Source organism: Capra hircus, chromosome 13 (genome assembly GCF_001704415.2).
Source record: "Capra hircus breed San Clemente chromosome 13, ASM170441v1, whole genome shotgun sequence".
Taxonomy (NCBI): domain Eukaryota; kingdom Metazoa; phylum Chordata; class Mammalia; order Artiodactyla; family Bovidae; genus Capra; species Capra hircus.
Window position 1 is genome coordinate 35,419,651 of NC_030820.1, and position 144,179 is coordinate 35,563,829.

Sequence of the window (144,179 nt, forward strand, 5' to 3'; positions counted from 1 at the left end):
TAAAATAATGTCTTCACTCTTTAGAGAATGGGGAAAAAATGTTTTAAAAAAAAGTTTTAAAAAACCGCACCAGGTGACCCTTTTTTCCTAACCCAACACTGGGACTTGCACAACCATTGTCACGCTTGTTTTTCAGAGAATTAAATGTGACTGTTGTGCAGCTTTCCCCTCTCGGAGGGGTGTCCTCTCTGGCCGGAGAGAACGGGCCTGGGCCTGGGTGTGGGTCTCTCTCGCCCTCTAGTGGCGAGAGTGAAGCAGCGCGCCCACCTGGGAAGATAGGCTGCGCTTTGCTACTAACACGGGAAGCGAGATCATTCTAGGGGAAGTTGAGACTCAGTATTTCAACGACCCTGTCTCACTATCACGCGGTAACTTCAGTAAGAGGGCTGTAAGCCCTGTTCCAGAAGCTTCATAGGGCTTCAGACAATAACGAACAAGCTCCTCTGTGCATGAGACCAGGGAAGGTGATGATAGCAGCAGGTCCAGGTGCGATGAGGCCCATTTCCATAACCTGGTTTTCAAATTCCTCCGAGAGCCTGTGTCGCCCACCACAACCCAGGGCGCTTCCTGAGGAGGAGTTCATATTCTGGGTGACCCTGGTTCATTTCTTGCTTTTTCATATTTGTGATGGAAATATGTTTACCGAACAGAATCCAGGAGAGGCATTGCCCCAAACCTCTAAGTTCTAAATGTGCGCATTGTTCCTACAAGCCCACAAGCTGTTTTGGACAGCTTCAGCTTTCGAAAGCAAACAGAAAACCTCCAAGCAGATGAATTAAACAAAGCCATCCTCCATACCTGATTCATGTAAAAACAAAGAAAGGTGACTGACCATCCTGATTCTGTACTGAGGTGGCAGTGTTGGAGGAAGCAGCTGGGGGCTACACCCCCTCACGTGACCTGGCAACCTGACTCTCATTTGGGTTGAGATCAAAGCCAAGAAACTAACAGGGTAATTTGCCCTCCAACTCCACGTGAGTCACCAGTCTAGACTGATCAAATTAATCGAACAGTTCCTCTGTGTCCTAAGAGCTATATGAGGCCCTGTCAGCCACCTTTAAAATTAATCGTAAAAATGATCACTCCAGTTTCTGACTTTAGGGCTGAGGAAACCGAGGCAGTTCGATGCCCACCCACCCCCCACCCCAGGGCCAAGCAGCTGCACAGAGACTCTGGGCTCAGGGCATTACTGTAGGGCCGTCTCAAAGCTGGAAAGTTATTCCCGGACATTGCAGTCACTGTTAAATTGTGGTAGACTTCTCTTTGAACCAGGGTGTGGGATGAAATTGTTGGTGTTCTGTGATTCCATAGAAACATTTTGACGTTATTAAGAGGTCAAATTACCTCTGGACCAAAGGAGAAATTTGAGGGAGAGGGGAAAAGGAAAAGAGATAACTTTTGCTCCTGAGAATCAGGCTGTTTACGAGTTAATTGAATCACCATTACTCTCAGACTTCCCTTACTTCCTAGGAGCCTAAAGTAAGGATTTCTGGGAAGTTTTTCTGTCATTCTAGAATTTCAACTTTCGTTGCAGGAACCAGCCAGCTTAGGTAGCTGGCAGTGACTGTTTTCCCTGATGCTGGGTTTTATTTGCAATCTTCCTCTGCTCTGTCCGACCTTGGCCTTCTCCTGGAGAAAATGTTTCCCGACCCTGACCCTGACCTTGGCATCATTCCATACATAAACAGCAGCAGTGAGAATCACAGCCTTCCCACCAGCCAGGATGCTCACGCCCACAAGGAAAGAGGCCTCCAGGGAAGGGACCCCTCAGGGCTCTGACCAAGGTCCACACCAGATTCCATCTTCAGGAGAATGGAAGGACCCTCCCCACACAAAGTCACTCCTGGAGATGACATCATCTTCCAGGCCATCAAGGAACACAGCCCAGATCACCCCAGGGGCCCTGCCCTCCAGGGACCAGCTTCCCTCCTCCTCTGAGTAGCAGGTGCCTGGAACTTTGTGATGTGGGTGCAGGAGAGACAGTGGGAGCCCTGCTGAGCATCACCTTGACCCCAGCTCTGGGTCTGGGTTTGGATCGGCTCTCACTAAGCCCCTTGGGGTTGCAGAACCTCAGCTACAGAATAAGCCAACCTGAAAACTGGCTTCTGGAGTCCCTCTAGGCTCTAGAATTCCACAAACCTTCCTTGTGATGCCTGCTCATATTGTGGAGGGCCAGTAACAGGCTGGCAAGCGGGAGGAGGGTGGGCCTTCAGAGAGAGAGAGACAAATAACACAGGCTACCACTCTTAAGTGGAATCTTATTTTAAAATGATATAAATGAACTTATTTACTAAACACAAATAGACTCACAGATTTCGAAAACTAACTTCTGGTTACCAAAGGGGAAAGGTAGGAAGAAGTAAATTAGGAGCTTGGGATTAACATATACCTACTACTATATACAACCAAGGAGAAGGCGATGGCACCCCACTCCAGTGCTCTTGCCTGGAAAATCCCATGGACGGGGGAGCCTGGTGGGCTGCAGTCCATGGGGTCGCAAAGAGTCAGACACGACTGAGCGACTTCACTTTCACTTTTCACTTTCATGCATTGGAGAAGGACATGGCAACCCACTCCAGTGTTCTTGCCTGGAGAATCCCAGGGATGGGGGAGCCTGGTGGGCTGCCGTCTATGGGGTCACACAGAGTCAGACACGACTGAAGTGACTTAGCAGCAGCAGCAGCATATACAACCAACAAGGACCTACCATATAGCATAGGGAATTCTACTCAATATTCTGTGATAATCTGTATGAGAAAAGAATCTTAAAAGAGTGGATATATGTACATGTTTAGCTGAATTGTTTAGCCAGCACCTGCAATTAACACAGCATTGTAAATCAACTAATACTGCAGTATACTTTTTTTTAAAAAAAGGTAAGGCCCTTGTTCTTGGTCTCTACAGCAGCTCCAAGATCAAGTGCCTGGTTCCCAAACATGAACAAGTGTGAAAATTATCTGGAGGGCTTGTTAAAGCAGATTAATGGGTTTCTGATGCAGTAGGTCAGAGATGGGGCCTGAGAATCTGCATTTCTAGTTAGTTCCCAGGTGGCACTGATGCTGCTGATTGGGGACCACACTTTGAGAACCTTTGGCCTTGAGCTTCATAGAGACACCAAGTACCACCCCCTGTCCTCAGGAGATGCGTTGAAAGATGGCTGAGGGATTGTACACCTGCTCTACCAGCAAGACAGGGGCTCCTCCAGATAGATGTCAAGACCTGCACCTGCCAACAGGTTTCCAAATAACCTACAACTTGTCTCCTGGGGTTAGTCTCAGAGGAGAATATAATGATAACTAATATAGTGGTTTGCAGTTTTTGAAGAGCTCTGCTGTACTTCTTTTTTTCATCCTGACTACCCTGTGATACATAGAAAAGAGATATTATTTTCCCCGTTTTCAGAAAAGGAAACTGTATTTCCTAGTGATCCCATCTTTGATCATATCAAAAAGCTGAAAGGCAGTGGAAGAGGGACTCATGACCCAAACCAGGCACAAGTGGTAAAGAATCCCCCTGCCAGTGCAGGAGACGTAAAGAGACACAACTTCGATCCCTGGGTTGGGAAGATCCCTTGGAGGAGGACTTGGCAACCCACTCCCATATTCTTGCCTAGAGAATCCCATGGGCAGAGGAACCTAGCGGGCTATAGTCTATAGGGTCACAAAGGGTCATACACAACTTAAGCGCCTTAGCACGCACATATGTCTATGTCTAACTGATTCATTTTGCTGTGCACCTGGAACTAACACAACATTGTAAATCAACTACACTCAAATAAAAATTAGAAAAATAATAAATTAAAAATACTTGATCATCAATATCATAAAAAATCCTTACCCCTTCATCCCAGGGTTCTCACCTGTCACGGGGCCCTGGATCTCTTATCAGTGATGCTGTGAGGCTGGTGCAGGGTTGGGTGGGGGCATGAGTTCTGATTGGTACCATGAGAGTTGAGCAGTCAGTCTGACTATCAGACTCCTGTTCCAGCAAGCCTGAGGCCCTGTGACAAGGTTCTAAGGGCAAAGAGAAGGACAGCTATCGATGGCTTTCTGGCCCACCTGAAAGCTGGATCACTAGCCTCCCAGTCCCAGTAGGCAAGAGACAGGCTGGGCCTAGAAGGAAGGCAGTGGCCAAGCAGAGAAGGGCAAAGGCTGGTCTGTGTGTGGACTGGGGTGCGAACGGCCATAAGAAAAGGAGAAAAAAATTACTAAACTAAGTGTTTGACAGAAATGTACTAAGGTTTTGGCAAACTGATTTCCAGCAAACTGAGTTTGCTAGAAATCCAGAGTTGCCAGCGGGTCTCTGCCTTGATGTCTCCTTAGCTTGGGTTTCACGCACTCAGCCAGCGACCTTCTCACCTAAATCTGGCAGCACCTACACCTCTTCTTCAACTACTTCATTGGTTTGAGATGCAAATTGCTGGCTTTTGAGTTAACGGTCCAGCCGGGGTGCTTTTCTGCTTATAAACCTCCTGGCCCTACATCCACCCAAAGCCTTTCTCCCCCAGGGTTCGGGGGCTGTGGACAGGTGCACTCTGGACTCGAAACGCCACCTGCCTCCTGGCAACGCCACACTGGGGTTGTGATTCCTCCAGGTTTTGTTGTTGTTGTTGTTTTTAATAAAGATGGGTTTAACGGAGCTGTCTGTCATACACTTGGTGGCAGTCTTCATGTCTTCCTAAGCCTTTATTTTTTTTATTTTAAAAATGAGAATAGAATAGCTACTTTATAAGGCTATTGGGAAGAAGAATGAGGTGTTGTGTGCCAAGCACCTGAAACAATGCCCATCGTGGAAGATGCATCTGGCTTCCTTGTTACTCTGCCCTTGTCTGGTGAGGGTGACCCTGGGACTCCGAGGGCTCTGGGCAGGGGCTGTGTGCTGCCTGGGTCATATGATCTGAGAAGTGAGGCCTAGGTGTGTTTCCTGCTTCAGAGTCTCCCTCTGTTCTCTTGTTGACCAAACAGAGGTCATGATGACAATTCCTGCCACCTGGGAACATCACGAGGATTAACTAAATATCACCCAAGAGGCCGTTCCATAAGCCATAAAGATCAGTTACTATATTCTAAGGTGCTGACAACCCTAGACAGTGAGTTAAAAAGCAAAGACATCACTTTGCGAACAAAGGTCAGTATAGCCAAGGCTATGGTCTTCCCAGTAGTCACATACAGTTGTGAGAGCTGGACCATAAAGAAGGCAGAGTGTGGAAGAATTGATAATTTTCAAACTGTGGTGCTGAAAAAGACTCCTGAGAGTCCCTTGGACTGCAAGATCAAACCAGTCAATCTTAGAGGAAATTAACCTTGAATACTCATTGGAAGAACTGATGCTGAAGTTGAAGCTCCAATACTTTGGCCACCTGATGTGAAGAGCTGACTCACTGGAAAATACCCCGATGCTGGGAAAGATAGAATGCAGGAGGAGAAAGGGGTGACAGAGGACGAGATGGTTGGATGGCATCATCAATTCAGTGGACATGAGTTGAAACAAATTCCTGGAGATAGTGATGGACAGGGAAGCCTGGTGTGCTGCAGTCCATGGGGTCGCAAATAGTCGGACATGACCAGGCAACTGAACAACAGGGGCTGACATTTGAGGAGGGACCGTGACCAGGAGGATGAGGATGAAGGAAGAAGAACCAGGCAGATGCTATCACAGACTTCTCCCACCCTTAATTATGCCCAAAGGCAACCTGCTATCTTTGAAAAGTCCAGTTCCCCAAACACAGTGGTGTTACTGGGACTGGTTCATTCCACAGGCAATAGTTTACTGTCAGTCTTTGAACTGAGATTTTGCAGACTCGCCGTGTGTGTTCCTGGGTCAACAGCATACAGAGATAGTGCCAGATGCTACAGTCTCTGGTATGCATGTCCTCCAGGCTACAGGACCACTCATCCCACCCCAAGTCAGCCAGTGCTGCAGAGATGGGGTGGCCAGAGCAGGGGCCAGAGGGAATGCAGTTTTCCCCTAAGGCACTTCTACTCCACCAGCTGAGGCCCACCGAGCAAATGGCAAAGTATATAGACCCTTGCTGTCCAGCCTGGACTGACCTTTGAACAGGCGAGAAAATAAATAAACACAGAAGAGTTAGGTTATCACAAGGTTCGTTTTCTTCTAAAGTAACAAAAGTCACGACCAGTGTGTTGAAGTCTGATACCCCCTCTCTCCCTCCCCCTGCTACGGGGTCCTCAGTAATAATATTACGAGCTCAGGCTGGAATGTCAACTTGAACTTTAACATTTGTGGCACAATCAACCATAACTCCATTTAAGGCCTTTTTTTTTTTTTTTAACTTGATTGAGTGTTTTAATTTACCCTGCACTTCCTGAGGCCCTTGGGTTAAAACAACATGATCTAATGCAGTGAAAACCAGCAAGAAAATATATTCCTTACTTCCAGTAGCACCAGGCCGATTGAATCCACCCAAAGCACCCTTTAACAGTGTTAATTAGCCTAAAGACCAAATGGTTTTCTCTCCTTTCTTTATGCGCACACAGTCAACTCAGAAGCTGACCCTGCCTCACCCCAACTTAGCCTTTTGTTGGCATATAAACATTCATAGTTTCAGGAACAACCAAGCGTCTCTTGGAGCTAAAAGTGTCACTGAGTAGCTGTGAGGCTGATTAGACCAGGTGGTGCTAGTGGTAAAGAACCCGCCTGCCAATGCAGGAGACAAAAGAGAGGGGGGTTCGATCCCTGGGTTGGGAAGATCCCCTGGAGGAGGGCATAGCAACCCACTCCAGTATTCTTGCCTGGAGAATCCCAGACAGAGGAGCCCGGTGGGTTACCAGTGAGCGCGCAAAGAGTCAGACAAAACTGAAGCAACTAAGCACATATGCAGAGACCAAGAAGAAAGAAAAACGTTCAGGTTTCCATATTTGATTCTAACTCTGTAACTCCTGCCAGGAGTGGTGGGGGTGGGGTGGGGTGGGGTGGGCGGAGGGTGTCGGAAGAACTCTGTAATACTCTTGAGAACATAAAACCAGGAAAAGGACCAGGAAGAAATTGGTGCTGACTTGGGCTTTAAAGCAAAGACAGGACTTGGTAGATGAAAAAGAGCAAAGAGGACAACCTAGTGAATGGAGTCACACTGTGAAGGTGGGTACACACAGCTGAGCACAGCATGCGTGCACTCAACAAGTATTAACAGGGCAGGTACCTTATGCCAGGAACTGGACCAGATCACGGAGACAGCGAGGAACTCAAATATCTCTTGGAACTTGCATTCTCATGAAGGCAGACTGACAGCAAAACATAGCTGACTAACATAAGGAGATGCCAGGTGGTAACAAGTACTCAGGTGGAAGAATAGAGCGAGGAGGGAAGCAGGGAGCCATGAGCCATTGTCAGGAGTAACCAAGGGATGCTGTGCTGTGCTTAGTCACTCAGTCGTATCTGACTCTGCGACCCCTTAGGCTGTAGCTGCACAAAGCACCCCACCCCCAACCCCAACAGGCTTCTTTGTCCATGGGATTCTCCAGGCAAGAATACCGGAGTGGGTTGCCATGCCCTCCTCCAGGGGATCTTCCCAACCCAGGAATCAAACTGAGGTCTCCTGCAATTGCAGGCAGATTCTTTACCAGCTGAGGAAGCCCAACCAAGGGATACCTCTCTACAAATGAACGTCTTAGTAAGGTCTGGGGGAGGTGAGAGAGTGAGCTGGGTAGCTCAATGGGGAAGAGCCGGAGAGGACACCTATTGTATATTCTGAGTGCTTCTGAGCAGTAAATCCAAGGGAGAAGCTCTCACCAAATGACTGAAGGTCTGGAAGCTTGTCGCAGGGTCCTACCTCCAACTCTCCCAAACCCAAATTTCTCCAGGCAAGCTGCTCAGACTACGGGAGAACTCAGAGCAGATGGCAACCCTCCAATACTGTAAATGCAGGCTGGCTTTAATACAAATTTCTGGAAGCTTGATGCATGAGGGCCACAAAATACAGGAGGTTTGTGCAAAGTCTGAGAATTTGCAGCATCACCGCCCCAAATAAACTCTGAGGGAGGAGACGCCACAAGAAGGCTCCGGACACAAGGGAGGTTTGCCCAGCTCCAGCCTACATACGTCACCATCTTCTGGTTGTACGTCCAACCTCGATTCAGTTTTCTACAAAAATAAATCCTTCCAGCCCTGATCCTGCAACGTTGCTGAGTGCAGACCTCATCTGGCATCAGCAGAAGGCTTCCAGAGCTCAGGTTGAATCAGGTACCTACGAGCTCCTGGAAGAAATATCAGGCCCCATCCACAGGTCCTCTCAGGTGTCACTGGCGACAGTGACTGTTCAAGGCTCAGAGAGTGTCTAATTAAACCATCATCACAGAACTCGGATTCCTCACTCCTCCTTTGAGTCAGAAAGTGTCAGCATTGACTCTCAAGCAGCTGCCTTGCACACTTTGCACATGCCCATGTCTCAGCTGTCTGCTGAGGGTTCTCCCTACCCCGAACCCTGTTCTTTGTGAACTCAGATCCCAGACCCTCCCCAGGCTGGAGGAGAGCTCTGCACTCCCACCATGTCTTCCCCACCGCCGGCCAGGAGTCCCCATGCCCTTCGGCAGCCCTCCTAGGGCTCAGAGACCCTCCCAGCTGGGAAGTCTTCCTTTGCCAAACCTACACACGTGACAGTCCGGTCTCATTTCCCCTTGGAGCATCCTTAGTTGAGTCACGGGACGGTTCAGCACCATCCCTCTGGTGATGTCCCTCCACCTGCCTGGGGACCACAGGAAGTCACGACCCGAACCTCTCCTTACCTGAGTCATTCCAGATCCTCTCCAGTGCTCTGCCCTGCCTGGCACAGCCTGGGCTTTCAGAGCCCAGGGCTGGACACCACACAGCCTGGTGAGGGTCTGGCAGGGACAGAAGAGCTGTCCCCCAGCTGGACTGCAGCACCCGCACCCCCGCGCCCTGATCACAGAGCTGGTGGCAGAGGTGCGAGGCGGGCATCCTGGAACAGGGAAGTCTCTGTGTGGCGAGATACACGAGTCCGTCGCTGTCACACCTGGGGACCCGAGGGGTGTTAGAAGGCCTCGGTGCGAGCACACAAGAGCAGACGCCCAGGCCTGGGCTTCCGGTGTGGAACCCCAGCACCGGGTCCACCTAGAGGCTGCCCTTCTCCCCATAGGACAGGCGTTCAGGCAGCTCCCCGAGGCAGAGGCCACAGCCTCACGGTCCCCGCGGAGCCTCCAGGACCTTAGTGCCCCCTGAGCAGGTTCTCAAGGAGAATCCCCCTGTCCAGCACCCCCAGCCTTGGGCGAAGGGCCTTCACCCCCAAGGTAGGGGCCCAGGCAGCAGCCTCCCCCCGTGCCACCACCCCACACATCAGAGAGCACCCAGGACCAAGAAAGGGGCCCCCTTCTGCAGAAAGAAAACTGTTCCTCCCAAATATTTATTTGGCACCTGGCAGAGCAGCTGGGGCGGAGGGGGGACCGGTGGGTGGTGAAGGTTCAACATAAGTTTCCAGCACCTTCTATAAACCAGGGTTATGACAGTGTGGTCAGATTTCACACCTTAGCACTGCTGGCTGGCCCAGCCCCCTCCCCACGGAGAAGAGGTTAGAGGAGCTTATTAACCGGAGAAGGAGGGGTCCCTTGGGTCTGAGGGTGGGGAGAAGGGGGAGAAGGGAAGGGGAGGGGGCAGAATGGGGGCCCTGACTTCTATGTGCTCCCTGGCTTCCCTTCTACCTGCCTATCTTTTCAATGGGCCTCTAGAGGCTTCCATACATAGAAGTTGCATGTGACTCCCCCCTCCTCCACGACTCCCACAGAAGAGGCCTTTCTTTCTTGGAGTCCCATCTCCTTACCGCCCCACCCCCAACACCCGAGGCCCCCCGACCCTCTGACAAGGCAGGCTTGGTTCCTCCTGAGAAACAATCAGCTGGTTGGACTCTGTTCAGTGGTTGGAGCAGAAGTAAAGAAAAACACAGACTTGGTCTCTTCACCTCAACAATGAAATCCGTTTTTGTTCAGCCCTTCTTCCAGCCATTGGTGGGCCAGGGAACGCCTGTCCAGTGGCCTTACGATCTGCTCCCCACTCCGGAGGGCTCAGAGAGTGAGGGTTGGGGTCACTGAAGGCGCCAAGACAGTGGACGTGAGCTGCACGGCCCCAGACCTGCGGTCTGAGCGCTGGCCGTGCCTCCGATGGGCCGGGGGAGCTTCGGTCCAGGGCACAGAGAGGGACAGTCAGTAGCCGAGGAGGCACAGCGCCATCTGCCCTGCCTCCTCTGACTGCACAGCTGCCAGCCTACCTCGTGTTGGGATCTGACCGCCAGGGGTCCATAAAGGGCTCACGAAGCAAAGTGAAGTCGCTTGGTTGTGTCTGACTCTTTACAACCCCATGGACTATAGCCTACCAGGCTCCTCCATCCTTGGGGTTTTCCAGGCAAGAATACTGGAGTAGGTTGCCATTTCCTTCTCCAGGAGATCTTCCCAACCCAGGGATTGAACCCAGGTCTTCCACATTGTAGGCAGACGCTTTACCGTCTGAGCCACCAGGGATGCCCACAAAACAAAGGCGGGCTCTTCTGGTGCATGACCTCGTCTGATGCGTTCGGCAGGTCCCTGGGGCTTCTTTGTGTCCTTGCCCCACTGGGGTCCCTCCACCCCGAGAGGACCTAGGTCCCAGTGAGGCTGCACCCGTGGTCACATCCCTGCCCTCTCCTGCCCAAGACAGAAACCCCTCCCTGGCACCTCCCCGGGCCTTTCCTAGAGGACCCCCCCCCCCAGGAGGCCAACATCACTGCTCCTCTGAGCCGCCTGAGGGCCCCGAGGACTGAGTGGGGAAAAGGGGTCCTTCCACCAGATCACAGTGGCCAGCGCGGCGGGCGCCCAGAGTGACTCTGCATCGTCCGCAGCCAGAAACCTCCCTACCACACTCCTTGATTCTTCCCAGAACCCTGGGGTCACTGACCCCTCCCCTCTCAAACTGTCATCTGCTCCATCAGGCATCTCGGTTGGCCGCCTTCCTGGTCCTTCCAGAACCCTGTGTCCTGTCTCTGCCAAGCCTTAGCATCTCAAGCCTGGACCACCGCAGTAGCTCCCAAGAGCCATGCTTCTCCGGCTACACCACCTCCATTCAGGTGTTCTCAACACACAGCACTTGAAGATGGCAGCATGATGTGCTCTGACCAAACCCTCCTGTGGACCTGTTTCACTCAGAGTTAAAGCCAAAGTCCTCACGAGGCCTCCCGGGCCCTCTGTGGCCTGGATCTGGCCACTCACCCAGCCTCGCCTCCTGCTAGTCTCCCCTGCTGATCACTCCACCCACCACACCCAGGCCTGCTCTATCAGCGGGCCTTCACAGCAACTTACTCTTCCTGATGTCCCCCCAGACGTGGCCAGCTCCAAATCTCGACTCTGTGTTTCCTGCCAACCATGCTGACCTCCAACACACTATTCAAAATGGCAAGTAACAGGGGACTTACCAGGCAGTCCAGTGGTTAAGACTCGGAGCTTCCACTGCAGGAGCCATGGGCTCAAACTCATGTCCATCGAGTCAGTGATGCCATCCAACCATCTCATCCTCTGTTGCCCCCTTCTTCTGTTGCCCTCAATCTTTCCCAGCCTCAAGGTCTTTTCCAGTGAGTCAGCTCTTTGCATCAGGTGGCCAAACATGAGTTTGCGTTTCCATAGATGGGAAACTAAGACCTCACATGCTTCTTGGCCCCTCAAAAATTTTTTAATTAAAAAAATCTTTTTAATGACACTATGTCTCTGCACTTCACATCCATCTGGATGTTCTTACCCTGCTCTGCTTTTGCTTTATTCCTACCGCTTATCACCTTCTAACTCACTGTGTAATTTACTTAAGTATCATTGGGAGGACTGATGCTAAAGCTGAAGCTCCAATACTTTGGCCACCTGATGTGAATTGCTGACTCGCTGGAAACGACCCTGATGCTGGGAAAGATTAAAGACAGAAGAAGGGAGCAACAGAGCATGAGGTGGTTGGATGGCATCACTGACTCAATGGACATGAGTTTGAGCAAACTCCAGGAGATAGCGAAGGACAGGGAAGTCTGGCGTGCTGTAGTCCACCAGGTCACAGAGAGTCGGACACGACTTTAGCAACTGAACAACAACAACAAGAACAACAAGGTTTACCATTTAGCGTCTGCTTCCCAGTGGAAGTGCGCATGTCCGCAGGCCAGGGAATCTTGAGTTCAGTGATGTGTCCCAAATACCTGGGACATTTTCTGGCGTACGAGAAGGAGCTCAGTATTTCCTCATGAATGGGCAAGAAGAATGTCACCCTTTACCAACAGACGTCACAGCTCATATGTGGGCCCTGAAGCCACCCTTGCTGGTGCTGCCAGACCTTCCAGAGCCCTCGGTGAGAACACTCCTTTCTGCTAACTTGTAGGTGCGTCTGACTCTCAGCAGTGCTGCACAACTGGGATTAAACTGGTATCACCGGTTTAAGCCAAAGATGGAAGGAGATATGAAAAAGGGCAGGAGGGCTGCTGGAGGCAGCCTCTTCGATGTAGTTCCATGTCAGAGAAAGTGAAGAGTAGGAGGCATTCTGGTCTCATTCACAGACCTGCTCTAACCCCCAGTCACACATCACTACATGGGCAGGTGAATGAGAAGAGACATGCAATGCCCTGAGCAGTCACTTACGCAAAAATAACTAACGAGCTCAGTTTGCTCATCCCCATCATGGTTTCTCTTGACAGGATGGCAAAAATGAAGACTTGACTGAGGAGGAAACAAATGCACACATTCCTGGTTTGAATAGAACCTCCAAGCTGAGTCTCAGCTTGTCCACGATATCCTCTTGGAACACAGCCACCTTAGTTTCTTCATCTTCCAATCCAGACCCTTTCTGAGAACAGAAAGCCTAGCCTTAAACCACACTGTGAGTTTCTTGCAAGCCAGGACCCTCGCTCCCCTGGTCTAAGGTATTAAGTGTTCATGGTTGTTGAGCTAGACGCTGGTGTCCTTGCCTGTGATCTAGCCATCATTCCTAGTTCATCTGGGCTCCCATCCCTGAGGACTGGTCCTGCCATCAGCCCCTGGCTGGCATCTTTCTTATAAACGGATCACTCTCCACTTTGGGCTGCTGTCCCCCTAGACTCCTGACCTGCCCCACCCACTTGCTGGCACTCTCATCAAATGACCCCCTTTTCCCTCCCTCTCCTTCTCCTGTTCCCCGTTAGCACAGTTCTTTCTCCTCCAAACCAGTCTCCAGCCCAGGGGTACTGGCACATTTGACAGTCAAGCTCGCTTTTGTGATTAGAGTGGGTGATAGGTGACTAGACCTGAACCCTGCCAGCCACAGCCTTTAGCTTTATCGAGAGTAGATAGAGGGGGTAGGCAGGCGGCTTCCGGCAACAGCACATCCTTCCTGAAGTATCCATGTTGCTCAGATACATTTTCTCCTTTGTTCCCAGGCTCTACCCTAACCTGCTCATCTCCAAGTGAACAGCTAAGTGGTTTGTCCATAGGGACACCAGAATAGTGCCTCAAGGGTGTTTTCCAGCTCTGAAAACTCCAACCCTATGATTTAAACACCAAACAGTAAACTACCAGTCAAAGAAATAAGCAAAAACAACAAAGGAACTGCTGTACATAAGGCAAGCATCTCAGTGGAGGCAAATTTGAGCTATTGTTGTGAGCACTGTTTACCATTCCAACAGGTCCAGAATCAGCAGATTCAATGGGAGGAGGAGGGCTCAAATAAGGGCAAAGAATTTACCATAGCTGTGATTGCTTCCAGCTAAGAGGTGGAGGGTTCACTCATTCAATCAACCTGTGTTAATTAAACTCTTACGTGCCAGGTCCTATTCTAGGGGCTGGGGACCCTGCAGGAAACAGACACACACAAGCCCTGCCTTTGTGGAGTTTATTCCTCAAGCTGAGGGAGTGAGGCCACAAATACATAAAAACTCAATCTCTCTGAGGTTGTGCCGTTCTGCCCTGAATACGTGGTTTTGGATTACGGACTTCTCATTTCACTGGCTTCTCTCATTGTGGAGCACCGGCTCTTAGAGTGCAGGCTCAGGAGTTGAGGCCCACGGACTTTGTTGCCCTGCAGCACTTGGGATCTTCCCCGACCAGGGATCAAATCCCTGTGTCCCCTGCACTAACAGGCAATTCTTAACTACTGGCCAACCAGGGAAGTCTGAGAGCCTGGATTTGAATTCAGTAAGTCAGACTCCCAGGGAGCGCTCACCCAATATCCTCCCAGAAGAATTGTGTTCATTAAAATAAATTCCTGTCTCTTCAGTGTCCGCTCACAGTTCTTGCAGCTATTTGAAAGCATAACGACCTTCTCTCTCACCCCAGCCCTGAAGTCTGGGGAGCTTCTTGCCTGCTCGGCCGATCTGCCTGAATGAAGCCCAATACTGCCACCTAGTGTCATCAGCCGGGCAGCCCAGCCCGCGGCACACGGATCTCGTACTGCTGTGGGCTTTCCTGATGGCTCAGATGGTAAAGAATCCGCCTGCAATGCGGAAACCGTTCGATCCCTGGGTTGGGAAGATCCCCTGGAGGAGGGCATGGCAACCCTCTTCAGTATTCTTGCCTGGAGAATCCCCACGGACAGAGGAGTCTGGTGGGCTGCAGTCTATGGGGTCCCAAAGTGTCGGACACGACTGAGTGTCTAAGAACATCCCAAGTCTGCTGCAGTTTCCCTCCTGTAACTGTTTCGGTGGTGGCTCAGATGGTCAAGAATCTGCCTGCAATGCAAGAGACCCAGGTTCAATCCCTAGGTCAGGAAGATCCCCTGGAGAAGGGAATGGCAATCCACTCCAGCATTCTTGCCTGGAGAATTTCATGGACCGAGGAGCCTGGTGGGCTACAGCCCCGTCCATGGGGTCCCAAAGAGTCTGACACAGCTGAATGATTGACACTATCACTATGACTGCAAAAGGAGATGCTTGTAAAACTTTCAAGTATGCTTGTAGAGAATGATTCTGAAAACTGACTTCTACAGGGCAAAGCCAAAGGGGCCCTGATTTGACCCCTGTATGGATATTTCTCTAATTTTCCTTTGCTCCCGAATTCCACCACATTGTATCTGTTCTTGTGATACAATGTTATCTGGTTATGTACTGCAATATCCTTATTTGTGGAAGAGTGTGTAAAGGAAAGTGCTACAGTGTCTACTACTGCCTGTGGGATGGTTTAGGGGGGAGGGAGGGGACAGGGCAGTGACCTTGTGAGTGACTCCCAAAGGCAGCACACAGGTGTTCAGTGAACAGTCCTCTTCATGTTTCATAAGTTTGCTGTTTTTCAAAATAAAAAGTCACAAGCATTACTGGGATGTGTGAGAAGAGGGGCCAAGCATGGTCCCAGTGTCAATATCCAGACTCAGCCCTTCACTGCTCACCTGAAACCATCACAACAGTGTTCATCGGCTATACCCCAATAGAAAATAGTTTACAACACCAACAAAGCCTGGCGGTCAGCCATCTTGTACTACCTAAATGAGAGACAGTCCATAGGGATCGTGAAGTCATACCCAGAGGAAGCTGGACTTCAGATGACTTTATGAAGCTGACTGTCTTATTGCGTGCTGCATGCTAAGTTGCTTCCATCATGTCTGACTCTTTGTGACCCCATGGAGGAGTCCAACCAGACTCCTCCGTCCATCGGATACTCCAGGCAAGAATACTGGAGTGGGTTGCCATGTCCTTCACCGGGGATCTTCCTGACCCAGGGATTGAACCCCGTCTCATGTCTCCTGCATTGGGAGGTGGGTTCTTTAGCACTAGCGCCACCCAGGAAGTCCCGACTGTCTTATTAGCTCACACTTTTATGCGTCAGATAATTCCTTTTCCTTTTATGATTGGTCTCTGTCACAGTCAGTTGATGTCATATCCTAATTTATCCATTCCCAATGATGACATTTGGAATTCAATAATAAAAATGTAGATATATGTTGTGTTTAAAAAAACCATCCAGACTCAGAAATGTGGACGGTGTGTGTCCTTGTGTTGGGTCTTGGGGCCTGCGTGCTGCTTGTGGACAAATCAGATTCTGGGGGGCTGGATTCCAGCCAATGAAAATGAGTGACTTTCCCTGCTGGATAAGCTTGCTGGCTCCAGCCAAACAGAATATGGTAAACCTTACCTGGTTACAGATGAGGTGAGGGACATGAGTGAGGATTAGGAAGCAGAGAGGATGCAGGGGGAGGATCCCGGTGGGAAGCACCCGCCTGGCTTGAGCCCAGGTTCCCTCTTTCTAGGTTGTTACCTGTGTGTAACATGTGTGCCCTCCAAATGCTTGCTCTCCCGTCTCCATCCAGATGACATTCCTCTTCTGTTTCACACGAGCGCAGGAGTCAGAAACAACGCAGAAAGTAACAACAGGGACACTGGAAAGGGCCCTGAAGTGGAGGCTGAGCCCTTCTCCCGTGGGGCTGGGGCACAGGGGACATGCACATGGCGGGAGGAGAATCCTCCCAGAGCGTGATGGGAACACGTGAGCCAGAGGCTGTGTCACCCCTGAAGTTTATCACTGGCATCACCCAAACCATTCTTGCTGTGGACAAACACTGAGCTAAAGAAAATGGTTCAAAACAAAAACGTGCAAACTTGGAAGCAGCATCAAGGGGGGACACAAAAGCAGTGAGAGCATGGAGACCTAACCCCTGAGCTTCCAGGGAGTAGTTCTAGAGGGCTTTATAAGCAAGCCTCTATGTCCCAATCCACATCCCTTTTCCCGAGGCCTGCGTTTGTTGTTATTGTTGTCTAATTGCTTGGTTGTGTCTGACTCATTGCGACCTGTGGCCTGCCAGGCTCCTCTGTCCATGGGATTTCCCAGGCAAGAACACTGGAATGGGTTGTCGTTCCTTCTCCAGGGGATTTTTCCAGACCTAGGGATCGAACTCTTATCTCCTGCACTGGCAGCCAGATTCTTTACCCCTGAGCCACCAGGGCCCGCTGTGTGGTTTACCTAAGATCACTGATGGAGACTGTGAAAGTCCTCACTGATTGAGTGCAGCCCCTCTCTTCCTCAGGTGGCTGGTCCTGGTTGAGAGAGGGTCCAGTGGGGCTGCCTGCGCACTGCCCTCCTTCTGGTTGTGTCCAGGGCAGGGATGACTGGCCAGGGGACTTGTCCATGTATTTATTAACTGGACATCATGTATGGCAGTAATGTTCATCAATCAGTGCACTAATGAATGCTTAAAATAGGTCTGGGGGAGTGAAGCCTGGTTGGAGGGTTAGCCCATTTCCATGGTGTCAATACTATCACTGGCCAATTTTGAGCGGCTGATAAAAAGTCATTAAACATAGAGTTGGGAATAAATGGGCATCATTGCCCAGTCAGGGCCTTGAGCTTGGCTTCAGCATGTTACAACTACCACAGCAGTATTTCCCAAACAGGACTGAAAGTGACAGAGGTGATAAAAAGTCTTTCTTTGTGACTGAGATTGTACGGGACTGCTTCTGGTATAGTGTCACTGAGCCCTGATGTAACGTGGAGCCTGACACGCTATATCCTATTCTCCTTCCTCACATCTCAGCTCAAGAGCTCATTGTTAGGGAGGCTCTTCCAGGCTCCGTGGTGTAAAACCCCTCACCTCTCTCCCTGTGGGTCTCTAAACTATTGCCTTGTTTCCTTCATAGCAACTATTTCTGTAGGTATTAAGCATTTTGCATTGAATTCTAAATTTTCTGTGCATTTATATTTTCAATGTTTATGCCTTCTTCATTGTCTTCCCTGGAGCAAGCACTTGACCCGTCCAGTATAGAGCACATTTCTACAGATGGGACTCCAAGTTGTCTCCCTAAGAAAACTTCTGCCCTTGTGTTTCCTCCCATTTTCTTTTTCTGACATCACCTGACCGTCATCGGGGCCCAACCCCTCAGTTGCTTCCACCACCTTCCCCCTTCACCTTTTGGTTAGACCTGGTCATTTATTGCTTTCTTTGAGGTCTCTGACCCTGGTTTGTTCGGGAGTGTCTGCTATTCTTATATTTGAACAACTCACTAACTGTTAACACTTGGGTCACTTTTTCTCAAACATTGTTTAGAACGTCATAAACGAGTGCTCCATGACCTCCTGTCAGGAAACGGTGCTGAAATCGGCACCCTTTCTCTTGGTTCTGCTAGTGAGATCAGAGGGTAAGCTGGTTATTTGCTTGTTTGTGCTCAAGCCCCTGTTTCTTCCATGTCTTCCCATCTCAGGGCTGCAGAGCTTGTGTGCCAGGCTCTCTTGCTTCTGCGAAAACTCTGCTCTGAAGCAGGGGAGGTGGGGAAGTGGGGTTTCTCCCACCCTGCTTGATTGGCAGCTTAGTCAAGGGACTCATGTTTTCCTGGGCAGGAGCTGCCCTCTGAGCATCCTCTTGGGTCTCTGCCTTGCTGGTTCCTCTAGTTAGGCCTGCCTTGGTTTATCGTCCGCCAGTTCCACATTCCCGCCTTTGGAAATAACCAGGGTGACTTCTTTCTGACTGGACCCTAAGTAAGGGGTGACTAGATGTGCTGACCTCCACCAACATTTTCTGTCTTCATTTCTCTCCAGCCATCACCTTTCAAAGATAGAACAGGTTTGTGCTTTGTTCATTGTTTTGAAGTTTGTGAAGGAATATTTTGGCTCTTCAAATACTTTGGTTAAGCACTGGGGGATATCTTATCAGCTATCTTATAATTCCATTGTCATGTATTTTACGTCGTATCTTTGGCACACTTGTGCTTGTGAAACAGGTAAAGAGATATGGGTGGAACCTGAGACTCTGTATTCACAGTTTACAACTTAGAGCTTCTCCAACCACAGAAGTGCCTTCTGCTTATCACTTTAACAGTTTTAGCTCATAACATGATAAATGTCAAGGTATCAAAGTGGAAAAAAAAAAAGTGAAATTTAAGGAAGTGGCTTGTTGACTTATTTCAGAACGACTGCTCAATCTTTCTTTAATCATGAATTTTAAAAAATTAAAAAATGAGTGCATTATGCTTAAATATTAAATACAAATTTGGGCAATCCTAGAAAGCAAATATGTAAGTTGTATATTTCATTCATTCATGTAAAAATACTTGAGCACATTCTAGGTGCTGATTTTTCTAGATGATGGGAATACGTAATACAAAAACCCTTGTTCTTGCATCCTGCCTTTTTCACTAAGGTAAAAACCCTAACCTACCTAAATAGGATGAGAAAACTTACAATCATCACACATCAACATATGCTGGTCAAATTGGGCAATTAAACAGCAGGCACATTAAAACAGGAAAAAGATGCCCATTTATGAAATTCAGTTCGGTTCAGTCCCAGTCATGTCTGACTCTTTGCGACCCCGTAGACTGCAGCACGCCAGGCTTCCATGTCCATCATCAACTCCAAGTTGGAGTTATGAAGTACGTGCATGCTAAGTCACTTCAGTCGTGTCTGACTCTGCGATCTTATGGACTAGCCTGCCAGGCTCCTGTCCGTGGAATTCTCCAGGCAAGAATACTGGAGTGGGTTGCCGTGCCCTCCTCCACGGGATCTTCCCAACCCAGGGAATGAACCTGTGTCTCTAAAGTCTCCTGCATTGGCAGGTGTGCTCTTGACCACTATCCCCACCGGGGAAGCCCTTATGAGGTACACCCAGTCACAAAAGCAGGGAATTCTCACATCCCAGTTGTTTTCCTCTAGGACTGTTTTCCAGTTGCTAAGTTGTGTCTGACTCTTTACAACCTATGGACTGCAGCATTCTAGGCTTCCCTGTCCTTCACAATCTCCTGAAGTTTGCTCAGACTCCTATTTATGAATCGGTGATGCTATCCAACCATCTCACCCTCTGTTGCCTCCTTCTCCTCTTACCCTCAATCTTTCCCAGCATCAGGGTCCTCTAGCATGGGTATATGTCATAAGGACATTTTGCTACCATTGACACATCTTAGAACATAGTAGGTCTACACCCTAAGTTACAAGCATCTAGTTGGAAGTTAAGGCATCATCTAAACCAAACAAATGGCCCCATAAAGGCCATTTGTGAAACCTGGACCCAGTCCCCAACCCCATCAGTCATTCAGTCATGCCCTACAGCAGAGACAGTTCCTGGCGGTCCATCTCCCTGTGCTTATCACATCAGAAAGAGCACCTTGCCTCTCAGGGGATTCTTTACTCCTCAAATGTACTACAGGAGACTCTGATTATTATTGATTCAGTTGACTGATCACTTGAGAGTAACATTTCATAACACTAGCAATTAAGATGGGTTTGGAGTTAGGTTTTGATAACTAAGTCAATAGTGATTTCTTAGAAGAAAAAAAGCTAATTGCTGTTCTTGTCTCTCATGGTGAGGATCAAAATCACAACTTGAAGAAAAAACTCAGTAATCTTGTCTTCGTAAATTGACTCTGTCCATAGCCCTTTAACACTCATAATTCATTTAACAAACATTTATGGAGTGCTTACTCTGTACAAGACACTTCTGAAGAAAACCGCATGCAGACTTAGGGATACTGATTTGGATGGGGGGTGGGGGGGCCGCGGTCAGGGCAGGCCTCTGAGATGAGACCGACTGGGCAGCCAGCTATACTGACCTCTGGGACCAGAGCTTTGTGGACAGAGGAAGAGAAGACCACTGGGGCGGGGGAAAAGGGGCACTGCAGCCAACAAGGGACAAACAGCAGAGAAACCTGACATGAGATTATGGTGACACTCTGGGGTTTGAACATGTAAGCCAAAGGAGTTTTTGATTTCTTTCTGTGACAGCCTGTGCATGTGTGTGTGGCGGGCATCAGAAGCAAGGTGAAAAGGCAGGAGGGTGAGGTTGCCTCTGGCTTAGAAGATTGAGGACTGGGCTGGAGTGGGAAACCTCAGGGCAGGGAGCTCTCAAGTGTCAAGCACAGCTCTGAAGGCAGACCCGTGGTTCTTGGTGATGGGTAAGCACATGGTATTAGAGCAAAAATATTTGGATCTTGAGCAACTGGGGCAACCATGCTGTCAGCTACTGAGAATGGGAAGAGTGGAGGATGAAAGATCCCCCCTCCCTCGCCATCTTTTAAGAAAATTTGCCATGTTAAGGCAAGAATTAAACTCACTTGTTGGGAGCTCAAGAAGAGTCGAGGGCTGGGGATAATCTGGGTGAAATCGACCAAAGAGTGGGATTCTTTAGGTGGACTGCATTTTGAGGGCACTCCCCAAGTTCAGAATTAGGGAAAAGGGTACAGCAAATCAGAACAGGATCTAAAGAATCCCAACTTTAAGCCAAATGATGTGAAACAGGACTGGAACACAATCGCTATTAAAAATTTTGTAGTAACCTGGTATTTTAAGTATTTTTCCTCAAGTGCGTAATTTATGCACTTTGACTTTCAAAACAGACTGTTCTGAAATAACTGCACAATATAGTCAAAACATATTTATTACTTTTCAGTGTCATTTTGTACACTCCAGTACAAATACAAGAATATAGCCATATTTACAGTTATTGAAAAGAAATCCGTATATTCAAACCCCACATCTAAATACAGTAGCTTTAAGTCCTGAACTACAATAGTTCTGGTTTGCAGTGAATGACTTTGCCCCCTGCCCCCTCCCCTTTGAAATAATCCCTTAAAGGTTGTGTTTAAAGAGAACAGATTGTTTCTGACATGGGTTAACAATTAATTCTTTGCAAAGTGTTAAGCACCTCCTTTCCAATATTTTACAATTATGAAGCAGATATATAAAATCTGGAAGATAAAAATCACTCATTTGGGCTATTAAAAGCAGCATAATGTCTTTTAAAAAAAGGCTGACACAGAGTTTTCAGTGTGCTTAAAGTCTGGCAGTACAGCCCGTTATCAAATTAAAGGTTAGTCAAATTAGTTAAGCAGAAAACAAAGGGAAAAATTGGAGGCTGGCTCTTCAAGGCTAAGACTTTCTAACAGACCCACCTTCACAGAATATTTTATTACATCACTTTTTAAGATTTGAATGTAACACTACTCATGTCCCTTTTAAAATAAAATCCCGAGGTTTCCTAGGGGCAATTTGTATCTCTATTCTCCAATTCTCTGAACCACAGTGTCCACAAAATGAGATACATGCTCAAAGCCATGGCAACAGGACAAATAAAGGATATTCTGGAGGGGTATAATACCTATTTTAATAAATATCCCCTGGTTACCTCAAGAAAGTAGCTGGACACCAAGTCTGTATTAGTATTAAAGTGCAGTATTTAAAATAATTCACTACAGAATAAGTGAATCAAATATTGTAAAAATATTTCCACAAAATTTTTGTTTAAAAATTCACTGGGAAATTTCAAATTAGGCATCTTCTCATATGTATATATATATATATATGAGCAATTCCTAATTTAGGGATAAAAACACTTTTTAGAAGTCCAACGAATAAGGTGATACAGATCAATAGACAATTAGCAAATTAAATTCAAAGTTACCTTAAACCACAAGCCAAGCTGCTATCTGATGGGGAAATATCTGCCTACCCCATCATCTTTCCAGAAAAGACACAGGACTACATCAGTAAGGGTTCTAACTTAACAGAGCTCTTCCGAATTTCATGTACATGCACTAATCAAGCCCAGCAAATATTAACAATCTCACAGGTATTAACATTTCATGACGATGTAATTTATGACATTTGTCTTTTTTTACATTTTATCCTCAAGTTACAATAAAAAAAGTCAGTTTCCAGTATGATCTTAATTCTTAATTACACTGGAATATTTTTGTATTTAGAAAATATCAACCATACTATCACAATTTACCTTTTTAAATGTATTAAGAAGTCTGAGCATTATCTTCTATACTTTAAATATGCTTAAAGCACAAGAGCATTTTGAATTTTTGCATCCCAGAATGTAGCAACAATGTCTAACATCACAAAATAAGCCCTTGGTGCTGGCAGTTCTGAAAGCACATGAATGCATCTGCCTCAACAGGAAAAAAAGTCTCTAAATCGGATAAGATTTTGAATTAGGAGATTTTTCTGCATAAAGAAACCCTTGTGATCTGATTTAATACTGGCAGTGTCATGCTAAGGCCACGAGACCAATACTTTAGCAAAGAAAAAAAAAGCCAAGGTAATTTTATAGTAGCAATAGTTTCTTTTTTTATTTTAATATACTTTAGGAAACAATATACAAAGCTGAGCTTTCCCACCATCTCCAGGTAACAGCAGGAAGCTCCAATTACACAAATTTAGCGTTTTGTGATGGCTAAGAACAGCAGTCAGCACCAGACTTGAACAGTTAGCTACAACACAAACATCCTTCAAAATGAAATGTCATAATAGCAAGACAGGTAAACCAGGGATTTAACAAATGACAACCACTTGGGAAGTGACTTAATTGTTCTTGTTGAATTTCTTATTTCATTAAATAGTCTTATACACATTTTCCTGTTAATATGCTTTAAACAAAACCTCCCTTAAGGAATTATTTCAATGAAGTATAAACGTTCAACAAGAATAGTTTTGATAAAGAATCCCCAGGTAGTTCAAATTCTAATATGCATTGACCGAAGGTAAAGAAAAATAACAATTTTTGTTTCTTTTAACATGTTTATTACAACAGATACAATTCACATCTGACTAGCTTTGTTTCCTCTTCCCTCCCACAACCATGTTCATTGGGCCATTTCCTCATATTTGAGCAATCAATGTACTTTCAGCACACATGCCCAGCAGTACTTTTAAGTCCATTCTTACAGGGTGCAAATGGATTTCAATAATTTATACAAACAAGTGGGTTATGCTCAATCACTGCAATTTTAAGCTACTGTACACAGGAATGAAAAGGTTATAGAAAAGTGCCATAGCAACAGTGCCTTAAGAAAGGAGAAAAAGAGGAGCCTTAAAAAATGAATAAAATCAGATCAAGGATTTCAGAGGGAAATGGAACACACGGGAAATGAAAAACATTTCTCTGCAAAACAAATGGAGAAGCACTGCTCTTGATCAGGTGCAAGTGTGGAAACAGTTGTTTCATGATATTTTGTACACTGCCCATATGGTTCAAAATCGCATCCTTAGACACAGATCGCCTGGCGCTTGCACTGAATTTTTGAAAATGCAAGATTTCTGAATGATAAATTAACCCCCCAAATTTTTCTTTAAAAAAGCTAATTTTGCAGACAGGTTTACATGTAAAAGGCTAGGTATTTAGCCACCTCAGCATTGATTAGTTTTGGATGTCTAAGCTCTGTTACACATGGCTTCCCATGGCTTCACTCTACAAAACATATTTACAACGTGAAGAATACATCTACAAGAAATCTACATTTCAAGGGTTTTACAAATCAATCTTGTATCTTTCCCCTGAAGTGAATCTCACAGACCCCGACCCCTTGTCATTTCCTTTGCCCAGCTTAACGGTCCAAAGTCTACTTAAATGCAGCTCAAAAATGTTAAGACTGGGCAACAGATTTACAGTTCCTGTTCTCAACACCATGTGCAATTATTCACATCTTCACACCATGAAGGAATTCTGATTTTTTAGCTTTTCGAGTTCCTTAATTTGTTGTCTCAAAAATAGTATCCTGAAAAATAAAAGATGGCATTAGAGCCCATGCAGTCATTATAAATTTTACAGAAAAAAACAAACTTTTAACTATAAAAATAGCTTTACAAAGAAAATGACTAACTACTAGCTATGATGAAGTAATTTAAAACTGTTCAGTTTAGTTAGGACAAAATAACCATTTGAAAATATGACAAATATTAAAGTATTGGGATGACAAAAGTTAAAATATTTCCTAGTTTTCTAATCCTTTCTCAATAATTACGAAGAATAATTCTCAATATAAATGTAGGTTCATAAAAATGGAGCAAAGTCCAGCTGACATGCATATTTAAAACAAAATATAAAAACACAAACTCCACAGCTAACTAGATTTTTATGAGCTGCGTAACACTACTCTTCTGTGAATTGTGACAATCACTGCTTGATACCAATATGGTCAAACGCGGTCTGTGACTGTTTCAGTAGCTGCACATCTGTCGAGCAAGTCAAAGTAAGGTTCTACATATGTCAGAACTACTTTCGAAGCAATCCTAGAGTAAAAATTAATCCCAACTGATATTCAGGTAGTGTTTCCAGACTTTTTAGTCGTTGAAAGGTTAGGAAAAAACTCCCTTTGCCAAGTATACCATAAACCATGACTTGGTATCTGTGGTTTCACGACAAGATTACGTCTGACACAGTGACTCAAGAGACAGGATGTGAAGCCACTCAAAGTGTGTCCTCAATTTTGTAACAGGCATTGAAAAAGAAAATAATCTATACTATTTAACACAATATAGAAATCTTACTTGAATAAAATACTACATCATTAAGAAATACAAGACAGAGTTAAGGTGAAAACAATTAAAGAAAGCACATATACATCATTAAACTTCCTAGACAACTAAACTCTTCATGTAATTTGCAAGGGATCTATTGATGCTTCAAGGACAATGTAATCAGTAGTTTGAATGTCAACTGAGATATTTATCCTCAGTAAGAGGGCACTGCTCTCAACCAAAGAGGCGACTCCTGATAACTGGTCACTGTCAACATCTCGCTTTTTAAATAAAACAAGTACCTTATGTAGTCACTATCCAAGAAAAAAAGTTTAATAATAAAGCATTATATACCACGGGTTAAGAGAAATAAAATCTAGATGCCATTATCATTCATCAGGAATATTACTAACTCATGAAACAGTTCACAGTATTATGGAATGTGATTATCAAAGAGAACTTTAAATTTACTTCAGTGAAAAGTTTACCTTTGCTCTCGCAAAGTTGCTTGAATTTCACATACTCGGACTAAAGATCTTAAATTTTTTAATTCAGTACAAATTTCTGACATATGAACGCTTCCCATGTTATGGGCTTCTTCTCGCAATCTTGATGCCTATAAAAGAAATGAAAATCTCATGAAATATAAGTCATATTCACATACAAAAAAAGAGAACTTTATATCAAGATTATAAAATAAATCTTAATGCTCATGGATCTGGGGGGTGGCAGGGAATTTTTTTTTAAACCATCTCTAATGGTGAAGTGTATTCCTTTAAGATTTCACCCCTCACGTTTCTTGAGAAGATACTATTTTCAGTCTCATGGTAGTACAGCAGTAAGATAGAAGGACTCATGATTTGTGGTTAATAAAAAATGCTGGATCAGCCAAAGTGAAGTCCAGGTATAACACTGATAAAAGGGCCTTACCGTATCCCCATATCAAGGGATACACAATGCATGACCATGAGCTTACAGAACATTTCAGATGGTTAGTCATTTGATAAAACGGAGCAGCCAGTGGCAATTAACTGGAATGTGCTAGGGTTGGTCCTTCATCCCAAAGTACAAGTGTTTTCTAACTTTCAGTAGTTAGTTGAACCTTGAACAACAGAGGTTTACACTGTGCAGGCAGGCCCACTTACACATGGATTTTTCCCATTAATCAACACCCCTGTCCTACACAATCCACGGTTGGTTGATCTGGGGGTGAGGGACTGTGGATATGGAGGGGTGACTATAAACCATACTTGGATTTTTGACTGTGTGGAGAGTCAGCCCCTCACCCAAGTTGTTCAAGGGTCAACTGTACTAAAAGGACCAGAGTAGCTGGCTGAGTAGGAAAAGCATGCTGGCTTTGAGTCATATCTAGTAACTGAGTGACCTTGGTACAGATCATTTGGTCTTAAGGGCCTCATTAGTAGAACGAAAAACTCATGATCAGTAGTTTTAGAAAATGGAAAAAATTAACATAAAGCACTTAGCACAGAGCTAAACGCTGAGCACTTGATAATGGGAGCTATAATGATAATTAAAATATGTGAAAAACAGAAAGTTACCTCACAAATATCCTGTAAGTACATATCAAATATTTACAAAGTGATCACAGACAATCTAATGAGAAATTAGTTAAAGACTGCTCGAATCCACAGGGTCCAGGTCAGATTTTCTCAAAGTGGAACTGAGCTGCCAGCAAACCACAGGCAGAACACCTGCTGTAACTGTGACGTACCTGCTTCTCCGCATGATCTGCAGGCCATCCTTGAACGTGCTTGATGAGATTTTCATTGAAGTGTGCTGCAAGCGTCGGTGTTAGTGAACACGGAGGTCGGGCAGAGGAGTTCTGTGGTACAACTGCTGTATTTGATGCATTACTACTAGACGTGTGATTTGGACCAGGTGACGGACTTCTCTGGCTGCTACGAGAAAAGATAACCGAACATGGAGCATGGTTCAAAGTGGTTTCTAGGTATCCTAAACACTGCCTGTCAATACCTATCATTAACTTAAAGATACCCAAATTCCTAAGAATAACATTATTTTAATATTAAGTAAGTATAATTTCAAATCCAAAGAATATTTACATCATATTCCTAATACATGTCTGGAGGTTAAAAGAGCCCTTTAAACAGTAATGTCAGGGCTGAATTTAAAATATCTGTACTCACCAAAATTGACAGTGGAACCTGTGACTTTATATACTACAAACACTAATAAGGATGTGACTAAACAATGGTCACATTACAACAGTTGTAGATATAAGGCACATCAATATATCTTAAATACATGAAGACATGGAGGGTGAAAAGTTCAGAGGTTTTGACTGTTTAAAATCAGAGTAAAGCGTGGAGTGTGAAATAATGTGAAGCAAAACAGACACTGTAACTGCCTCACAATGAATGAGTTCAGTGGCAAATAAGACCAAAAATGGGGAACACTCTGAGGTTGCATATCTTCTTTTCACCTGTATGGTTTGGGCCAGGATTTGGGGATGTGGTGATGAGAATCAAGAATGTTAATACCCCAAAGCTGACTTTCCAGCTGCCTCACACCAGACTTTGCTCTGAATGAATTTCAGTTATTTCCAAAAGTGAAGTGTCCCAAAAGATGAAGAGTTTTCATCATTGAGTATATTTAAAATTATACTGCAGCCACTAAAGACTAAAGGTTCAGAGTTGAGGCTATCAGGAAGGCCTTACACACATCAGTTGGAAAATACTGACCCAAGTTTCAGATGTGAGGTTTTTGGCTTTATCAATAAACTCAAATCCAAAACTGCTACTGGGAAGTTATCATTTCCAATGAATGAAGTAGTATAAAATCATGTGCCTCTACAAGTGAAGTGTCATATATAGTTACTCCCATTGTATTCCATCAAGCAAAATTCTAAACAGAGAGCCTCTTCCTCAAAATAATTCAGGATTCACTACTAAAGACAATCTAGTAAGATCTGCCTTCGTAAATTTTATAATACACAAAACTATGTTAGGCTATCCATGGATTCTTCCAAGATCAAGGTCTACTATGCATATATAATATCCAAATAATATGGTAATAGAAGGAAAAAACAGTGTTGTCTCAACACACAAAATCAACTTACTTTGAGCGCTGAAGGCTTCGAGGAGAGACAGGTTCATGACCTTGCTGCTTGTCAGCAGTTACAGGCTGCTGTGTGGCCGACTGTGAAACTGGTCCTTGCTTAACTACTGGAGTACTAACCTGGAATATCAAAATCCGGTGAGACAGGCTTCTACCACATAAACAAACAGCAGTGGAAACTAGATAAGAGCAAAAGTTCTGCCAATGAAAACTTTCCAATTATTTATGTTCAGTGATTTTTTTTTTAAAGGTAAGAATTGTCTTAAATGTTCACAATAAGATCAGTATTAGCGATACAGCCACACTTAATTATGTATAAACTATTGTCATTTAGGGCCCAAATCTTCAGATCCCTCCAAGTCTAGTTAGTAATCTTGAACAATATAAAATATGGAGATTTAAAGAAGAGGAATCAAGTGAGTTTCCAAAGGTTACGTAGTTAGAAGAAAGTTTTGAGGCTTAGATCTCAATTCTTCATAAAATGGCCCAGGGCCAAACAATTACTTAAGCCAACCAGCTTAAGAAACTAGTTCTCCTGATTTTAAGCCCCATTTTCTTTCCAGTATACTGTAACATCTTTTCTGATTTACTATTACTTCTGTATTAATAAATATATTACACCACATCATACAAATACAGCTGCTTAAAATTCAATCACAAATGAAGAGAATGTATAGACTTGTCTATCAGAGAATGAGCCATGGCCCATATGCAATTTAACTGGAGTGGGCTTCAAAGAGATGGCACCCTACAGTGGCAGACCAAGAGGTCGATGGTTACCACTGTGGACACATATATTTTCATACACACATGTGACAGAAAACAAGCAGTTTTCAATGTAAGTCCAAAATATATACAAAAGCATGTTCTTTTATAAAGAACATTTTAATAAGATATATATAAGATCAAATGCCCACTTACTTTTAAAGACAATCTGAAAGGTTTATAATGCAAAAAACTACAAGCCATCTGCTTACAAGATTTGAAGTGACAATGTTACGATCAACTGTAAACCCAACACAACCACTATGCTGTGTATAGCCATCTTTCACTGTGCTCTTAGAATACCACAGGGTAAGTTATAAGCTCTAAGAATAGGTCTCTTGTGCTAAAACTCACATTTTAATTTTTCTCTCATCAAAATACAAGTAAACAATAAGGAACTACACAGAAAACTAACAACTGTAACTCAAAATTTTAAAACAGCAATCTACAACACACACAGAAACATGACTCAAATAGGGAAGGGATGAGCCAACAGAAGACCTAAGAGCTGGCCTACCATCCATTTCAAGCCATATTTCAATACAGTTTTATTTTTAGGCTTCTGCTTATGATTTTATTTAAGTAAGGCATTCTCTGCCATTAAAGGGTCAAACAGCCCCCTGTTTTACAGCTTTGAAAAATAATTTCCCCATACAATTACCAGTAAGAGTTCAAAAAAAGTTAAAACACATACATTTCAACTTCCAAATAGCTCAAGTTTTACTGGTGGTATGCTACAAAAGCACAGAATGAGGATGACTGGGAACTGCTTATGAATTTGTGAGCAAGGATCAAAGACTGCAGCGTAAAATACAACAGCAGCATCATAAGGTCCTGTTCACAGCCCAATAAGAACAGAGACTAGCAACAGTCTAACTGTGCTGTGAGGAGCCAACAATGTAAGGTTTTACTTGGACAAACAAGCAATATAGCTTCATAAAATGGGTTCTATATTCAGAAAGACCTGTGTCTAAAAATGACTCGACCATAAAAATCAGACTTAATCAAAGAGTTAAGTTTCTATCAAATGAAACAAACAGTAGCTGATGTGCAAATTAGATACAAAGCTCTTGCCACAGAAAGTTCTATAAAAAAGTATGGGGAAATCGCTGGAAAACATGTTCTCTCACAGCTTGGAGTCTAAAAATTCTACAAAAATAAGATTAGTAAACCTTCTTTATCCATGAAGTCAATAAAGAGAAAACAGCATCAATGCAGAGAACAGCATCAAGGCACCAGTGCAACTCACTCCTCCAAGCCCTCCATTAGCTGAGATTAACCTGCATCTATTCTCAGTCACCAGCCACGCATCCCACCACCACCTCACTCCCAAAACAGCGCTCTTCCTCCATACAGTCTAGAACACTATGAAAACTTGTTTTAGCCAAAGTGTGTTCTTTCCCAATTCCCCTCAGAGACGATGTACCTACCAGTCAGTTCAGTTCAGTGGACTCTCTGCAACCCCACGCCAGGCTTCCCTGTCCATCACCAACTCCAGGAGATTGCTCAAACTCATGTCCATCAAGAGAGTGATGCCATCCAACCATCTCATCCTCTGTCGACCCATTCTCCTGTTTTCAATCTTTCCTAGCATCAGGGCCTTTTCCAATAAGTCAGCTCTTCACATCAGGTGGCCAAAGTATTAGAACTTCAGCATCAGTCCTTCCAATGAGTATTCTGGACTGATTTCCTTCAGGATTGACTGGTTTGATCTCCTTGCAGTCCAAGGGACTCAAGAGTCTTTTCCAACACCATGGTTCAAATGCATCAATTCTTCAATGCTCAGCTTTCTTTATAGTCCAACTCTCAAATCCATACATGACTAACTGGAAAATCCACGGCGTTGACTAGACAGACTTTTGTCAGCAAAGTAAAATCTTTTCAATATGCTGTCTAGGTTGGTCATAGCTTTTCTTCCAAGGAGCAAGCATCTTTTACTTTCATGGCTGCAGTCACCATCTGCAGTGATTTTGGAGCCCAAGAAAATAAAGTCAGCTTCTGTTTCCCCATCTATCTGCCATGAAGTGACGGGACTGGATGCCATGATCTTAGTATTTTCAACGTTGAGTTTTAAGCCAGCTTATTCACTCTCTTCTCTTACTTTCATCAAGAGGCTATTTAGTCCCTCGTCATTTTCTGCCATAAGGGTGATGTCACCTGCATATCTGAGGTTATTGATATTTCTTCTGGCAATCTAGATTCCAGCTTGTGCTTCATCCAGTCTGGCATTTTGCATGATGTACTCTGTGAAATGTACTCTAATAAGTTAAACAAGCAGGTCGACAATATAAAGCCTTGACGAACTCCTTTCCCGATTTGGAACCAGTCCGTTGTTCCATGTCTGGTTCTAATTGTTGCTTCTTAAACCTGCATACGTATTTCTCAGGAGGCAGGTAAGGTGGTCTGGTATTGCCATCTCTTGGAAGACTTTTCCAGTTTGTTGTGATCCACACAGTCAAAGGCTTGACATATTCAATAATGCAGGAGTAGATGTTTTTCTGGAATTCTCTTGCTTTTTCTATGATCCAATGGATGTTGGCAATTTGATCTCCAGTTCTCTGCCTTTTCCAAATCCAGCTTGAACATCTGGAAATTCTCAGCTCACGAACTATTGAAGCGTAGTTTGGAGAATTTTGAGCATTACTTTGCTAGTGTGTGAGATGAGTGCACCTGTGTGGTAGTTTGAACATTCTTTGGCATTGCCTTTCTTTGGAATTGGAATGGAAACTGACCTTTTCCAGTCCTGCGGCCACTGCCGAGTTTTCCAAATTTGCTGGCATATTGAATGCAGCACTTTCACAGCATACCATTTCTATGCTTTATTGTGCCATCTTTGGATGAAATGTTCCCTTGGTATCTCTAAGTTTTTTGAAGAGATCTCTAGTCTTTACCATTCTATTGTTTCCTTCTATTTCTTTGCATTGATCAATGAGGCAGGTTTTCTTATCTCTCCTTGCCACCTTTGGAACTCTGCATTAAGATGGATATAGCTTTCCTTTTTCTCCTTTGCCTTTCACTTCTATTCTTTTCTCAGCTATTTTTAAGAAGTCCTCAGACAACCATTTTGCCTTTTTGCATTTCTTTTTTCTTGGGGATGTTTTGATCACCACCTTCTGTACAATGCCACAAACCTCTGTCCATAGATCTTAGGCACTCTATCAGATCTAATCCCTTGAATCTATTTGTCACTTCCACTGTATAATCCTAAGGGATTTGATTTAGGTCATTTCTGAATGGTCCAGTGGTTTTCCCTACTGTCTTCAATATAAGTCTGAATTTCACAATAAGGAGTTCATGATCTGAGCCATAGTCAGTTCCTGGTCTTGTCTTTGATGACTGTATAGAGCTTCTCTATCTTCCGCTGCAAAGAATATAATCAATCTGATTTTCGGTATTGACCATCTGGTGATATCCATGTGTAGTCATCTCTTATGTTGTTGGAAGAGTGTTTACTAACACCAGTGCGTTCTTTTGGCAAAACTCTGTCAGCCTTTGCCCTGCTTCATTGTGCACTCCAAAGTCAAACTTGCCTGTTACTCCAGATATCTCTTGACTTCATCCTTTTGCATTCCAGTCCCCTAAAAGCACATCATTTTGGTGTTAGTTCTAGAGGGTCTTGTAGATCCTCAAAGAATCGCTCAATTTCAGCTTCTTTACCATTAGTGGTTGGGCACAGACTTGAATTACTGTGTACTGAATGGTTTGCCTTGGAAATGAGCACAAATCATTTTGTCGAGATGAGATGCACCCAAGTACTACATTTCAGAGTCTTTTGACTATGAGGGCTACTCCATTTCTTCTAAGGGATTCTTGCCCACAGCAGTAGACATATTGGTCATCTGAATTAAATTCGTCCATTCCAGTCCATTTTAGTTCACTGATTCCTAAAATGTTGATGTTCAGTCTTGCCATCTCCTGTCTGACCACTTCCAATGTACCTTGATTCATGGACCTAACATTCCAGGTTCCTATGCAATATTGTTCTTTACAGCATCGGACTTTACTTCCATCACCAGTCATCCACAACTGGGCACTGTTTTTGCTTTGGCTCTGTCTCTTCATTCTTTCTGGAGTTATTTCTCCACCCTTCTCCAATAGTATATTGGGCACCTACCAATCTGGGGAGTTCATTTTTCAGTGTCATATCTTTCTGCCTTTTCATACTGTTTATCGGGTTCTCAAGGCAAGAATACTGAAGTGGTTTGCCATTCCCTTCTCCAGTGGACCACATTTTGTCAGAACTTACCTTTGGCTGTGATGAAACAGGAGGAGTACTGATCAAAGGTTTGATGGGGACTGTGTTTGTCTGGGGTGTGCTTATCCTTGGAGACACATACGATCGTGGGGATGATGCGTCAGATGTTAAAGACATTGGAGACTGATTGGATGGTTGGGCTGTGAAGAGTAAAATAAACCAGAAACCTCTGTAATTGACATAAGGCCGATCTTTACAACTCTGCACATGCCCGATAACCCCAAAAAGAACACCTATCTGAAAAAGTCAGCATCTCTACCCACTGGGGCCACACTAACCACATGACCTGTCAGAGACCAGCCACCCAGTGCAGCACCCACTCCAAGTCTGAACACAGTCTCACTGGGAAAGCATCCTGATCTCAGCCTTACTTCTTGGCCCCCTCAGATTCCCACCCCATGAGACTACCCAAAGGGTCTCTCAAGAGTCTTTTCACTGCACTGGTTGATCAGCAGTCCTGCTCACTTGAGCAGCTTTCTGCACTGGAGCTCAGGGATAAATCAAGAGACCTTTTTACTTCCCATCTGCTCCTTGGTGTCACTTCTAACTAGACACCTGCATGAAGAAGAGGGCTGGTTAACTCAAGGCAGGACTAAAGCATTTCCATATCCTCTGATCAAAAATCATCTAACACCAACTTGAACCAAAGTTCAACTCTGAAAACAGATTCAGTGATTCACAAAGATTGAGAGCATATCATAGTATATTTTAGCTTTGGAGCAGGATACCTCATTAACGACTTACATGCTGAATTAAACATATACAGCGTAAGATAAATGTGAAAAGCCTGTTTCATCTAAAAAGGTAAAGAAAAATACTACTTGTATAAAGCAGTGTTAAAAAATCAAAATAAAATTATCATAGTTACTTTTTCTTCAAAGATTAAAAGAAATCTGTTATTAATCCCACCTGCCTGCCTTAAAGACACAACTCTAGAGGTATCTAAAAATACATTAATACCTTGTGTGGAGAGCTGAGCAGCTTGAGAAATCAGAGAAGTTATGTTGAAAGCAGATGGTCCAGCAGTAAGAAACTTGTGAATTATAGACTGCAATGAGGCTTGTGTCACAGCTGCTGTAAGAACTAGAAACACAGTACATCTTAAATTCAAATAAAAACACAGCAGCATATGTAGTATTAGTAAAAACTTGAAAATTCAAATAAGAACCCAGAAAAAAATTGTTTCATACTAGAATTCCCAAATTGAGTCTAGAAGACAGGAGTAATACAACAGGTCTAGACAAGGGGAATGATCTGAGGCAGAGGCAAAGAAACTGAAGGGGCTTATACAATAAAACAGTAGAGTTTCCTTTCCAGTAAAATTTAGGTGTTCAGTTAAAGGAAAACTCCTTGAGTCGTTAAAACAGCATAGTCGTCACTGGAACTTCTGACTATACCAGGAACCTATCCATACATAGGCAAGGTGCTTAGTACATTACTTGGAATGAATGGGACAAGTAGCAGCTGTTTCATGCAACTGCTTTATTAGATAAGCTGAGCACTCAAATCCTACATCAACATCTACCCTCAACAATCTTTCAAAAATGGATATTAAAAAGCTGGGTACTTTGGAATACTATGTACTTTTGAAGCGTAAGCTCTTTTATTATCAACATTTTCTTAGGCTATGGTTTCTTCAAACTATTTAAAACTCCTACTTTGTCTAGTAAAACCTTTACCTATCACACAAGAGAATACAGAAATGTTGAGAAGAGTAAGACTGGACAACTAATGACCAACTAGCCTGGAATAGCTCCATTTTTATAATAAAGGAAGACTTAACCACTTAACAGTACTGTTAAATATATTATATGAAAATGCATGCAAACAAAATTTTGCAATATTCCTAAGATTTAATACTTCAATCTGAATGGCTTACAAACTATATCCATTTTTACTCAGATTTCTTTGAGATGGCTGTCTAAATACTTTAGTAGTACAATGAAAAGCAAAACTGCAATTAACAATGCAATTTAACTAGGTAAAACAGCATAAGATATCCATTACTTCCCTTCTCATAGATGTTTAAGTAGTTCAAGAACTAACTGAATTCCTACTCTCAGCTTAGTCCTAGTAATTAGCATATTTAAAATACTTCAAATTATACAGGAGGCTTTTTGAAATATGTTAGAGACTAAGCGTTTTCTATCAATTTTAGCAAATACTTTTTCTGTTTTCATTAAAAAAAAAAAATTCTCCATAAGCATTAAATTAACAGAACAATTATAATTATCTCTGGTAACTACCAGGTACACAGACAAGTCTTGGAGAATATACAGAAAGTTAAAATATTGCTAATTGCTATACTGGGGATTTTACTAATTATGTAATTTTGCACACTGCAAATGAACTTTTGAGAAACTGTTACCATGAAAATTTACCTTCATTTATTTTGGATATGTCCACATTAGAATTATTAAGTTGCAGTGTGGCTTGCAAAGCAGGAAGCAACTGTCTAAGCAGATTTGGGTCCTGAAGTAATGGAGGTATTGGTGACTGTGGAACAGGAGAGACAGGAATTGCTGAAGCGGATGCTGGAGGTGCAGACGTGGGGTTCAGTCCAGAGGCTGAAGATGTGGAAGGAGTTGTGCAAGGGTGTGATACAGACTTGTCTCCTGATGTAGATTCTAAAGACAAAGGAGACAATAAGGCTGAAAACTGGAACTTGAATACTGAAAATTGGAACCAACATCAAACAAGCAAGATCCATGCATGTGCCAGGCACCTAACTCAAGTAATCGCATCAGAGGGGACTCAGGAAATAGTTGGCTGACTAGATATGAGGTAGATATGTCACACTCTGATTTCACAGATGACAAAACTGTACAAAAAAAGACTATGGAACTAGCTTAGAGTCACCAGGGAAAGCAGTGATGCTACCAAACCTGTATCTGAGTTTCAAAGCACCACTCTGCTTATTAGTAATAATGTCTCAAATACATGTACAAGCACATCTTGTTTTATTGCATTTCACAGTTACTGCCTTTTTCATCCCCCCCCCCAAATAATCGAAGGTTTCCACAGCAACTCTGTATTGCAAGTCTACCCACACATTTTCCCAACAGCATTCTTTTTTAAACTAAGGTACGTATCTTTAAAATACTGGAATACAATTGCTTTACAAAAGTGTTGTTTCTGTTGTACACCACTGTGAATCAACCATATATAAACTACATACATATATCCCCTCCCTCTTGAGTTTCCCTCCCACCTACTCCCATCCCACCCCTCTAGAGGTTATCACAGATTTTAGTCATAATGCTATTACTACACACTTAACAGACTACAGTATATTGCAGAGGTTAACTTTTATATACACCGGGAAGTCAAAATATTCATTTGTGATACTTGCGTCACTGTTGTAGTCTAGAACCGAACTCTCAATACCTCCATGGTACTGTCCTGTATTGACTACACTTCCAAATAAGGCTCCATTAAGATATAAGGGGACAATACAATTCTCCAAGAATTAATTTATATGCATCATAAAGTAAGGTGAAAATGTTCATCACCACGAAGAGAGTCTACTTAAATATGAAAATCAGAATAGGCATGATGGTGAGCAACCCCAGAATGGACTGAGGATGTGATAAATAAGAGAAGACTCCTACTCTGAACTTTTATACTTAGCAACTGAGTTTTAGAACTACATACTCCTCTTCTGGAATTAAATATAGAAGGCAATGAACTATCTCTATTTGTATCATTTAAAGGTTACCAGCACTAAAAAAGATGATTTTAATAGCAAAAAAAAAAAAAAAATTTCCCACAAAACCCCAACCTCAGTGTTTCAATGTACACAAAAAAAGTATAAAACATGCATGAAAAATTATCATAATTTGAAAGCTGTCATTGCAAATTATTTACATAGATTTAAGGTAACTGAAATTAAAATCCCAACAGCATTTTTGGTAGCATTTGAAGAGGTATGGGTTAGTAAAAGCCACAAAACTCTTTAAGAAAAAGAACATAGCTACTGAAAATTTAAAACAAAACCAATTTAAGGCAGATTTAACTTTTATATATACATTAAAGTCTTAAGAAATAATTACACCCAAAGGACTGGTAACCAAAATACTTAAAGGAATTTCTACAAATCAAAGAAACACAAACAGTAGAAAAAGGAATGAAAGACATGAAAAGACAATTCACAGAAAAACCTGAATGGCTTAAAAAACAAAAGATCCTCAACTTCACTGATAATCAGGAAAATATATATTAAAAAGCAACAGAATATTCTTTCACATTCATATTGAGAAAAATGTCCAAAAGTCTAAAAATACCAAATACTGATAAGGAGTAATAGCATCTCAGGTGGAAGCTAAACTCATATAACTACACTGGAAGATAATCTGGCATTCTCTAGAAAAACTGGAAGTACATGCACTTCATAACCCAGTTAATTCACCTAGGTATACACCCTTAGAGAAACTCTAATGTATGTAAATTAGAAGAAAATATTCAATAATTCTTGAAATGGTATTGTGATTAAAAAAAAAATTTAGCACAAAACTAGAAACAAATGTCTACCAACAGGAAAAGGAACACAAACTGGTATTTTTATATCATCATATTTTATTAATACAGTCACCTTAATGAAGCAAAGAATTAAAAACAGAAGGTAACGACGTTTATACTAGATTATTCAAGATATCCATACACTCTTACAATTCTGGCAGAAAGGCTGTTTTAATTCCCCCTATAAACCCATTTCCTTAAGATTTTCAACCTCATATACATTATACAATTGAATTAAGACTGCTACTATGGTATATAAAAGTTTCAGGAACCCTGTATTTGAAGATCACATTGCTACCTAGTAAGTACAAATCTTTAATTTCAATTCTAGGAACTAAACATTCGTTAATCTTCATGGCCTCAAAGAAGGTGGGAATTAATAGGAAGCTTATTGCAAAATAAAAAATGAAACCTCCTTTACCAGCCTTTTAACAACACTGTGTAATGGTCAAAAGAACTAGGGACAACAGCTCTCTAAAATCCAGACTCAGAGCTGCTTTCAGTACATTTCATGTATGTGCTGATCTCTCATGATCCATTTCGGTCTCCACATCTTCATTTTTGTAAGACAGATATTTTCATTTTACAAAGCACACATTTTAAAGGAGGGTCTGTAAGTCTTAGCAGACTGCTTACCATGTTCAGCTTTGCTTTCAAACATTTGTTTGGAATCATAAACAAGTAAAAAGAAACTTGAAGGAAATAAGATCTTTCTTGTGAAAAGTTACTACATTTCATGAGGCAATTTTAGACAATAGCAGCAGTTTTCTCCAGATCATTATACCTTAAGTTTGGCTTAAGGAATTAACAGTTTAAATATCTTAATGATGTTTAGAATGAAACAAGTTCTATTTTTACTTCCTTTATGAACAATTAAGTCAGTACTTATATCCCTCTGAAATGACCCTTTTGTTGCTTTTACTTAGGTTTTCTTCTGCCTTCAAGGACAGGAGTTGGAGGTGTTGTTTCCACATGTGTTTCAAAGCTGCTAAATCCAGACTGGAAAAATTAACAGGGGCTTGAAAATTCTTCAGTGTTATTCCTCATTCCAGGAAAAGAAGAACACTCCAAAACAGAAAACTAATACACATCACTCTCACAGAGATAATGTAATAATGTAAATAAATGTTTATTTATCCTATAGATACATGTCTTTCACAGTTTTGTGAGAGATTATTGATGAACAGTATGGAAACCAGTTGACACCACTCATATTTATAGGAACCTTCAGCAAGTAACATCTCTAAAGGCCAGAAATTCTCTTTTTAAAAGGTTTGATTTTGAGAATGACTTTAGCAGAATTACTCATGAAGTTTAAAAACAAACAAAAAAAGATACCAGAGCTCCACCCCAGTTCTAAAGAACAGAATGGGGGTGAGAGAGTCCAAGAATATGGTAAACTTGCAATTCTATGGGTGATTCTGCCAGGCGTTGTTAGTTATGGGGAAAAAAAAAAAGATATTTAACTTTGAAACAAAAGGAAACAAAATCAAAACAAAATTTAGCACAAACAAGAAATAACGAAGCAAGGACATAATCAAAGACAGGAGAGCGAAAATGCTTTTTCCAGGTAGGTCTTCAGCATGCTATTTTCCAGCATGCTATTTGTTCACACTTTTTTAAACAGCTCCACTCACCCTACTCTTCCTAAAAGACACACCTATACAAATGTCCTCCCAAAGTACATCTTTAACATTTTTAATATTACTTGCCTCAATCTAGAAGTATAACTGAGAACAAAAGATCATATGTGATAATGAAAACATAAAATGCTACCCGGAAAGGTAGTCTTATCACTAAAATACAGAAGAAAGCTATTGGGTTGGGTGCCGCTCCTCTACGTTCGGAATGCCCTAGCACAGGTATTACTCAGCATCTTCTATTAGATAGCTTATTATCTCTCCCTTTTAGCAGAAAAGGGACTCTTTCAGGAAAAGAAGTTTGTTATATTTCTCTCTGTAACTCTGGTAGCAAAACGGGATCCAGCACCCAAATGGCATCACATGTTTCTTGACTGATGCCTGACTCAGCAAGAAAGGCGCAGGGGCATGTGTATGTGGTCTTCTTCCACATACACATGTGAACCTTCCCAGGTTCAAAGCTTAAAGTGGGGGAGAAAAGCCCAAGATCTCCAAATACAACTGATAAAGCAGACAATGACCAGCTTGCTTTATTTTTCATAAAGCCAAGTAATACTGTATGATCTTGGAAACAAATATAACTTAGACTTAATTCAAAAAAATCTGAATCTTAAAAAGACAAACAATGAATTTAAGAAAATCAATGCAGCATTTTACATTACAAAGCCACTTCAAAACGTTGTTCTGCTTTTTAAAATCAGCCTCTAGTCTCATTCTTTAAATGAGAAACTTTCCAACTTTTCCAAGCATTAATTTTGTAGGTTGCTTTAAGCTTTTTCAGTTGTTGGCAAAGCAATGGTATCTAGTTTTAGCTCCAGCATTTTTATTCTGTGTGTCTGACTTTAAGGAAATGTAGCAATGTCATCCTACCATATTTTAAATTTAAAATGAACTAAGTTACTTTCCTAACTGATATTTCAATCATTTGTAATTCTCTAACTAAGTCTTTAATATAAACCATGGAATAAGTATGTTACCCTTTGATTTTAAATTGGATATATTCGCTTTGATAAAACTTTTTTGTCTCTTTATGAATTCATCATTTATATTCATTTATATTTCCAATTTTTACCAGTAGAGGGAGTAATCTACCAAAGACTAGACCATTCACATAGAAATGTTATCATAACCTAACTTTTCAAGGCTTAAATAATATCCACTCACCTCTTCTAATTATAGATACGCTTTCAAAACACTCAAGACAGCAAATACTAAAGTCAAAATTTTCTGACCCATATTTTTCTGGTATGCCAAATAACTCCTCAATCTGCAATAAGATCTCTAAAGAGATACTGCACTTAAAGAATAAAAGGTACTGACTGACTACATTACTAAACAATTTCCTACAATGTTCTGATAGCTGCTGCAATAATACTGAACAGGACACAGGAACAAAGCTCAAACAACTGATGCAACGAGGGCAGCCTCCATATTCCACTGTGTAGGAATGGTTACACAGGGAGGGTACAACATGGAGAAATTAGGGAAAACAAAGTGTGTACAATAAGAAAAAAAAACAACCATGAAATAGCTAGGTGACACCACCTGATATATAATCTGTGACTTTCCTTTTAATTCATAATTTCAAATCTTATGTCTGTTCATAACTTACCTAGGCATTTAAAATATACATAAAAATAAGTATGGTATTGATGTTTTATAACAATTTATGCTTTTGCAACTTGGCTTTTAATTCAATCAGGGAAATCATTGATAATACAAAAGATAAACCTACTTTAAAGCTTAACAGATTTTACTTAAGTGACCTTCATAATAACCATCTTACATACTTTTACCAACTGTCATTAATCAAGAGTGAAAAAAATGTCATTTTAATTTCCAATACTGAATCGGTAATCTTTCTTTTGAACTTTCATGCTGGTAAAATATACATTAATAAAAATTAATCATTTTAACCATTTCTGGGTTTACAATCCAGTAGTATTAAGTGTATTCACACTGACACACAACCATCATAATTCACCTGCAGAACTTTTTCATCTTTCCAAACAAATGCTCTAAACAAATACTAGCTCCCCATCTCATAAACCCTAAGGAGGCATAGCTCTAGTTTGTGTTCATGAATTTGTCCATTTGAGGTACCTCATAGAACTGGATCACAACAGTTGTCCTTTTGTGTCACTGAGCATAAGGTTTTTAAAGTTATCCGTGCTGCAGTGTGTATCACAATCTTACTACTTTCTAAGGCTGAGTAATACTGCATGTGTATTTTATATATATAACATTATGTTTACCCTAGGATTGCTTCCGCAATTTGGCTACTGTGAACAGCGCTGTTGCGATCCTTGGTGTATAAATATCCATTTGATTCCATGGCTTTCAATTCTCCTGATTACACTTAAGCAAGAATCACTGGAGGATCCTACAGTAATTTTATGTCTCACCCGTTGAGGAACTGCCAAACTGTATTCCACAGCGGCTGTTTTTCAATGTGTATAAAGTGATATTTCACTGTGGTCTGATTTGCTTTCCCTGTTGACTAATGATGCTGAACACCTTTTTATGTGCTTACTGGCCATTAGATTATGTTATCCAGAAAAATGTCTTTTGAACTCCTTTACCCATTTCTGAACTGGGCTGTTCACTTTCTCGTTGAGTCATACTACTGTATATTCAGGTATTAATCCCTAATCAGATGTGACTTAGCAAATGCTTCCTTCCACTCCATGGGTGGTCTTTTCACTCTAGAGCGTCCTTGGAGGCACAGTTTTTAATTTCGATGAATCCAATTTATCTATTTTTTCTTTCTGCTGCCAGTGTTTTCGGTGTCATATCCAAGATATCAGCACCAAATCCAGTGTCATAAAGATTTTACCTTGTTTCCTTCCAAGAGTTTTATAGCTTTTATCTCCTAAGTTAAAGCCTTTGTCCCATTTTGAGTAAATTTCTCTAACCATTCTAAAGCAAGACGGGCAATTTAAAATTCCTCTTCTATAATTGCTGGTTCCTATCCTTTGCTCATTTTTCAACTGGATTATTTTTTTCATACTGCTTTGATGAATTCTTAATGTATCCTTAATGTACTGTGTTTTAAATATGTTCCAAATATTTTCTCCTAATTCAGTATTTGCTTTCAAACTTTGTTTCTTATATCTCTGTCATAGAGAAGTTTTATGAACTTTTTAAGGCAAATGTGTTTTGAGTCTGATTTAAAAGATCTTCCTTGACTCTCAAGTTATAAACAAATATTTTCTAATATTCTTTCACCACCAGGATTCCCTCTGTCCCACTATTCAAAATGCCATCTTTATTAACGTAATTTTAGTAAACTCACTGACTAAATCAGACTAACCACCCACTCCCCATTAATGTCCCCGGTTATTCAAATATCTGAGTACCTCTATGGTCAATTGGTCTAATTTTATATGAATATTTAGTAATCCTAAAAGTAGTTTAAAGCAAAGCAAAGAAGGGCTGAATGGTGGCCCACTTAAAACCAGTAATGACCTCCTCTGTGGGCTTACTGCCTTAACATACAATGCAAAGTCTTTGAGTTCATTTAAATTTCACCCAGTCTACAAAACATCATCGAACACAAAAAGGAAGTTTAGGTGACTAACTTATACCTCATATTAAGAATGACTAATCCCTTTCTTATTAGATTAAGACTATAGAAAGTCAAAGTCGCTCAGTTATGTCTGACACTTCGCGACCCCCATTGACTATACAATCCATTAATTCTCTAGGCCAGAATATGGGAGTGGGTAGCCTCTCCCTTCTCCAGGGGATCTTCCCAACCCAGAGATCGAACCCAGGTCTCTCACATTCCAAGGGGATTCTTTACCAGCTGAGGCACAAGACTACAGAAGCAGCATGAAACTGACTGACTCTTTAGACATGCTAAATTTCCTAAGAAATTACTTAAGGCCGCTGACTGCAGACCTAGTTTATTTTAATATATAACTCAAAATTATTAAATAAAAAATTTTAATCTCTTCTGACTTTGGCACTTGTTTGGCCAAATCCGAAAACAAGGACCCATGTCTCCTGCCTGTTTTGTCATTTCACACATCTGGAAAGGAGGGTGGAGTCAGGACCAGTTTAGAATGTTCAACAGGCTACCAATCTGTAAAAATTCAATTTCATCATTTTTTAAGCACAGAGTTTCTCTGTACTTTGTTGTCTAATAAAGTAGTCTTGCCAATAGATGTTCAAATGTTACTATAACAAAGATATAATCTATAGGGAGGTAACCTGACACCCTTGTTTCACTCTACCTAACACTAGAATTATTATTCTCTGCAAAACCAAACAGCTTCATAGCTCCTCCACACTTCTATCCCTCAAGCAAGCACAGACTGATTTGCCTTACATTCTTTTTAATGGAAGACACACTGGCATTACACAGATCTAAATCTATTTCTGGTTTCTTTAATTAGATCACAACATATGTAACACTTCTTCTCCAAATACATTTTTAAACCATGACCAAGGCAGGTGCTTCCCCAGCCCTCAACAGCACATTACCATTCTTTCAGTTATTTATTCACATATCACAAATACCGACTGCCTATTCTAGGGATATAGAAGTGGTCAGGACAGAGATCCTCCTCTTGTCTTCTTTATTAGAGCATTCTATTGCTGACACCCTTGAAATACAGCTTTTTAGCACTTAAGACCAAGACCCATCTTATATGAACCATCAACCTCTTAATTATTTGTTAAGGAAAATCCAAACAAGGAAATCACTGTGTTGATGAGAAGAGTCAACAGGGAGGTTAACTGAAATAACACAGATGTCTCAATTTAGGGAAAAAAATGTATTTCAAACTAACGGACCTTTTTATAAATTCAGACTAACTGGAAAACAATCTGAAAAGATCCAAATTGTTACACAATTTATTTAAAGGAATACACAGGCAATTCCAAGGCAATCAGGTTGCTTCCTAGAAGCTTAAAATTATATGTAAAATTCTCACATAAACTTTGTGACCAGCAAAGACACTCTGTAGAATTTAAATATGAATTGATTTGTAATCTCTCTCATGGCGTACAATTTTATGGAAAGAACATGGATTTTGGAGAAACCGCATCTTACACAATACGTTTGCTGCTGTTGCTGCTGCTAAATTGCTTCAGTCATATCCGACTCTGTGTGACCCCATAGACGACAGCCCACCAGGCTCCCCCGTCCCTGGGATTCTCCAGGCAAGAACACTGGAGTGGGTTGCCATTTCCTTCTCCAATGCATGAAAGTGAAAAGTGAAAGTGAAGTTGCTCAGCTATGTCCAACCCTCAGCGACCCCATGCATTGCAGCCTTCCAGGCTCCTCCATCCATAGGATTTTCCAGGCAAGAGTTAGTGGAGTGGGGTGCCATTGCCTTAGACTTCAGCAATGTTCAAGCTTTTCATATCTAACAGACAATTCTTTTCCTCACAATGTTGTTTTAAAGAATAAAATGTATACAAAATTTTTAGCACCAAACTAGGTATACAGTTTACTTTTTATTATGTTAAGTTTCTCAGGAATGGTGCTTGAAGCTTTGAAGGAGGGCAGGGAGTGAAAAAACTACAAAAAGCAATAAATCATAATGGCTCACCCTACACAGGACAGTCTAATTGAAGGAACTAAAATAATAAAGTTGTAAGTGCAATAACAGACCAAAAGAAAAGTGTTTGAGAGGTTAACTGACACTGAGAACAGAAGGACATCACAGCTGGCTCAGAAAAAAGAGTCCTGAGTTCAACAGAATGGGAATGGAGGAAAGAATATATCCTTTTCAGCAAAGGATCAAGCCATGAAAGAGCATAACATGATCTAAAAAGAAGCACAAGTTTTTAGCAGATGAATTATACAGAGAATGTAACAGTGAAATACTGGAGATCAAGCTAGTTAAGACAGACGCAATCAGACTGTCAAGGACTTGCTATTGTCTTATTGAGAAGTATGAACTTTGATCCTTTGGGAAAAACCACTAGCAAACTTTAAGCCAAGAAAAGAACACAACCCAGTATAATGATGTCACTGCTAAGTGCAGACTGGGTAGAAGGAAGCACAGCAGTTATCAGAGGTTATTTCAAGAGCCATCATCTGAGTCTCATGGCACTGGCAGTAGCAAGAAGAAGGACATACATGAATAAAATCTGGAACAATTCAAGAGTTGTTGATGGATGGGTAGGGGTAGAAGGGCAAGAATGTTAAAGAACATGGAGTAGTTGGGAGGATAGCGTTATCACTGAGAACCTACAAATTAGGGGAAAGGGAGGCATTTGGTACACATTAACTTCTGGATACCAACTACTTAGATAAGGAAGCAGACGTGTATGAGTTAGAAATAAAGTTTGGGAGTCACTTATGTAGACAAAGTAGTCCTAAGAATTGCCAGCCAGCAAATGAGAACATGTTAGGGGGGAAGAAAAAAGAAAAATAACACAGTAAGAGACTAAACTCTATTGACATTTAAGGAGCAAGAAGAGAAGAGTGGGGAAATTAAAGAGCAGCAGTATTCTAGAAGTCAGGGAAGAAAAGAACTCCAAGATGAAGGTAAGACCTGAAAAAAAGGCTGTTAAATGAACAAGAGGTAAAATGAGATAAATACCAAAGATCTTTTTTAAGGCCAAAGGATTTTTTTTTTTTCAAACTGAGAAAGGCTTTTAAAAATAAAATGTTCTGTAAACAAAATAAAACGGACAAAACTGGAAAACCAAACTTTCTTTAGAAAGTACTACTAACTAACAATTAATGCATTAAATCAGATTTTCTAAGAAATTCTCTTTTGGAAATTTAGTCCTGCATCAGGGCAAATATAACTTGTACAGTGAATTCTGATACGCCATCTTTGGGGAATTTGACAACATTTGGAATATCCTGTTTATGTACTATGCACTATATGATAAAGCATGGCTTAATAATGTGCAAAAACTGCTACAGGAGAAATTCAAACAACATACATAAAAGGAGAAGAAACTAGAAGCGAAAGAAACCCAAATACTTAAATCCTTTGTCAACAAATTAAGTCAGTGTGAAACAGTGGGCCAGATATTACAGTAAAAGTTTGAACACTCAACAGGTCCATGTCACATCTCCTAAACCCAAAGGAAAGAAAAATTCCTCAACAGTTAACTGATGCTAATTTGCTAATGAGTCTACTCATTAGAGTGATCTGTTTACTTAATGCCTTTAAATTTCCTTAGTTTCATAAAACAGTGTTAAGTCTGGGACTGTGACTGGTCTATGCAAATATGCTTATCCCATCACCGTGCTTCCCATTATCCATCATCTCCCAATTTTTTCCTAATTTTTTTGAACATTCTATGGTTATTAGCACAGAACTGGAATTTGGGTTGCAAATTTTAACCTCTACTCTTTCAACTGAGTCCTAATTCAGACATAAGACTCCTTATCTTACGGCCCATAACTCAGCTGTCTAACTCACAAACTGAAACCAATAGTTGCATGTTACGTGGAAATGACAAGTTTTTAAATGTCTCTCTTCATATTAAATTTTAAGTGAAAACTGAGACAATTTCTAGACTAAATCATGAAGACAATTATCACAGAACACCCAAAATTACTTGTATACACGTGTGATGGGACACTCATTTAGCTTTAATAAGTTGTTTTATCCATTACTGTTAAAAATTAAGCACTTGACTTCAAAGCGTTAAATGCAAAACCAGTTCTGAGGCTCCACAATTAAAGAGATAAAAACTAATTACAGCTAACTCAAGATCTAATCTATGCAGTAACATTCTAAAAGACTTAAACGAATCTATAATTCAGAGTCTCACTGAAGCTGACGGAAATAATGTCATATAATCAGAAACTCACACTACAGTTCAACGTGCAGCATCTAGTAATAACGGCATACCTTTTCTTTCTGTTCTCTGAGCAGGGACAGAAGATGTGGGTGTAGGCAGTTTTGATAAGGTAGATGCTCCATTAGCATCAAATGATTTCTTTGGCTGGTGATCAGACTGTAGCGTAAATGGACTAGAAGGAACAGTGCTTGGGGCAGCAGTTGGATGCACCACTGGTTTGATGGGGTGCTGTACTGGCGCAGAGCTACTGTGAGTCTCTGCTCTTGGCAGTCTGTAGTCTCTGTCATTGTGTCTGCTTGTCTGAGACAAAATATTCTGTGGGAGCAAACTACTGGCATCACTGGAATGCTTGTCTTCCACTTTAGTTCAGAGTTCGGAAAAAGAGATGTCGGAATGACGGAAGGGGGAAGAAAAAAGATTACGTTAGAATCCTGTCTTTAACATCAGCTAATTTAGCAACATACTTGTACTTACATCTTTTCTATAAAACTGCAAGCCCAGTTAGTGTCTGCAGTTTTACCACTAGCATATAAACATCCAAATACTGGAAGAGGAATTTCAGATCGACTATAAATATTAATCCTGTTCTCAGATTTCAAGTGGGCTACTAGTTTGGGGGGATTCTTTAGAACCACACCATAGTTCCAACAGAACATTTTTTTAAAAGATCAATATATGAATTTATAACATTTCACTCAAATTAAAAAAATATTTTAAAAACAGAAAAAGCAAATGATCCATGCTTTTAAAATATGGATCTTGGCTCTAATAATTGACTGTATCATCCACAGTGGTTCAACTGCAAAGAATTATTACTTTGTTAGCCTGATTTTTCTGAATACTGAAGCAGCTAACTAGTGGGCTCTAAAGTTGTTGGTACTAGGGCTAAAACAACCTCATTTAGGGATGGCTGAATTTGTGAAGAACTCTGCATTCATTAAGTAAATCATTTTAAAAATGCTAACAAATACCAGATATTTTAGTTATAAAATAAAGTTATAGATAATGCTATCTGAAAATAGAAGCCCTACATCTGCAGCAAAGTTAGAAAAATATACTTAGGTATGTTAAAAACAGATTCTCTTCCAACTTAAAGCCACAAAAATAAATTTTAAACTCAAAATACTTTTGCTTCTGCAAAATAAGTACAAAAGAAGGAAAATCTGAACAATCATAGTTAAAGAAAATTTATATTTATCAAAAATTCTCCAGCCTAAATTACAATAGTCTCCCCAGTAACTAAAGGATGAAAGCAACTTCCACGTAGAAAAACATCTTAAGATTCAAGCACGTGATTACCAAAGGATGCCCTCCCTGTTGAATGCAGTGTTATTTTTTTTCCAATTCATGGTTCCTCCAAGTCTAGAGACCACAAGAGCACAAAGAAGGAAGTATGCTTAAACTACAAATCAGTTTTCAAGTTGGCAATGTACACTTTCTAACATTATAGCCAAACAAAAGGTACTGGGTATAGTACTGGATACTGTCAAAAAAAAAAAAACTTTAGTCATTATCAAACCACGGTCTTTTGACTTGAAGACAATGAAAATCAGGGTTACAAAAGATGCATTTATTACTGTACCAGAAAAATAAACAGACTGAGCTGCCACAGCAGATCACAAACATCTGCTCCCTGATATTAACTTATCAGTAAACTATCAAGTTGAGTGCACATACAACTTAAAAATTTATTCTAGAGTTTCTTCCTGAAAATAACACTACCACAAGCTTTTAGAGACAGATTTAACAGTTTTAAAAAACAAAAACAAAACATGCCCAATTCGCATCAACCTTGTCACTTTCCTCATGAAGTAAATGCCCTTTGTTTTGTATGACTACAGCCAAAATGTATCAAGTATTCAGATGAAAATTAAGGATACTTCTCACATGTGTAAACTCTGAGGGTGAGGGGGGGACACAGCAGCAAAATCACAGATGAGAATGCTATGGCCCCAACAGCTTTCTATTACTCACAACTCAAGACGAAACACGGTTAAAGTGACTTGATCTGCACATCTCCACAACAAGGCCATTAAGCATGTGTCTGGAGACACTTCTGGTTGTCACGACTGGGGCAAGGAGAGGAGTCCTACTGGGATCTTAAGTGTGGAGGTGGGAACAAGCTCTACATTCTACAACAGAGGACAGAATCCACCAAGAATGACCTGACCCAGAATGTCAGTAGAGTCACTGTTGAAGAACACCAACTTAAAGTTTCCCTAACCACAGAGCAACCACTCTACAAGGCACAGATTAAAGATTAAAAATCAAACAAAACACAATACAACCACATCAGTGCAATTACAGTAGCAGTGATATCAAATTTAAAATTTCACCTATACAACTTCAGTGTCAAATTGTGGATTATTTGCAACACTGCCAAAAAACCCAAAACCCTAAAAATGCTCTTAAAAATCCTTTCTTCTACCTTTCTCTCTTTACATGTAAGGTGTTCCAATCCTTCCTGCTCCCTGCTCCATACTTCTTTAGCGGGCTGTTAGGAAGAACAAAGCTTTAAGTGCCACCTTACATGCATACCAATATACCAGACACAGAGGAAACTCTCCCAGCAGTTTTTGGTAGACAAAATTAAGTACTTCAAAGGCTTAGTAACTATTACTCTCACACCAGGTACAGTCAGTTGACCAATTTAAAAAAAAAAAAAAGTAGGAGCAGCAATACAGCTAAAATCCTTTCTCAAACATTACTTAAAACTCAAAAAGTGTAATATATGACTACATTTCAACACACACACAGACCCACTCTCTTCCTCTACACTTCTAGGAATTTAACTAAGGAAGTAATCAGGTCAGTGGGCAAACATAGAAATAGCAGCACTGTTTACTGTAGGAAAAAGCTGAAAACCACACCAGTTTCCACAGAGGATTATCTACCGGACATGAGCATGTCCAAAAAAGGGAACAGCATGCAATCAACATAATAAAAGTTAAATTATAAAATGACAAGCAAACATATGTTTGGAAAAAAAAAATTTTTTTGGCAGTGCCTTAAGTCATCCAGAATCACAGTTCCTCAACCAGCGATCAAACCCCTGCTCCCTGCAGTGGAAGCATGAGTCTTAACCACTGGATCTCCTGGGAAGTCCTATATCCTTGAAACATTATTGAGTAGAAGAAAAGGTTAAGAACAGTAACATAATCTGATTTTGATATAAAATACATACACATGTAGTTTTTATATACTATTATATGCAGCTAGAAAAAAAGTTTATGTCAAGTGTTCCTGAATCATGAGATTAAAATATTTTTCTTCTTTCATTTTTAGTAACAAACATATCTAACTTCTGAAATCATAAAGAAGAAAACTTACTTCACTTCTGAAAGTAAAAACAAGACAGAGATAATTTAAAAATACAACTATGGTTTCATTTTCTTAAAGATATTTTTTAAGCAGACAAAACTTGTATTTTCACTTCTGTCAACATTTCTATCAGATTTCTAATTACCTGCAAGAGAGGACAAGTGCCTAGGTTATCTTAGAAGGGACAGACACACTAGACGGTAGTCTTTTCCTCTCTGGGAATCACCAGCCTCTTATGTGGAGAGGCCTGCCCTAATAACTAAAATATGTTATCTTTACACCCAACTAGCCAGTCTTCCTGGATACCCATAATTTATTCAAGAGGACCACAAACTGGGCACTATGTATTTTTTTAATCTGGAAGGAAAAGCCATTCATGTTTAGTTATTCACCAAAAGTCAGTTACTTAAGTAAAATGAGACTACAACCAAAGTCTTCTGTATCAAAATATAATATTCTTAATTTCTTAGAGTATCTTAAACCATTTTTATTTTCTAAAACTCAAGTACAATTTAATATAACAAATTTAATGTTTCCAGAAACACATTTTAAACATTCAGCCCTACAGAACTATATTATATTTCACCTTAAATAATTTTTCATCAAAAGTTCAATATCCTTTATTGAGACCAAATATAGCCCTACGTTTTTGAGTTACAGAATGAGAACTCAAATATGCTTAAGTCTAAGAATTTCCAAAACACATCTTAAAATTCTCAAAACTTGATAAAGAGCCTAAGAATTCTATGTGGCATTTAAATTTTATTCTGGGCAAGACAAGTCACTGGGAATAGAACATATGTGGTAAAATCTTTAAATTCAAACTTTACTTGAATTAAAAAAATAAATTTACATTACCCATATTGTTCAACTTGGACAAAATTTGACCTTAAGAGAACATGAAGGTATGCCCACAGTACCAAGATAGCACATAGATCTATGATCATTATGAAACCATTTCCAAATACAAGAATAAACAAGTTTTCTCACTGCCAACACAAAAACAGGCACTTCATGTCACTATCTGTGTACCTTTAATTATTAGATTGAAATCCAGGAAGGTTTGCAATGTCCAGTTTAAATGGGGGGAGGGGGATGTTGCGGCGGCTCCTGTTTTAAGAAGTTAATCCACAACATAAAATTTTACTTTTTAACCAACTCAGTGGCATCATAGCCATTATGAGTAGTGATGAATACACAGGTGTATTCATTCTACTGTGTACTATTCTATTATATACTCTTTCCCTTTTCAAGAAACAAAATAATGTAGGTTACAAGGACAGATTCAGCATAAAAGAAAAAACCTGTTATGTTTCTAACTGTTTCACATTATAAGTGGCGATGCATATATATCTGCAAAGTAAACAAACTACTGGAATGAATCAAACACTACATTAGTTCAAAGAAAAAAATTAATACTTACTTCCGCTGGCAAACCCACTAGTGGCTGTTGCTTGCATCACCTCTCTTCTGTAATCTCTATCTTTCGGGAAGCTATTAACTGCCATCTTGTTTGCTTCTTTTTGTCTCTGTTCTCTAAAAATAAAAGATAAACCCATAAAAATTTTAACAGATACAATGAATCTACACAACACTTCTGGTCAAATGCTTAAGGAAACAGTACACTGAACATCAAAGAACAAGGCAGTGATGTCATGTAACTGGTGTGGGACCTGGGACACAGCAACAACAGTAATGCTTTTCACTGACGGCAACATTACACTGATTATTTACATGCCATGAACCCTACAACTCAACATGGTAACAATATTTCTACAGTCTACATGAAGGAAACACTGTCCTACAAGATGAAGATTTCTAATACAAATTATAGAAAAGATGAGTAAATGTAGATCAATATGTTTTAAAATTAAATATACTGTTTACAAGGACATTGTGGACAGCTGCTCATCTGTCCTAGTTTTTAGGTTTGTTTTTTAAGAAAAATTATGGAAAACACAGACAATGGTCAACATTTTAATTAAGAAGAGAAGTGATGAATAGCACACTAAGAAACCTAAATTTAGAGTGTTTAGCGCCCTAAGATGTTAGCCTGTAGAATCAAGGATGAGAAATACTGTTCAATTAAGCACAAATACCTCTCAAGCCACTCTTTTGGTTTTTCCCATTGTGAAACTTCTGTTCGACAATTGTAGTAGTACTTTTTCCCAGAAGAGCTAATATGCTCAGACCAGTCATCTGCAGAATCATAAGGCTTAAAAAAAATTAGAAAATGTTAATGTAATTTAATCATTTGATATATCAAGACTGTAAATGGTTTTACAAGCACACATGGGGAAAAGACCTTAGACAAAGGTGCCCTCATCTGAGATGGAATCATCTGCATGTACACTTTAGGAGCTCTTAGTCTAAGAAAACCTTCAACTGTAACAATGGAACACTCCACTCCATAAAGTATCAAATTAAACAGTTCAGTATCTTTACTGGGTACAAGAAGAAAGACATGAAATTAACATCATGCTAACCTTAGAAAAGCATTACAAAACCCCCATCACCACAATTTTAACGGCTGAAGTCTAGTCACACAGAGAATCCACTCTCAACTGACTGGCTTGATGGCATGAGAGCACATCAGTTCTGAACACTTTAAGGCACAACAGTAATCAGTGTAACAGAGAACAACCTGCTTGTATTCACTGTTACTTAGTGGAGGATAAAAGCACACACAAGAAAGCTTCAGTATAAACACAGGATATTAAAAGCTACGAATGTGCTCCAGCTTCACAATCCACAAGACATGTCAAGTATTAACTGAACTTGTCTCACACAACATACAGCATCAGCAGCACAGCACTCACTTTCCCAGAACTAAAATTGGTCTGTCTTAGTTCTCAGATACAGTCTCTTGCTGGTCATTTCATAGACACTGCAAAATTATCATGGAATTAAAAATTACCTGAAAGGCCCAGTGCTCATGGAACTAATCTCAACAATGTAATGTTTAACTGCCTGCACTAGCTCCAGGAAATCTGGGGGAAATCTTAGTATTACATGAATTTATTGATAACTGTTTACCAAGCAGCTTTGAGATTAAAATGAAGCAAGAGTTATACTTTGGGAGTTCATCCTTCTTTCTTGTTCACCACTGTGCAGAGGGACACAATTTGAACACTTCAGGAAATGAATTCTTATGCACTGCCTATTCAGCTTGAATTTAGCACATAGGAACAAGCTAAGAGAACGTGTCCATACATCACAAAACTAATGAGTGATAGAAGAAAAGATCAAAACTCAGGTTTCCGGGTACCTATTATTTCCACTAAATCAACACCAATTTTGAAAAAGTCACAACAATTTTGAGCATAGGTGAAGAAACACTGCAGATTCTGCTCTCTGGCTATTTCAAAATTGTGAAGCTGCTGGTAATCAGCCCAGTGCTTCCAAACCTCTAGAGATCAGGGGAGAGTTAATTCTCAACACCCCACCCGCCTCTAGCCAGGAGAAGGCTTCACCAGGCTGCAGGAACCCAATCCAGAAGGCAAAACTGAAAAGGGTTCTTCTCTACCATCTACCACCCCCTAGATCTAAATTATTATGCCAACAAAGCCCTCTATGGATGTATTTGCAAGATTTGGTTTGCTGGGCAGGTGATTACATGGGATTACTAGTTCGGTCTAAAGGCGGACAGAGGACATCAGAGTAGAACAGAGAGGCCTAAGCCAGTGAGTGCTCTTCAAAAGTGATGGTTATGCAAACTGTGACCTGTCCTGGAGGAGACAAGGAGCTTGCATCAGAATATATATAAACACAAGACCTTCCCAAGCCAAAGGTCTTGCTTTAAAAAACAACTATATACCATAGCTCAACTAAAGAGTGTATTTAATGACAACTAATTTCCATTGTGGCACAACCTGCAGGACAGTGAGTTAAAAGTTCACAGACCAGAAGCTCGAAGAGCATGGGTCTATCAAATCCTAGGTTAGCACAAGTTAATATCTTACTTAACAAAATGTGCTCCAGGGTACAGCATTACAATCACATACTAGCTATTTAAGTTCATCTTCTCCACCCTATTTCTATCCCCCAAAACAGGTTAAGGAAGGAATCTTTTAAAGAAACAAGGAAATTACTTAAATGCTGATATGCAAAAGCAGGTGTTAAATGTTATTCCCATTGTATTATTTTCCACTTTACTGAGGTGTGACTGACAAATATAATTGTAAGATATTTTATTTAACCTGCGTTAAAATAATGTGTTTTTTTTAACCTGGGCTACCTAATATTCATCGGTGCGTCTCTTTCATTACAAAAATATTAATGAATGGTGATTTTATATTTTACTTTACTACTCAAAAAAAGTCTATCAGAAGTGATTTTAAGACATAGTTGGAAAGTAACCTTCAGATTACTAATGTTCAAAAGCCAGCTTCTCAGGTAACATTAAACTCGGTTTGTAAAAAAATGTCATGCCCACTGGGTACATTATGATGAAAAAGACCACCACTTGAAGGTTAATTATATACCTAGAGTTGAAATTTACAGAAAGGGGAACCTTGATTCTAAAAACACATGACATTTAATCCCTGTTCTGTTGTCACTCACATAATGAAATCCCGACACCCTTTAGAATCTGGATGTTGCAAACTTTCTGATACCCATTATTTATGCTGATTTCATTAGCCCAATCTATTTCCTGAAAATCAAGATAATCAGAAACCATTTTTCCTGAATAAAGAATTTTTTTTTCACCAAAACAATGTCCACATGGCCTGCCTCTGTCCTAACAGCAGATGAACACAAAATCTAAATAGTGATGAAGGGAATATGAGGTTAGTGCTAGACTGTTAAATTAATGGGGCTATTTTTCACAAAAATGGATACTCATTGTAAAATATTCAGTATATTTCTTAGTGAAAATGATTCAGCAGAAGCAGTGTGATGATAACACCTGTGAAAGTTTATCAAGCTGCTATCTGGATCTCAATACCATCCTTCTATGTTCTGTGATGCTAAGGCTGGGACAATGCAAATTACATTCTATTTAGCCAGCTGGCTTTCTGTTAAGTCTGCCAATACCAGACATTAGAGGACTGAAAGGCAGGAGAAAGCAGCCACAGCGGATCCCAGTTTCCAGCTCTCAATCCAGAATCAGAAACTTTCATTATATCCCTCAGAGAACTGTGCCGGGCTCCTCCTCTGAGCAATTAGGTTCTGATAACCCCCAACCTCTTCCTTTTGTTTCCAGTCCTCAGGGGTAATCACTATCTATGCTACTTTTTGTTTTGTGTGTTTGAAATTCTCTGTGCTAAAATAACCAATATGATTTGTTTTCACGAACAGACCCTAATACTTAAAACTAAGCAAAGTTTTTTTTTAATGAAAATCATTGATGTCCCAATTTTCTCTGTAAATGTACTAATCACACTGATTCAGCAAGAGACAAAAAATAATAAACCCCAAGAGTTTTCAATACCACTTAAGGTACGATAACCACCTGAATAACCAATGCCTGCAAGATTCAGCCAATACTTCCCTGCCCTTTCAGTTAGTTGTCCTTTTGTCCTTCCTGTAATGGATTTTCCACACTGGTATCAGATGGTTTGTAAAGTGCAAATACAGCAATTCTCTGACTAGGCCCTTGAGGAGCTATCCACTGCCTTCACATACAGTCCACGATCCCTGGGAAGCAGAAAACGCTGTGTGATCTGGCCCCATTCTCTCTGTAACCTGAGCTCCTACCAATTCTCTACACCAGCAAAACCTGTGTTCTCCAAAGTGCTTTTTCACACTTCTATGTTTTTGTAGGTGCTGTTTCTTTCCATGCTACACAAATTCCAGATCTCTTCCACTACATGGGTTACAGTCAGCCTGTTGGCCAGCACAGCCTCTTCATCCAGGCTCAGTCCCCTCTTGAGGGCTCCCCCAGGACCTTAACATGCACTGATCTAATGGTTTACCGACCTATTGTCAGTCTCCGTATTTCTTTTGTTCTATACATCAAAAATCTATCATCTGCTTGGAAAGTTGAAATCTTATTTCTGCATGAATGTATTAGAACTTTCATTTGAATCCTAACTTTAAAAAGTTCAAACTATTTCATTAACAATTACTTCATTTTTAGAAAAATGTACAGTCTCTCACTGGGTTTCATGCCTTTCAGGACCGAGACCTCTATTATCACTAATGCTTTGTAGGCTATATAATATATAATAGATACTCAACTTATAGATTTTAAAAACAGAAGTTTATGAAAAAAAAAAAAGCTCAAGTCAAGACACAAGTTTCACAATCTGAAGTTCTTTGTATCTCAAGTATCACAACGGTAAATTCTGCTCCACAAAAGGATGTTAATGAAACAATATCAAGATGGCATATTCAGACTATCCTCAGTTTTAATATTAAAGCTAGCTCGTTAGTTCAGGCGCATTAAGATCAACTTTGATTTTTTAAAATTTTGCAACATATTCAAAAACAAAACTGCAAACATTAATATACTTACTGCATCTGAAGTTTTGCTTGGATTATTGCTTGGATTAGAAGAATGTGAATTTGAACTATGAAGAGCACTGTGGTTGTGTGAATTTTCTTGGGGAGAGTAACTGGTCCCTTTAAAAAATAAAAAGCAAAGAGAATTTTAAGTAAGTCACAGCTGATGTTTATACTGGGCTGTCATACTACAGATATATCACTAATTCATCATTGCAAACCTGAATTGTCATTTCTAGCAAACTGCAGTTTTTTTAAAAATTTAAAGTTGTATTAAAGACACAACATACATTTTTTAAAAAGGCCAAAATTTCCACTAATGAGAGAACAAAAGTGACAATTACCCAATTATCCACTGTCCATGGAATTCTCCAGGCAAGAACAGTGGGCTGGGTTGCCATTCCCTTCCCCAGGGGATCTACCCAACCCAGGGATCAAACCCGGGTTTCCTGTATTGCAGGCAGATTCTTTACCATCTGAGCCACCAGGGAAGCCTCAATTATCTACTAAGTTTTTGCAATTACTTTCCAACTTCTTTAAGTTTCCACACTTGCTCTTTAAAGTTTTGACAAATTTTAACTAAAACAGTATAAAGTTTTCAAAAAGTTAAGTTTCAGGGAAGGTGCTTGCTTTCAAGATGATGAAAATGACAGTATATCTCCTCACAACATGACCAGTTGCTTTAAAGTAATTCATGAATTTTATGAACCATGACCATCAGGGATGCCAGTTTTATCTTAAGAAAAGCCAAGATCTAAAAATCAAGACTTGATTAGTAATACAAAAGCTCCACTACCAAAGTCTAAGTGCTAGTATTTCAGTTTCATTCCATGAATTTTTCATCATAAAGGTAACATAATTCAACTTCCCACCTACTCCTTGTCCCAGAAAATGAACTAGCAAGTGGTATGGAGGCTACAAGATAATGAACAAAACCTGGAAGCAGGAAGAGCAATTTAGATGGTCCAGTGGTCCTGGAAATTAATTAGCAGTCAGAATCAGGGTGGTTATGAGAAGAATTTAGTAAAAATTAACTATTTCAATCAACAAGAACAACTACAGGCCTACCTTTGTTTTATTGGGTTTTGCTTTACTGAACTTCAGATACTGAGTTTCATACAAATTGAAGGTTTGTGTCAATCTTATCAGTGCTATTTTTCCAACAGCATTGGTTCACTTCTTGTCTCTGAGTCACATTTTGGTAATTCTCGTAACATTTCAAACTTGTTCACTGTGATTATCTTTGTTACAGTAATCCGTGGAGAGTGATCTTTGATTTACTATTGAATTTGTTTTGAAACACCACAAATGACACCCACACAAGATGGCAAGCCTAAATGATAAATGTGTGTGTTCTGACTGCTCCCCCATGTCTCCCCTTCTCCACGGGCTGTCATTTTCCCTGAGACAAGTGGTATTGAAATTAGGCCAGTTAATAACCCTACAATGGCCTCTATGTGCTCAAGTGAAAGGAAGAGTCATATATCTCTCACTTTAACTGAAAAGTTAGACATGGTTAAGCTTACCGGGGAAGGCAGGTTGAAAGCCAAGACAGAAAGCAAATTGGGCCTCTTGCACCAAACAGTTAGCCAATGTGAATGCAGGAAGAAAGTTCCTGCAGGAAAATTAAAAGTGCTACTCTGGTGAACACACGAAGAAAGCACAACAGCATTACTACTGATATCGATAAAGTTTGAGTTCAGATGGAGAGAAGATCATACATACCAGCCACAACATTCCCCTAAGCCAAAGCCTAGTGCAGAGCACACACTCTCTTTAATTCTATAAAGGCTGAGAGGTGAGGAAACTGCAGAAAAAAGTCTGAAGCCAAGAAGTTGGTTCCTGAGGCTGAAGCAATGAAGTTGCCTCTGTAACATCAAAGTGAAGCTGCAAGTGCTGATGTAGAAATTGCAGTAAGTCACCAGAAGATGAAGCTAAAATCTTACATTCACGAAGGTGGCTACACTAAACAACAAATTTTTCAACATAGATTGAAACAGCCTTCTATTACTTTCACAGAGAGAAGACGTCAATGCCTGGCATCAAAGCTTAAAAGAACAGGCTGACTCTCTCAGGAACTAAGGCAGCTGGTGACTTGAAGTTGAAGCCAACGCTCAGTTACCACCTGAAAATCCCAGGGCCCTTAAGGACTATGCTAAATCTTCTCTGCCTATAAATGGAACAAAGCCTGGATGACAGCACATCTGTTTACAACATGTTTTCAGCCCACTGTTAAGATGTATTGTTAAGAAAAAAAGACGCCTCTCAAAGTACTAGGGCTAACTGACAATGTGCCTGGTCACCCAAGAGCTTGATGGAAACATACAAGATTCATGTTGTTTTCAGGCCTGCTAACATCTATTGTGCAAGCCCATGGATCAAGGAGTCATTTCAACTTTCTGTTCTTTTTCAGAAATACATTTCATAAAGTCATAATTGCCATAGACATGAGTCTGACCTAAGTAAAGTAAATTAAATACCCTCTGGAAAGAATTCATCATTCTAGATGCCATCAAGAACATTTATGATTCATGCCTGGTTAAGAGGTCAAAATATCAGCATTAACAGGAGTATGAAAGAAGCGCATTTCAACCCTCACACGTGACTCTGAGTCTTATCAAGACTTCAGTGGAGGAAGGAACTGCAGATGTGGTGGAAACAGCAAGACAACTAGAAGTGGAGCTGAAGAGGAGGCTGAACTGCTGCCTCTCATGATAAAGCCTGAACGGATGCGGAGCTGCTTCCCACGGATGAATCAAGAAAGGTTTCTTAAGAGCGAAGCTATTGCTGGTAAAGATGCTGTGAAGACTGTTTGAAATGACAAAGGATTTAGAATATTACAAAAATTTGATTGATAAAAGCAACAGCAGGCTTGGAAATCACTGACTCCAATTTTGAAAGACACAAAATGCTATCAACCAGCACTGCATGCTAGAGAAACATCTGTGAAAGAAAGAGCCAAGCCGGCAAACTGCATTGTCTTAAAGAAATTGCCACAACCCGCCCAGCCTTCAGTAATCACCACCCCAATCTGTTAGGGCCATCAACATAGAGGCAAGACCTTAAGATTAGGATTCCTGAAGGCTCACAAAATGGCATTTTTTTTTTTTTTAGTAATAAAACTATTTTAAAACTAAGGTGGTTGTTCAGTCGCTTAGGTGTGTCTGACTCTGCAACTCCATGGACTGCAGCATGCCAGGCTCCCCCATCCCTACTATCTTATGGAGTTTATGCAAATTCATGTCCACTAAAGTCAGTGATGCTCTCTAACCATCTCATCCTCTGCTGTCCCCTTCTCCTTTTCCCTTCAATCTTTCCCAGCATCAGGGTCTTTTCCAATGAGTCGGGTCTTTCCATAAGGTGGCCAAAGTACTGGAGCTTAAATTAAGGTATGTACATTTTTTTAGATATAATGCCTTACACACTTAACAGTCGATAGTATAGCATAAACTTTTACATGCGCTCGGAAATAAAAAAACTTGTGTCTCACTTTATTGCAATATTCACTTGACTGAAATGATCTGGAACCAAAATGGCAATCTCCCCAAGGTATGCCTCCAAATGGGTAAGAGAGGTGGATTAGGACAGAAGACAACCTAAGGTTTCACATACTCAACTGGAATGGTCAGCAGATCTAAGAAGTCAGAAGTGGAGCAAGAAGTCTGTTCCACTGGAAAGGTGACAGGTAGGGAACTCACACATAGTAACGTAAAAAACAAGCATTATGAGCTCAGAATGAGCAACAGCAAGGCAAGAGGAAAGGGAATAACCAAGACTTAACGTTGGCTAGAACACAGCTTATTGGGGAAGCTAGAAGCAGACTCAGAGACCCAATAAAGCTAATGATATGACAAAAGATAGGTACCTAGGAAAATGAAGGGGTACAAGAGAGGAAAATTTCCCAACAAAACAAGACTACTGCTTAAGATGTCTAGTGGTTTCTTCATCTACTTGTTTAAATGTACCTTGTTGGATAGTATGTATTTCTGTAAAACATCCTCAACTTTTTAAAAAATACAGTAGTCAAATTCTTCAATAAACATTTTAAGACTAAACACAATCGAAAGAAGCAATCAGTCAAGGATAAGCTCCGTGTACAGGGACGTTAACATGCCAGCCTGAGGTTGCCATTCTTAGAAAAGTCAGCTTGCACAGTTGGTCCTCGGCTAGCACAATGACTGTTCAGCAGGGTTTCCACAACAGTAACTGTTAAGAGTGGTTCACTGTGCCTAAGCCTTTCTGTAGAAGATATGGTTTATGCTGAATACCTGCTTTCCTACTGGGAATCCAGACTTCTGGTTCAAATCAGGCAGAGATGCCTACATAAGAATCCAAATCCAATAAAAACCTTGGGTACCAAATCTCTAATAAGCTTCCACAGTCCACAACATTTCACCAGTGTTGTCACAGTCCACTGCTGGAGGAATGAAGGGTGTGCTGTGTCTCTCTGCTGGGCCAAGACTCTCAGAAGCCTGCACCTCGTGTCCTCCAGACTTTGCACCACATGCCTTTTCCCTTTGCCGACGTCACTTTCTGTTCTTTCGCAGTTATTAAGACAAAGCCGTGGTAATGAATGTTAGGTCCTGTGACTCCTCTTAAGACAATCACCAAGCCTGGGGGGTGGTCTGAGGACCCCAACACATTCAGTTAAAAAGAAAAAAAATCCAAATTAAGACTTTTAAAAAGAAAATCTCAGATCTACACCAAAATTTGTACTTTTCAGGTGTAACTTAAAAACTATTTTTAAAAACTCAGCTTTACAGTTGCATGCAAGTGAAAGAGAACTAGTAATATGGCCTAGAGAACACCACATTTATACCCTATGAGTTGAGAATCCCATGGAAATTCCCATAAATATGTTGCAATAATGAAGGAAAGACTGGCCAGTCTTACCAACTGAAACGATCCCCAGAGTAGTTCTTTAAGAAGCCTGGGTTAGATGCCCTGACACTTATTTGCATATGTTCTTTAAAGATGTAAATTTATGAAAGAATGGTGCCACACTGAAGATGGGGTAAAAGACATGATAGGCAGAGTCCTCTATAAGCCTAATATATATTAGAAATGAGATCTACTGATCTCTCGAGTTTAAGACACAGGAATTCACTTTAGTGTTATTCTTCATATCAATGAAAATTCAAAAAAAAGTGGTAATTAGTACTAAAGTGCTTAACCTCTGAACAAATGACATGTTAGATAGCTTTTAGGTCTGTTAAGTGTTTTCAGAGGGCACAACATAACAATTAAAAACAATAAGCATCAAGACACACTAGTCTAAGACTTTAATAGAATCCAGAGAAAAAACTCAATCAGCCTTTAAGAGGAAAGCTATTTTCAGAAACAGGAGCTTTTTGATAGGGACGAACATTCTATGAGACAGATTCATCTAGAACACTTAGCAAAACTACCAACTTAAAAAAAGAAGTGAGGAGGAATTTCCTGGCGGTCCAGTAGTTAGGACTCTGCACTTTCACTGCTGAAGGCATGGTTCCAACCCTTGGTTGGGGAAGTAAGACCCCATAAGCAGAAAGGCGTGGCTCCCCAAAAAAGTGAGAAGCAAGATTAAGACACAGATATTTTACTGAAAGACTAAGAATAAACTGATAATTCTTAAATAGAACCCAAAATAAGTAAGAGGTTGTACAGGAAGCATGATAAAGCAGGCAACAGGCTCTCTAGATTAGGGTCAGAAGGATGCACTTAAGAACTCAGGGCAGGGAAGATTAACTATTACAAAAGCTACAGTTTGTATTATCTTCCAAAGTATTTGGAGTTGGGAGGGGGTGGGGTGAGCATCCCATTGAGACTTTTAATTTCTCCATATAGTTCTTTCCAAACTGAAGTATCAAGCAGGCAGAAAAGCAAGATCAGAACAATGATTATGGTTATGATTTTCCACAGCCATACCTAAGGAGTGCTACAAACAGTGTTTCTTTGAAAACTCAATACTTCATCTTTAAAACTCCCATAAATTTTTATATCCCATTCCATGATGGGATTTGTATGTTTCAGGATAAGAAAAGCGTTTATTTTGGTAATAGCAGTATAATGCATAGTCTAAAGCCGAGACAAAGAATAAATGACCTGTGGATGTTAACATATCCAAAGAAAAATACAGCCACACATAAAACTTGAACTCAGACTTTCAGTGCTAAATTCAGAGACATACATACATACATACATATATATATATATATGCATGCTGGTGAGAGACTGTCTCATAGATGCTGCTTGGCTCAACAAAGTAATGGAAGCAATAGCTGTTTACATGTCTGATGACCTTTATGCTTTCTTTACATTAGCAAGAAAAAGGCTCTCCACTTTAACGAAAAAGAAATTACCTCGAGAAAAGCGGAATTTGTGACTAAGTGGGATGAAACTGTTTTAAGTAACACAAATTTAAACCAACTTTAAGAAATTAAAGTCTGATGAAAAGTATTCAAGACTTTCAGAACACAGGTGCAGCCAGCCATTTAAGTATTATCTACAGTTACTTTTATTCTCTTAACTGTGGCAATGACTGTGTGGACCTTGAGACTAGAATTTTTACTATCCAGCCCTTTAAGAAAAAGTCTGCCAACTCCTGGACCAGGCAAATGATAGACAGTTCATGTTAACAGTGCAAGATGCTGCCCTTCTTCCTGACAGAATCTTCACTATTTAAAAGGGCAGAATAACCCCTCCTACTTGTCAACCTCTAAACTTCAGAAGCTAGATCTTAAGAGTAAGACGGCTATAACCTACAGTCTGAGAAAGATGAAGTCCTAACAGTACCATGGGAAATGGGACCAAAAATGTAGCGAAACTCATCTGACTCAGCAAGAAATGGGCATTAAGCAATTAGACTGCCCTCTCATTTAGAAAAGGGAACTTGGATATTAAATGGAAAGTGGGAAGTACATACAATTCTATACAAACAAACAAGGCTAGGAAATGCAATTAGCTTTTCTAAAGATGAAATAAGTTTCCAGTCTATTCAGGGGCAAAATTTGGCATTGTGTCCTTATTCAGAACAAGATAACCACTAGAATTCCCTACGACATCCTCAAACTTAGAAATTAAGTCTTAATGCTTTCTCCAAGAAACTGGGAAGCATATGTAAGGTACACCTATAATAAATGAAGATCTTAAGTACATCCACCACCCCAAACTGCTATTCAAACTAATACAAGCAGATAATGTGCATGACTGAATAAGGTTCAGCAGTGGACCTCAAATGTTAATCTAGTAAAAAATGTAGAATTCAAAGTTAATTTCACAGTGATTCACACTCTATGAGATGGGATCTTAAGATCTGAATTTTTTACAGGCACTTTCTCTGCCAAGATGGTTTTGGTGGCCAGGATCCAGACCAGGGCTTCCCAGGTGGCACTAGTAGTAAAGAACCCGCCTGCCAATGCCGGAGACATGAGACGTGGCTTTGATCCCTGGGTTAGGAAGATCCCCTGGAGGAGAAGAATGGCAACCCACTCCAGTATTCCCTTCTCAGAAATTCCATGGACAGAGCAGCCCAGCAGGCTACAGTCCATGGGGTCACAGGACAGTCAGGCATACTGAGCATGCACACATATATTAATAGTATCCAGACCACACTTTATTCCAAGTGTCCTTCTCTCATCAGTTAGAATCAGAGACCACAGATACTTAAACATAAGGGGATTTCAGACTCCCCTAGTGGTCCAGGTCTCCAATGAAGACGAGAGTTCCATCCCTGGTCAGGCAACTAAGCAACTACTGAATCCGCACGTCACAACTAGAAAGCCCACATGCCACAACAAAAATCTCGTGTGCCAAAACTTAGATCCAATGCAGCCGTAAATATTTTGAGAGAGAAAGACTTCACTTAAAGGTCAGGGGGAGTTCACAAAAAAAGTCATCTACCTGTAATGGGCATTTCTGCATAACAATGTTTTCCAGAAACACCTTAAATTCTGCAAAATTGCACACTAAAAATAGAACTTTTATGGGGAAAATAGAACAGGAGCAAATCACTCAAAACTACACTTTATCATAACTGGAGCACTAACAAAAACTTGAACACTGACAAGCAGCTCAGTATGTTTGCAGATTGCTTCAAGGGATATTAAATTACTGGGGTTGAGAACATGGAAATGAAATTCTGGGTAACAAGGTTACCATAAAAAAAAAATGGACAGAAAAGTATAAACTGCCACAGAAAGGAAGCCAAGCAAAGAGAGGAAAGCAGGCTTGAATTTTCTTTAGAGGTCTTGCCTGTACAGCTAGATAAGGGCTTTCCCTTTCAATTTGAAAGTTATCCTACTCCTGCTATTCTGATTTGCATTTCCTAGAAAAAAATTTTTCATGTATGAATCAACACAACTTCATTATACTGATGCCAATTTACCGACTGCATATGAGGTACCTGGTGATGAAAAGTAAAAATTGTAGCTAACTGGACTTAACTACTCTGCACAGGACATTTTTCAAAGAACCATTTTATATCTGAAAAAAATCAGCTTCTAATTAACTGAGCCTAGAACCTGGTTCTGCTTTATTCAACCTGCTGAATTTTCTAGAAATGTTAACTGTTGCACACATTGTACTGTATTGAGTTTTGTTTTGAACTTTTACCAAAATGTTCAACTCTTACAAAAATCTCATCACCAACAATAATGCCATATAATACACCTGCTGGCATCAAGGAGACATGAGATAGGACCAAAAATAATGAAACTTTAGACATAAATGAGAGATACAGCTCTCACTTTCATTAATATAGACTATTTTAAAAAGTACTGCTATCCTGTATCTTTGTAACAAATGAATATGCTAAATATTTGCAGCGCATTGATACCAACTACTCTGTGCAAATTACATTTAACATCATTTCCTTTGAAGCTGTCCTTTTATTTCCTACTCTTTAACATGTGCAGCTGGTACGCATTACTCACACTTGTCTACAGGCTACAAATGGGGAGTTTACAAAACACTTGAGAAGGTGCACGTGCAACAAGGAAAACTGAGTTGTATCCCTTCCTTACATCATACAAAATAAATCACAGGAATTAACATAAGAGCAAAAACTATAAAACTCTTAAAGGCATAAATCATTGCCAAAAACATAAGCAAAAAAGAGAAAAAACAGAAAAATTAGACTTGGTCAAAATAAAAAACTTTGTGCTTTGAGGTACACCATCAAGAAACGAGAAGACAATCCACAGAATGGGAGACCGTATCTGCAAATCATATGCAAAGGACTTTTACTTGGTTCTGCTAGTAGGAACTTTCTGGCCAAAAGGTACATGAAAGGATGCTAAATATTAGCCATTGAGGAAATACAAATTAAAGCTGCAATGACAGACAACTTCACATCCATCAGGATGGCTCCAATAAGAGAAACAGACTTAACAAGTGTTGGTGAGGATGTAGAGAACTGGCACTCTCCCACACGTTGCTGCTGTAAACACTCAGCTGCTTTGGAAAACAGGCTAGTAGTTCCTGAAAAGGTTATAGAGAGAGTTATCATATAACACAGCTATTACACCTCTAGGTATGTGTCCAAGAAAAATGAAAGCATGGGTCTCAAATGTTTACTGCACACTACTTGGAACTGCCAAGAGACACACTAAATGCCCCACAAATGATTAACAAATGAATAAAACATCCTATGTCTATACTATAGAATATTCTTCAACAAAAAGGAACAAGTATTGCTACACGTTAAAACATGATGAACCTTGAAAATATCAAGCTAAGTGAACAAGCCAGTCACAAGACTATACCTTGTAGGATTTCACTTACATAAAACGTCCCTATAGGCCAACTCCTTTCTATAGAGACAGAAAGGAGGTGAACTACTGCTGACATACAGTAGCACAGGGGAGTGGGGCTGCAGGTACAGCTACAGTTTCTTTCTGAATGATAAAAACGTTCTAAAATTGGTTGTGGTGATAGCTGCACAGCTGTAAATGGAGGAACTGTATGGCAGGTGAATTACACATCAAAAAAAGGATACCAAAGTCTACCATATCTTATATTTGACTTTTACTTGTCTAGCTTAGATGTCTGCCATCATTTCTCAAATTCTACTCCATGAAATGCTTTAAACAAACAATCTTGTGTGGTCCCATGAATCCAGAAAAAGTTGCACATGATACTGTCTTACAGAAAACTTGAATGTAACTTTAAAGAGCACTGAGAATTGTTGGTGAATAAACTGTAACCTGGTGCAGGGGGAGGAATTAAGTACTGACATTTGATACAATATGAACCAAATCTCAAAATCACCATGCTAAGTCAAAGAAGCCAGTCACAAAGACCACAGGTCCACAACAGGACAATCTATTAAACACCATGCTAAGTGAAAGAAGCCAGTCACAGAGACCACATGCAATCCATTTATATGGACTGTCCACAACAGGACAATCTATTAAGACAGCAGATCAGCAGTATGGAGTGGGCAGGGAGAAAAATGGGAATGATGCTAATAGGTATGGAAAAAAGATTTTCCCCCTAGGGGGTGGGGTGATAACTGCGTGGAATGTGAGTTATATCTTAATGTTTTTTTTTTTAATAACTTTTAAAACTTCTTGCAGGGTGGGCACGTTGGGTCTAACCAAGAATCACTCATTTAGTGAAGAGTACTCAGTCAAGCCTCATTCAGGCAATCTGGGCTTCAGTAAAGATTCTGCCTCTACACTTCACTAAATAAAAATGAAGAGGTCACCCAACTTCTGTAGTAACCTTTACTTGTCAAATAAGGCAATGGTGTGCAAGACTGCAAAAAATGACAACTAAATATGAAATGCATATTATGAATATTAGTAACTTCTTTTGACCTCTGCCATCTGACTTTTTACTAGGTAACTGATGCAGATTTTAGAGTAAGATTTTTATCCTCCCTCTGTTAGCTCTTGGTGAGGGCTATATTAACAAGGTAACAATGAAAAGTCCAGGGCCTTCAAACTGCGTATGCCCTCAAGATTCAGTGCCTCATACTTATATTCCTAAAAAAATTATTAACACAGGACTCTCAACTCTTCAGCGATCTCAGGCACTGGCCTTAATACCACAAAAAGTAAACAGGCAGTGAGCACTACGGGGCCATGCAGACTGAATCCTGGAATAAAAGCGCCTCTTCTTACTGACTCCAGTAGAAATTTACCGGGTTCACCATAATAGCTAACTGCCTTCCCACTTTCATTCGTATCTTCAGTTCAAAACACTCACCACAGAATAATCAAAATAATCTTTTCAACATGTATCTCAGATCATGACATGTGTTTTTGAATTTCAATGAGTACAGAGGGAAGCCATTCAAACTTCTCATTGCTCACTACACTTTGACTACACTGGCCTCTTTCATTTCTCTGAATATATGCCCAGTTCTTTCCTACTCTAGACCCTTCATACACTCTACCTGCTCACCACTATCTCCCACTGCTGTCTATTTACTGCCTGGTCATCCTTCAGTTTCAGTTTAAATGCCAAGTTGTTAGAAAAGCCCTCCCTGATCCCTCAATCTAAAAACAAGTCCCCACTGAGAATGGATACATGTATATGTATGGGTGAGTCCCTTCCCTGTTTACCTGAAACTATCACAACTTAATTGGCTATACCTCAATACAAAATAAAGTTTTTTTTTTTAATTTTTAAGCCCCCACCACAGCACATCTGTCCTTTATAGTTATTTTTATGCAGTGTAATTAGATTATATCTCACATTGCTCCCTATGCTTTCTTATTTTTATATTAGCTGACTGGCTAGTCTAAGAATGCATTCCTCTGAAAGAAAAATATAGGTTAGTATGAAAAATAACAAGCATTTTTAGTTAAATTTATAAAATTATTGTGAGACTCTAAAAGGATGAGCAGGAGACAGTGCAGCTGAAAAACTTAAAATATCTTTCTCCCAAGCTAATGCCTTTAGAGAGACGGTACAGCAAACAAAAGAAAGAGGCAGGTGCTGGCACGCCTTTAGGTCTCCAAGTATTTTCATCTCCTGACTCTAATCAACTGGACAAGAAGTGGCAAAGGTCAACTTTGGAAGCCTCATGGCACCCCCTCAATCTATGAACAGATGAACAAAGGAATCTTCAAGTAAGTGCCATGTCCTCTACGAAATGGAGAATAAAAATCTGTCAGAGCAAACAATATGAGCAAACGGCATAAAAGGATGTGAGCACAGAATGAAAGGGTTCAGAGGGCAATGAGTAGAACTAGTTTGACAGGAACATGTGGTTCCCAAATGAGATAAAACTATATTAAGCTAAATTAAGCTAAAGACATCAAGGACCCTGGAAATCAAACAGAGGGGGTGTGTGTGGAGATTTTTATCTTTGCTTTTGGGGGGTTTTTTTGGTGGTGCTTTTGAACAGTACTGGGTGCACCATGAAAAAGCAGATTAAAAATATGTCTTTAAGGAAAACATGAAAGACTAAAGAATAAGATTAAGAGGATTCTTTCTAGAGAAATGGTTATCTAGTACTCTCTCCCAGCTTCAAGCCACAGATTTTCTTACTTACATGGCTGCCTGCTCATCCTTCAGATGTCGATTCACGTTACTCCCTAAAAAGGCCTCTCCCTGACCACCTCCTACACCTGCCTCCCTTCCTCCCTGCCATTATCATTTATTTTCTTTATAGCACAAATCACAACATGAAGTTACCCTCCTTGTCTACTTTATGTCTCTTCCACCAGGAGAAAAACTTTCTGTGCACAGGAACCTTGCTGCCATGCCATGCTACAATCCCTGATGCAACTACAACAATGCTTGAGTTTCTCAATAGACACATGAATGGAAACCCAATACCTCAAACAGAAGTGCCTCTTGCTATAAGGGTGATAGTGGGGGATTAAGGGTAAACAGCTCAGTCACATTCTTGGAACCTCTAGGCTCTCTACAGTGTCATTTAAAGAGAAATGACATAGATAATCCCTAGAGTTTAGCTCTTGAAAAGGCTGGACAGTAGCTCTATGTATCATAAGCAGGTATACAAGGTCCACCTGTTAAATATGACACAGCGAATAGGTTTGAAGACACTCATGACCTGAAACAATCACTGAAAATGTCTGACTTAAACTTACTTTAAAACTGACACCCTCCATTCTATTACCTAGGAAAAGTGCTTTCCCCAAATCTATAAGCTATATCAAAGAAAAAAGGCAGCATATTCCAGCAGTTACCTCAAGGAAAACACTACAGATGAGAAGTTTTAATACTGCTCTACTATGTCTCTTAAAAGACGCTTACTCCTTGGAAGGAAAGTTATGATCAACCTAGACAGCATATTGAAAAGCAGAGACACCTGTCAACAAAGCTCCGTCTAGTCAAAGCTATGGTTTTTCCAGTGGTCATGCGTGGATGTGAGAGTTGGACTATAAAGAAAGCTGACCATAGAAGAATTGATGCTTTTGAACTGTGGTGTTGGAGAAGACTCTTGAAAGTCCCTTGGACTGCAAGGAGATCCAACCAGTCAATCCTAAAGGAGATCATTCCTGGGTGTTCGTTGGTAGGACTGATGTTGAAGCTGAAACTCCAATACTTTGGCCACCTGATGTGAAGAGCTGACTCATCTGAAAAGACCCTGATGCTGGGTAAGATTGAGGGCAAGAGGAGAAGGGGATGACAGAGGATAAGACGTTTCAATGGCATCACCAACTCAATGGACGTGGGTTTAGGTGAACTCCAGGAGTTAGTGATGGACAGGGAGGCCTGGTGTGCTGTGGTTCATGGGGTCGCAAAGAGTCGGATACGACTGAGTGAACTGAACTGAACTGTGTCTCTTAAGACAGACATATACACACAAACAACGTTTACTCCAAAAACCCCACCTGTTTTTGCTGTATACTCATCCTGCTTTGTATTTAGACAGGTCTGCAGTTTAGGGTGGGGTACTGGTGATCTTCTAAGATTGGACACCTTGTATCTATGTCTTCTCCAACTGGGACATGGTTGTATATTAAAAGGAAAAGTAACTAATCTGCTGTATCACCTGAACTAGTTTTATAAACATTTAAATGGTGCATGCAAAATACTACGAGGTATCTTAAAAATAAAAACAAGCTCAGAATGATTAGGGATAAGACAAGCTGCAACAGATAATGTTTAACCTGCATACCAATTTTACCACAACATGCTTTCTACAGAGATTATTACTATGTTATCTCTTCACTCTCCCTTGAGTTCCCCTCTGTTCCTCACCACCCACCCTGTCCAATCACAGCTCTAGCCAGACTCAGATATTACAGTTTTACTGAGGAACTGTTTCAAACTTTCAAGGAAAAAGTACATCATCTGTTCCAGAATCAGATTCAATCATTAAAGTAACCAACCAGAAAATCCTGGCAAAAATAACAAGAATCAAAGGAAAACAGCAGAAGAGGATTCACATCTATACACACACCTCAGTCCAGGAATGCGCAACAGCTTAATATTAAAAGTCCTGCATGAATATGAATCTTAAATTTTAACTTTTTTAAACATTCTGTCAACAAATAATGAGAACATTTGACAAACCTAAATCAAGACTTAAATAAAGTGTTAACAACTAACTGTAGCAAATAGATGGAAAAGCTTCAAATAAGGAACAGTCTTTACATAATGATCATCCCATCATCAAGCAATACCCTTTTAACACCCCAAGAACCGTATTTCTGGTTGAGTCTTTTACTATTTTTTAATTGCAATAGCTATTGGTTTTCTAAAATCCAGAACAGATATCAATATTATAGTCAGAAGCTACAGAAAAGCATTAAGAAGGGTTAACTGTATGTTCCTAGGTTTGTCCTCACATGTAGATCTAATACTCATAGAATCACCCTACTTTACACGTGGATTTTTCTACTTAATATACAAGCACATCTTCACTAATGTGGTTCTACATCATTTTTAACAGCAACATTATACTCCACATTGCACTGCATAGTGTAAGTAATCCTAAGAACACTTATGTTCTCTATTTACCATCTAGGTGTTGGAATTCCCATCCATGCTAAAATGGAATGAGCAGTATCTAAAAAGAACCAAGTAAAACTCATCTTAAGAGATTGTTTCAAAATTTTAAAAATCATTAATTCAATGAGTGGAATAAGATATTTTAATAACTAAATGATTCAGACATAATGAAAATTCGACAATGAAAATTACACTAAAAGCAGATTTTCAGATGAATAGTGTTAAAAACAGGCAGTCCAGTGGTCAGGACTCTGTGCTTTCACTGCCAAGGGCCCAGGTTCCATCCCTGGTTGGGGAACTAAGAACCCAGAAGCAAGGCAGCAAAAGTTTTCTACGTGTGCCCTCCATAAAAACCTATCAAAATTAACTAAAGAAAAAAACTAACAAATCCATCAAGTAATCCATCAAACTGGTCCTGACAAATGATTTCAAGGAAACTTAAATCCATGCTCAAGTTCAAAAATATACTAAAAAGCCAACATCCAATTCCTCTAAAGTCTGTTAGGATACATATCTTAGAACTATGGCAGACAAGAGGAGGAGGGAGAATTCTTAAATCATCCAGGCAGAAGCCTGTCACTTACAAAACAAATCTCAGAACTCTACATAGAAACATTAAATGCCAAAAGATAATGTGCTAAGAGAAAAACAATAGATATGATCCAGAGAATTATTTTTCCAAGTAGACTGTTATGACTGAAAGAGGACACTCAAATATTTTAAGAATTTAAAACTTAAGGTAGTCTTAATTTCGGAGGTGATGGTGTCAGTAGACTAACACAGACAATCCTAAGAAAATTCAAAATAACCAATGCACAAATGGAGAAGTTAGAAGCTATACTTTCGAAACAGGCAGGGTGCACTGAATGAAGCTAAACTCATCTCCTTAGTATCTGGGATCAACACCACTTATTTCAAAGTGTTTATTTTGACACCCTTTTTTTTTTTTTGCACCAAATGACATACAGCAAATAATTTACTCAAAACACACTCTTTAAACTTTCCCTTTGTTGTTAAAAGCAGTCAACATTACACACACACACACACACAGAGCATTCATTTAACAAATGTTTCATTAACTGAACATTTAGGATATGTCAAAGGCAGTTTAAGACCTAACAGTACAAAAATCATTCTCTGAACCTTAGTATAGTTTTCCAAACTTTATGTATCCAAAAAAAAAAAAAAATCGAGGTGCTTTTTAAACAGTGAAAAATACCTATTCACATTCACCCCTCTTAATAATTTGAATATTTTCAGGTTTGTTTCAACTTCTCAGGTGATTCTGACATAGCCAGGTTGAGGAACAAAAAGTCTGCCAGTTACAGCTGACCCTTGAACAAGGTGGGTTTGAACTCTTGGATATTTTTCAACAGTAAATGCTACAGTCTTACAGGGTCTGTGACTGGTTGAATCTGATGACTTGAAGGAACCAAGGAGATGAACGGCCACCTATAAATCATACCACACCTGGATAAAGCCTTGCATTGTTCAAGGATTAAATGCACTGCAACCTCTCCTGGTCGCCTAAATCTTCAAGGGCAGATTAAATAACACAGAGTAATTTTACTGTTAACTGTACTTTAAGTTTTTTGACAATGGTAGCACAGGTCATCTAGAAGAAATGTCTGTTATTAGCTGAGCAAAATAAAAAGCAAATCTGGTACATTTACCAGCACTTCACGCTGGATACAAGTATTAAACATTAAATTAGCATACAGTAATTAAACATCTTTCCTTTAAACAATTCAGATATTTGTGTAATGACTTGCAGAAAAATGTGATTAAAGAGTATAATAAATGAAGATTAAGTTCTAACAACAGCAATAGCTTGATAATTGGTGACAAGATTTTTCTACTTGCAACAGTCATTAAGCAGCAATTCATTTACTCTGGCATTTGTAATAGAGAAATGAAGTTATTTCACACCAAAATCTGTACATGAGTGTACAGCAATGCTGGTAATAGCCCAGAACTGGAAAGAACCCAAATGTCCTTCAACACTGAATGGTTAAACAAACTGAGTACATTATACCATAGAATACTACTCAGCAACAAAACAGAAACACACCATGGACATGCAGTCCCTTGCTTCTCAAGGGAATAAGCTGAGCAAAAAAAAAAAAAGTCAATCTCACAGTTACACATCGTGATTCTATTTCTATAACGTTTTTGAAATGACAAAATTACAGATTGAGAAGACATCAGTGGTTGCCAAGGCTTAGGACAGAGTGGAAGGAGGGAAGTGGCTGTGCCTATAAAAAGAGTAGCACAAGAAACTGCTGCTGCTAAGTTGCTTCAGCCGTGTACGACTCTATGTGACCCCAAAGACAGCAGCCTACTAGGCTCCTCTGTCTCTGGGATTCTCCAGGCAAGAATACTGGAGTGGGTTGCCATTTCCTTCTCCAATGCATGAAAGTGAAAAGTGAAAGTGAAGTCGCTCAGTCGTGCCCGACTCTTAGCGACCCCATGGACTGCAGCCTACCAGGCTCCTCCGTTCATGGGATTTTCCAGCCAAGAGTACTGGAGTGGGGTGCCACTGCCTGCTGAACTGCTCTATATCCAGACTATGGCAGTCGTCACATTCATCTACTCATATGCTACAACTGCACAGAACAGACACATACCCAAAAAGTGCATGTACTCAATAAAATCGGTGACATCTGAGTGATTAGGGATTGTATCATCAATTTCCTGGTTGTGACAGTACACTCAGTATACTAATAGTTATGCAAAAATAAATAAATTTTAAGGTAGCCAGCCAAAACCAAACAGTTTGGGATTAGAACCCAAGTGTGACCGCTCCTGTTCTGCCTGTTAACAAGTATGGGTGGTATGGTTTTGTTCTCTCACTGCCCTAATCAAAGTCATTCTTGCTGAAGGTGCTCTTTCAACATCACTGCCCTTCACTCTCCCCACTGAACTTCCTAATCTCCACCAATGTATGTTTAATGACTCCTGATTACTCGCCGAACTTCCATGGCTTTTCTCTTATTTCCTGGAATCAGTCACCATCAAAATCTTCAAATATATTCTTTTGCCTCCTACAGACAACCCCAATATCAGCCAATTCTGTCAATGAACTCATAAACACTTTTCTTTCCCCCGTTCTTGTTCCTTAATTTTTAAGTTTTTTTTTTTTAAACACTTTCAGATTTGATGCCATTTTAGAGAGAAAATTCTGTTCAAGCGTTCTCCTTAAAAATACATCTTGTGTTGTTATTATTAAATTATCACAGGTGTGAAAAATTCCCAGACTTATTTAAAACATCCCTCCTTTCTTTCAACTCCAAAATCTCTAAAATACAACCACTATGGCTTGGCTATAAGCCAAAATTAAGAAAAGGCAGAAATTACTGAAAGTGAAAGTGAAGTCGCTCGGTCGTGCCCGACTCTTTGCAACCCTGTGGACTGTAGCCCAACAGGCTCTTCAGTCCATGGGATTCTCCAAGCAAAAATACTGGAGTGGGCTGCCATTTCCTTCTCCAGGGGATCTTCCCAACCCAGGGATCGAACCCAGGTCTCCCGCATTGCAGGCAGACGCTTTAACCTCTGAGCCACCAGGGAAGTCCGCAGAAATTATTAGGCATTACTAAATACCCTAAGTATAGGAGAAGACTGATTACTTGGGAAGCGTAATGCCGAAAGAATATGGTTCTTTGTGCCTAAATTCAAATACATGGAGATCTTCCTGACCCAGTGATCGAACCTAAGTCTCATACAATGCAGGTAGATTCTTTAGTATTTGAGCCACCAGGAAAGCCCAAAGTGTTAGTTCCTCAGTCACTGTCCAACTCTTTACCACAGCATGCACTGGACCTCACCAGGCTCCTCTGCTCATGAAGTTCTCCAGACAAGAATATTGGAGTGGGCAGTCATTCCTTTTATCCAGAGGATCTTCCCAACCCAGGGATCAAACTCCAGACTTCTGCATTGCAGGCAAATTCCTTACCGTCTCAGCCACCAGGGACACCCCATTTTTACTCAGATAGTATCAAAAGACTTCCCAGATGGCTCAGCATAAACAATCTGTCTGCCAATGCAAGAGATGTAGGAGACTCGAGTTCTAATCCTGGGTTGGGAAGATCCCCTGGAGGAAGAAATGGCAACCTCTAGTACTCTTGCCTGGAAAATCTCATGGAGAGAGGAATGTGGCGGGCTATTATCTATGGTATCACTAAGAGTCGGACACAACTGAGTGTGCACAGACACGAATCAAATACTATCATAAAACAAAAACATTTTTTGACTACCCTGTATACGGCAGGAATTGTTACAGATTTCAATCATGCTGTTCAGTCACTAAGTCATCTCCGACTCTTTGTGGCCCCATGGACTGGAGCACACCAGGCCTCCCTGTCCTTCACTATCTTCTAGGAGTTTGCTCAAATTCATGTTCACTGTGTCAGTGACACTATCTAACCATTGAATCCTTGTTGACCCCTTCTCCTTTGCCTTCAATTTCAAGCATATCACTCCACTTAATTCTCAAGCAAATCTTTGAGGGAATAGTAAAAATGCCTATGTTAGAGTTCAAAAAAATGGAAAAGTTTTAAATAATGAGCCCAAGGCTACAGAGTCACTGTGTGGAAGACAGGGGTTAGAGCCCTAGCCCTGGCCCTGACACGCTAATTTTACATTATTTTCTTTGTACCACAACACCCACTGCTAAAGCAGCACAATCTACACAAGTGCATCTGGTACAGGAGAGCCAATACTGAATCACTTTAACCTCTTCAAATAAAGGACAGAGTGAAATACCCAAATACTGTCAATTTTATCAATTTTTCTTACCTTTCTGATCTCCTAAAAGTATCTTCTTAAATTATTCAAATTCAGAAACAACTATCAACCGAAACTATTTGCTCATTAAATCATATTATTCAGCATCTACTGTGTTCAGGAACAAGATGTACCAGACCAAAAAGCACACCAGAAATGATCGGATTACTCTATTTGTATCAGTTTTTCAATTAACATCATTGCCCTTAAGGAACTAAGGAGAAAAAAAAACATTTAGAAAAATCTATCGGAAAACAGAAGTCATTACAAATGTCTGCAGCCTAACACAGATTACAATCAGCTCCCAGTTCCTCGTTCCCTGCCCTCGTATACTCTCTCATCCTTACTGAAGCTGTAATTACTTCACCCACCATCCCACCTAATGAAAAAACTACACGTTCTGTAATCCAGTCTACCCCCGCCACCACTGAAACACACATCCACATATCCAAAAGTAAATTGTTTTAAACTATTTTTTATTACAAGCACCAGTTAAAAGTGAACTTTTCAGGTAGTTGTCAAAAGAACATCTATACAGGTGTCTTTAAGAAACAAAATCAAACCAAATCAGTCAAATTCATGACAAACATCAAAATGAGGACAATTATTTAAAATTAATCCTTCTATTTAACCAAAAAAAAGGTACTACAATGATATCTCCAGCTATAGTTAAGTAAACAGTAAATAATAGTATGCATGCTACTGCTGCTAAGTCGCTTCAGTCATATCCGACTCTGTGCGACCCCACAGACGGCAGCCCACCAGGCTCTGCCGTCCCTGGGATTCTCCAGGCAAGAACACTGGAGTGGGTTGCCATTTCCTTCTCCAATGCATGAAAGTGAAAAGTGAAAGTGAAGTCGCTTAGTCGTGTCCGAATCTTCACGATCCCATGGACTGCAGCCCACCAGGCTCCTCCATCCATGGCATTTTCCAGGCAAAGTACTGGACTGGGGGTGCCAATGCCTTCTCCGAATAATATGTATAGATACTATAATAGCATGTGTGTATATTCCTACTTATTATCAATGAACTATTAATGCACCAATCTACTGCCACTCTTTAATTTATACAGTAAGTGATCTTGCTTCTCTAATTCAGAGATTAAATGACTCCATATCCTCGATTGGCTCTTCATCTTTTTCAGAGTAAAACCCTAAATCCTTTTCAAAGCCTCCATGATCTGGACTTTGCTACCTCTCTGAGATCATCTCCTATCACTTCCCCACTCTGAAAACAGGTTCAGTTCAGTTGCTCAGTCGTGTCCGACTCTTTGCGACCCCATGAATCGCAGCACGCCAGGCCTCCCTGTCCATCACCAACTCCCGGAGTTCACTCAGACTCATGCCCATTGAGTCGGTGATGCCATCCAGCCATCTCATCCTCTGTCGTCCCCTTCTCCTCCTGCCCCCAATCCCTCCCAGCATCAGAGTTTTTTTCCAATGAGTAAACTCTTCACATGAGGTGGCCAAAGTACTGGAGCTTCAGCTTTAGCATCATTCCTTCCAAAGAAATCCCAGGGTTGATCTCCTTCAGAATGGACTGGTTGGACCTCCTTGCAGTCCAAGGGACTCTCAAGAGTCTTCTCCAACACCACAGTTCAAAAGCATCAATTCTTCGGCCCTCAGCTTTCTTCACAGTCCAACTCTCACATCCATACATGACCACAGGAAAATCCATAGCCTTGACTAGACGGACCTTAGTTGACAAAGTAGTATCTCTGCTTTTGAACATGCTATCTAGGTTGGTCATAACTTTTCTTCCAAGGAGTAAGCGTCTTTTAATTTCATGGCTGCACTCACCATCTGCAGTGATTCTGGGGCCCCAAAAAAATAAAGTCTGACACTGTTTCTAGTTTCCCCATCTATTTCCCATGAAGTGATGGGACCAGATGCCATGATCTTCGTTTTCTGAATGTTGAGCTTTAAGCCAGCTTTTTCACTCTCCTCTTTCACTTTCATCAAGAGGCATTCTAGTTCCTCTTCGCTTTCTGCCATAAGGGTGGCGTCATCTGCATATCTGAGGTTATTGATATTTCTCCCGGCAATCTTGTTTCCAGCTTGTGTTTCTTCCAGTCCAGCGTTTCTCATGATGTACTCTGCATAGAAGTTAAATTAGCAGGGTGACAATATATAGCCTTGACATTCTTCTTTTCCTATTTGGAACCAGTCTGCTGTTCCATGTCCAGTTCTAACTGTTGCTTCCTGACCTGCATACAGATTTCTCAAGAGGCAGGTTAGGTGGTCTGGTATTCCCATCTCTTTCAGAATTTTCCACAGTTTATCGTGATCCACACAGTCAAAGGCTTTGGCATAGTCAATAAAGCAGAAATAGATGTTTTTTCTGGAACTCTCTTGCTTTTTCCATGATCCAGCGGATGTTGGCAATTTGATCTCTGGTTCCTCTGCCTTTTCGAAAACCAGCTTGAACATCAGGAATTTCACAGTTCACGTATTGCTGAAGCCTGGCTTGGAGAATTTTGAGCATTACTTTACTAGCATGTGAGATGAGTGCAATTGTGCAGCAGTTTGAACATTCTTTGGCATTGCCTTTCTTTGAGATTGGAATGAAAACTGACCTTTTCCACTCCTGTGGCCACTGCTGAGTTTTCCAAATTTGCTGGCATACTGAGTGCAGCACTTTCACAGCATCATCTTCCAGGATTTGAAATAGCTCAACTGGAATTCCATCACCTCCACTAGCTTTGTTTGTAGTGATGCTTTCTAAGGCCCATTTGACTTCACATTCCAGGATGTCTGCCTCTAGATGAGTGATCACACCATCGTGATTATCCAGGTCATGAAGATCTTTTTTGTACAGTTCTTCTATGTATTCTTGCCACCTCTTCTTAGCCATCTTGTTTTCCTAACACATCTAACATGCTCTCATCAGAAGCCCCTGACACTCTTCTGGAATGTACTCCCTGTATTCATAGGGCTTCTCTCATAGCTCAGTTGGTGAAGAATCCACTTGCAATGCAGGAGACCCCGGTTTAATTCCTGGGTAGGGAAGACCTGCTGGAGAAGGGACCCACTCCAGTATTCTTGGGCTTCTCTGGTGGCTCAGCTGCTAAAGGATCCACCTGCAATGTGGGAGACCTGGGTTGGCAAGATCCCCTTGAGAAGAGCAAGGCTACCCACTCCAGTATTCTGGCCTGGCGAATTCCATGGACTGTATAGTCCATGGGGTCACAAAGAGTCAGACACAACTGAGCAATCTTCATTTTCATTCTATATTCATACGCTCACCTTTCTCATTTCTATATAGCAATCATTACCTTCCCCACTTCCAACATTTCCATATAGCAACCCCTACTTCCCAAGATTATCTTATTTCCTCTTATTCAGCTCTACTTTTCAACAAGGAGCACTTTTTTCTGACTCATATATTACCACTTTATTATCTCTCACAAGACAGTGTCAGTTTTGTCAGGGCACAGTCAACTATCTGCAATATCCAGAGAGCTTGACACACAGGAGGTGCTCAATGTATTTACATGTTCTCTATCAATGGTTTTCTACCTTACACATTTCATCTGTTTTATCAACAAATTCACCTTGAATGATTTGTACAACTACACATTCTTAATTATACAGTTTTCTGCTACCTTCCAACCTTTCACCTCTAATCAACCTTTGACTTTAGGTGCCTGCCAATTATATCAACTAAAAAGCCTACATTGCATAAAAATCAAGTCTTACTCTTTGAAGAGTATCTTTATTCCCCAGGACAGCCCCACCTTGGGAGTCCCTGAACTTCTTGAATGTACCAGAGCTTAGTGATTCTGAAGCAAACTCTTTATCTTATTTGCTTTTACTAATACCTGTAACTGTCGTCTTGGACACTGTAAAGTGCAACAATGAAAGCCAGAAATGTAAAACTGAACTTACCTAGGTTGGTTCACTTACATAAAACTTATTACAATTTGTATTTATAAAAGGTAGATTTGTTGCACATAACATTAGAGAACAAAGCAGGTGGCAGCAGGTAAAAAAAATGAAGAAAATTTCACAGAAACGAAATATAGTTCTCAAGACCAAATTTGCTACATCTCATATTCTTTATATAGGTAATGTTGATGTGTAACATTTATACAGTTTTATAACACTGCTGCTATACTGCATCAATATGTGATTTTAACTGGCACTAAAAATGCAATAAATTATGCCTAAGAGTATACTCAAATTTCTACTTGTTTTTAGAAAAACACTGTTTCCAGTTCAATAACATTGACTATAAGTAAGCAATTACCAATCTCAAATGTTTAGGGCAATCTCCATCTTAAAACTGTTACACATTTCATATAATGACAAAAGTGCTAAGTTTTCATTTAACAAAACTACTGGTAGCAGACAGGAAACAGTCTTCTACAACCCAAAATAACCCATTCACATCCAGGCCAAAAGCTGAGCAGTAATGTAAAACTGTTCACAATCACTGTAAGAAATACCTGAAATTGTCTGATGCAACCAAAGCACTAACGTAAGAGACATTCCACTAGAAAGCAAGTGAAGTGAAAGTTGCTCAATCGTGTCCGACTCTTTGCTACCCCATGGACTATACAATTCATGAAATTCTCCAGGCCGGAATACTAAAGTGGGTAGCCTTTCCCTTCTCCAGGGGATCTTGCCAACCCAGGGACTGAACCCAGGTCTCCCTTATTGCAAGTGGATGCTTTACCAGCTGAGCCACAAGGGAAGCCCAAAAGGCCAGGGTTTGCAAAAATCTTTACACAGTGAATGTATGTTTCTGTGGTTTGAATCAAAGATTATCCCAAAGTTCTCAGCGTGACACACTACAGATAAAATGTTACTAAGGATTAGAACGCATGCAACTGTTGACAATTCCAACTGGATCCTATTCAGTCCCAAAGTTGGTCACACTTGCTTCCAGAAAAAAATGAAGGCTATTTCTGCTGACTTACAGGGCTCATGTTCGCTTAGTATCAAAGTTTTGAGTTATTGTTCTTTATAAAGTTTTAAATATATTTAAATATTTTGTAAAAATTTAATTAAAGCTTAACCCAGACCTTTCGGCCACTAACATAATATGGGAGTCACTGTAACTCCATTATTCATAGAGCACACAGCAGTAGCTGTCAAACTTTTATGGACACCAACCTGAAGGTTTGCTGACATTCGGGTCTCAGCACCCAGAGTTTCCGACTCAGGTGGAACTGAGTGGCATTCTTAAACACCTCAAGTGATTCTGGGGCAAGTGGTCCATGAACACCACTGTGAAAAACAATGGTACATGTTTCTGGCCATGGAAAAAAAAAACAGAATGCTTCTCTAAAACATAATATAGATTTCTCTGAGACATTCTGAAGTATGTTCTGAAAAAGACTGAAAAACTGAGAAGACTTAGAATTACTGGCAGTATATTTTATTGTATATGGTCACTTTTTATTCAAAAAAGCCCTTTGTAGACCCTAAATAATGCACTAGCTTTAGTCAACTAACTAAGTGATAGAAGATACCCAGACCGTGAGGCAGGAATGTACCTGAAGTGCTTCAGGAGACAAGGAAGCCAGTGCGGTAAATCTTTGCAAGTGAACAGTAAGATTTAGAGGCAGGTCAGAGAAGTGACAATGCTGGAGTTACAAATCGCAGGGGCCTGTGGGCCACTGTTGAGGACATTTGAGAGGGTTCTGAACGAAAGAGTAACTTGATAGGGTTGCCGCACTGCTAATAAACTGTAGAGTCGGAAGGTAGGAAAGCAGACAGACTGGTTAGGAGGCTCGAGATTATTGGTCAGACTAACTGAAAGGCTATAGTTTCTACTTAACAAAATGTAGATGGGAGAAGGCGATGGCACCCCACTCCAGTACTCTTGCCTAGAAAATCCCATGGACGGAGGAGCCTGGTGGGCTGCGGTCCATGGGATCGCTAAGAGTCGGATATGACTGAGCAACTTCACTTTCACTTTTCACTTTCATGCATTGGAGAAGGAAACGGCAACCCACTCCAGTGTTCTTGCCTGGAGAATCCCAGGGACAGGGGAGCTTGGCGGGCTGCCATCTATGGGTTCGCACAGAGTTGGACACGACTGAAGTGACTTAATAGCAGCAGCAGGAAAAGCAGGCTTGAGGGGGAAAATGAGCAGCTCAGTTTGGGCAGTACAATATTACCACCATAAGTAAAGTGTTTTATGGGATATCTGATTTGCTAACAAACCCAGACTGGGGATTGGGAGGTTGGAGAAGCAACCTCTAAATTGAAGATTTTTGAAAAACAGAAGGAATGAACTCAGCAAACTGAGGCAGGGAGAGACAGTATTCTAAAAAGACACAGCATGTATGACAGAACTCCGGTTATTATCTTCAAACAACTAGAAGAGGGCTAGAAAAACAGAGACACAGCAAGCTGTTTAGGGAAACACTTGTACTTTTATCTTAGGGGCACTGGAAAGACACTGAAAGATTTCTACATAAAGAATGAGCAAATGTGCTTTTCTTAGAAGGCGATTCTGGCAGCAGGGTGGATAATGGACTGGGGAGAGAAGGGGTCATAGACCACTGCTTTCTTTTAGGCAAGAGGGAATCATGATCCCAGTTCCAAAAAAAAAAAAGAGTGGCTTCGAGAGCTATTTCAGAGGTAAAATCTAAGAGACTCAGTAAATGGATACTGGGGAAACGGAAGGATAACAGCATTAAGGAAGTCAAAAGCAAAGGAAAGGAAACCAAGATGCAAAGAGAACTTAAGTCCATACAACCAGTAAATGGACAATCAGGATACTTCACCCACACCTCAATGTTCACTGAATCACACAGCTACCTACACAGCATTATAAATACTTACTCATGCTTAATTATGTGCATTCTGAAATACTCATTTTCACCAAAAACAAACTGCCAAATTTAGGTATAAACATTTACACTCTACTTATATACTTTAAACTGAAGACTCTTCCCTCAACCTTAAATGGCACTCCACAATTGCATGACACTTGTTTTATAATTTTGTAAAGTAAAAATGAGAAAAGGTTGTATGTTCAAAATACAAAGAATACACAAGAATTTCTGGAATATAGAAAACGGTATTTGGCCAATAGATTAAATAAAAAATATTAATACTCAACGTTTTGAGAGTCACAGTGATTTTATCCTGACAATGCAAAAGAATGAATATTGTTATTTGGTGCGCATCTTAAGACTTAAATTGGAAGCTGTATGGCAGGACTACAAACTAAACCACTTCTTGTATAAACAAAAATGACTTTTAAAGAATATACCATACAGTGAAAACTTCAGGGTTTGTGTTTATAGTAGTCTTGAAAATGCTCAACCTTGTTTCTCCAGCTATCATGCTGTTCAATCCTTCTCTAAAAAGTGATGTGTGCCTGTGCGTGCTCAGTCACTTCAGTTGTGTCTGACTCTCTGCGACCCTATGAACTGTAGCCTGCCAAGCTCCTCTGTCCACAGGGATTCTCCAGGCAAGAACACTGGAATGGACTGCCATGCCCTCCTCCGGGGTATCTTCCCAACCTAGGGATCAAACTCTTCTCCTGCATTGGCAGGCAGGTTCTTTATCTCTAGCGCCACCTGGGAAGCCCTAAAGAGTAATGAAAATATTAAATGAACATCGGAGAGAAATATTCCAAAGTAGTCTATACTTCCGGCAGGGAGAGAGTTTTGGTAACCATGGAATGACAGGACACAGAGCAAATATTTAAAAGCATAAATTAAAGCACAAAAATTCAGAAGGTTCTCCTACACACATTTCAAGCCATTTATTTGGAAAGTACCTTGTAGATTATTAATTCAATCTTGTTTAAAAAAAGGGAAGGAAAGAGAAAAGCATCCAGAAATTTATAAGGTTTCCCCATAATCAGAAAGCTAAGAATCAGCAAACAAAAACTACAAATCCAGACCGCAGGACTGGTGCGCATTCACCTTACATTTTCTCACCTTAACCCTTGTCACCAAGCTAACAAGGATCTACTTTTAACAGCATGCCATTCTAAAAGATACATACACCCAAGTACAAAAAGGAACTTTTTTGCAGTTTGAATCCAGTTAATACTCAATCTAAAGGGTTCCGGCTCTATGATACAACATTTTCTTTTTTCTAGGTTTCAAATTTTATTAGGTACTAGTTCTTTAACATGATGCTTTGACATGTGTATTAAAAACCCAAATGCCAATCAACAAGGATCTTCTGATATAATACAGCAGAATGCAAGACAGAAGCTCCCCACACGCATCCCTGGCTTCCTCCACTAACACCAATCTTAATGATACTGAAAGGTTTACAGAGAGATAAGGTGATGGACAGGGAGGCCTGGCGTGCTGTAATTCATGGGGTCGCAAAGAGTCGGACACGACTGAGCAACTGAACTGAACTGAATATCTAGTATGTCCAAGAACAGACAGTCAACAAACCAAAACTTAAGCACCAATCTGACCAGCAATCTTGACTTTCTCCACCTGATTTGATCAATCCTGAGTCAGGTGGTGCTAATGGTAAAGAACCCTTCTCCCAATTCAAGAGACCTAAGACACATGGGTTCAATCCCTGGGTCAGGAAGATTCCCTGGAGGAGGAAATGGCAACCCAGTGCAGTATTCTTGCCTGAAGAATCCCGTGGACAAAGGGTTACAGTCCAAACAGTCACAAAGGGTCGGACATGACTGAAGCAAGTTAGCACCCAAGCACGAGTCTAGATATGGGAGAAAGCATATTGATCCAGTTTTCCAACATAAATAAATTAGTGCTTGTAAGCCAGAAGACAGCTTTTAAAACCATACATATCCTTAAGAATAAACACAGAGAAAAAATTAAGGTGAAAAATAATTTAAAAAAAATAAACATTAGAATACACATATACCAAAAAAAAAAAAAAAAAAGACAGATAGGAACCTTTAAAGCATTTACCTTAAGGCATCTCCAATGATGAAAACTAGCACTTAAGAACTTCTCCTTTGAAAGCTTGGAGTATATTCACTGAAGTGAATAGGCTAATTCTTTAATCATTAAAGATGCGTTTGCCTATTAAAAACAACTAGCAACTCAAATGAAAATACTGGGGAAAAGGGTAGAAGTAAAATTGGCTAATATTGTTTGGTCAGTATTGTTTCAGATCAAAACCAAATGGGATTTAAGAGAAATGAAGATCAATCTGTTACTATGGCTCTTGATTTTCAGTAAGATGAGAATTCAACCCCTAAAGACTTCAACTGATCTTCAATCCATTGCTGGATTGAAATAGTTTACATTATTTAAATGAGTTTTAAAAGTCATAATTCTCTCAAAATTTTACTGTCAAGAGCTAAAGTATGCCATATTATAGCTGTATTCTATTTTCTGCTGATACAAAATGATCTTCAGTTACAAAATGATCTTCAGTTAACATTTTAGTCACTTTAAGGAATAAAATCACAACACAATGAATCACTAATTAAAAATAATTAGAGCATTAATTCTCAAGGGTGAAAAATATAGAGCACCACATGTGAGAATTTCTAGGAAAATTCTTAATTTCAATAAGCTTCAAAAACATTATTGAATATTCACATACAGTAAAATTTGGATAAAAGACCAACAACCAAAAAAGGGGGAAGTAAAGCAGTAAAGCCCCTCAAAAACAAAACCAAATTATTATTCTGCCTAATATATCACAGAAAGTAAAACTGTAAGAGATCTTCTTAAATAATGGGGCATGAATTTAAAAGGATTTGAGAAACAATGATTTGTAAGAGGAACAGTAAAAAAAATTGGTAAAGTCTGTAAAAATGTAAATATCATTATTCAAATTAAATATATTAAAGAGAATAAGGCAACTGATACCAGTCAAACTGTCAAGGTCACTTAAAGAACAAGTAATAATGTGTTGGAATTAACATACCAATTACTGTACACAATTTTTTTAAAGTTTAGTTTCCTTAAAACGTGAATGAATTATTTGTTTCCTTCATAAACAGTACAAAAGCAACTTCAATCCAATCACTTTAAGAACTCTGGAATAGTAAATTCTTATTTTACTCTTAAATGTACCTGAGAACGAACTAGTGTACCATCATTCACCTGTTTCTCACATGTACTATATGTGTCAAATGGCATGTAAGTGTATTACTGAGCACCTACATTCATATGCCAGGCCCTGATACAATAAAAATTAAACATAGTCTCTGCCTTCTAGGAGCTTAAGAGTAGGCAAACCATGTATGTAAACAATTACAATTCACTGGACAGGAACTTTAAGAGAAATAGGTTCAAGGAAGGCTCATACAATAAAGAACTGGGATCCTGAAGGATTAAGAGGTTTGCCAAGCGAAGTGACTAGAGTACAGTTTTGCTGTAAAAAACACAGACAAGGGGGACAACAGTATTTGATGTTCTAGGACTGGACACGACTGTACTAGAGAGGAGAGGGTGGCTGAGAAAAGTTTGGACTCTTGGCCATGGTGACTTAGAATATTTTTTTCCCAGAAGATTTTTAATTCAAGTTTTCTAGCTACCATTACAAGCAGAAAATCTATTCTGAGTTGACAGCTTTCCAGCATGAACGTAGCAGCTTTTTTTTTTTATTTCAGTGTCTTCCTATGTATAGGAAGATTATCCAGGTAAGAAAGCATATGAAGAATTAGGGAGGAAAACTCACAGATTTGGACAATCATGTTGTTAACACATAATGTTATATTTATGTATATTATTATAATATTATTTCACAAATTTAAATATGTGTATTTCTAGTCTCAAGTCTTTACTCAGACAGCAATGCATAAGGAAAGAGACAACAGACAGACCTGTAAAAATGAGTTAGGAAAAGAGTAACGCGGTCTAGAATCCCTCCTAAACACATGAAGAAAGGAAAGGAAAAGGAATTAAGAATAACTTCCCAAGTAGTAATCAGGTCAGGGAATACTCAAATTAAGAAGACTTCAGGATTCCATGGACCATCACATGAAATATGCCTCGTAAGTAAGAAACCCTGTGAGCCTGGAAATCCAAGGATAGGGTACACCAAAGACAGAACAACACAAAGAACACCGACATGTCAGTGGAGGTAAATGAGACTTGGAGCTCAGGAAGAGCTGATACCAGCTGCAATGAAAGGAAAGCCAAGAAAATTAAACATCAAGCAGCTATCAATAAGAAAGGCAAAATCACTTTAAAGGACTTAGGAACATCTGGAAGGTTTTCAGTGGACTTGGCAGCCAAAAGATTAATAGCAACTGCAAAAGGAGAAATAGCGATACTGCAGAGGGAAAACGCCGTAACAGCAATGGGCTAAATTTAAGAGCATTAAAACTTCTTAGCTACATTAGCCACATTTCAAATACTCAATAGGCACATGTGGTTAGTGGCTGCCACACTGGACAGCTCAGATATTCAACACTTTGAACTACACATTTTTTTGGACAGTGATGAACTAACCTAAACTCTCCTTTCCAAACATGAACAGACAACTTCAAACAGCAAATGCCTGAGGAAATCGGTAACATACAAGAGAGGCAGCAAACCCAGACAGAAAACGTTCTGAGGACATATATTTGACATGGAAAAAAACTAAAAATATTATATAAAATCTCAAGAGTTTCTACTGAATCAAATTATAAGAAGGCATTTAAAAATTAAAAGTAAATCATCCAAAAACTAAAACTTTTTAACAGGTGAATAAAATGAACACAGCTTTCAGTATAACTATGGCACTAGAAGAACCTGTCATGGGAGTCTTCTCCCCAGAGTATAATGTACCCTGTTCTCACTCAAAAAGTTATCCCAACACCTACTTTTTACCAAGCAAGAGGTAAAAATGAAACAAAAACACATCTAATACCAATTCCAAAGGGAGAAGAATCAGAAATAACTTTAACGGGGAGAGGGTGGTGGCAGGAAGAGGAGAAAGGATGGGAAGACTCTTTCTAAGGACTATCCTCAGGCTAAAATAGCAAGTACCCAAATAAGACCACACACAGGGAGAGACTGGTGAAGGTGAAATCCAAGATTCTCAAGTTGGACCGGAGAACAGGGCAAAGACACAGCATCCCAAAGGATAAGCCACTTATAAACAAGAACTACGTTTGATGTGGACTTCTCATTTGCAACCATGATCAGTTATCAATTTAGAAGTAGCTTCAAAAAATAAAATGTTTAAAGATTCAAGGAAAAATGATTTTAATCTAGCAAAAAGATCATTCTCCATATATAGAAACAAAATGAAGACATGTTTGAGCATGCAAAGCCTCAGACTACCACCCATCAAAAAATAAGCTATGAATCTTTACGTGTACAGAAAGGTAGAACACATAGAGCAAAAAATGCTTTTAAAAATTAAGTACAGGCAAAACCAATACAGTATTGTAAAGTAAAATAAATAAATAAATAAGAAGTACAATCAATTATGTACGGGAAAACTTTCTCACCTGTCAAAAACAGATCAAGTAAAAATTAAAACTACAAAGGGTTTCTGTTGCACAGTATTATATGATAGAATCTATATAGCATAGCAATAGTAATCTACTGCATCCATTTCTTTAGAACTTGATTTAAAGAGTTCTAAACTAGATCTAAAGAGAAAAATACATTATTTTCAAACATTTCAAAAACATCTGCCAGAATTAAAGTATTCTGAGATAACAGGAAAAAAAATCTTAATTTCAAAAGGTCAGTAAAATCGGAATAGCAAAGTCAAACAATTTTTAAAATACAGATTTATAAAATTCATTCAGAAATTTGAAAGCATATTTTTAAACATACTTTGGCTTTTAAAAAAAGGAAAATCAAAACTGAAATCACATTTAGGCTTGAATTAAAATGAAATCATTCTATAACTCTGCATTAAAATGAATGCAATATGAATAAAGCAGCAAAGTTTAGAAAATTTACCGGCCAATCCATTTTACTTTACAAAGACTCAGAAGTTTCCCTACTATAGAAATTTGATAAAAGTTCACAAACAAGACTGTAATGGGTCACCCAATGACAAATACATATCCAAACCGATCTATCTAGATTTGACACCAGAATGTTTTTGCTTCAAAATACAATCAAGTGCAATCCCTCTTAAATTCTACTTCTACCACCTTAAGCCAAAACCTAATCACCTCAAATCTACAGTACAACAAGCAATGCTAACCATACAAGGCTTTATATAACCAAAGGCTGGCAAATGTGCCCCAATCAGTACACAAAAGGACAACCTCAAAGCCTAATTGTAAGGCTTCGGTGGTGGTCCAGTTATTAAGTATCTGCCTTGCAATGCAGGGGACACGAGTTCCATTGCTAGTCTGGGAAGATCCCACGTGCCGTGGAGCAACAAAGCCCATGTGCTGCAGCTACTGAACTCACATGCAGCAACCACTGAAGCCCAGGTACCTTAGCGCCTGAGCCAATGTAAGAGAAGTCACCGCAACAAGAAACCCAAGCACTCCAACTAGAGAGTAGCCCCTGCTTTCCGCAACTAGAGGAAGCCTACATGCAGCAAAGATAGACCCAGCAGAGCCAAATATAAATTTTCTTAAAAAGCGTAACTGTACAGTGTGCCCATGAACAAGGACATTATGGGGGAAAGCCGTGAACAAGCATGTGATTCCAGAGCTAACAAAGTCCAACTGAACAACTAGCAAGCAAGGGCCCCCAGTAGCTCTCTTGCTTTAAAGAGGCCACTTACGTCTTCCATACACTATGTAACGAAAATGAAAATCAACTTATACATAAATTAAGCAGTAATTATCAATGTCTGCACTAAAAATAATAGTTTAACTTTTTTTTTTTAGTTTAACATTTAAATACTAAAATGAGTGCTACATTTTAAAATCTGTTCTTCCCAAGAATCAAGAACACCCCAATTCTAAAGTCCGTATTAGGGACTTACTAAACTGATTGTCGAGGAAATAATAAATAAAACTGGCCCAAATCAAAGAGGAGATTTTGAGGGACCAAGTAACTTGGTCTACTTTTGCAAAATAAGGAACACTGACATTTAAGTTATATTAAAAAGGAACTACCATAATTACACAAAAATACAAAGTTAAGGTCAGTCTTCAGCTTTAGAAAGAATAGCCTTGTGACTTAAATGTCTCATGATAAACAAGACTTAATCTCTACACAAACAGTATTAAATAAGAAGGCTATAAAACCTGAATTAGGAGCTAACAATCAGCAGGGACAAATCATCACAGAAAAGGCTGTAGGACAGCAAAAAACACCACTTCTAACTGCCCATCTTACTGTGTCACAGATTCCATGTTTCCCTCAGGGCTTCAACAAAAGTATGCATAATCAACTAGCGCACAAAAGTTTGAGAAGTCAGAAAAGTTTTTCTTCATAAGTGTATTATTAAATGCAGAAATACTCACCATGATCTCATCTAAGCCAAATATTCCAAAATAATGTCTTTAGTACTAGAGTTGCTTTTTGGCTACCAGAAGGACCAGTTCTGAATATAACACAATTTAGTCAAAACTCTTCAGAAGATGCCAACACAATGCCATGCTCTTTTGGGCATATTGTCATGTAACTCAGAAGGAATCAGAGATTAAACCAAAAGACTAGCATTATCTAAATACATCAGCCATGCTTATGAAAATTAAATGATTTTCATTTTCATTACATAGTGTATGGAAGACTTAAGTGGCCTCTTTAAATTTTTTAAGTTTTGTTTAAAATGCAATTACAATTGACCCTTGACCAACAGAGGTTTGAACTGCATGGGTCAACTTACACATAGATGTCTTTTCAATATTAATTTAATCTGAAATGTGGAATCACCGGTAAGGATGATGGACTGTATAAAGTTAACACACAGAATTGCAATACGGAGTGGGGGAGGTCTGTTGCCATCCCAACCCCAAATACTGTTCAAGGGTCAATCCTACTCCTAACGGTCAATTTCAAGAAAACTGTTTGCTAACACCTGAAGTCAATCTGAGTACACCAACTTGGGTTAAAGGCTTTACTTTCCAAAAACTAAATCAAGTTTAACACTGAACTGTCTCAGGAAAGCCTGATGGCATGGGAATGTGAGGGGTGGGGGGAGACATGACATGCCAAAGACATTTCATCTGAAGAAATAGCAGTGGCTTCAGATAGTACCCAAATAGATCCTACTGGTCTGTCGAGCTGCAAATACTGGTAATGCAAATACTGGTTTCTGTGGCCAAAAACTCTAATGGCCACACCTGTTCTACTCTAGGGCATTAACTACCACATTAGATGCCACAGGATGCTAACTTCACTATTTAATGTGTAAGTGCATACAAACTATACTATTATCTGTGACTCAGACAGAAGGTGACAGAAGAAAATTCTTTCAAACTCAAGAAAGCAGAGTATGATTTGGCAAACAACCACCCTACTTCTAGAGTCCTAATGATAAAATTTACATTCCTTAATATCTCATTTTCTTCGAGGATCCTCCTCTTGTGTGTACTCTCCCTATATCTGCAGTTGGTAAATATTGAAATTAAACCGGTGTTTGTTTTTAAAAATTCAGTTTTCTATGCTCCATCTTCCTCCATTGCTCTGATTCACGGTAATTCAGATGGACTCAGGAACTTCCAGCTTCAAAAGCTTCCTAGGTCATTTGAACAGACAGCCCAATTTGGGGTAATCATAATAAACATGTGTTTACGTTTCCCCTTCCATCAATCCTAAAAATCTCTCAACTGCAGAGTTCTCGGTATGAGCAGGGAGCACGTCAGCACAGCCCTGCAGGCCCCTTCATGCAGCTCTCACTGACCAGATTCCTCAACTGACAAGTGAAATATCTAGGATGCTCCTTCCTAAGGAAAAGGTAAGAATGAAAGAGTAGCTTGAGGCCTGGGGCTGCTGATCTGACTGACAACTCCCAATTAGTCACAGGAATAAGAATAAACCTAATAATTCACTGTCAGTCTGAACACTCATCTAAATGCTTTACAAGTGTTTTAGAGACCATAATTTTCATTCAATCCCACAACAATGCTCAGGGAATGGACACAAAAACACACATTAAGTAATAGGCCTCAAGTCACCACCCCACTAGAAGTATCAGCACCTGGCCTTAAACAACTAACTGAAAAATGGCTTCACCCACTGGTTAAGGAAGAAAGGTAAATATGCACATTCTCTGAGCACTAACTAAAAGTTTACCTCGTCAGGCCTCTCAGACTGATACTGTCAATACCAAGTATTGAATCCACTGAGAAAATATACTAAAGACAAGTCAAATAAAACCATAAAATGTAACCATTTTTAATAGAAACTCTACCAAGGCTACGTACAGAATTCTTCTGGTATTTTACAGCACAAGAAGGAGTCCTATAAAAACTGATAGGATCTGAGGCACTGTCATTTTCCCTCCTCTGCATTTCCTGGTTTTACTATAATAAATTTGTACACACAAAGAAAAATTTTAGTACAAGCAGCACTATACAAGTCCAAGGGCCCATTAACTCCAACCTTGCCTTGCATAAACGTCCTATTTCAGAACTCAAGCAGATAAAAAATTTTGGAAAAACAGGAATATGTGTAAAGCTAAATATGTCAACAGAGTGATCATATTCTCCAGAACTCTGCTGTCCAATTCAGTAGTCACTAACCACATGTGACAAGTAGGCACAGGAAATGTAGCTGGTCCCAACTTTAATATGCTATAAGCGCAAAACAACAGATTTCAAAGACTTTGCAAAAAATTGGATTGTAAAAAATCTTTAGTTTTTAAAAAATCAAGTATGTGCTGAAATGAATATTTTATATACATTACATTATATAAAATATACTAAAACTCACTTCACTTTTACTTCAACATGGCTACCAGAAATTTCCACAGCTGACTCGCCTTTGTGGCTCACGTTTTATCTCCATTGGGCACTGTGCTCTAGCACCGTGTTACTCACGTGCAACCAGCAACATGGGTAACATCTGGGATCTTGTTAAAAAGGCAGAGCCTTGGGGCCCACCCTAGATTGTCGAACTAAAATATGCATTTCAGCAAGATCCCCAAATGTTTCGTATACACATACAAGTTTGAGAAACACTGTTCCAGAAAACCGCAATTTCATTTCCTTAAATCATAATGACAAACCCAGTATTCTTTCATCTACCCATTTACTAAAATGATCCATAGTGTGGAGCACTGTTCTAGGTCACTGGGATATTAAGGGAAAAAATCATTAAGAAACTCACTCCCTATTCTGGTGGAGTGTGTTCCAGAGGACAAGCAACTGTCAGTTCTGCTATAACATGGCTTTTTTTTTTTTTTGGAAAATCAAGTTTGTTTGAGTCCTATTGATTTATCAGGAAACTATCTGAGCATAACACAAATTTCCCACTTACCTACAAACAATTTCATCTGCTGAGAAACACCAGCTGCACCCAGCTGACCAAGCTACATACGCATTCACAGGATAGACACACACCTCAAATACCTGCCAGTTACCCCAGTTCTTCCAGTTAGGAATGATATCCACCCACAGTTGGTTACAATTTTCAGAAGGTTACTTCAGATAACCTTCCTTCCATCATTTCACAGTAACTCATAAACTGCAACCTTTCCACAAGCTAATTTCAGGTCATTAGCAAAGTAAAATGCTGTTACTAACTATATTGTTAGTTTACTCCTTAACCATTGAACAAAGTTATATCAAGATATTTGTAAAGTTCCTGTTTTAATGTGTCATTGACACTGTTTTTGAATACTGTGCCCCTATCACATTTTCCCTATAAATCCCAGGGTGCAATTTTGCACGGCATGGTAACTTTCAGAACATGTGCTGTAACAGAATGACTAGAAATAAATAACATCAGATCACTTTAAGTACAAGGAAAGAACAAAGCAGCAGACAGGACAGAGGATGACAGGGAGCTGTTTGAGTCATCAGAAGGGTAAGGGTAGGGCTCTAGGGGAGGGGGTGCTGAAGCTGACCCCTACTGCAATGAGACAGCATCAGGTGGACATACAGAAAGATGAGCATCCCAGAAACAAGGAGCAGAACTCTTGAGACCAGAACAAACTTCCTGAGGGCCAATGCAGACAGAGCAGCACAAACACCCAGACACCCGATTTTACAAAGAGCCTATTACAGGCATTGGTAAGTAACAGGGTCAAGGGAGGGTCTTGAACTTGAGTGATGTAAGCTGACTGGCATTTTATCTGGACCACTCCGGCTATGTGCTGTGAATAACAGTACAAAGCAAAAAGGATGCAGGACACCACTTAAGAGGCTGTTGAAGAGTCCAGGTAAGAGGAGAGAATAGCAATTTTAAGTATACACCACAGTTCAACTTAGGATCTGTTGGCCTTACAATGATGTGGAAGCAACAGGCATGCAGAGTGAAAAGCACACTTCTAATTGTGAATTCTGCTCTCTTCCCAGGCTAGTATATACCCTGAGGATGGGCGGCAGCAACAGACAGACGGACTTCCCAGTCAGCCACGTAATTAGAAGGGGAAACAACTCCTACATTTACAGCCAATTCTGCTTTTCACTCTCAGTACAGCAGAGAGTTACATGAGATATTCAATACTTTATTATAAAGCAGGCTTCCTGTTAGGTAATTTTGTCCAATTGCAGGCTCATGTAAGTGTTCTCAGAACATTTAAGGTAGGTTAGGTGTATTAAATGCATTCCCAACTTATGTATTTTCAACTTTTGAAGGGTTTATTAGAGATGTAACCAAGTGGTTATAGTTGGAGTACAACTGTAAGGTAGAGATAAGGTTTTATATACAGCAAAAACACTTGCCTTCTACTTTCAATAGCTAATAGTAGGCTACATAATTGGATTATATGTTCATCATAAAACAGGAATAATCCTCATCAGCCTAATTCAAAGGGTTGTGGGACCGGATATAAAATGGCTTTCAAAATTACCATGCATCAAATAAATCATAAAAAGGAGACTCTTCGTAGGATATATTTTCAAGCCCTAAAAAACTGGTTTTGAAATGACTGACAAACTCCTCCTCCAATACTTAGTATAAGGTCCCAGAAGAAGAGTACAGGTACATTATGTGGGGTATGAAGACACCCCCAGCTCACTGCTAACTCCACTCTTTTCAGCACCATAACAAAATGATTAACAACTTAACCCAAACCATCCTGCACAAAAGAATAAGACAAAAAGAGGCTTAACAGAAAGACCATCTAGAATACATATTTTCTGTGAATTATGAACCCCAAATCCTAAGCATGTTCACCAAGAACTTTAAATACACCTTGCATAACTCAATCAGTTCAATTAATACTGCCTTAGGCAATCCACTCCAGTCTTCTTGCCTGGAAAATCCCAAGGACGGAGGAGCCTAGCAGGCTACAGTCCATGGGGTGGCAAAGAGGTGGACACAACTGAGCAACTTCACTTACTTTCTTTCTTAAAATTTAAGATCTTAAAGTAAACCATACCAAAATCGTTCTGACTGTGAACTGAAATCCATTATATCATAATAACCACCTCTTTAAGAATACCAAGAATGGCTTGCCATGCCCTCCTCAAGGGGATCTTCCCAACCCAGGGATCAAACCCATGTCTCTCATGTCTCCTGCACTGGCAGGCAGGGTCTTTGCCACTAGCGCCATCTGGGAAACCCGTTTCTAGACCAATCTTACTATTGGTTCCTTTCACACAAGTAAATATTCCCTCATCCATAAACTATACAACAGGGATACTATTTGTTCTACCTACCTTCCAAGGTCAATGCAAGGATCAAATGAGACTGTTCATTTTTATAGTACTTTCTAACATTACAAATGCAAAGCATATTTCATTTTATCCCAGTGTAAAGTTATTCAAAGAACCACAAAAATCATACTATGCAATTATCAGTCTATTTAATGTGAGAATACTAAAATATTACTAAATTATTTTAAAAACTATAAAAACAAGTTATCCCCAAATACTTTCTACTGAATAACAATTCCTTCAAATGTTACAGTAACTGTCGTTTGAAAATTGAATTAAATTTCCCAATTTCTCCAAATATGGGTAAACCCAAAAAAAGGAGGGGGGGGGATACTTTCATTATGCAGTGAAAAACTTTAAAGAAATAATTTAGAAACGTAAGCACTAAGGCAATTTTCCCTTTGTACTCAAAAATATTTGAATACTAACTTTAAAAGCTATAGAAATTCACTTAATTCCCACAATTCAGGGAACCAGTAAAGAATAATTTTTTTCGATTTTGATTAACCAACTGAACTAAGCTATCTCCCCCTAAAAGATGTTTCTAACAGTTAATTCTTAGAGGGAAGAGAAGAAAAATGGGACAACCCCCAAGAGGCTGAACTTTTGTGGAACAGATTTACATAATTCCTATAAAGCTACCCTTCATTCCTAAACTCACTGGTACTAGCATCATCCTGAAAGTTACTTGGTAAAATTATCATTAGAACTAGTCAACAAAAACATACTTTAATGAAATGGAAAAAGCTTAAAAATTCCATTAAGTACAAATTCAACCTAAGCTATAAAAAAAAAAAAAAAAAAAAAGACTGTACCTTAGATTCCTGCTTTTGGTTATTTTTAAACAAAAGATTATATTTTGCAAGTTGATCACAATATATGTAAAAATAATTTTCCACCAAGTAATGAACTTTTAGGTAATGTTATGTCACAAAATTTCCCTTAGTTACATAAATAATCTAAACTCCCTTTCATAAATCCTATGGGATAAAAATCTCTAATTCCTTTAACTGTACAAACCTAGTTGGAATAAATCCTTTTAAACTGCAGACCTCAATCTTCTGCAGGGAGTGACAATCCTCAATCCCTACTTTCTGATTTCTTTCAGTATTAGTATGTCTTAAAGTCTTTTTATATATTACTCTAAATTGGCACTTTAAGGAAATCTAAGGTGACAAGAACAAAAAAAAACTGTGATGTGGACAGATGCCAGTAAAGCCCGGTGGGGCAGTGTGGGGTAGGGTAGGGGGTATGTAGATGCTTGAGTTAGGCATTTATTAAAATTAGATTTTAAAATCCTAAAATAAAAATCAATTTTATATTAGTTCAATAATATAGTAACCTGTTCTTATATTGTTACTCACACAGGCTGAGTACACAGAGAATCCAGCTTACTTGCATTTGACTTTGAATAATAGTTTTTATCTTTATGTGAAAATCTATCTACATATACAATTGAATTTATAAAGATAAAAATATCAAGGAATACAAACACATCTATAATGAAATTACACATATTCACTTTAAAATGTTAGTTTCAAACTCTCATTGTTAAGAAAAAAACAGCTGGAGTCAAAGTATAATGACTTAAATATCTAAGAATTAACTGAGGGAAGAGTCACCACTTCACATCTTTAAAACACAGAATTAACATCAAAGATGCTCTCTGCACTCAAGAATACAGATCTCATTGTACAGTATTTGTTGTTATTCCTCCGTGGTGTAAAGTAATATGGCAGCCAAGTATATGAGAGATAATATGGACCAGGAATGAAGTTAGACCAGGGATGCAGTTAGTATTAGTTAAAAGGCTCCAGAGGAAGACAAGCAAATAGCTAAAAAGCAAATCAGAAAAGGGGATTAACTTAGCAAATGACTAGATCAGAAAGATAAGTTTCTTACAAATGGAACTAAAGAAACATCAACAAACAGATGCAAATAAAAAAGAAACTAAAAGCCAACAAGAGGAAGGAAAATGAAAATCAAAATGAAGGGGGAAAAAAAAAAAAAAGAGTACAGAAAAAAAAAGCAAGCAGCTAAAAACAAGTAGCTCTCCAAAGTCAGAGCTTTTAGTAACAGCTTCAAGGACAGGACTACATCTCAGCATTACTTCCAGGCACACCACACAACTGCTGACACACAGTGGACGCCCAATGTTTGCTCAATATTTAAGCATTAAGCAACAGAATGTTCTTGCGAGTATTTCACCTGTAAAAGAACTTAATCAGACACAGTTCACTGTAAATGCATGAAAACATTTACAGAAGTTTCCTAGAGTACCTAAAATGACCCTTTTCTGGATCTGGGGGTAGATGACAGATTAACCAAATCATATTCACTAAAAGAGAACCTGGGATACTTATTCTCTTTAAGGAGATGAGGTGCCACATCCTATTTAGTCACAATCACCAAAATTTTACAGACAAAACACAATATAGTATAAACAGTACTGCCTTCTAAGATCCAACATTTGAAATGAAATCCACTATAGTAGTGACTGGTAATAGAATCTCAGGCTAAACATAACACTACACAAAACTTACCCCAAAGATTAATATTAATTTTGCCCCCAAAATTCTAACTTATTAACCAAATCCACCTGTTATTTCCAAACAAATATGTTTATATGTGTAAGTAGCATACAGCTATGCTATATTTAACAGAGAACTATACTCCCCTCTCATTCAATAACCATCCAAATATTCCATCTCCATCCAATCTTTTTTTTTTTCCATGCAATCTTCTGACCACTATTAACTTCCTCAACCCACCAATTATATACAGAGGAGGCCAATGTTTTCCAATATCTCATCACACTGAATATAGCTGATTTCTATCCTAGGAGGCAAAAAGAGAACCAGAAGAAGCAAGATTTGAAGATAGTTGAAAATCAAGAGACAGAAAGCCATGAGGGACTCTGAGTTTCCTTACAAGCTTATAAAAACACAATCAAAATGGGCTGTATTTATTTCAAACACATTATCTATTATGCAATTTAAGATCTTATGAATAATAGAGATGATTAATTGACTTAGTGAAATTGGTTTGTCCCTCAATGAATGCCAAATGTAGACAGGAAATCTGATTATTTTGGTAAATTTTGGATACATTAAATCGAAAACAATTTATTTTCAGCCTCCTACCACAAAAAACTTGAAGCAAAGTAATAGCTGAAGGGTAAAACCACTGAAATGCACTTTTAAAAAGGTGAGTATCTGAATACATACAGAAGTTCCATTAATAAGACCCTGGAGAATATGAAAAATAGTATTTTTCTAAAAAAACCTAACAAAAATTTCCTGTATCACGAATGACTTTCTTAACTGTCTCAAAAAACCTTCTAAATTTTAAAATTCATACTTTACCACAAGCACACACACCTGAACTCCTTAAAAAATAAAATGAAGTAGAAACAAGGATCTCAAAATTAACCAAGCCAAACTGCAATCTTGGAAAGTTGAAAAGCTGAAAATTCCTTTCTTGGAGAAATGTCCTGCATGTCACTCACCATTAATAAAACACGGGTAGGCTACATTCATGAATGCATCCTCTAATTATCACCCACTGGGGTCCAGCTGTAGATGCTGGGGTCAGCATCTTATTTCTACATAATTTGTTTAGGAATCAAAATATTCTGATGACATAAACATTTAGTAACATTTGCAAACTGGAAATATGACTAAAACTTTTTGTCTTACATAGAATTATTATTAATAAATGTAAGTTTCAATTAAAAAAAGCTACTCACCACCATCCCTCTCTCTAACTCTGTGAATATGCACATTTTTGGCCTTACTGTGACCTGTGCTGTCACTGTATTTGTTTTCAGGACTATCAGATCTCCGCAACATTTTGTTTGGTGGTGAAGGATCTGCGGCGTCTCGCATTTTTTCATGTCTGTGATCACCACTACTGGGGTGACTCTTCGATGAATACTTAAGTGCCTGTAAAACATCACCCCCCCAAAATAAAAAAGAAATCAAACTTTAATTTCATAAGTCAGTTTTATCATAAAATTTGCTATATTACCTACATTCAGTTTTATGAATTTGTAAAATTGAAATTTTCTTTTTGAATTCTGCCTTTAAGTTACTCACACAAGACCTAAACACAAGTTATTGTAAGGCTCATCACACATATCAAAATGTTTTTTTTTAAAAACCTTCCATTAATCATCTTGTAAACACAAGAAATCAACACTTTGACAAATTAACTCCTCAAACTTTTCTGCCAGTTAAAAAATTTAAGTATTCACTGAGTACTACTCTAATGTTTTTGCTCTGCAACTATGCTAGACACAAATACAAATAAGCATAAACATGTTTCTTCGATCTGACCCAAAAAAAGCATCAGAATTCAGAGAATTCTCATCAGAATTTCTCTAATTCTTGGATTCAAGTAAGTAAGGCATTTCAGATCTAGTTTAACTACTCTTGCAGGCATGGGAAACAATTTTAAGGTATAGAAATGCAGGCTCTTATTTCTGACCTACCCTAATGGAACTTAATGGAACTCCCTCAAAAAACATTTAACATATTTAAGACAACCATGATATAGCTGTCTTTTTTAATGCATAATTAACCATGTTTTAGAGTGTGATTCAACAGTTTAATCGTTGACCTATCCAACTGTAATGCACAATGTTTTACCCGTCAAGGAACCTAGATTTTTAACTGGAACTTTAACTCATGCTATCCAGAAACACAACCGTTGGCTTGGAAACCCGCTCTCCTATCCTTTAAGTGGTCAGATGCAAGAAGTATTTACTTCTAGAGTCACCCCAGAGTTACAAATTAATGAATTTTCCTCCCCCGGAAAACAGGGGCCAACTCTTTCAAAAAAATTTTTACAATGTTACACGAAGCTGTCACAAAAAGAAAACTAGGTACCTAAAACTCCTTTCAGGACAGTGAATTACCCAAGTACTCAGAGATCTCAATTTCTACAGAAAGAAAAGCGCCATCTTTCACTGAAGACAATTATTTCCACCGAAAACAAACTGGGAAGGGGTAATGGTTTACAACACACTTAAAGAGTTGCAAACCCATCAGTGGCTTCTTCCCTGCCCTTCCGTCTAATTCTGATACCTCTGCGTTAACTTTTAGTTTCCCCAAAACAACAAATGAAGGTGATTCCAGAGTTACTGAACACCTTGTCCTACCGAGTCCCGCACACCCGAATAACCGAGTCAGGTCCTTCCTGGACAAGAATCAATTTTTATTCCCTTCCCCCCACCCTCCCCACAAAAAGAACTTGAACTTCCTCCGGTCACCTGTCAAAATAAGCCCCCACCCCTCGCCGGCGAGCGCCCCGGGAGGCGAGCGCAGGGTTTCCGGCCCCACCAAGCGGGTTTCGCGTCTGTGGCCCCGAAGGGCCTGCAGCGACCTGTGAAGCCTGCGCTCGAGTAGCGGCTCCTCCCTCCCCCGCCGGCCCCGCCAGCCCCGCAGCCCGCGCCCGCCCCGTGGTACCTGGTAAGGCTGCGCGTCCCCCCGCCGGTCGTGACAGCTGGAAAACAGAAGAAAAGGCCACCTGAGGCCGGAGAACGGGCCCCCAGCGCGGGGCCCACAGAAAGGCCCCCGCTCCGAATCCCAGCGGCGCTCCGGCCCCAGGCAGCCCGCCCTCCCGCCGCGCGCACACGCTCTCGCTCTCACACCCGCTCACACGCACTCACACGGGCTCCCGCCGGCGAGGGGCCGCCGCCGCCCGCGGCCGTCCCCCCCCCGACTCCCCCCCCGCCCGCCGCCGCCCGCGCGGCCGCTCCCCCTCCCGGCCGCTCCGGATCAGGGTTAACAACAAAAATGGCGGCGCGGCCGGCCCAGATGAGGAGGAGCGCCCCCCCGCCGCCCGCCCCGCCGCCTCGAAACGAAAAGACGATTTACCCATCACTGAGCCTCTGCTGTTTCCTCGCATACATTACCATCAATGCCCGGCCTGTGAGCGTGTGTCGGGGAGGGGGGAGCGGCCGCGGGAGACGGCGGCGGCGGGCGGGCGCGCAGGCGGCGGGCGGCGCAGGCCCGGCGCGCCCTCGGCGACGCTCAGCACCTCCCCGTCACTGGCGCCGGCGCTCCCGGGCCATCTCCTCAGTCCGCACCACGCTCACGCTCAGCTCAGGCCGGGCAGCGGCGAACCGGGGGGTGGGGGGGAGGGGGCAACACGACGCGTCCTGCTCGCCCCGCGGACAGCGCGACTGCCTCCTCCGCCTTCTCCTCCTCCCGCTCCGCCGCCTCCTCCCCTCCTCCCCCCGCCGCCGCCGCTGGGTCCTTCGCCGCCTCCTCCTCCTGCCGCCGCCGCCGCCGCCGCCGCTGGTGCCGCCGCTGCCGCTCCACCAACTACATCCGGGCAACTCGGCCGCTGCGGCCTTCGGAAACCCTCGGCAGTTTCCGCCGCGCCCCTCCTCTCCCACCCTCGCGCGCGCCGGAACGCCGCCTTCGGCAAACCTCGGCTCGTCGCGGCCCTCCTCTTCCTCCGCGGCCTGGCTCGTCTCCTCGCGACCCGTCCGCTCTTTCCGGTCGCCGCTACCGGTCCGCACGCGCCCTTTCGGCCGCCGCCGTTCCGGTTTAGGGGTAGTCGGGCTCGGGGAGCCGCCCGAGGCTGGTCCCGGGGGCCCCGGGATGCGCGGGGCGGGCAGCGTCTATGGGAGGAGGCCGGTGGGGCGTGCGAGGAGCCATCGCGGACTAAATAAGGGCGGCTGCGCTGCTGCGCGTGCGCCCGGCGGCGCGGGGGCGGGGGGCGCGCGGAGGAGCGCGCCGGCCGCCGCCCCCGCCCCCGCCCCCGCCCAAGCGGGCTCCGGCCGGGAAGCCCGTGGTTGGGCGGCGGGCGGACGGTGAGCCGAGGTGCTCGTTGCGTGCGCGGCGGCCCGAGCTCCCTCGAGGCCCTCTCCTCGGAACCGGGGCCTCGCTCCCGCCTCAGACCGGCGGCAGACCCAGAGCTAGGCCTTCGGTCTCACAGAAGTAAATCATCCCCGGAAGCTCGGGAAAAGAGCAGGTGGTGTTCAGGGTCACCGTGCTTTGTGCCCGAAGCCCGTGCGCCTTCGAAGACCAAGGTGAGGACCCGCGGAGGAAGGGCCAGCGCCGCTGCTTTGAAACACCCGATGAGCCTGCTGATGTAGGGGGACACTCATATTTTCCACCCCAGCCGCGCCCTCCCTACCGTCTCCTATATTTCTCATTTTTTTCTCTTTTAGCTCGTCCGCGCTCAGATCCAGTCATCTGGAGTTTGTCGCAGGTGAACTAAGGCCTGGTGGTGGTGGTAGTTTAGTCGCAGAGTCCTAGCCAACTCTTTGCGACCCCTTGGACTGTAGCCCACCAGGCTCCTCTCTGTCCATGGGATTTTCCAGGCAAGAATACAGAAGTGAATTGCCATTTCCTTCTCTTGGGGATCTTCCCAACCCAGGGATTGAACTTGGAATTGCAGGCGGATTCTTTACCAATTGAGTCACCAGAGAAGCTCCAATAAGACCTGGGAAGTGCTAACGAGTTGCTGCAAATTGAATTTTATAGACGGCTACAGGCGCAGTGGCATATTTAGAGGGGAAAATATCCAAGTATACTCCCCAATTAAGCTTTACGTGTGTGTGTATGTTGGTGTGTGTTGGTGATGATTTAGTCCTTAAGTCGTGTCCGGCTCTCTGTGACCTCATGGACTGTAGCCCAGCAGGCGCCTCTGTCCATGGGGTTTTCCAGGCACACGAATACTGGAGTAGGTTGTCATTTCCTTCTCCAGGGGATCTTCCTAACCGAGGGATGGAGCTCAGGTCTCCTGCTTCGCAGGTGGATTCTTAACCAACTGAGCCACCAGGGAAGCACAAATAAAGGCCTCGGGGCAGGGCGGGCGGGGCGCTAAATGTGCTCAAAATTGAATTTTATAGACTGCTACAGACTCAGTGGCAACATGGGCATATTTGGAGGAGGAAAATCCAAGTATACCCCCCCAGTTAAGGAGTGTATCTGTGTGTGTGTGTTGTTCGCTCAGTGGTGTCAGACTCTGCCACTACACAGTGGCGAATAGGAGTATTGGAAGAGTGAAAAAATCCAAGCTTACCTCCCAGTTAAAGGGGGAGAGGGGTGGCGGCGGTGGCGGTGTGTGTATTGGTCGCTCAGTTGTGTCAGACTCTTTGCCACCCCATGGACTGTAGCCCGCTAGGTTCTTCTGTCCATGGGATTCTCCAGGAAAGAATACTGGAGTGGCTTGCCATGCCCTTCTCCCAGGGGATCTTTCTGACCCAGGGATGGAAGCTGTTTCCTGCATTGGCAGGCAGGTTCTTTACCACTATCACCACTATGAGAAGCCCAACCTTTACCTGAGGATGATGGTATTCAGGTGGTTTTATTTCTTCTGCTCTAAACTTCTTGTAAGGCAGCATTAACTACAAAGGATAGTAATAAACGTAAACTAAATATACAGCCATTTACATGGAAGAAAAAGGCAAGGTAGGAAACAAATCAGAAGAAACAAGATCCCTTCAAAAATCAGTATCAAAAAATTGATTTAAGTGGTATCTAACCGGTTACATTATTGCTAACCTAATCAAGAGATGGGATGATGTGGGAGGAAAGGGCCAGAAATCACAACTGATGGGAAAAAAATTTTTTTAATCAGGTAGCCTTATTTGTCAAAAGGTCAGATTTTTGCTGTTTGGGAGGACCAGTAGAGGCCTACTTAGTGCCCTCTGATGCTGTCAGTAACTAAGAAGAAAACTGCCAGTGACTGAAATGGAAGAAAAAGAAAAATGGGAGTTTTAAGTGCAATTTTTAACACTTTTGTAACAAGACATCACGTTGGAACAGCACAGAAAATAGTACAGAAGTCTCATGCACAAACATCTTGAAAGCTGGCAGCAAAATTTATTACTAATTTCTTGTTCAGTGATTGGATGTCTGCTGAACCTATTACACGCCCTTTGATCAAAACAGCAAACTGGGCTGAGCTACAGAGAGAAACAGCTTTAGCAGTGTACAGTCTATACCGGTTATTCTGCATTGGTGAGTTCGCTTTCTCACTAAAATTTATTTGTAATACCCAGATCAATATCCATAGTATTTCTGGACATTCATGGTAGAGAATGTGACTTGCCTGATAGGCACTGATGAGGGTAAAGACAACAGTCTTATTTCATTTCTCATACTAATGTGTAAACACACATACTAATGTGTAAACAAATGTGGTTTTCACGATACACACATAGTCATGTTTTTAGCATTTTTTGTTGCTTTTAACTGGTGACTTTCCTGTTTTAAGTGCCCCTCCACTCCCACCCCAAACACCGTGCTGAACTATTATCTAGTACCCCTAAGCGCAAGACGGCTGTGATGTTCTTTGTGGAAAAAATGTGTAGTACATCGGGTTGATTTAGGTATATCGTTAGTGCTCTTGCCCATGATGAGGTCAGTGCTGATGAATCAACAATATATTAGATAAGATGTCTAAACAGAGGCTTCCTTGGTGGCTCAGCAATAAAGAATCCACCTGCAGGGCAGGAGATGCAGGTTCAATCCCTGGGTCTCGAAGGTCCCCTGGAGGAGGAAATGGCCATCCACTCCAATATTCTTGCCTGGAAATTTCCATGGATAGAGGAGTCTGGTGGGCTACAGTCTATGAGGAGGCAACAGAGTCAGACAAGGAAGTGACTACACCACCACCACCACATGTCTAAACAGAAATCAGTTGAATCAGTTCACGAAAATGTGGTCAGAGTATCTCAGGACCCCATCCATGTGTTTATTTCCCCAGGAGCAGTTCAGCGTTCCCAGTGGCTAGAACACAGCTGCCTCAGATGATGAGAATCGACTATTTACTGAAGTACATATCTAAACGTTAAACCCATTTTTTAAAAAATTTCACTTCTGTAAGAGAATCTGATTCCATTATCTGTTGTTATGACTCTTCTCTTCCTCTACTTTACCTACCTGACCCGTGTACCCTGCTCAATTCACTGTATGCTTGAGGAAAATGAGCTGCCAGTATTCCTCACCCCTTATGTTACTGAAAGCTCAGTCTCTGCACAGGTGCCATATCAAATCCTGGAGACAGTTTAGAGTGAAGAAGAAAATAGCTTTATTACTTCACCAAGCAAAGGGAAACACACCAGGTTTCTCCCTAGAAAAACTGTGTGTCCCAACCCCAGAGGACTTGATGTTGGGGTTTTATAACAGTGGTTTAAAGGTGGGGTCTCTAACAAGATTAGGATGTGAGCGTAACAAGTTGAGGATGTGAGCCCACCAGGCTCCTCTGTCCATGGGACTTGCCAAGCAAGAATACTGGATAATCTTCCCAACCCAGGGATAGAACCCATATCTCTTATATCTCCTTGTATTGGCAGGTGGGTTCTTTACCACTTGGGAAGCCCTTCATCTCAGGTGGACGGCCTCCTAATCTTGATGGTCCCTTTAATCTTGCCTCAGATTGTTTCTTGTATGCTCCTCCCTTGATCTGCCCTTTGGAGCTCAGGGAAGGTCGTGGAGGCTGAAGTCTCTCCTACAAGAAATAGGGAACAGAAAGGCCTCTATGCCGGGGAGCCTCACTGAGCCCTGCTCAATTTCACCTCTCGCTAATTTCTCTTAGATGTGTACCCTACCCAGCTGTTTAACATCTTCCAAGCCTGACATTACATCCTGAGTCTTTGCTGTGTTGCTTCTTGTTTCTGTAAGAAAATAGAAGGAATCAGAAATGTGTAGCAGCTCCGGCCCACTCCCACCCTTGCATCTAGCAACGTTCATCTGAATACACTACTAGCCTCCATAACTGGATGGACAGTCCAAATTCCTATCCAAGACCAAAATGGCTACTTTTATATCAAGTTCCATTTTACTCTTGGAATTGTCCTCCTGTAAAACTTTCCTCACTCAACTTGATCATTTTTGTCTACTTATGAACATTTTAACAACCGCCCTCCAGGGAAAAAGTCTTGATCATGTCTCCCTCCGAATACTACCCCATTGCTCTGATCCACTCCTATACAGAAAAACTTGCATGTCTGCTACTCATTCTTGAACCCGAAAGTCAGACTTGATCCCCAAACTCCACTTAAACTTATGCTCTGGATCCTCAGGAGCCTCCATGTTCTCAAACCCACTTTTCATTTCGCAGTCTTCATCTTACTTCACCTGTGAGCTGCATTTGATAACTCATAGCTGATTACTTACTCTCTTCCTCTTGAAGCTCCTTTTCTTGCCTGCTGGAATTCCACTCTCATGTTTCTCTCCTGTTTTCTAAATGATTCCTTAGTCTCCTTGCTGGCTCCTCCTCGCCTATCTTAAAATCCACTAATGGCTTCCCATCTCAGAATGAAAGCCGTGGACTTTGAATCTTACCGTGGTGTACAAGGCCCTGTGTAAACCACTCCCACCCACGTTATCCCCAGTTTCACATTCAGGACTTTTTTGCTTGCTCAGTCTTCTCCCACCTCTCGACCCTCCACTTTACTCTGCTACACCAAGCATGTCTGGGTCTCAAGACCTCTACTCTAGTATCCTGCCTTCCCCTTGGCACCAACTTTGCTTACGCTATGTCCCTCCTCAGATCTCTTTCAAAAAGGTCAGTGCTCTGAGAACTATGTAAACAGCACCCCACTTACTCTCTCTTACTCTCCCTTACTCTGCTCAATTTCCATTTATACCATTTGCCCTATAATGTCTTGTGTATTTCATTTAATGGTTGGTTCTCACTAGAGTGAAGGCTCTATGTGACAGAATGAGATAAATATTTGTTGAATGAAAGATTTAACCACAAAAATGTGCAAAGAAAGTAGCAAAATATTGTAAGTCTCAACAGAAAAAAGGTATATGGTTTTATTTCTGCTTGCTCTCTAAAACAAACAGGATCATTAATTATTAATTCAGTCCTGCTATCACAAATTAAATGGGGAAAAGCTGGATTATCCCTAATATAAGATACTGTAAAAGGTAACATTTGAAAATGAATATAAATGTGCATATGTAGCTAATCTTATGCAGATTACTTGCATGCCTTTCTAATGAGAGCTCAAATTTGTAAATGAGCAGGAGATCTGTATTTCAACCAATAAATTAATACATGTCAGCCACTACAGGGGAGAACTATCAGCTAAAGGCATCGGTGACCCTGATTTTAACACCATCCTCTTGGTGGAGGAAGAATAAAAAACTCATGTCCTCAAGCCTCTAGTTGTAAAAGAGACTTTAAAAGGTTTTGCTAGACTTTTTAAAGGGTCACAAAAATAAATATATTCCCTGAATTTTTACTGACCTCTTTTCATTTCTCTCTTTTTCTCTCCTTGCCTTTCTGTCCTGTGCCTTGACACAGTGTAGTGATTGAGAGCATGGTTTTTGAAATCAGAATGACATGATCTAGTGCTCTGGCTACATGGTTGACTGATTAGCAGTGTAAAATTGGGCAGATTACCACAGTCTCCAAGATTATGCTTCCTTGTCTCCAAAATTGGCTTCATTGGGTATAGGGCTGTCTGTAAAAAGTGAATGAGGTTCGATAGATAATTTAGCACCACATGGCATATATATGCTGCAGGACAATCTTAAAAAAAACTGTGAGGAATTACCCACAGAACTTAGAGTACAGCCTGAGTCATAATACTGTGCCTCTCATGTGAAGTGGATACTCAGACATGCTGCATGGGCGACCCCAAGTTATGGACCAGTCCCTGCTCACAAAACCGCAGTATTCAATGTAATTTGCATGGCACTGTCTGCTCGTATGTAAGCACATACTCACTGATGAAAATTGTAGTCTGACAAAGACATTGTTTAAAGTTTCCCGTGTTAGGTTTTAGGAGGTTTTCTTGTGGCTTCATCCAGGAATGTGGGATCTTAACTACCCAACCAGGGATCAAACTCACACCCCATGCAGTAGAAGCACAGAGTCTTAACCACTGGACCGCCAGGGAAGTCCCAGGCTTTACTTCAGATTACAGTAAAGCAGGCTGGATCCAAAAAGGAAGCACTCCATTTTACCAGGAAGTCACCCCCAAACAGCCAGTCATCCAACCAGTAAGGGAGACAGCACCTCTTGGGGAGGAAGTAGAAGTGCTGCAGTGATGGTACGCAGGCCTTACTGCTCCGGTCAATCCATCCCTGGTTTATCCAGGTCATTCCTCAGTGTAAACTTTCCTCTGCTGACTTTGCCCAGCAATATCAAACCTTAGGAGAAAGGTGAGCAACTTTTCAAATAGGAAAACTGTTTGTTTTCAGAAATGTTCATTGTATCTACTTTTTACCAGTTTTACTCTTTTTGTGAACAAATGGTTTTTAAATTTTTTTTTAATGTTAGGAACTATATAAACTAGCAAAATTTCTCCCCCCAAAAAGCTTATCACTGCCTGTAAGGCTTCTCTTTCACCCTTCAGCTATTTGTCTTTGAATCAAAGCAGAGGGAAAGCCTAAAAGTGGTTTCTTAGGACCCTTTTAGTCCGTTAAGTTTTAGAGAAATTACACCATTTGGTATGTTTGGTAAAGCACAATTTGCCTATAAGACTGGTGAATTCTAGGACTTCCCTGGTGGTCCTTTAGTGAAGAAGCCACCTGCCAATGCAGGGGACACGGGTTTGATCCCTGATCCAGGTAGATCCCACATGCCTCAAAGCAACTAAGCCCATGCACCACAACTGGGCTCTAGAGCCCAAAAGCAGAGAAGCCACCGCAGTGAGAAGCCCAGGTACCTCAGCAAAGACTAGCTTTCCACAGCTAGAGAAGGCCTGCTCAAAGCAGCTAAGACCCAGCTCAGCCAAAAATAATAAATAAATTTTAAAAATTAAAAAAGACTGGTGGGCTCTAGAGGCTCTAATGCAGTTTGCAATGATTTCTTGTTAAAATAAGGGTTTGTCCAGGTCCTGCAGATAGCAGTCACTACCCCTGTCAACACTCTCCCTACAGGATATCATGTCTGCAAAACCTTCCATATCTGTACTCATATACAGATATTTTGTTCCATGAACTCCTGGGATATTGCAGGATTGGGGAAATCATAAGAGGTATAGTGGGTTTCCCTGGTACCTCAGCTGGTAAACTGCCTGCAATGCAGGAAACCCCAGTTCAGTTCCTGGGTCAGCAAGATCCACTGGAGAAGGGATAGGCTACCCACTTCAGTATCCTTGGGCTTCCCTGGTGACTCAGCTGGTAAAGAATCCACCTGCAATGCGGGAGACCTGGGTTTGGAGAAATACTATGATACCACTCATGTCAATGTCCAGTATTTCCTAATTAAGCTTCATTTTAAGATGGGATAACTTCAGTAGGGATATTCTTTTAAGCTCACTGTCGGCCTGTATTATGTGCATTTAGGCCACTGCATTAAACCATGGCAGCAGGGAGCACACGGGACTTATGAGCAGGTGTCTGTACTTGCAGCCCAGCCCAGCGCAGCAGGACCATATGACTCCATCGGCACAGCTCCAAACTTGTGTTAGTGTTGACTGCTTGATACAGGTAGTGTGCAACTGTGTGGTACCAAATTCCCTCCTTTTAAAATGTTTTTCATCTGACTTTTCATCCTTCCTTGCATCATGAAGCATACTTTTAGAAAAAGGGATATTCATCATCTATATATTTAAAAAGCCATCTTATATCAACATTAAAAAATTTCATCTGCAAAATTGTAAAATCGATTTTTGTTGTTTTTCTACATGGAAAGTTACTTTCCTGTCTGAAGGAATATTAAATGTATATTTTTACTTATTTGACTTCACCAGGATTTAGCTGGGGCACCCGAGATCTTCCTTGCAGAATGCCATCACTTAGGTGTGGCAAATGGGATCTAGTTCCCTGACCAGGGGTGGAACTCAAGCCCCCTGCATTGGGAGCACAGAGTCTTAGCCATAGGGCCACCAGGGAAATACCCTATTCAACGGAATATTGACCTGTTTATATGGTGAATAGATTTACCTACAGAACACTACCAATATGAAAGCTCTCTGTGGCAAAAAAGACTTCCTGCCAGTATCTTTTCATTCTTAGTAGAACGCTTGATTTTTAGTGGGACTATCTCTGTCCGGAAGACTGTATTTCCTTACTTCCCTGTATCTTGAGGTTGCCATGTGATCAGCTTCTGTCTAGCAGGATATAAGCAGAAGTGCATGAAACTTCTAGGGAATCCTTGAAGAGAAAGGGCTATTCCACCTCTCCTTCCTCTGGCACAACGTGATGTGATGGCTGGAGCTTGACTAGCCATCTTGAGCTGTGAAGTGGAAGCCATGTGCTAAGGGTGGTTTCCTGGCACAGTGGACAGGCATATCAGCCCAAGAGAGACTACCGACAGCCAGAATTTTTTTCTGTGAGAGAAAATAATCTGCTATTTTGGTAAGCAACTGTAACACGGGATTTCTTCTTGCTCGTAGCTAAGTCTAAGTCTGCTCTCAAATATGGAAAGAAAGATCTGAAACTGCGTTGTGCTGTGCTCTAAGTTGTTTAATTTGGAGTGGGTGATCATGGCATCTCCATTTGATGAAGAAATTCAAATCTGAATAATGTCCCCACAGTAAAAAAAAAGAAAAAGAACAATACAGCTCACTTCAGTCTTTCTTCACAAAGATGTCGGTACCTTTACCGTGATGTTCACTTCATTTGAAAGAATAATATGTCTTGACAAGTGAAATAGATTATCTAAAGCAAAATACCTTGATACTTTAAATTTGCTAACAAACAGACTCTGTTGTATTTATTTTCAATTCTTGTGTCTGTTGCATTTGTGGAAAATTCATGTTCAATGAATTCAGGAAATTAATGTTGAATTAATAGTAAGTGAAGTTTGTATTGAAGATTATTGCTTCTAGAGGGCTGTTACCTTATTTCTTGATCTAGATGGTGGGTGCATGTATATTTACTTTATTTTTAATCCATTAAACTGTACATATGGTTATGTGCTTTTCTGAATTAATATATTTCATTAAAATGATTAAAATGTAAATTTTGTGGTTTCTTTAAAAATACACCTTTCACTTGTTTGAAGCAAATATTTTGTTTTTTTACAAAAAGAAATGTAAAATATAAAATTCATATTATTGTTAACAAATTCCTCAATAATATATTTCTTTGATTAGCAATTTTTATCAAGTATATGTGGTTTTTTGTTATTGTTGAAACCTTTCAGTAATTGAACTAACTACATAATTCCAGAAAGTTAGCAGACTTTCTCTATATAACATCCACTTTAGCCAAACCCTTAAATAAGTAGAATCTAGTTGAAATAGAACCACTTTACATCTTGTAGAGCAAGCCTAGGATGAATGAATTGCTAGATTAGATTTTATTACAGGTGCAGTAACATTCTAAGACATATTTCTGTAAAAGTACAGCATCGTAAAAGAGTGTTAGTCTCCACTAGTGTGTTTGAACAAGGCACTGTAGATTTTGAGTTTTAGTTTGCTATATCCATATAAGATGTACACTAATCCCTGCCCTCCTACAGTTACAAAAATACAGTGAGATATGTGCACATCCATTGAACAAGCACTTCATAAACCTATTGTTATTAATATACAGATTTAATTTAACCTTTTTTTCCTCTGCCCCTTCTAAACCCAGCTTACACATTGGGAAGTTTTCAATTCACATACTGCTGAAGCCTAGCTTGAAGGATTTTGGGCATAACCTTAACTAGCACACAAAATGAGTGCAGTTGTTCGATAGTTTGAACATTATTTGGCACTGCCTTTCTTTAGGATTGGAGTGAACAATGACCATTTCCACTCCTATGCCCACTGCTGAGTTTTACAATTTGCTGACTTACTGAGTGCACCACTTTAACAGCATCATATTTTAGGATTTTAAATAGCTCAGCTGGAATTCTATCACCTCCACTAGCTTTGTTATAATGCTTCCCAAAGGCCCACTTGACTTCACACTCCAGGATGCCTAGGTTAGTGACCCACCATCATGGTTATCCCGGTCATAAGACCTTTTTTGTATAGTTCTGTATATCCTTGCCACCTCTTAATCTCTTCTTCTGTTAGGTCCTTACCATTTCTGTCCTTTATTATGCCCATCCTTGCATGAAATGTTTTCTTGTTATCAAATTTTCTTGAAGAGATTGCTAGTCTTTCCCATTCTGTTGTTTTCCTGTTTCTTTACACTATTCATTGAAGAAGGGCTTCTTATCTCTCCTTGCTGTTCTCTGGAACTCTGCTAAAGATGAAGCTCCAATACTTCAACCATTTGACGTGAAGAACCGACTCACTGCAAAAGACCGTGGTGCTGGGAAATATTGAAGGCAAAAGGAAAAGAGGGCAACAGAGCATGAGATGGTTAGATAACATCTCCATCTCAGTGGATATGAATTTGAGCAAACTCCCAGAGAGAGTGAAGGACAGGGAAGCCTGGTGTGCTGCAGTCCATGGAGTTGCAGAGAGTCAGGCACGACTTAGTGACTGAAAAACAACAATTTAACATGGACATGGTCCAGGTTGATCCAAGTTCTCTGAGGCCTTATGTGTCAGCAGAGGGGGTATATCAGTTGGGTTAAGCAGTACTAGCTGCCTTTCCAGGCACTCTGACTTCTCAGGAAATTTGCACAACACAGATTTATCCCTCCATCCCCTCCTAATGCAGTGTGGGTCAGGTGGATCTCTTTGATGGCCCTCCTACCAAGAGGAGAGACATGGGACTGGGGATGTGGGATGCCTACATTTTACAACTCTGCCACCTTAAAGTCCTTTATTAATACTTCCAGCTCCCCTGATAACAGAGAGTTCAGACCTGCCCATTATAGTCCTATGTTCTTCCCCTCAAAGCCCTCGGGCCAGAACTGTTTCTGCAGCCCCATCCCACTTTCCGGGAAACATGGGTGCTTATGACACTACCTGGCACAAAAGGCAGCTTAAAAGAGCTACTTGATTTAAAGCAGGAATTCTTATGAAATGGCTTTAAGATAGTCTGAGAATCCCACTAGATTTTATACAAAACTCTGGGCTTGTGTTGTGATGTTTATTTTTTCATAAAGAGAATCCATTGCTTTCTTTGGTCTCAAGGGGTACTCAAAAAAAAAGTTAAGAATTATGATTTAAAGTGAGATTTTCCTGTTGGTCCGGTAGCTAAGACTCCAAGCTCCCAATACAGGGGCTTGGGTTCAATCCCTGGTCAGGGAACTAGATCCCACATGTTGCAACTAAAACCCAGTTACCCAAATAAATATATGTTACTTTTAAAAAAAGAACTACTGATTTAAGGCAATAGGTAAGAGGAGAAAAACTATGAAATTGGCTGCTCTCCTTTTATATTTAACACTATCTGTAGTTTACAGCCTACTTTCTATAGGTGACACATGGACCATAGAGGTTACACACAATGAATGACCAGGCATTTTTCATATGTTACCTTTAATATTCACATTCACCTTGAAGGCAAATTTCTCATCCCCTTTTTGCAAATAGAGAAACTAAAGCATAAAGATCACATAATATGCCTCAGATTACACAGCAAGTAAATGCAAGGAATACCTATGAACCTAGGGCTTCAAAATCAAGCTTCAAAATCCTCATCTCATACTGGGCAATTTAAGTGTTTACCATCCACTATAAATGAGATATAAAGGACAATATGGCCTGAACATATTCCTGACTTATTTTCCTGCAAACCAAACAAACAAAATACTGGTCTTTAGCAGAAATGTCATAGAAATTTCTGTGGTTGAATTGACAGGCTCCAACATTGATGAAGATCTGTTGTATACAGACCTGCCTACAGATAGAAAAAAAGACTAAGTAACAAAGACGAAAAGAGAAAAGAATTTCTACCTTATTCATGCTCAAATAGATGGGTAGATATGTAGAAATATGTTCTTTTTTGATTTTGAGATAACTACAAATAATTTTAAGTAGCTGCGTTGAACTGATGAGAACATTTTTTTTCTTTCTATTTTTTTGCTGAATTTTCTAAATTTTCACTTTAAATATCAAAATTCATTTAGAAATGGTAAATATATGTCCCTGAAGTATCCAGAGTGACTCATCATCTTCAGAGAGCACTGTTGAGTTGGTATCCTGGAGCATTTTTGGCAATAGAGTCTGGATTTTTTTTTTTTTTCCTTGAGAACATCAAAAACCGACTCTGGCTATAATAAGCAAAATGGAATCTATTAGAAGAGCTTAGAGAATTCCTGGAAAGTTGTGTCCCCCAACTTGGACAAAGAACAGGAACCAAGTTGCTCTCAAGGGTCAGGAAGCAAGTTGTCAGCAAAGTTCTTGCTGCAGTAAGAATGTCTTCTCAGCTGGTAACTGTTTTTATCCCAGTGCTTCAGTGATTCAACGTTCAGTCTCAAGACTGTCTAAATATCCAGTCCTCGGTAACAGGCTCAATACTCCTCTCCCTGTTATTTGCCTGGTCCTACAGCCTTTTGTTCCCATGAAGGAAAGATGCCACTTCCAAAAATGACTCACAGTAAAGGGTTCTCAAAACAGAGGCTGAGAGACCAAATCAGGCAGTGTCAAACAGTAACTAACTGCCCTATGACAAGCAGCCATCCCACAGGTTACTGACAAGAGGCTCTTAGTGTATAACTTTTAGGAAAGGAAATTAAAATGTGAAATGTCTTAGTAAAATTTCTTAGTTTAGTTACCTATGCTGAGCAAAAATATAGTAAGTGAATTCTATAAAATGGGCTTCCCAGGTGACACAGTGGTAAAGAATCTACCTGCCAATGCAGGAGACGCAAGAAACTTGGGTTCAATCCCTGGGGTGGGAAGATCCCCTGGAGAAGGAAATGGCAACCCACTCTAGCAGTCTTGCCTGGAAAATTCCATGGACAGAGGAGTTTGACAGGCTACAGTCCATGGGGTAACAAAGAGCTGGACATGACTAAGCATGCACACAAGCAATATCAAAAGAAGTACAATAAAGAAAAGAAATTGTGGATAGTCAATAACAAAAGTAAGAAGAAATAGGAAAAAAAGAAAAAGGGATGAAGAGACAGACACTGCAAAGGAAAAGAAAGGGAGGCTGTCAAGGGAAACATGGGTGCAAGCCTTTGGCAATCTCCTCCTTCAGGCTTGCTCTATCTGCTACCGTAAATTCCTCATCACCCTCCCTTCCTGACACCATTACTTCCATCAGTTCCAGTGAGCTCCCTGCACCTACAGACAAACCTGTTAGGGGAAGCACACTGATTGAAACCGCCCACCCTGGCCAGGCACCATAGTAACTATTTGCATGAGTTGTTTTATGAGAGGAGATCCTGATAAGGAATACGGAACTAGTAAGCCACCACCAACCGGAAGAGTTTGGGAAAGGTCTAAAGGAGACACCACGTGTCCGTCCACTTCCCAGAATCCCTCTCACTAGCATCCATCTTGGCTGAGCGACATGTGCGCCACCAGGAAATACTTTGAATTAGAGTGATTGGCCAAAGACCATCCGGAAACTAATCCCATCACCATAAAACCTGAGACTGCGAGTCACGCAGCAGAGCTGTTCTCCTGGGTTCCCTTACCCTACTGCTCTCCACCCGGGTGCCGTTTCCCAATAAAATCTCTTGCTTTGTCAACACATGTGTCTCCTCAGACAATTCATTTCCAGTGTTAGACAAGAGTCCAGTTTCAGGCCCTGGAAGGGGCCCCTCTTCCTGCAATAAACCTATGCTCTACAGAGATTTAGAGCTCGCTGAGATCTCAGGAAGCCAGGAGAACCAATCCCTACCAAGTGCAGCTTCCTTGCACCATCAACACAGGACCTCCAGAAAGCCACAGGTGCTGGGCGCAGCAGCCCTGGAGGGGCTCCTGCAGAAATCTGATGGACGGAGATAACCTTCAGAACCTGTTCCTCCCTTTTTCTTCTTCAGATCCCTTCCAAACAAAGCTCTTCCAAAGGAGGACAGAACCCTTCACTAGGGGTATCCAATGCAGCAAACCGGGGCTCACTCGCGTCTGTCTCTGGCCTGAATTTCACCAGGAAATTCACCCAGGCACGCTTTGTTGAGAAGTACTTTGTGGTGAGGTTTCACATTTTCCCTCAAATCAGCTAAAACAAAATCTTAAGTTTACCTCTTTGGTTTTCACATTTTTCTTTGTTGGGCTTAAGTAAAAGGGACTGTTAGAAAACCAAACTTGGGTCCACCCACCTACAGGCCATAAAAACCCCAAGTTCTGGTGAAGGAAAGTGCAGCATTTTGAAACTGTGCAACTCAGATTGAAACTTGAACCCAGGCAAAACCCAGATTGGAATTTGAACCAAGTCTTTTAACTGAGATCACACACCTGCTCTGAGGATTTAATGGAGCTCAGTTCAGTTCAGTTCAGTCTCTCAGTTGTGTCCGACTCTTTGCAACCCCATGAATCGCAGCACGCCAGGCCTCCCTGTCCATCACCAACTCCCAGAGTTCACTCAGACTCACGTTCATCGAGTCTGTGATGCCATCCAGCCATCTCATCCTGGGTCGTCCCCTTCTCCTCCTGCCCCCAATCTCTCCCAGGATCAGAGTCTTTTCCAATGAGTCAACTCTTCGCATGAGGTGGCCAAAGTACTGGAGCTTCAGCTTTAGCATCATTCCTTCCAAAGAAATCCCAGGGCTGATCTTCAGAATGGACTGGTTGGATTTCCTTGCAGTCCAAGGGACTCTCAAGAGTCTTCTCCAACACCACAGTTCAAAAGCATCAATTCTTCGGTGCTCAGCCTTCTTCACAGTCCAACTCTCACATCCATACATGACCACAGGAAAAACCATAGCCTTGACTAGACGGACCTTGGTCGGCAAAGTAATGTCTCTGCTTTCGAATATACTATCTAGGTTGGTCATAACTTTTCTTCCAAGGAATAAGCGTCTTTTAATTTCATGGCTGCAGTCACCAACTGCAGTGATTTTTGGAGCCCCCAAAAATAAAGTCTGACACTGTTTCTACTGTTTCCCCATCTATTTCCTATGAAGTGATGGGACCAGATGCCATGATCTTCGTTTTCTGAATGTTGAACTTTAAACCAACTTTTTCACTCTCCTCTTTCACTTTCATCAAGAGACTTTTTAACTCCTCTTCACTTTCTGCCATAAGGGTGGTGTCATCTGCCTATCTGAGGTTATTGATATTTCTCCCGGCAATCTTGATTCCAGCTTGTGTTTCTTCCAGTCCAGCATTTCTCGTGATGTACTCTGCATATAAGTTAAATTAGCAGGGTGACAACATACAGCCTTGATGTACTCCTTTTCCTATTTGGAACCAGTCTGTTGTTCCATGTCCAGTTCTAACTGTTGCTTCCTGACCTGCATACAGATTTCTCAAGAGGCAGGTCAGGTGGTCTGGTATCCCCATCTCTTTCAGAATTTTCCACAGTTTATTGTGATCCACACAGTCAAAGGCTTTGGCATAGTCAATAAAGCAGAAATAGATGTTTTTTCTGGAACTCTCTTGCTTTTTTCATGATCCAGCGGATGTTGGCAATTTGATCTCTGGTTCCTCTGCCTTTTCGAAAACCAGCTTGAACATCAGGGAGTTCACGGTTCACGTATTGCTAAAGTCTGACTTGGAGAGCTTGAGCATTACTTTACTAGCATGTGAGATGAGTGCAATTGTGCGGTAGTTTGAGCATTCTTTGGCGTTGCCTTTCTTTGGAATTGGAATGAAAACTGACCTTTCCCAGTCCTGTGGCCACAGCTGAGTTTTCCAAACTTGCTGGCATATAGAGTGCAGCACTTTCACAGCATCATCTTTCAGTATTTGAAACAGCTCAACTGGAATTCCATCACCTCCACTAGCTTTGTTCGTAGTGATGCTTTCAGGTTCTGGATATTTCATTGCAGAAAGAGTTCAGTGTGAGACAAAATGATAGGTAAGATGTGGATTTATTTAGAGAGAAACACACTCCACAAAGTATGGGCCACCTCAGAAGGCAAGAGCAGCAGCTCAGAAGGAGGGTGTCAGTTTTTATAGGGGTGGGTCATTTCTTAGGCTGGTGATTGGGAGGGGTATTACAGCTATCTTGGGGAAGGCTATGTGCTAGGTCACTTCAGTCATGTCCAACTCTGCGACCCAATGGACTGTAGCCCGCCAGGCTCCTCTGTCCATGGGATTCTCCAGGCAAGAATACTGGAATGAGTTGCCATGCCCTTCTCCAGGGACCTTCCCAACCCACATCTCTTAGGTCTCCTGCATTGGCAGGTGGATTCTTTACTACCAGCACCACCTGGGGAAAGGGTGGGAGTTTTCAAAAATTGGGCCACCACCCGCCTTTATGACCTTTATGGACTTGCAACTATCATGCTGTCTGTAGGGTCATTACTTAGCTTGCTGATATGTTACAGTGAGTGCACACTGAGACTCAAGGTCTAGTGAAAGTCAATCGTCTGCCATCTTATATCTGTTTGATGCTAATCAGTCTATGTTATGTCCTCAGGCAATGTCATTCCTTTCAAGATTGTTCTCTAAATTCCCAGCCTCCTATTTCAGCTTGGCCACAATGTGGGGCCAAGAAAGGAAAATGGGCAGTTAAATCTCAAAAGGCCCAAATTCCCCAAAGGCTTTCAGGGAAAGGTTTTTAAGGACAGAATGAAGAAGTGGGCTTCTGGGTGTGTGATCAGCTCATGAACATTCTTCTGATTGGTTGGTGATGAGGTAATCAGGAATGAAAAGCAGAAACCTTCCAATTCCAACTGGTCTGGTGTTTACAAGCTGGTGATCAGTATGCATTTAACTTCTACCTGGTGGGGGTTTCAATACCTGCAAAATAGCTCAAGGATATGGCTCAGAATATTATCTGTAGCCTTTGAAAGGAGCTAAATGTCCTTGACTTTAATGACTAAACTATCATTATCTGTCTTGCTGGACTGTTTTCCTTTGTTTCTGCATTTTCTTACTTCTCTGATTAAATGTATTCTTTGGAATTCAGGAAGGCCTCGGAGACTAAAGTTTTTTCCATAAACAAGAGGCAGACAGAGGACACAGCGGGGATCTGTCCCTGGAATGCCCCATAGGATTCTGCTCAGGTGCTGGACTGCTCTTAACCAAAAACTTCCAGCAGCATGATCACTGGTTAGGGAAATCCTGAAAAGTCCAAACAGCCTCCAAATTATAGTCTATTTTGAAAATGAATACTGTATTAGACAAATACGAAAGGTCTTGAGAGTGGGATACTCCTAGATGTTCGTCTGCAACTCTTAAGACTGTGATTAAAGTCCAAAGTAGGAAGAGGTAGAGAGAAAAAAACAGATTGTGATAAAATCTTTCTACTCTGTTTTCTCAAAAGAGCATTTTTCTTGTCCCCTTCTTTGGGAGTTACCCTGTTAACTCCCTTTCCATATTAACAGTGTGTCTCAACTTTGGCCAAGTTCTGCTATATTTTGTAAATCAACTTTGTTTTTCTATCAGCGATAGCAAGTGCAGAAACTTCTAAAGAGGAATGACTGTGTCGAGACTAAGACTTGAGGAAGAATAAAAAATAGGTCAGTTTAGGCTTCATTTTATAGTATATGCTTTTTATTGCATGTATTTTTCTTAAATTTAGCATATATTTTTGTTACAGAGCAGCAAACATGTAGAAGAGGTTTTTTATTTGGAAAAGTGAAGTTGCTCAGTCATGTCCAACTCTTTGCAACCCCGTGGACTGTAGCCCACCAGGCTCCTCCATCCATGGGATTCTCCAGGCAAGAATTTTTATTTGGAGACTTGTTTAATAAACATTTTGGCACTTATTAGGAAAAGCCAAAACCTTAAAAAGGAGAGTTGTAGACTTCACAACTTCTGTTTGAAAATAAATATAGATTTGGCAGTCTATCCTGGTAATTGGGTGATAGACATATGACAATATTTAATGCAGAAGACAATGGTTTCAAAGAAAATCAGAGTACGAACCTTGTGTCACTGAGATGGGCTGGTAAACACTGAGAAAAATCAAAATACTTTAAGTTTTTAGACTTAAAGTCTAAAACCATGCTTTCTGCAAGGATGTAAGAGGCTGAGAGCTACCATTTAAGAGAGAGAAGCCTAACACTGAATTCTCAGAAAAATGAAACTGGAGTTAAGAACATTTTAGTGTTAAACTGGGTTCAGTTCATTTCAGTCGCTCAGTCGTGTCCTACTCTTTGTGACCCCATGAATCGCAGCATGCCAGGCCTCCCTGTCCATCACCAACTCCCAGAGTTCACCCAAACTCACATCCATTGAGGTGGTGATGCCATCCAGCCATCTCATCCTCTGTCGTCCCCTTCTCCTCCTGCCCCCAATCCCTTCCAGCATCAGAGTCTTTTCCAATGAGTCAACTCTTCACATGAGGTGGCCAATGTATTGGAGTTTCAGCTTTAGCATCAGTCCTTCCAATGAACACCCAGGACTGATCTCCTTCAGAATGGACTGATCTCCTTGCAGTGCAAGGGACTCTCAATAGTCTTCTCCAACACCACAGTTCAAAAGCATAGGGTTGTATTTGACCATCAAGAGTGCAACTTTTACTTAGACTGGAGGCCAGACTTTGGGCTCAGATGGAGAGGAATGTGTTTCTCTAATATGCAAGAGAACTGAGAACAAGAAATTGAGTAGCTGCCTTAAATCCTCTTAGTAGCAGTCAGGGTCTATATGTATCTAAGCTAACTAACTATATGGCTTTGGTCTTGGCCTGGTCTTGGAAAGATGTAGAGACATTAGTTTAATGGCTTTAAGCAACACATATGCTTATTCGCCCCTGTTGTACAAAATCCATGCCTAATGATGATCCAGTTCTGGAGTCAACTGGCTTATACACCCTACGTGGCTGACAGCAAAGCAGATCTGGAGTAAGCGAGCACATGTGACGCAACTCCAAGGACACTAGTCCGTCTTGTGGACTCTCAGTTCTCTCTAGTGTACCTCTGTGTCCCTTTGCAACGTGCCTTTGCAGTGCCTTCCTCAAGAGACCATCTATTTCTAGTCCTTAAATCTGGACTTGACCATGGGACTTGCCCTGCAAATGCAGTGCAAGTGGAGGCTTGACCAGCACCTGTGCACAGAGCCCCTCCCTCTCTTGCTGTTGAAGACTCTGCCTGTTACCAAGTCTAAGCTCATACTGCTCAATGTGTGACAAGCCAATCAATTGAGAAATAAGCTGCTGGGGCTAGGAATAGTGATTTTATTCAGAAAGTCAGCAGGCAGAGAAGATGGTGGACTAGTGTCCCAAAGATCCATTATGCTGGTGTTTGAATGCTAGTTTCTTTTATAGAACAAAGAAGGGAAGGTGAGGAAGTAGAGTGAAAAAGGTGATAAGTTATATCAAATATTTCCTGGTTCCAGCCAGACTCCAGAGGGGGTGTGTTAATTTCTTCTTTCCTGCATCCATCCACAGGTGGGCTTCACTGGATGTTTCCCATAAGCTAAACAAAGGTATTTTCAACCTTAACAGTCAGGCATGGGAAACAGGATTCCCGGAGATAGACCATTATGTACAGCTTAAGCTCTGGACAACGTCCCTTTAGTGATGAACTTGTAACAAAAGCATAGAGTACAAAGGTTAATGAAAAAGAAACAGATCCAATATGGATTCACATGTGCTCTTCCCTATCACATAACCACTTATCAGAAAAAGCTCAGGCTAGTCCTGTAAAGGATGAAAGAGTACATGGAGAGAGGACCCAGAGTACATGGAAAGAGGACCCAGCCATGGCAGCCAACCCAGCTTCTCCAGGTGAAAGCTACACACTGACAGGGAACTGAGAGCTGCTGACCCTACATGGAGCAAAGACAGACCCAAAGGACTGACCCACAGAACTGTGAGCAAATACTGGTACTCTGCTTTTTAAGTCATTACATTTGGGGGATGATTGGTTATACAGTAAAAATTAACACCATTACTTTATAAGTAGATGCTAATTATTATTGTTCAAACAGAAAATGTTGCTTTAAATCTTTAGCAAATATGCATGATATGGGAATAATTTTTTAAGACTAAAATAAATCTAACATATCTTTATTTATATACTGAAAGTGTTAGTTGCTCAGTCATGTCCGACTCTTTGCAACCCCCTGGACTGTAGCCCACCAGGCTCCTCTGTCCATGGAATTCTCTAGGCAAGAATACTGGAGTGAGTTGTTATTCCCTTCTCCAGGGGATCTTCCCAACCCAGGGATCAAACCCAGGTCTCCTGCAGTGCAGGCAGATTCTTCACTGTCTAAGTGAAGAATAATGTATATATTTTAGAGAATAATGGAATATAAAGCAGGAGTTAAAGAAATACAACACTTAGCTACAGTAAAGTAATTCACTGGAATTCAAATATCCTCCCTTATTTAATCCAGGGGCCAGAAAATTACAGCCCTCAGGCCAAATCTGAACCCTGACCTATAAAGTTTTGACTGACCTATAAAGTAAATAAAGTTTTATTGGAACACAGCTATGTTCATTTAATTACATATTAGCTAAAGTGCTTTCAAACTGTGGTACTGGAGAAGACTCTTGAGAGTCCCTTGGACAGCAAGGAGATCCAACCAATCCATCCTAAAGGAAATCAGTCCTGAATATTCATTGGAAGGACTGATGCTGAAGTTGAACTCCAGTACTTTGGCCACCTGATGTGAAGAACTAACCCAGTGAAATGGGATGGTGGGGAAAGATTCCTGATGCCAGGAAAGATTCCTGATGCTGGTAAAGATTGAGGGCAGGAAGAGAATAGGGCAGCAGAGAATGAGATGATTGGATGGTACCACCAACTCAATGGACATGAATTTGAGCAAACCCCAGAAGATAGTGAAGGACAAGGAAGCCTGGAGTGCTGCAGTCCATGGGATTGAAAAGAGTTGGATACAACTTAGTGACTAAACAATAGCTTCTTTAATACTATGATACCAGAGCTGAGTAATTGAGACTAAGACTGTGGTTTGCAAAGTCTAAATTATTTCCTATCTGCCCCTTTACAGAAAAATTTGCTGATTCCTGTTTTAGTGATTATCTTTCAATAAATGTTAACTATTGTCATTGTCATTATCATACATTGTCATCATCCCTATATTGTAGCCAATGGGATGCATGTGGAAAATAATCTTCCCTTGATCAAAGAGCAGCCACCTAATCCTACAAAATTAGTATTCTTAATCTTTACATGAACACTGTAGTCAGCAATGAAGGGAAACACATACCCTTCTCCTTATTTGAGTAAGTACTAATAGAGAAACTTGCCTTCTATTAGAATCTATTTATTTGCCATCTAAGTCTACACATATAATTTTTACTTAATTGCAAACATATGATACGTTTAAAAATCTCTTTGAACTGAACTGAAATCGCTCAGTCGTGTCCAACTTTGCGACCCCATGGACTGTAGCCTACCAGGCTCCTCTTCCATGAGATTTTCCAGGCAATAGTACTGGAGTGGATTGCCATTGCCTTCTCCAGGGGATCTTCCCAACACAGGGATCGAACCCAGGTCTCCCGCATTGTAGACAGATGCTTTACCATCTGAGCCACCAACTAAAATTGGCTTAAAATGTAATATGGACAAAAAGCAAAACTTAGATTCAATTTATTATCTGAAACTAGTTATTAGTGCTGTTTAGAGGTGGCAAGAATACACAGAAGAACTGGACAAAAAAGATCTTCACAACCAAGATAATCACAATGGGGTGATCACTCACCTAGAGCCAGACATCCTGGAATGTGAAGTCAAGTGGGCCTTAGAAAGCATCACTACAAACAAAGCTAGTGGAGGTGATTGGAATTCCAGTTGAGCTATTTCAAATCCTGAAAGATGATGCTGTGAAAGTGCTGCACTCTATATGCCAGCAAATTTGGAAAGTTCAGCAGTGGCCACAGGACTGGAAAAGGTCAGTTTTCATTCCAATCTCAAAGAAAGGCAATGCCAAAGAATGCTCAAACTACTGCACAATTGCACTCATCTCACATGCTAGTAAAGTAATGCTCAAAATTCTCCAAGCCAGGCTTCAGCAACACGTGAACCGTGAACTCCCTGATGTTCAAGCTGGTTTTCGAAAAGGCAGAGGAACCAGAGATCAAATTGCCAACATCCGCTGGATCATGGAAAAAGCAAGAGAGTTCCAGAAAAAACATCTATTTCTGCTTTATTGACTATGCCAAAGCCTTTGACTGTGTGGATCACAATAAACTGTGGAAAATTCTGAGAGAGATGGGGATACCAGACCACCTAACCTGCCTCTTGAGAAACCTATATGCAGGTCAGGAAGCAACAGTTAGAACTGGACATGGAACAACAGACTGGTTCCAAATAGGAAAAGGAGTACATCAAGGCTGTATATTGTCACCCTGCTTATTTATATGCAGAGTACATCATGAGAAACGCTGGGCGGGAAGAAGCACAAGCTGGAATCATGATTGCCGGGAGAAATATCAATAACCTCAGATATGCAGATGATACCGCTCTTATGGCAGAAAGTGAAGAGGAACTTGATGAAAGTAAAGAGCCTCTTGATGAAAGTGAAAGAGGAGAGTGAAAAAGTTGGCTTAAAGTTCAACATTCAGAAAACAAAGATCATGGCATCTGGTCCCATCATTTCATGGGAAATAGATGGGGAACAGTGGAAACAGTGTCAGACTATATTTTTGGGCTCCAAAATCACTGCAGATGGTGAGTGCAGCCATGAAATTAAGAGACGCTTACTCCTTGGAAGGAAAGCTATGACCAACCTAGATAGCATATTAAAAAGCAGAGACATCACTTTGCCAACAGAGGTCCATCTAGTCAAAGCTATGGCTTTTCCAGTGGTCATGTATGGATGTGAGAGTCGGACTGTGAAGAAGGCTGAGCACCGAAGAATTGATGTGTTTGAACTGTGGTATTGGAGAAGACTCTTGAGAGTCCTTTGGACTGCAAGGAGATCCAACCAGTCCATTCTAAAGGAGATCAGTCCTGGGTGTTCATTGGAAGGACTGATGCTAAAGCTGAAACTCCAATACTTTGGCCACCTCATGCGAAGAGTTGACTGATTGGGAAAGACCCTGATGCTGGGAGGGATTGGGGGCAGGAGGAGAAGGGGACAACAGAGGATGAAATGGCTGGATGGCATCACCGACTAGATGGACACAAATTTGGGTGAACTCCAGGAGTTGGTGATGGACAGGGAGGCAAGGCATGCTATAATTCATGGGGGTGCAAAGAGTCGGACACGACTGAGCGACTGAACTGAACAGAACTGAGGGATCATATGAGCTGTTACTAAAAACCTTAAATCTGTATTTCTACAAAGAGTACAGTAGTCTATGTTTAAAGAATGTTCTTGACCAGAAAGTCAATAAGCTTAAAAGTCATTTCCAGTTTTCCAGTTGAGACAATATACAATACGTATGAGAAAACACAGGAGTTTGATGAGTGACAAGATTTGAGAAGATAGACCCAAGAGCTAAAATGTGTATGACAATGAATACAGTAAAAATTGGAAAATTTTTTTAAATTTGGAAGCATGGGTCCTGTGCCTTATTATTGAACTTTTAGAAACACTTATGTGTTTCTTTGGCTGTGTCTCAGTTGTGGCATGCAGGCTCAGTGGTTGCAGCATGTGGGCTGTTGCCCCGCAGCATGTGGGATCTTAGTTCCACAGCGAGGGGTTGAACCTGCGTCTCCTGCATTGGAAGGTGGATTCTTAACCACTGGACAACAAGGGAAATCCCTGGGTCCTTTGCCTTAGAACTCATTGTTCATTTTGTTTTCTTTATGTTAAAGCTTCTAAGAGTTTTTGTCATTCTTGTAAAATTTTAGGAAGATGTCACTAAATACCAGTCTCTCAAAATGTATTCTGCTTGGCATATGATGGCTGCATCAAACTTACATTTTCCTCTTACTGTCTATTTCTCTTTCTGAAATTGTGTCTGTCCTCCTCGATAGATCCTACATCTCTCTCAATCTGTCAAATTTTCTTTCATTTCTTTTTTTATCTGTCTGGAAATTTATGTTGACTTAGATTCTTAATTCATGAATGTGATCTAAATAAAAAGAAGTCAGCTTCAGATATATCTAAACTCTCAATATTTTATATTTCTCTTGTCACAGTTAGGATATATTAGTGAAATAGAGCCTTAAACATTAATAAATGCTTAATAATTTTCCTAAATTTTATAAAAGTTTTCTTATCAGAAACATAGCCAGTGATCTAAAGAGGTTGGCTAATAATGAATACTCATTTCCTAAATGACTCATAAATAATAAAAGTAACTAGTGGCAGCATAGGAGTAAAATATATGGATTCTGAATTGAGTCTGAATGAGTCCACAATGGGTAAGTACTCTTATCAGCCTACTCCAAAATGAAAATATCCACTTCCAACAAATACGTTTTACGTCTGTTTACAGTAGTGGCAATTAATGAATCTTTTAATTACACTTACATGTGGTTCTCATCAGCCCAGCTCCCAGTGGAAATATCAACCTTGAACAAATACCTGTAAAGGGTAACTGTTAAATATATAATGCCGTGCTAAGTCACTTCAGTCAGGTCCGACCTGTGCGACCCTATGAGCTGTAGCCAGCCAGGCTCCTCTGTCCATAGGGATTCTCCAAGCAAGAAGTGGATTGCCATTCCCTTCTCCAGGGTTAAATATACTGACAAACACTTAAAGCTAGAAGATTAACCTCTTCATTTCAACAAGGAGGAATCAAAATCAAAAGGATTAAATGGTTTGTCTAAGATAATGCAGCTAGAAACACAGTTTCTTGATTCCTAACTCGTTAATAAACAATCCATTGTCTTAACAATCAGCATGACAGAGAAATGTGCCTTGGGAACAAGTCAGACTTATTAGAGAACAACATGCTGTGCGCAGAGCCACTTCTGGGTAAAACACACCAAAACAGTCATCGGAGAGCCCAGGCATTAGAGACGCCAGGCACCAAACTCAAGAAGGCAGTGAATTAGAGAAAGGGGTGTATCAGAGTAAGCTGATGGGCTTCCCTCATAGCTCAGTTGATAAAGAATCCGCCTGTGATGGAGGAGACCCTGGTTCATTCCCTGGGTCGGGAAGATCCGCTGGAGAAGGGATAGGCTACCCACTCCAGTATTCTTGGGCTTCCCTGGTGGCTCAGTTTCCAAAGGATCCTCCTGCAATCCGTGAGACCTAGGTTCGATCCCTGGGTTGGGAAGATCCCCTGGAGAAGGGAAAGGTTACCCACTCCAGTATTCTGGCCTGGAGAATTCCATGGACTGTGCAGTCCATGGACTTGCAAACGGTCGGACACGACTGAGCCACTTTCACTTTTATAGTAAGCTGATATAAAACAAGGACCCTGGGCACTACCAGACACACATAAATAAAATGAGTCTATAAAGTGCCCTCCCAGTCTCTGGGCCAAACCCACACCTACTTTTCTCTTACTTGTTTCTCTCTCAAAACCTCTGCTTTTCTCTGTCTCTTTTCCCCATCTCTATTCCCCTCAAAACCTAATTTTAACTACATTATATTCCATCAGTATTTTTTTTACAGGCAGGGAAGAAGACAAAATGTACAAAACACAGTATAATTTTCCCTAAGTCCCAAATTCCTTAAACTTGATCTCAGCTATGTGATTTAGTAATTTTCCCTATGTATTTAAGAGTAAGTTAATAAAGTTTTATTTTTTCCCTTTAAAAACCCTATAAGTTTGCTGCATTATGTGCTTCACGATCCAAATTTTTTGGGGAAAAAAGCTTAAAGAAAAATAAAGATTGTTAAACTTACCATGCATTCCTAAGACTGGAAGTATCTCTGTTAATCTTGCTAATTAGGGGTTAAGTACCTTTAAAGAAATAATCTTTAAAGAAGTGCCTCTACTGTGAAATTTATCAGATAGAGATTAAATTCCTATAAAGGAACAGGAATATAGCAGAAGCCTACTCTCTTCTGAATGTCACAGAAGCCTACATTCAGCCTTGATGAAACATTAACTTAGTGCTTGTACTCTGCCTAGAGATGGCAGACAACACATCAATGATATGAAAGGACTATTTACTCTCCTCACATTATCAAACGGTAATGAAAACTTGAGAATTTCTCAGTGGTTTTGATGACACATGAGTATAGGCCAATTTACAGTTATTCTATGATCCTATTTTAGTCTCCTGTTGCTAATGGAGTCCCTACTGTGTATTTTATTTTTTTAATCTCTTACTTTGTAGTAAATTGACATTCAATGTGTGAAATGTCTATTTCTATCAAGTAGTGTTATTAGGGAAATTTTCATCTGAAATTGTGAGTACATTAAGTTATATGTCTAGCTTCTTGAGGTTATGATGTTCTACACCCTAGGAATTTGCTTCCAGGCCTGCTTAGCAATACTGCCTGCAAAGCAGGAAAGTTCCAGACTCTGGAATAAGTCATGCTCTGTAAATTACACAAAGAGCCTTAAGTCCACAGACCACCAGCCCAACATTAAATCAGACTCTTAACTACTGTAGTCTGACTCTACCCTAGTATTTCTGGAAGATTGGCTCCCCATTTACAGTCTGCACCTGAGTGCTCACGTTTTCCTTAAGAAGGTGGGGAACTTGTTGTTGCTTTTCTCCTTGGTTCTCTACCCCCAGCCCCCACAAACTGGGCATTTCTCCTTCCCTAGCCCATCCAGGAGAGTGCATGGCTTGTGCCTTTGAATATCACTGATTAGTGACCATGTATCCAGTACCTACTCCTAAGCCCTCCTGAGAATACTGGCTTCCTAAACCATCACCTTATGGGCAAAAGTCAGCTCTACTTGTCCAACTGGTGGCGGAGATCCTGAGAATCGTGGATCATGGAGGCAAAGGTGGCCCTTCAGAAGGTGCCATTCTCATATATCATGTGTGCTAAATCGCTTCAGTCATGTCTGACTCTTTGGGACACCATGGACTCTAGCCCACCAGGCTCCTCTCTCCATGGGTCTCTCCAGGCAAGAATACTGGAGTGGATTGCCGTTGCCTCCTCCAGGGGATCTTCCCGACCCAGGGATCAAACTGGCCTCTCCTGCATTGCAGGTGGATTCTTTACCGCTAAGCCACCGGGAAAACCCCTTCTCATATGGCAGCAAAGGTGAATTTGAAGTTCTCTTGGTCTATACATCAGTCTACAAAAATAATTAAGTAAGCCTTCAACATGACAGCCACTAGTTTTGGAGAGTCAAACGGGCATCCAACACCCAGCATCCTGAATTACTGTCTTTCTGAGACCAGAAGGAAGTGATGAACCTACCACATTTTGAAATGAGAGCAGAAGTCACTCTCTGGCAGGGCTATAGCTTAACGTTTTCAGCAAGATGTGGATTCTTTATTCGCTCTCCATTTACAGTGCTCTAACTGCAAGTCTTATTCACAGTCAGGTGGAACTGAGACCAGGGTCCAGGAAGATTAAGGCCTAAGTCCCAAACTTGCCTTGGGTCAAACCACCATTTCAGGTGAAATCTGAGGGGTTTGAAGCCTGAATAATGCCAATTACTGGGGCTTCCCTGGTGGTTCAGTGGCTAAGAATCTGCCTTGCAATGCAGAGGGAACACTGGTTCCATGCCTGGTCTGGGAAGATCTTACATGCTACAGAGCGACTAAGCCCGTACACCACATCTACTGAAGCCCCTGCCGTTGCACCTCCTGAAGCCTGGATGCCTGCCTGCACCACGAGATAAGCCACTGCAATGAGAAGCCCACGCACCACAAGGAAGAGTAGCCCGCACTTGCCGCAACTAGAGAAAGGCCATGTGCAGCAACAAAGACCCAGTGCAGCCAAAAAATAAATAAGAAATTTTTAAATAAATCCTTTTTTTTTAAGTCATGCAAATTACTGTCCGTCGTGGCCAGAAGAATGTGCCTCTCAGATTTTCTAGGGCAGGAGGTATAATTGGCCTCCAGTCGTGGCTGCTGACATGCTGGCAGCCAGGTTAATGTTCCCACAGGCTGCACTGGCCAGTGACCAGGCACGTTAGCGGTCTCACTCCTGGGAGGCAGGGGCTCCTCTGATGGATGACCTTGGCTCAAAAGACCCTTCCAGACTGGTTGAAATTTCCTTAGAAGCACAGAGCAGTCCATGGCGTTCCTCAGCACTTCTATTCCTCCTCGCACTCCGTCTTCCTTCCTTCTCTCCTTCATGGGCGCCAGACTTGCCTCAGGGTCTGCTGGCTCTCCTGCCTCCTCCTGCTCCTTCCCCATCATCCCTCACTGGTGTTTCCCCAGCACGTCTCTTATCCGTCGCATCCCTGCTTGGCATCCGCTTCTCAGAGGACCTGGACGAAATCACTATTTAACTGTTCTGTTTTGAATGTGCAATTTAGGACCAAACGTACTTCCTGAATTCAGGTCCAAATATCATTCATTAGAAGAAGGAAGACTCAGTCTTGAAGGAATATATATGTGAACTACCTGTATTGACTAATGAACTCTGTTGACCTAAACATGCAGAAAAGCATTTCAGTTCTGAGTAACTTAAAATCTCTAGAGCAAGGCCCTGTAGATTGGAAGAGTTGTTGGAGGAGCCACAAGGAAAGAGGTGAGGCCAGAAGGTCTCCTCCTCCTACACACAGTGGGTGAACTTGGAGACAAGGTGACGTGACAATGGAGAAACTATAGCACCGCCTCGGAGCTTGCCTGGGGGGCAGGGGAGGGGCGGGACAGGGCTCAGAGGGACAAGCCGTGCCCTCATTACCCAGTCACTCATCCACACAGCAAAGTCCACAGAGCACCTGCTCACCGGCGAGCTCGCCCGCAAAGATGACAGAGGCAGTCCTTTCCAAGTCATCACTTGGCAAGCTCCCTTTTGTTGATGTAAAAAAAAAAAATAATAATCGGATTATTGGAAGTGGCCTCCTTATGACATAAAACCACAAAATTCTGTAAAGCAACTATCCTTCAATTAAAACATTTTTTTTAAATATAAAGTTTAGTAAAATTTTAAAAAATCAATAATCAGAAATCCCAATTAAATAGAATTGAGACCAGCAGGGGGCACTCTCACGCCCTGTGATGACACCAGAGCCCGACAGGAAGAAGACAGACTCCCTCTCTTTCCGCTGAGGACTCAACCAATGACAAGCCCTGAACTTCTTGTTCACTATGGCCCGCCCTCCTGACTTCCCTTCCCCTTTATAAAGTAGGGCTCCTCCCCTTTTGTGCAGCGACTTGCATGTAGTCCCCCATGGTTGCAGACCTCAAATTGCAATTCTCTGCTGATCTCAAATAAACTTCTCTTTGCAGGAGAAATATTTGGCCATCTGTTTCCGATCAATGTTAGGAACACAGGCACCCATCAATGTTTCTACCTTCTGAGTTACTAAGTTTTCAGACCATATCCAAGAATCAGCTTGACCTTCATCTGTTGTTAAATTTTCTTTGTAAAAAGTACATATATGGAATTTGGTTAGAGTTTCCTTTATGTTTATCTATGTGTTTGAAATCTGTAATATTAAAATAGGTAAAAGTGAAAGATGATTTCATAGACTAAAATTTTCCCTTTTTTAAATGTGGTAATAATTTTACACATACAGAAAAGTTTTGTTTTGAAAGACTTTCCTTACTGAATTGTCTCGAAATTTGTATTGAAGATCACCTGGCTGTACACTTATGAGTCTAGACCTTACATTTTGTTTCATTGATGTGTTTATGCTGTGTCTTAATTACTTTATCTTTTAAATTTTTTATTTATTTATTTTTGACTGCACTGGGTCTTCATTGCTGTGTGTGGGCTTTCTCTAGTTGCATCAAGTAGGGGCTGCTCTTCATTGCAGTGGCTTCTTTTGTTGCACAGTTGGTGCTTAGTTGCCGAGGCATGTGGAATCTTCCTGGATCAGAGATCAAATCCAGATCCTCTGCATTAGCAGGCAGATACTTAACCACTGGACCACCACGGAAGTTCCACGCTTATGGAAAAGTTGAAAGAATAAGAATAGTACTAAGAACATCCACATTGTTTCCTTAGTAGTAGTATTTTTCCCCCTTCAGTTTATCATTTGCTCTAATTTTTTTTTTTCCTGAATTGTTTGGGGTAAGTTACATACACTAAAGCTCTTTATCTCCATATATATCACTATTCCCTAACAGTTGCAGTTATTAACTTCAGTAAATGTAACTCCATGCTATGCTTTTATCTGGGCTTCCAGATGGAGCTAGTAGTAAAGAACCCGCCTGCCAATGAAGGAGACATAAGAGACGTAGGTTCAGTCCCTGAATTGGGAAGATCCCCTGGAGAAGGGCATGGTAACCCACTCCAGTATTTTTGCCTTGGAGAATCCCATGGATAGAGAAGCCTGATAGGCTGCAGTCCTTAGGGTCACAAAGGGTTCAACACAACTGAAGTGACTTAGCATGCACGTATGCTTTTATCTAATTTATCATTGGGCTTCCCTGGTGGCTCAGTGGTAAAGAACCTGTCTGCCAGTGCAGGAGATATAAGAGACGTAGTTTTGATCTGTGGGTCAGTAAGAAAGCTGAGTGCCGAAGAATTGATGCTTTTGAACTGTGGTGTTGAATTGATGCTTTTGAACTGTGGTGTTGGAGAAGACTCTTGAGAGTCCCATAGACTGCAATGAGATCCAACCAGTCCATTCTGAAGGAGATCAGTCCTGGGTGTTCTTTGGAAGGAATGATGCTAAAGCTGAAACTCCAGTACTTTGGCCACCTCATGTGAAGAGTAGACTCATTGGAAAAGACTCTGATGCTGGGAGGGATTGGGGGCAGGAGGAAAACGGGACGACAGAGGATGAGATGGCTGGATGGCATCACCGACTCGATGGACATGAGTTTGAGTGAACTCTGGGAGTTAGTGATGGACAGGGAGGCCTGGTGTGCTGCAATTCATGGGGTTGCAAAGTGTCAGACATGACTGAGCCACTGAACTGAACTGAACTGACTGAAGATTCCCTGGAGAAGGAAATGGCAACCCTCTCCAGTATTCTTGCCTGGGAAATCCCATGGACAGAGGAGCCTGGCGGGCTACAGTCCATGGGTTTGAAAAAAGTTGGGCATGACTTAGCAACTGAGCATGCATGCATGCCATCTATCATTGGTATCAGTGTTCCAGTCTTATCTTCTTAAGTTAATAATGTCCTTTATAGAAAATTTATTCCCTCCAGCACACAGCTGAATCTGGGGTCTGTTGTTGCATCTAGCTGTCATGTCTCTCTCAGTCACCTTTTAATCTAGAAGGCTTCTGTAGCTTTTCTTTAGTGTTTGAAGAATGCAGCTCTTCACCCCTTTTTAAAACAGAACATTCCTTGCTGTGCATTTGCCTAGTTCCCTCATGATGAGATGCAAGTGTACCTTCTTGACCGAAACACCACACAGGTAATATACCCTTCTCGGATCACTCCTGGAGGCACGTGGTGGTCCTCTGTTCCTCACTGGTGATGTCGATCTAGAGCATATAATTTGCTGTTTTCTTCTCCCTTTCAACCAACAAGTAGCCTGCAGGGGGAGAGACCAAGCATCTCACCAAATTGCCTGGGTTGAGCATCTTGATGATTTTTTTCTGATCCAGGCTTTACTGTGAACTTTCAGCTCCAGCACACCCTTCACCTTGATCAGTGAGCCCCCAGTTATTTATCACTTACTTGTGGTTGTTACCTATTAATATGGACTCATGGATTGCTACTTTCCCAATGGCTTACAATGTGTTAACACAATTATTGGGGTGCTCACATTGTCCTGGACCTGGCCTGTGGAAGCCCCATCAAGTTGGCTCCTGAATCTTTGTGACGAGCCATAGGTGCTTTTTCTTTAAACCTGCATTGTAATAATAAATTCCACAACTGCTGAAAAAAATTTAAAAGTAAAAGTGAATTGAAAAAAATGCAAATCTCCCCTATAAGAATTTCAGGCTCCTCTGTTGTGCCTTGAGTTGTATTGCTTATAGTCCTTTTGTTATAAAGGTTTTTTTTTCAATAAATTAAACATTTCTTGAGCATTCATAGTATTAATACATTATGTTTGCAATAATCTATTGAGGCACAAAGGGCAGATAAAAGAAGTATAATCTATGGTCTTATATTAAGGAATTGGTAATAGCTATAAACAGAAGATTTCTTTCAGTTCAGTTCAGTTCAATCGCTCAGTCGTGTCCGACTCTTTGAAACCCCATGAATTCCAGCACGCCAGGCCGTGGCTCCTTTAATATTTGAAGAAGAAATGTAGGCAAAGCATACATAATAGTCATCAGACATTAAGTAAAACCTCCAACTTCTAATCTTCAGTCAGTTAGAAACCCAATCAGTTTGACCTTGGTGCCAGTCCTGCCATCCTGAGCTTTCCCAGGGGCTCTGGACAGTCTGAAACCCACACCCTCCACATTCCCCTGCTGACAGAAGCATCAAGAGATGCTAGTGGGTGGAAGGTAAACACATGTCTATTCCAAGAAGCTGGTGCGCTCCTGCAGGCACAGCTGTGGGTGTTGCCTGTGGTTATCAGCTGTGCACTGAGCACCCCCCTCTTCAGGGAGGAAGGATTGGTGGGAACTGTTCTCTGATCCCTGTCTTCTGTCATTCCCATCTTATCTTCAGAGGCTAAATTCCTGATTCTCAGTAATAATCTCACTAAAACTAGTTAGGTGGCTACCATTTTCCCGACTAATATCATGTGATTTAGTTTCTTATTTTTTAAACTTTTATTTATTTATTGTTTATTTCGGCTGCGTTGGATCTTCATTGCTGTGCATGGGCCTTCTCTCGTTTCGGGCAGTGGGAGCTACTCTCTAGCTGTGATGCATGGACTTCTCATTGCGGTGGCTTCTCCTGTTGTGGAACACAGGCTCTAAGCATGCAGGCTCAGGAGTTGTGGTGCACAGGTTTAGTTGTTCGTTGGCATATGGGATCTTCTGGACCAGGGATCAAACCCGTGTCGGCTGCTTTGGCAAGTGGATTCTTAACCACTGGACCATCAGGGAAGTCCAATTTCTTATTAATTTGTCACATACTTATATAGCATTTACCATGAACTAGGTTTTACAAATATTCAGTCATTTCATCCTCTTAATAACCCTACAAAGGAGGTAAATATTATTGATAGGCACAAAGGTAACTTGCATAAGGTCACAAAGTCACGAAGCAGCAGAGCTGGGGCTCAAACCCAAAATGTTAGGTTCTGGAGTTCATGCTTTTATTCTTATAACCTTTGCAAATAATACCTATGAGACTGTATTTGTCTGCTTGAGATGTCATAACATAATACCATAAACTAGGCAGTTTAAACAACAGACGTTCATTTTCTCACAGTTCTAGAGGCTAGAAGTTCAAGATCAAGGTCTGGCAGCTGGTTTGTGGTGAGAGCTCTCTTGTTGACTTGTAGAGGACTGCCTTCTCACTATGTCCTCACAGGGCCCTTTCCTGGGATGGGGGTGAGAGAGAGAGTTCTGGTGTCTCTTCTTATAAGAAATACCCCTATCAGATTAGGGCCCCAACCTTACAACCTTATTTAATCTTAATTACTCTCATAAAGGCCCTACCTCCAAATAGAATTCCATTAAAGTTAGGGTCTCAACATGTGAATTTTGAGGGATCCAAACAGAGACCAAAATAACAGCAACAGCCTTGCCCACTGCTGATGGAAATGATTAGTAAAGGGTCTATAATAGAAATGAAAAGGAGTCTTATTCATGCCAAACTGAAGACTACAGCCAAAGAGATATAGATTCAAAAAGCCCTTGAAATGTGTTCCCCTGGGCTACAAAATAGGGGAGATTCTAAAGGAAAAAAACTGCAAAATCACAGCAGCTGTTCATCAAGAATTAAGATTGGAGCAAGAAGTAAGGAGGCTTGCTAAGCAAGGATTGGTTGTGATCTGAAATGGTCGTGTAGTTACAAGAGGAAACCCTGAGACCTAAGGTTGCAGCTGGCATCTGCCAGCAGACACTGTTATGAGAACAGCTGGTGACGTCCTTGAGTCTGATATAGTTCAGAAAATTCAAGTTCCCACGGATGCAGGAAAGTGCCTGAAATCACATCCACAGTGGTTACTGGCTCCAGCTGGGTGCCTGAACCGCAGTGACTCCATTCTGATTTTCAAATGCATTCTTTCCTTTAAAGGTTAAAGCAGATGTACAGTGCACGTTTAATGGGCCACAAAACAGGCTGTTTTAGCTACCATAAAGTTTAGGTTCAATCATGTATAAGCCAAAATGACTTCCTCACATCTCAATAGGTGAAAACTTCTCCCATCACTACATCATTATGTCTTGTGGCCCTGAGAATGCAGCATCCTGTTCCCTGGGCTCCAAAGGAAATGCCTGGTTCATTTTTTTTTTTTTTTTTAACCTCCCTCTATCATGGGACTGTGCCCAAGTTATTCTATCTTGCTGAGCCTTGCTTTCTGCACCTGAAAGTGGGGGTAGTAATACTTATTCTGTAAGGTTGTTGTGAGTATTAAATAAAACAATAACACAAATTTCATAATCTAGTCCCAGCCACATAGCATCTACTCCATATAGCTGTGCTCCCTGTTTTCAGTTCTCTTCAGATGATACTTATATCAACACAGCATGTCCACCCTGGTCCTACTTTTTCACCAGCATCTGTGGATATTTGTCCACCCGTAGGTCATGTGAGAGGACAGATCCTAGCCTGGCTCACTCTGCCCTACTCTGCCTCTCTGAGCAAGCTTTACTCTGCAGATATGCCAGGTGGAGACCGTATACCCCATTGTATGTACAGCTGGGGTCCCCAGTGTACACACCCAGCTTCCACCCAACAGCCACACCCATGCCACTTGTAGAAGGTACGGGAAGACAGAGGCTGCACTTTTGCTGTTTCTGGAAGCATTTGATTTTTCTGAGGTGGGAGGAGCCGAGACGTGGGCTGAAGGCCCCCGCTCTGAGGTGGGGACCAGCAGAAGCGATGCCCTGCAACAGCAAAAGCCCTGCACTCTCAGGACCAACGTGGGGCGGCAGGCCCCTGGCTCTCGGATTCACACCGTGACCGAGGAGGCAGTTTCCTCCCGGGGCCAGTTCTGAAATGTTGGTCTTGAAGCTAGCTCTGAAAGTTCCACCAGCCTCTTCCTTTCCAGACTTTTTGGAGATTTTGCCTACCCAATCCCCTGTAGAGTCCCTTTGTGCTCAAATGTCCTGGAGTCATCACCACCTAAAGCAGACACTCGCTCAGACAAGTGTGCAGAGATCAGAGTTACACAGTACCTGAGGATATAAGGTCCATGGAACTCAGACCCTGAAGTTTCCTCTGTGCTTGCTGTGGTCACCCCAGTGCCCAGAACTGCCCAGCAGAACTGCCCAGTAGACACTTGTGAAACTGTTGACCCAACATTGCCCCTTTACTAGTTATTGATCCCTTATTAGTTACCTCCCACTGCCTAACTAATTACCTCACATTTAATGGCTTAAAACAATCACACATTTGTTACCTTGCAGTTTCTGTGGTTCAGGACTCTGGGATCGGTGTGGCTGGATGATTCTAGGCTGTGGTCATCTCAAAGCTACCTAAAGGAGGCTCCCTTGCCATGCCCCCGACCCTCACCCCAGGCGGTTGCAGGAGTCCCCGTTCTTCATTCTGTGGACCACTTCCACCTGTTGCAGTAGACTCACAACCCTGCAGCGTGATTCTCTCCCCACGTTGTCCCTACCAGAGAGCAGGTGACTTTCCCGTGTGAGTGATTCAAGGGTGAGGCAGATGGAGAACCACACACATCTGAGACCTAATCTCCGAATAACCTACGTCTTAGGATGACATCTCATCTCATACCTATTAAGGTGGCTATTATCGAAAAACAAGAACAAGTGTTGGTGAAGATGTAGAGAAGTCAGAACCCTTGTGTACTGCTGGTGGAAATGTAAAATGGTGCCACTTCCATGTAAGTCCATTTGACAGTTCATCCAGAAAGTTAAGCTTTGAATTACCATATGATTGAGCAATTCCACTCACAAGTATATACCCAGAAGAATTGAAAGCAGGGACTTTTACGCCCGTGTTCACAGTTGTGTTATTCACAATAGGCCAAAGGGGGAAGCCACCCAAGTGCTCCTTGATAAACAAGGTATGGAATATACACACAATGGAATGTTATTCAGCCTTAAAAAGGAGGGAAATTCCAAAACATGCTACAGCGTGGATGAACCTTGAGGGCATTATGCTAAATGAAGTTAGCTAATCACGAGAGGACAAATATGATTCCTCTTGTAGAAAGTACCTAGGATAACCAAACTCACAGAGAAAGAAGAATGATGGCTGCCAGAGGGTGGGGGCAGGGGGAAATGGGGAGCTGTTTAGTGGGTGCCGTGTGTCAGTCTGGGATGAAGAAAATGTTCTGGAGGTAAATGGTGGTGGTGGTTGCCCAACAATGTGAATAGAAGATGCCCACTCCCAGCTCCTGTGGGTCAGGAATCTGGAAACAGCTCTGCTGGGTGATTCTGGGTTTGGGCCTCTCACAAGATAACTGTACACTGAACTGTTGTACTGAAAATGGTTAAAAGGATCAGTATTACATATATTTTACTACAATTGTAAAGAGTAAATTAAGAAAAAGAAGTGACAGCTCATCATTTCTATCAAATTCTATTGGCTAGAAGTGAATGACTAGGTCCTGCTGACACTCAAGGAAAGGGAACTAAGCTCCACCCCCTGAGAGGAGGAGTGACACAGGATTTGTGGGGGTGTTTCTCCACCTCCACACCTGTTCAAGGCTTCCATTCCAAAATAGGTACAATTGGCAGAAAAGTAGAAAAATATACCAGCTACTTAAAGTATGAATCACAAACTACTTCGGGGTGGACTTCATGCAAAGGATGATCCAAAAGGCAAGGACAAGTGTTCCTCCTTGGGTTGTACTTTGATTTATGTCTTTGTACCCATGGGCCCTGATGCCTAAATTGGTTTACCTCAGGGAGTAAAATACTGATAAGGAGATTAGCATATGTGTAAAATAGATTATCCAAACTCAGTGAATTATTCTTTTAGAAAGATAATTCTATAAATCATTTTCACCTCTATCTACACGCCACTCGTACCTCCCAAGACTATCAGGCAATCAGGCTAACGGCGCACTCTAGCTGAAATAACTAAGAAAAGAAGTGTTCAGTCTTAAACTGACTCTCTGCAACCCCATGGACTGTAGCCCACAGGTTCCTCTGTCCATGGGGCTCTCCAGACTAGACTACTGGAGTGGTTTGCCATTCCCTTCTCCGGGGGATGTTCCCAACCCAGGGACTGAACCTGGGTTTCGTGCACTCCAGGCAGATTCTTTACCATCTGAGCCACCAGGGAAGCCCAAGGGGAAAAAACCTCTAACACAGGGAAGTGTACTCGATATCTTCTAGGAGTCTGTAATGGAATATATATATCCATGAATCACTTTGCTTTATACCTGAAATTAATACAACATTATAAATCAACCATATTTTAATACATTTTATTTTTTAAAAAACCTTTAAAAGTAAAAAATAAGAAAATTCTACCTTTTATGATTTCAAATCAAATGTAATTACCTGAAGGACTGCATTTGAAGTGGCACAGTATTTGCAAGGACAACATTCAAAATTTGCAATCTGTGATTTTGTTGAATTGTTAGAGTAAGTAAATAAAACCATATTCTAGAGGCTTCTTGATAGATTTCCCTGTGATCACCCTGGGCCTCTCAGTCACAGAAAGGAATAGGCATGATCATAGGCTGGGGGGTGGTCATAGGAGAGGGCGTGGCTGGAGAGAAACCCCTGCACCTGTAGTTCCTTTATTAATGTCTTTAAAGTCCTGTGCAGGGTAAAAATCAGACGGAGATCACGCTCAGGGCAGCATTTCCACTTCTTCCCAAAGGAATATACTAACAAAAGTGTTTTAAGTAAGTTCTCTCAAGTAGTTTAATTTTTCCTCTGTATAATGAGGATTTTGTTGTTTTTCTCTCTGATTTGGTCATCTGTTTCTTTCCACATTGCTTTTTCCTTTCTGAAGAAAGGCCAGACTATTTCCAATTTAAGCCAGCACCTCGAGGCTTTTTGTAATCTTGTAGCTGCTCTCCTTCCTCTTCTTTCTTCCTTCCCCAGAGCGCATTACAGAAGGATTGCAGCTATTTCTTAATTTTAAACAGTTGCTTTCGGGGGCGAAAAAAAAAATCAATAAATTTTAAAAAATCAGCACCTCTCTGTCGCTTTTTATCGTTTTAATTTGTCATTTGACTTGCCTGTGGTTTCATCTCTTTCAGGAGACAACAGATCTTTATCAGAAGAGTTAACTTACGGCATTTTTTAACACAAACTGGGATTTTGATGTATTAGGGACTTCCTGTTATTGCCTTTCCCCAGATCTTTTTTTTATCCCCCCAAATATCTCACCTCCTTTTCTCCCTGTTTCTTCCCCTCTCTTTCTTTCTCTCCAAGGGGTAAAGGAGTTGATCGTGCTATTTCTGTTTTGGGCACTCACTGACAGTCCTGTCCCTAGAGGTTACCCCATTGCTCAGTAATTACCCAATTTCTATATAAGCACAGGTGCCTTGGGTTCAGAGGCCTTTTCCTTCTGTCTTTGTTGGGGGAAATGGAGACAGCTGAGGGTGTTTCATTTGGGGAGATTTGCTAATGTATATTTTACCACTCCCCTGCTAGTGGAGGTGGAGACAGGAGTTCAACTGAGTAACAACTAAAAATTTTAAAAATCGCTGGCTGTGAACTGGAGCTTGTTTGACCCGGGCTCATTTGACTCCCTGACATCACATCAGTCAATTGAACCCCTCAGACTCCAAGTTCATGTCCCTGGATTGCAAAACCTTCAGTTCTTAAAGGTTGTCATTTTCAAAACAAAACTAAGCTATAATTACCAGTTTAATCACTTATCTTCTGACATTAGCCCAATATTTTAACCATCAATAATCCAAAGTCCCTCAAGAAGTTTGTACCACACTAAGACAGAATTTTCTTCCAAAGTCTGAAAGCGTGGGCTGTTGTTTTCTGGACAGTGAAGCAAATATCAGTGTTGAGACCTGGGTCCTCAGGAGGCTAACTCTGAGCTGGAGATGAGCAGGCAGGATGTTTGTGAAAGGGAGGCCCCGGCACCAGAGGAAGGAAGAGCAAGGAAAGAAATAGGACTGCGCAACGGGTGACAGTGGGCTCTAGGCCATGTTTGACGTCCCCAAGGTGTCTCATTGAGAGAGGCTTGGTCAGCTGGTCGCTGGACGTGGGCCATGTCTCCAAAGTTCTAACATCTTTTCGTGGCAACTCACATGACCCTAGGCTGTTACCCACCCAGGGCAGAGGAAGACTGGCTTTCCCTCTGGACTGATGCATACTCGGGTTTGTGCCTGCATTATACATCTGCCCTTAAGTTCCAGCTAAACACATCCTTTACCTTTCCCAGACGTTGTTCAGTCACTCAGTTGTTTCTGACTATTTGCAACCCCACGGACTGCAGCACCCCAGGCTTCCCTGTCCTTCACTATCTGCCAGAGTTTGCTCAAAGTCATGTCCATTGAGTCCATGATGCCATCCAGCCATCTCATCCTCTGCCTCCCCCTTCTCCTCCTGCCCTCTATCTTTCCCAACATCAGGGTCTTTTCCAATGAGTCTGCTTTTTGCATCAGGTGGCCAAAGTATTGGAGCTTCCTGGGCATAAGCCCCATTTATTGTCCTTTTTATGATAACAGGGTCCAAGATGAGGAAGGGCCGATCTTTCAGGAACCACACTTTCCTTGCCATCCGTCCCCTCCCTTGCTCCATCCAGTGAGCCCTATGCTCAACGCCCTCACAAGGGTGCAGCACTCGGTCTTCCCCTCCAGGCTCCGTGGGGCCCAGTGCAGTCTTGCAACGCTGCTGTCAGAGTACATACCACCCTCTGACATTTGTGAATGACCTGTGTTAAACCCACAAATGTAAGTAGAAGAATAAGGCGGAACCACCTCAAAACCATGAGAAATCACTCTTTTGTAGAAAAAGACAGTGTGCTTAGTCCCTCAGTCATGTCCAGCTCTTTGCGACTCCATGGACTGTAGCCCACAAGCTCCTCTGTCCAAGGGGATTTTCAGGGTGAGAATACTAGAAGGCGTTCCTGCTGCTGCTGCTGCTAAGTCACTTCAGTCGTGTCCGACTCTGTGTGACCCCATAGACGGCAGCCCACCAGGCTCTGCCATCCCTGGGATTCTCCAGGCAAGAACACTGGAGTGGGTTGCCATTTCCTTCTCCAATGCGTGAAAGTGAAAAGTAAAAGTGAAGACACTCAGTCATATCTGACTCTTAGCGACCCCATGGACTGCAGCCTGCCAGGCTCCTCCGTCCATGGGATTTTCCAGGCAAGAGTACTGGAGTGGGGTGCCATTGCCTTCTCTGGAAGGCATTCCTATTTCCCCTCAAATTGTTCTTTTGTTAGAGTTGAGCTTCATAGAGAAGTATATGGGAAAACATTATAGGTTCTGTGACTTGTTTATATTTACAGAATAACATTTTGTTTTATATCTTATTTGAACTAACAATAATAAATCCCTACCATTTTAGTGTGGCTAGAATCAAATAGTGCAAAAATAGTGTAAGTGCATAAGGGGGACATGGATGTGAGTTTGGATTCTCTTGTATCTTGTTTTCTATTTTAAAAATAATATTAAAGTCATGAAGGAGCAGAAAGCATAGTGAGCAAGTACTACACGGTATAAAGAAGAAAGAGAAAAAAATCAGTAAGTTATCCAAAGGGATGTCTCAAAGAAAAAGAGGGAAAAGAAAAAACAATCCTTTGGCAGCATCAGATTAATCTCAACTCCAATTCATGATGTGCATGATATGAATTTATATCTTGCTTATGAGAGAAAAATATTACTTAACAATTTTTGTTCTTGTTGTATTAGAGTTTCCACTGAGTTTCATGTTGGTACCGGTGAGTGCTAAGAGCTCCTTCTTTCTCAGGAGAGTGCTAGAAACAGCCACGGGCCAGAATTAGTTTTATATTCCTTACCCCATTTCTTTTTTCTTTTTAATTAATTTATTTTTTAATTAAAGGATAATTGCTTTACAGAATTTTGTTGTTTTCTGCCAAATATCAACATGAATCAGCCATAGGTATACATATGTCTCCTCCCTCTTGAACTCCCTCCTATTTCCCTCCCCAGTTGTTACAGAGCCCCTGTTTGAGTTCCCTGAGTCGTACAGCAAATTCTCACTGGCTTTATCTATTTTACATATACTTT

The 144,179-nt window shown here is 41.0% G+C and overlaps 1 protein-coding gene and 1 long non-coding RNA gene across 8 annotated transcripts; one reads left to right on the forward strand and one right to left on the reverse strand.

Annotated features, from left to right (window-relative positions):
* Positions 21,268-102,975, reverse strand: WAC (WW domain containing adaptor with coiled-coil). 7 transcript variants are annotated; one of them, XM_018057211.1, is made up of 14 exons: positions 102,716-102,975; positions 101,747-101,783; positions 100,027-100,222; positions 56,992-57,098; positions 52,631-52,746; positions 51,955-52,067; positions 47,261-47,569; positions 35,652-35,897; positions 34,231-34,353; positions 33,262-33,410; positions 28,252-28,370; positions 26,884-27,070; positions 25,640-25,767; positions 21,268-24,409 (listed from the first exon to the last, which is right to left on the reverse strand). In XM_018057211.1, exons 3-14 carry the CDS (start codon positions 100,163-100,165, stop codon positions 24,340-24,342), a joined length of 1,806 nt encoding a protein of 601 aa, XP_017912700.1. In that variant the 5' UTR covers positions 100,166-100,222; positions 101,747-101,783; positions 102,716-102,975; the 3' UTR covers positions 21,268-24,339. The 7 variants fall into 7 exon arrangements, with proteins under 7 accessions (XP_017912700.1, XP_017912703.1, XP_017912699.1 ...); XM_018057214.1 differs by having other exon boundaries at positions 100,027-100,240; positions 102,716-102,908; XM_018057210.1 differs by lacking the exon at positions 102,716-102,975 and adding an exon at positions 102,158-102,292.
* LOC102168462 lies at positions 102,201-112,170 on the forward strand. Its single transcript, XR_001918965.1, has 4 exons — positions 102,201-102,207; positions 102,656-102,841; positions 102,962-103,320; positions 110,549-112,170. It is a non-coding gene; the product is annotated as an uncharacterized LOC102168462 (long non-coding RNA).

Bases quoted from the DNA above. Each gene is read 5' to 3' on its own strand.
- WAC (XM_018057208.1), bottom strand. From the start codon at position 102,198: ATGGTAATGTATGCGAGGAAACAGCAGAGGCTCAGTGATGG. The intron at 34,354-35,651 runs GTAAATTTTCAT...CTGTGTTTCTAG, and splicing joins CATATCCAAAATAAATGAAG to TTCTTACAGCAGCTGTGACA. The intron at 28,371-33,261 runs GTAAGTTCTGAC...TTGATATTCCAG, and splicing joins CTGTTTCATCACAGCCAAAG to GTTAGTACTCCAGTAGTTAA.